Here is a 144,179-nt window from a genome sequence, read left to right as displayed (position 1 = left end):
ATATAGCCACCCTAAGTGCCTTCAAGGTAACTTCGAACGGCTCTTTACCCTCGCGAAGCGCATAGCCAATAAGTGCCCCTTACTAGTCTTGGGAGACTTTAACGCCACACATACAGCCTGGGGTTACCCACACGACACACCGAAAGGACGTCGGGTATGGTTAGCCGCGCAACAAGCCGGTCTCTCCCTGCTCACAGACCCTACCTCTCGTACACGCACGGGAAACAGTGTCTGTAAAGACACTACGCCAGACCTCGCGTTCGCACATCGCCTCCCTCACGCCACATGGTGCAACACACAAGAGAATCTAGGTAGCGACCATTTCATTATCGAGATTCTCTTACACATTCAACTACATCGCAGGCCTCCCATAGGTTCCACTCTTGCAAAGTGCGACTCTTTCCGCTCATGTCGAACAGCACGCACTTTCGTTCCCATCACGGACATCACCGCATGGACCGAGCAGCTAAAAAGCGATATCCGATCCGTAACTTGTACTCTACCTGAAGACTGCCCAACCGGCACAATTGACTCCCGCCTCCTACATTTATGGGAGGCTAAAACAGGCCTAGAGCGCCGCTGGCAAAGGCAGCGATGGAACCGGACACTTAAGCGTCGCCTCGCCCGCCTTAACAAAGAGATAGAAACACACGCAGCGAATCTTTCACGTCAAAACTGGGAATCTGTCTGCAACAAGCTTGATGGCAATATGAGTGTGCCTCAGACCTGGAACCTTTTTCGGCACCTAATAGACTCCACTCACTCTAAGACAGCCCAGAGACACGCCCTCACCAAACTAATACATACTTCCAATATACCTCCACCAGACCTCCTCCACGAACTTCGAAATCAATACTTTCCCACATACCCTCCTGCACACCACCCTGATTATGCAGGCCCCCCTAACGACCAGCTTGACCAACCCATTACAGAAGCAGAGGTCCAGGCTGAACTCCAGACACTTAACACGTCCTCAGCCCCCGGCCCAGACGGGGTACATAACAAGGCCCTCAGGAATCTCGACGGACAATCCATTGCTGCACTTACAGAATACTTTAATGAGTGCTGGCGACTGGGCACCCTCCCACCACAATGGAAAGAGGCGAGAGTCATTTTCATACCCAAACCTGGCAAACCACTGCTCACTCCTAACCTCAGACCCATCTCCCTCACATCTTCTGTTGGCAAACTCATGGAGCATGTACTTTAGCGCAGGCTTTGCCAATACCTAGAAAGCAACAATCCCATGCCCACTAGCATGTTTGGATTTCGACCAGGCCTTTCCACACAGGACGTCTTCTTGCAGCTAAAACATCACATTCTCGACTCACAAACCTCCGACACTCAAGCTATCCTAGGGGTGGATCTCACTAAGGCATTTGATAACGTTACACACTCAGCTATCCTAGAAAACCTTACGACCCTGGGAGTCGGCGCCAGGATGTACAACTACATCCGAGACTTCCTCAGCCACCGCACAGCCACGCTTACCTTCGGCGACTACAGCCTACCAGGGATCACGCTGGGAGCACGTGGTACGCCCCAGGGAGCTGTCCTCTCCCCTATTTTATTAAACATAGCACTTCTTCACCTACCACAACAGCTAGCTCAAATTCCCGACATCCATTTCAGCCTCTACGCCGACGACATCACTGTCTGGGCAAACCATGGCAGCGATGTCGAAATAGAAGAGCACCTACAATTGGCACTAACCACCATCGACACATATGTACGGGAGCGTGGCCTGACCTGCTCCCCTTCAAAATCGGAGCTTTTCCTCTACCGGGCCTTCGCCTGAGGAACACGCTTATGGTCCGATTTGATTTTGGCCACCAACCTTTCGCAAACCTTCCAATAGTTGCCTCAGGAAAACCAGCGTGCTTAAGCCTGGAAATTTGGCCTTGCACTCCTTCCTCAATACGATGGACACACGACTTGGTCAGAGCGGCGCGAACACAAGACAAGGCGATGCCTTCCTTTACCAGCTTGGAATGCCCGGACTGAAAACTTAGTAAGGGCTTTACGGAGCGAGGCGAATACAACCAGCAAACGTGTCTGGGCTCAAGTCTCAGCTCCACATCCAAGAACTGAATCCTACCTTGTTTAACGTTCTCCATGGTGAAAGCAAGTCCATGACCATTTCTGACAAATGTGTTCACGACATCCTGCGTGCATTCTTCGTTTTTTACAAAAACGAGGTAATCGTCCACGTATCTGTGTAGTTTCAGTACGCCGTCCGGTAACTCTCCTGCAATTGCTTTGTCAATTCTACTAAGGAAAGGTTGGTGGCCAAAATCAAATCGGACCATAAGCGTGTTCCTCAGGCGTATGAAGTTTCAAAGCGCCGGAAGATAGCTGTCATCCCATACGTCCACACTTTTTCACACCGTCTGAAGAAAGTGGGGCGAAAATTTCAAATTGATGTGGTATTTTCGTCTCGCAGAAAATTAATAAACATTTGCCGAGCTGTGCAGCGGAAGCGAGCGGCCCTACTAGGAAAGAGGATTGGTGGTGGTTGTACCACAGCACACGTAGAGAGGAGGGTTGAGTGCATCGAGGGTGTTGTTTATAAGATTCCCCTTTCTTGCGGTGGGTGGTATGTTGGCCAGACTGGGCGATGTCTAAACGAACGCCTGAGGGAGCACCATAATGCTTTGGACAAGGCAGCCGGTTCGAATTTGGCGCTTCACTGCAGGCAACCTGAGCACACGTGCGCCCCATTGCTTCATCAGACATCCGTCATCTTCAAACATAAGGATCAGATAGTAAGGGAAATAGTAGAGGCATATCACATTGACAAAGGGGGTACAGCATGCATTAGTAAGTCCTCATTATCACTGGCTAACAGCGAAATCACCTTTTTCGAGCATGCATTTGTAGATATGTAGATTTAATATTTTCAGGGATGATGCAGTGTTTTTTTGTGTATATATGTACACATGTGCGTAATAAATCGTCAGTTGAAAGTCAGCGCTCGTGTTGTCGTGTTTGTTCCGTCCTCGTGTTTTTTCCGCGCTGTTTTACCATGGTAAGTTTTCAAGTAAGGCCATATAAATAAATAAAACCGAGTAAGAAATTGGTCGAGCTCGGGAACCGAACCCCGGTCTTCGGAGTGTGAGACGAGCATGCTATCCACTCCGACATGCCAGCTCGATGGTTTGCGAAGAACAAAGGTGCGTCTAGTGAATACGGTGTCTTCGCTCACTCCCATCCTCCTCCCTTCTCTTCCGGCGAGGTTTAGGTGTCCGCTGAGATATGAGTGACACATACATATCCTTTCCTCAAAAACCAATTTGCCGACGAGCGAGGCTTATAGAACCGAATGGGCGATGGCGTTCTATGGACTCCTGGAAGCGTACGCTGTCGCGTTCCACTCTTAGAGGCGAAGCTTAACGTGTGAGATATGCGAGATAGATACCGAGATATGTGAGACAGTTACTGCGTAATTTCCTTTCCTCCAATACAATTTTCATTTTCTGCATTACGGGCCATCTTTGTCTTTCTTCTTCCACTCCAACTTCCTCCCTTCCTCTACGGTGCGGTTCAGGTATCCACCGAGTTGACAGAGAATTATTGCGCCCTTTCCTTTCCTCAAAAAGCGTTCAAAGGGCAAGACATCGCGCCGAACGGGTGGTGGCGTTCCGTGGACTCCCTGGCAGCACTACAACACGCTGTCGCGTTGCACTCCTAAAGGCGAAGCTTAAGCGTCATTAATTAGCAGTTAATTAGTATTCAGGCACAAATCAGTAATTAATCATTAATTAGTAATTTGTCGTCACTTAGCAATTAGCACTCAATTACATGTGACGCCACCAGTGCCACAGAAGCAGTCAAAGTGGTGCGGAAAACGCTTTCGCCTCTACCCACTTTAGACAGTCAAAGTGCCCCCTGAATTTTTATGAGCCTGATGTATTGGGCCTGTCGGTGGGCCTCCACCAGTTCCCCAATCGTGTTGTGGAGGCCCAGGCCTAGTAATATGTCTGTGGGTGTGTTGAGGGGAAGATGAAGTGCTACCTTGAATGCCTTGCGAATCAAAGCATCCAAAGCGTTTATGTCATGTTTGCATAATTCTAATTATGGGGTAGTGTACAGTACACGGCTGAGGACAAAGGCATGAATGAGGCGACATAGGTCGCGCTCCTTCATGCCTCTATGATGTCCCGAAACCCTGCGGATGAGGTGCGATATCGCGCCTGCAACCTGCTTGAGTTTCTTGAGGGTAGTGGTGTTTTTGCCATCGTTCTGAATGTGCAGGTCCAATACACGGAGGGTGCCAACCTCAGGTACCGGGTAACCATTCAATTCAATGGCAATGGGGGAGCGGGGACAGCGGCGGTTCTTAGGCCGGATGAGGAGCAGTTCGGACTTCTGTGGGGAGCAACACAGTCCGATGGTCCGTGCGTAATTTTGGGTGAGGGTGGCTGCTTCCTGTAAGGTGTTCTCTATGTCGCCGTCACTGCCGTGGGTGGTCCACAGGGTGATATCGTCGGCATAAAGAGTGTGCTTGAGGTGGGCAATAGTTGCCAATTTCTGGGCGAGGGGTATGAGGGTAATGTTAAAGAGGAGGGGGAAAGGACGGACCCTTGAGGGGTGCCGATACTCTGAAGTGTGTAGGAGGGGGAAGACAGAGGGCCGAAGTGTATCTCAGCCGTGCGGTCAGTCAGGAATGCTTGAATGTAGGCGTACGTGCGCACACCCACATTCAATGGGGATAGAGCAGTCATGATCGCCTGATGTTCAATGCGATCAAAAGCTTTGGAGAGATCCAAAGCTAAAACTGCCTTGGTGTGACCTGGAAGAAGCGGGCCAAAAAGGTCGTGTGTGAGTTGCAGCATGGCGTCCTGTGTGGATAGATGAGGGCGGAATCCCACCATGCTCCGAGACTAGAGTAAGCATGAAATGCAGGGCGATGCAGAAGCGTACGTCGACACGACGAGACGCAGGCCTGACAAGAATGTGGACTCCCAGAGCGTGACCCCACACCAAACAGACGCAAGAAGCCAAAACCACCGGGGGAACAGGCCAACCCTATCCCTACCATAGTTCAGGTCTCCCAACCCCCCGTTCCCTCCCCTCCGTCTTCTATAGATTGTCATCCCTCCTCTATAGGAGCTCCCTCCTCTATAGATTGTCATGATGGCAGTTCCACTCCGTAATCTTACAATCTGGCAGTGGAACTGCCGGGGATTTGGTCAGAAGCGTCACGTATTCCACCAACTGCTGTCCTGCGCTGCAGGACCCGACATCCTTGCCCTGCAGGTCAAAGATATTACAACATATTATCAAAATTGTCATCGCCTTTACCCTAGCCCATGTAAAGGCCTGAAGAAGGCGGATGAGCGGCTCCTTCTCCGCCTTCTCACCAATACTTTGCTGTGCCCGGCAGCGCTAAAACATTTTGACCCCTCCTTTAGCGGCAGCTGCCCACACTGTAGTGCAGTGTCTTCTGACACCTATCACATGGTGTGGGCCTGCCCCTCCAACCCCGCTATTCCCCCCATCCCCAACCCAACCCGGGAGGACTGGGAGGCGACCCTGCTCGGCTGCCACGACTTACAGGCCCAACAAGCCTTAGTCGGGCGCGCCCGGGCGGCGGCAACCGCCACTGGGGTCCCATACTAGGGACCTCCACCTAGTGTTTGTAAGGATCGGTCCCTTACGGGCTGATCCAAACATACCTCCAGTTCATTCGAAATAAATGTTTTCACCACCACCACCACCCTCAAACCCACTCACCCTACCCGGCTATGCTCCTGTTCTGCCCATATCCCCCACACCCCCTCGGGTAGCATTTCTGGTTCGTCGTTCAATCACCACCATCTCCCATTCCATAGTGATTGAAGACATTGATCACCTTCTTATTGAGCTTGTGCCGCAACACGCTCGAGCGAACAGTGTCTTCATCCTAAATATATATAGCCACCCTAAGTGCCTTCAAGGTAACTTCGAACGCCTCTTTACCCTCGCGAAGCGCATAGCCAATAAGTGCCCCTTACTAGTCGTGGGAGACTTTAACGCCACACATACAGCCTGGGGTTACCCACACGACACACCGAAAGGACGTCGGGTATGGTTAGCCGCGCAACAAGCCGGTCTCTCCCTGCTCACAGACCCCACCTCTCGTACACGCACGGGAAACAGTGTCTGTAAAGACACTACGCCAGACCTCGCGTTCGCACATCGCCTCCCTCACGCCACATGGTGCAACACACAAGAGAATCTAGGTAGCGACCATTTCATTATCGAGATTCTCTTACACATTCAACTACATCGCAGGCCTCCCATAGGTTCCACTCTTGCAAAGTGCGACTCTTTCCGCTCATGTCGAACAGCACGCACTTTCGTTCCCATCACGGACATCACCGCATGGACCGAGCAGCTAAAAAGCGATATCCGATCCGTAACTTGTACTCTACCTGAAGACTGCCCAACCGACACAATTGACTCCCGCCTCCTACATTTATGGGAGGCTAAAACAGGCCTAGAGCGCCGCTGGCAAAGGCAGCGATGGAACCGGACACTTAAGCGTCGCCTCGCCCGCCTTAACAAAGAGATAGAAACACACGCAGCGAATCTTTCACGTCAAAACTGGGAATCTGTCTGCAACAAGCTTGATGGCAATATGAGTGTGCCTCAGACCTGGAACCTTTTTCGGCACCTAATAGACTCCACTCACTCTAAGACAGCCCAGAGACACGCCCTCACCAAACTAATACATACTTCCAATATACCTCCACCAGACCTCCTCCACGAACTTCGAAATCAATACTTTCCCACATACCCTCCTGCACACCACCCTGATTATGCAGGCCCCCCTAACGACCAGCTTGACCAACCCATTACAGAAGCAGAGGTCCAGGCTGAACTCCAGACACTTAACACGTCCTCAGCCCCCGGCCCAGACGGGGTACATAACAAGGCCCTCAGGAATCTCGACGGACAATCCATTGCTGCACTTACAGAATACTTTAATGAGTGCTGGCGACTGGGCACCCTCCCACCACAATGGAAAGAGGCGAGAGTCATTTTCATACCCAAACCTGGCAAACCACTGCTCACTCCTAACCTCAGACCCATCTCCCTCACATCTTCTGTTGGCAAACTCATGGAGCATGTACTTTAGCGCAGGCTTTGCCAATACCTAGAAAGCAACAATCCCATGCCCACTAGCATGTTTGGATTTCGACCAGGGCTTTCCACACAGGACGTCTTCTTGCAGCTAAAACATCACATTCTCGACTCACAAACCTCCGACACTCAAGCTATCCTAGGGGTGGATCTCACTAAGGCATTTGATAACGTTACACACTCAGCTATCCTAGAAAACCTTACGACCCTGGGAGTCGGCGCCAGGATGTACAACTACATCCGAGACTTCCTCAGCCACCGCACAGCCACGCTTACCTTCGGCGACTACAGCCTACCAGGGATCACGCTGGGAGCACGTGGTACGCCCCAGGGAGCTGTCCTCTCCCCTATTTTATTAAACATAGCACTTCTTCACCTACCACAACAGCTAGCTCAAGTTCCCGACATCCATTTCAGCCTCTATGCCGACGACATCACTGTCTGGGCAAACCATGGCAGCGATGCCGAAATAGAAGAGCACCTATAATTGGCACTAACCACCATCGACACATATGTACGGGAGCGTGGCCTGACCTGCTCCCCTTCGAAATCGGAGCTTTTCCTCTACCGGGCCAAGCAACACGATTCAGTCAATGCACCCATCTCCCTCGCCCTAGGTACCCATCCCATCCCACTAGTACAGAAAATCCGCGTACTAGGACTGGTTCTCCACTCCCACGGTGCGCACGGAGAAGTCATAAAGACACTTCACACACACGCTCAACACACCACTCGACTGATTCGCCGCATAGCGAACCGCAGGGCTGGCCTACGCGAGCGAAACACGACTCGCCTCACCCAGGCTTACATCATAAGCCGCACAACATATGCGCTTCCATACCTGCCCCTCAAACAGAAGGAGAGAGACCGGGTTAATGAGCTCCTACGTAGTTGCACGAGAGCGGCTCTACGTCTTCCCCCCAGCACATCCAACGACCGACTCCTCAAACTCGGTGTACACAACACCTTTGAGGAGCTGAAAGAAGCTACCTTTATGGCACAACTATCCCGTCTATCCAGCTCAGAGGCTGGCCGTACTTTATTGTCCCAGTTGAGCCTGACCCCAATTGCAGAGCCTACCGAGGCGGTCCCCCTTTCTGCTACCCTCCACTCTAACCTCAACGTAACCCCCATCCCCAAGAACATGCACCCTGAGCGAGACAGGGAACGCAGAGTAGCAAGGGCTCGGGCCCTTCACAAACAGTATAGCGAGGACCATGAGGTGGTCTACGTGGACGCAGCGGAATATACGACAGGCTCCCGTATGGCCCTGGTAGTAGCCGACAATAATGCACAGCTTCTAACCCCCGGCTCAATCATCACCAATTCGACCACAAAGGCAGAAGAGGCAGCCATCGCGCTTGCTCTCATTTCTACATCTGCCACAAAAAGTATCTCCGATTCCAAATCTGCAATTTTGAATTATGCAAGGGGCTACATATCCAGCACCGCTGCTCGTTTACTACGTTTCTGGCAGCCCCGGCGCCTCATCACCCTCATCTGGACGCCAGCACATGCTGGCCTCCCTGGCAACGAGGAGGCTCATTCCCTAGCCCGAGGTCTCACATTCCGGGCAGGAGTCGAGCCCCCTCTACGAGCCTCGGAGCGCCTGATCTCCTTCCGTGATATTCTCTCGTACTACCGTGACAAACGAAGGGAATACGCACCCCCAGCTCCATCCCTCACCATAGCCCAGGCTGCCCATTGGCGACAACTACAAACCCGAACTGCTCCATACCCAATACTGCTGCATGCCCGATACCCCGACCAATTCCCGTCATCATGCAAACTTTGCGGCAAACCAGGAGGCTTCTTACACACCCTCCTCACATGCCCCACCTTCCCTCATCCCCCATCACCAACCGCGGCGGAGTCTTACTGGGAGTCTCTTCTCACCAGCTCGTCCGCTCAAGACCAGCCCGGATCATCTCCAGCGCTCACAGAAGGATTGCGCTGCAGGGGCTATCCTTCGCGTGGTAAGGGTGCCTCCTCCTCATATTGAGGAGCCATCCAAGTGCCATGTAAGGGGCTTCGCCCCTACGATTTAAATCATTCGCAATAAAAGTTTCCACCACCACCACCCTCTTTATCCGCCCTTCTCACAATACCTCTCCCTCCAGACACCTCTCCAGAAGCTGCAGAGGAAGCCGCCATGGCACTTGCTATCACCCGCACGGAAGTCCGGTACATTTTAAATGATTCTATAGCGCCCGGCGACGCTATAAAGCGCCGGCGCTAAGATCGGCGTTACAGCGCGCGCTAGAAAAAAATAAAGATGGACAGCGCGTGCTCGGGGCGCAGGCCCAGCACGGGCAGTTCGGAACTAGAAGCCTGCCACGCTGGTCGTCTCTCTCTGGTGCTCCGCTGCGACCCCGCAAATCCTCAACAGTGGTGACCCGGACGTGATATGACCGACCCCAGCAACCTACCGCCCTCAGGCGACCTTCCGCCTGACGCTACCTTGCGCCCACGGGACGTCGCAGCTCTGCAGCTCCGCCTACCAACATTCTCGCCCAAGTGTCCGCAGATATGGTTCGCCCAAGTGGAAGCCGTCTTCCATCTGCACCACGTCACCTCGGAGGCATCTCGGTTTCGTCATTTACTTTCCAACCTGCCTTCTGAGGTGGCTCAAGAGGTAGCGGACATCATCGCTGCCCCCTTGGGCGATACCCCGTACCAGCGACTAAAGCAGGGCATCCTGGACCGCACCACGGCGTCAGAGAGTGCGCGCCTCCAGCAGCTGCTCACCTACGAAGAGCTTGGAGACCGCTGCCCCTCCCAGTTACTCAATAGCATGCGGCAGCTCCTGGGCGAAACCAATGCAGACCCGCACGGCGCACTGTTGCGGCAGCTCTTCCTACAACGCTTGCCGCAGTCCACCCGCCTCGTCTTGGCTGCGGCGGGCGACTTGACCCTTGACCGCCTCGCCCAGCTCGCTGATCGAGTCCACGACGCGGCTTCTCCTTCCGGCGCCGCCCTCTCTTCTCCACCGAAGACCGCCGTCATTTCACGGTTAGAGGCCCGGATCGATCAGCTGGCCGCTTCTATCGATCCCCTTCGGACGTCCTCTCATGCCCCGCACGGTTTATCCTCAACACCTCGCCGCCGTTCGTCTTCCCCGAGTGGTCCGCACTCGTCCAGTCCTCGCCGTCCGCATCTCTGCTGGTATCACCGAACTTTCCAGCACAACGCTCGCCGCTGCACTCCACCATGCAACTGGTCGGGAAACGCGCAGCGAGATCACTGACGGCGGCGTGTGACCTCGCTCTTCAACCTGGCCGCCTGTTCATCGTCATGGATCGCATTTCTGGCCTGCGCTTCCTCATCGACACTGGTGCCGAAGTCAGCGTACTGCCGGCCTCCAAAGCAGACCGTGCTTCCAAGTCACATGGACCAACTCTTCGTGCGGCCAACTCAACCTCCATCGCAAGGTATGGTCTCCGATCCCTCACTCTGGACATTGGCCTACGGCGCACGTTTCGATGGGTCTTCATCGTCGCCGATGTACATCAACCCATCCTCGGTTCCGACTTCCTGACGCATTTTGATCTGGACGTCAGCATGCGTCACCATCGTCTCATCGACAGCAAGACGCGCCTTTCCATCACTGGCGTTATATCAGCTGTCACTTCCACTGGAATCCGAACTCTGTTTCCGTCCTGCCCGTATGCTCAAGTCCTCGCAGACTTTCCCGAGGTCACGAAGCCTTGTAATTTACATCAGCCACCCAAGCACGGTATCACCCACCACATTGTCAAGCGTGGTCCACCTGTCGCAGCTCGCCCGCGCCGCCTCTTCGGTGAGCGTCTGGCTATTGCAAAACGGGAATTCGACCACATGCTCCAGTTGGGTATTATTCGCCCTTCATCCAGTAGTTGGGCCTCACCACTCCATCTGGTGCCCAAGAAAGATCCGGGTGACTGGCGTCCGTGAGGCGACTACCGGGCTCTCAACGCTCACACGGTCCACGACAGCTATCCCCTTCCACACATCCAAGACTTCACTGGACATTTGGATGGCTGCAAGATCTTTAGTAAAGTGGACCTTGTCAAGGCGTACCACCAAATCCCTGTTGAGCCGGCCGATATTCCGAAGACGGCCATCACTACACCCTTCGGACTGTTTGAGTACGTGCGCATGCCTTTTGGGCTACGCAACGCAGCCCAAACTTTCCAAAAATTCATCGCTGAAGTGACGCGTGGTCTCCCGACGGTATTCGCCTACATCGATGACATCCTCGTCGCGAGTCGTACTCCACAGGACCACGAGCGTCACCTCCAGGAACTCTTTCAGCGCCTCCAAGAGTTTGGCTTGGTCGTCAATGCCCAGAAATGTGTCTTCGGCTCTTCTGAGCTCGCGTTCTTGGGCCACCACATCTCGGCGCTGGGAATTCGTCCATTGCCTTCTCACGTCCAGGCCGTTAAGGACTTCCCAGTACCAACTACCCTACGCAAGCTCCGTGAGTTCCTGGGCATAGTGAATTTTTCACGGCGCTTTATCCCACACTGCGCCGAGCTACTTCACCCCTTGACTGACCTTCTCCCCACCACGAAGTCCTCATCCTCTGCGATTTCCTGGTCTCCCGAAGCTCAGTCCACTTTCACGGCTGCCAAACAAGCCCTCGCCGATTCCGTCGTCCTCATCCACCCTAAGACTTCCGCGCCCACTCGCATTATGGTGGATGCTTCCAGCGTGGCCATTGGCGCGGTTCTCCAGCAGAAGATTGACTCCGAGTGGCACCCACTGGGTTTCTTCTCTCGGAAGCTCCAGCCTGCTGAGACTCGCTACAGCGTATTTGGCCGTGAGCTGCTTGCTATCTACTCCACCATCCAGCACTATCGCCACTTCTTGAAGGGCCAGCCGTTTTACGTTGTCACGGACCATAAGCCTCTGGTTTATGTGTTCCGTACGAACTCTTCGAAGTACGTCGCCCGTGAACTTCGTCAGCTGGCCTACATATCAGAGTTCACAACCGATATTCGACATATCAAAGGCACCCACAACGAGGCAGCTGATGCACTTTCACGCATTTCTACCATCGGCGTGTCTCCACCTGCTGCGGACTGGCCGTCCCTGGCGCGGGCACCGCTTGAAGACCCTGAGCTGCACGCCCTGCGTGACCACCCCCGAGCGCTCCGTCTGCAGCTCGTGCCTCATCCGTTTGTGCCCGGATCACTCTGGTGCGACATATCATTGGCTCTACCGCGACCAATTATACCGGAGGCCTTTCGTCGTGCCATTTTCCATTCCCTTCACGACATCTGCCATCCTAGCATTCGGGCCACGCAGCGCCTCGTTACCCAGCGGTACGTCTGGCCGAACATTAACACCGACGTTCGCCAGTGGGCCCGCTCGTGCCTTGCTTGCCAGTCCACCAAAGTGATACGCCATACCAAGACTCCCCCTCAGTCTTTCCTGCCGCCTGGATCACGTTTTGACCATATTCATCTTGACCTGGTTGGACCGCTTCCCCCTTCTCAGGGCTACAAGAATATTCTGACGATGGTCGACCGCTTCACCCGTTGGCCCGAAGCCGTGCCCATTCCGGACATTACTGCGGAAACAGTTGCCAGAGCCTTCGTTTCGACGTGGGTTTCCCGCTTCGGCTGCCCCGGCATTGTTACCACGGATCGCGGCCGCCAGTTCTAATGCGCCCTCTTCACTTCGCTCACCCGGCAACTCGGCACTAAACACTGCCGCACCACATCATACCATCCCTGTGCCAACGGAATGGTCGAGCGGTTCCATCGCCAGCTCAAGGCTGCCCTTACTGCGCGCCTGCATCGCGAGCACTGGGTAGATCACCTCCCTATGGTGCTCCTAGGCCTACGCGCCGTCCTGCGTCGTGACCTTGGCTGTTCGGCGGCCGAACTCGTCTTCGGTACCTCCCTGCGGCTTCCCGGAGACTTGTTCGTACCTTCGGCTCCCTCGTCCCAACCCCTGCAATACCTTCACCGCCTACAGGACTGTCTCCAGCACTTGCGCCCAGTGCCGCCTCGCTCAACTGCCCATCAAGTCTTTGTGCACCCGGACCTTGCTTCCTCGACGCACGTTTTTCTCAGGCGAGACGCTGTAAAGGCGCCTCTTACCCCCTCATACGACGGCCCGTACCGCGTCCTCACCAGGACGACAAAGTCAGCGACAATCCTGCTCGATGGTCATCAAGAGGTCGTCTCCCTCGACCGACTCAAACCAGCGTACCTCGAAACACCTCCCCAGGAGCTCCCCTCAGATGTTGCCGGCCCACCTGCAGACCTGCTTGCCGCTGTGGCTCCTACATCTCTGCCCCGTCGGCGCGTACATTTCGCCGTTCCGTCTAGGCGGGGGGCCCTATAGCGCCCGACGACGCTATAAAGCGCCGGCGCTAAGATCGGCGTTACAGCGCGCGCTAGAAAAAAAATAAAGATGGACAGCGCGTGCTCGGGGCGCAGGCCCGGCACGGGCAGTTCGGAACTAGAAGCCTGCCACGCTGGTCGTCTCTCTCTGGTGCTCCGCTGCGATCCCGCAAATCCTCAACAATTCTAAAACTGCGATTCTAAATTTTGCTCGAGGTCGAGTCCATGTCCCTGCTTTTGGCATACTAGACTCGCCCGATGCACCCCCGCCCCGCCAAGTGGAGCTGATATGGGTGCCCGCGCACTCCGGGAATCCCGGAAACGAGGCCGCCAACCTTTTAGCCCGAGGTTCTTTAAACCGGGCCCAGGTGCCCTCGGATCGGGGATTCACGAAGGAGCGCATGCACTCATTCAGAGAGCTGACGCAGGCCTACAGAGCCTCACGCCAGCTCTACCCCCCGCCCTTCCCCTCCCAAGATAACAAACACGCAACGCTCTGGCGCAGACTACAGACAAACTCTCTTCATTCACCCATTACCCTAGCCCACTATCATCCCTCCTTCCCCACTCCAGCATGCGCCCTATGCCCAGAACCTTCGCCTCTTCCCTCCACATCCTTTCCCTCTGCCCGGCCGGCCCTCCCCCGCTGGACCTAGAGAACCTCAAGACCTGGAAGGACTGGGAGACCCTGCTGCGCTCGGAGGACCCGGCCGTGCAGACGATCGCAACCGGCCGGGCTGCCAGTGTTATGGACCTTAGCAACATAAACACTTGAGTGCAGTGGGGTCGTGCGGGGACCCTGGGGCGTGCCCCGAATTCCTTGTACAATAAAATTTTCTCTCTCTCTCTCTCTCCCTCGTACGGTGCCCGGATGTTCTCGTTTCAGAGCCCGGATGAGTGGAATTCAGTGCCCGGATGATGGCTCTCGGTCTCGGCGTGACGTCACCACACTGCCGACAACGGGAGCTAAAAGCATTTCATGCTTAAAACTTTATTTCAACAGGAATTCGGGGCACGCCCCAGGGTCCGACCGACCGGTCCTTTATTATTGCGTAAGCAATACTGAGCCAAGTTTCGGGCCGTCGTGCAGCTCACGGCGGTGTCCCAGGTCAAGCAGATGGAGTGCCTTTGCCATAGCAAACGTCTCAGCCGCGTTCCACCAGGCGTCAAGACCATCGGTGCCCCCGCCGCCGCTGCTGTTGCTGTTTTAGCAGGAGAGAAAGGAAAGTGCACGGGCCTGCGGACTGGCTCGAGCCGAGCCACCACCGCTGCCAAGTGCAGAAAGAGGAGAGTTAAAAGATAAGAGGAAGGAGTGTAAGAAAAGACGCGCGTCTGCAACAACCGCGCCCGCCTTCCCTTAAAAGCCTCACGAAAACTAGGGCGGGCATTACACGAATGCCAAAACACACGTCAAAACCCCTTTTTAGAAAATGCTAGAGAGGTATCCGCAGCATGAAATCGGTCTCCCTTATTGAGTTCCGCATGACGCCTTGAAGGTAGTGGCGATGAGCTTCTGGTCCCAAATGCAACGGTGATTAGCTGTCTTCAACGAAACAGGAGCTGCACTCCTCTTTTGTATATCGCGACGAATGCAATTTATCACGAAGTTCTGACAAGGCACATATATTGCCGCTTATGCATACGACTACGCTACGTACAAGTGCGGTTGACCGTCCGGTCCACCTTACGGCCGGTTTCTGCGCATTGGTTTCTTCCAAGTGGGATGGGCACTTCGCTTTATCTTCCTAGCCTAAAGAAATAACTGTGCAGAAAGATGAGAACTGAGGCTAATCGTTTACTCTTTTCTTACTCGGTTTTATTTATTTGTGTGGTCTGACTAAAAAGGTTAATTAAGCTAATTGGTATTTACCATTGTTCTAATGTCATGTCACTCACCTGTCAAGTGATGGACTCTGGACTATTTGACACAATGTGTATTTGTTTTTTTTTTGTTTATTGAAGTTTAACGTCCCAACAAACAAACAATGTCTATGAAACGTCTAGAAACATCTAAGAATGATCGTCAATGATAGTTAAGCATGACTTGCGCATTTCGTGATACTAGTTAATGTATAGACAGCGATAGTTAACGTGACCTTAACTAGTACGCTGATTAATTAGTGTTGGTTAAAGTACAGGCGCAGTGCACGAACCCACATGCCAGTTTTTAACTACTACTAATTACCAATTAGTCATTTAGTCATTAAGTACAATGATATAATCATGAAATCCCTTTATATTGATACATGCATTCGAAGAGACAGAAGTAGTGCATGCACTAGAAGAGGAAGAAGGTATTGGCTCTCGGGAGCGTGCTCGAACCACTGAGGGTCCGCCGAAGGTTTTCGTCTCTGCGCTGGTGTTCTTTTTGGCGTTGCACGCTACAATATCATGTTCCGATGTCTTTCGATTGCACCCAATTAAGTATCGATTGGATATTGATTGGCATATGCCCATATAAGGCTTGCAACCGAAACGCGGACGCATTTTCTAACATGTCTTGGCCACGACGGTATGAGGCATTAAAGGCTTTCGCCTTAAAATTGTATTTGAGGAATGGAAATTGCGCAGTAACTGTAGCACATATCTCGGTGGACACTCGTCAAAATCGTGAAACCTCTGCTGGCAAGCTTCGGCTGACGGCCTTCTGTCGACAACGATCAGGCATTAAAGGCTCACGCCTTAATACGTCCATACAGAAGAAAATTAAAATTGGTTTTGAGGAAAGGAAATAAGTAACTTTGTCATATCTCTCGGCGGACACCCGAAACGCACCGTAAGGCATAAAGGAGGGAATGAAAGAAGAAAGGAAGAGGTGCTGAGTGGAGGTCTCCGGAGTAATTTCGACCTCTCAGGAATCTTTAACGTGCACTGACAAGGCGCAGCACGCCGGCGCCTTTTGCTCTTCGCGTCCATCGAAACGCGGCCGCCGTGGTCGGGTTCGAACCCGGCTACTCCGGCTCAGCAGACGAGCGCCTTAACGATAAGCAAACACGGCGGGTAAGTAAAGCAATTGGTAAATTGGTTTTTGAGCCAAGGAAAAGGAGCAGTATATGTCTCGCATATCTACGTGGACACCTGAACTGCGCCGTAATAGAACAGAGGAAGGCTGGAGTAAAAGAAGAAAGAGGTGCCGTAGTGGAGGTCTCCGGAATAATTTAGACCACCTGGGGTTCGTTAACGGGCAATGAGATCGCCGAGCACACGGGCTCCTTTAGCATTCCGCTCCGTCGAAACGCGGCCGCCGCGGCCGGACTCGAAACCACTTGCTCCGGCTCGGTAGTCCAATCTACTTTTCTGTTTTCTTCGTGAAGTGAAAAAATTACTACGTTTATCCTTCGTTTAATGCAGCAGTAAAGGATCAAACAAAATTTGTTTAAAAGCCTCACGAAAACTAAGGCGGGCATTCGAGAAACGCGAAAACACACGACAAAACCACGTTTTAGAAAATGCTAGAGAGGTATCTCTAGCACGAAACCAGTCTCTCTTCTTGAGTTCCGAATGACGGCTTGAAATTAGTTGCGATGAGCGCCTGATTCCAAATGCAGCAGTTATCAGCTGCCTTGCTGTCGCACTTTTTGTTTTTGGACACACACACGTTCCCTTCGTATGTGTGTGCATAGGGCAAATCAGTTCCCGCAATGTATCTTTGTTTTTGTAGAGAGAGAGAGAGAGAGAGAAAACTTTATTTACAGAGGGATTCGGGGCACGCCCCAGGGTCCCTGCACGACCCCAGTGCACTCAAGTGTTTATGTTCCGAAGGTCCATAACACTGGCAGCACGGCCGGTGGCAATGGTCTGCACGGCCGGGTCCCCCGAGCGCAGCAGGGTCTCCCAGTCCTCCCAGGTCTTGAGGTTCTTTAGGTCCCGCGGGGGAGGGTCCGCCGGGCAGAGGGAAATGATGTGGAGGGAAGAGACGAAGGGTTCTGGGCATAGAGTGCATGCCGGAGTGGGGAAGGAGGGATGATAATGGGCTAGGGTAAGGGCTGCAGGGAGTGTGTGTGTCTGTAGTCTGCGCCAGAGTGTTGCGTGTTTGTTATCTAGGGAGGGGTGGGGCGGGGGGTAGAACTCGCGTAAGGCTCTGTGCGCCTGGGTCAGCTCACTGAATGAGTGCATGCGCTCCTTCGTGAATCCCCGATCAGAGGCCACCTGAGCCCGGTTTAAAGAACCTCGGGCTAAAAGGTTGGCGGCCTCGTTTCCGGGATTCCCGGAGTGCGCGGGCACCCATATCAGCTCCACTTGGCGGGGCGGGGTTGCATCGGGCGAGTCCAGTATGCCAAAAGCAGGGACATGAACTCGGCCTCGAGCAAAACTCAGAATCGCAATTTTTGAATGAGTGAAAATGTACCGGGCTTCCGTGCGGGTAATAGCGAGTGCAATGGCGGCTTCCTCTGCAGCCTCTGGGGAGGTGTCTGGAGGGAGAGGTAGTGTGACGAGGGCAGATAAAGAGGAGTCCACCACAGCTGCTGTCGCTTCATCACCCGTGCAGGCAGCGTCCACCCATACGTATCCGGCTCGGAGCCGTACGCTCGATGGAGTACCTTCGCACGGGCTCTGCGGCGCTGTTCATGTGTGGGACGGGTGCATATTCCTCGGGAGCGGCCTGATGAGGAGCTCCCGGTGAAGGGATCGTGGGATAGCGAGAAGGGTTGGGTCGTTGGCAGGTATCCTGATTCCGAGGGAGTCCAGGATATACCGACCTGTGGAGGTTTTTGTGAGCCTGATGTATTGGGCCTGTGGGTGGGCCTCCACCAGTTCCCCGATCGTGTTGTGGAGGCCCAAGCCTAGTAATCTGTCTGTGGGTGTGTTGAGGGGAAGGTGGAGTGCTACTTTGAATGCCTTGCGAATCAAAGAATCCAAAGCGTTTATGTCATGTTCGGATAGCTGTAAGTATGGGGTAGTGTACAGCACACGGCTGGGGACAAAGGCCTGAATGAGGCTACATAGGTCACTCTCCTTCATGCCTCTATGATGTCCCGAAACCCTGAATAAGCCGCGGTGGCTCAGCGGTTATGGTGCTCGGCTGCTGACCCGAAAGACGCGGGTTCGATCCCGGCCGCGGCGGCTGGAATTTCTTTGGAGGAGAAATTCTAGAGGCCCGTGTACTGTGCGATGTCAGTGCACGTTAAAGAACCCCAGGTGGTCGAAATTTCCGGAGCCCTCCACTACGGCGTCTCTCATAGCCTTAGTCGCTTTGGGACGTTAAACCCCATAAACCAAACCAAACCAAACCAAATAAATAAATTGAATAAATAAGTGAATAAAGTAATAAGTGAATAAGTAATAAGTGAATAAGTGAATAAATAAGTAAATTGATTTTGAGGAAACAAAAGATGCAGTATCTGTCTCGCATATCTCCGTCGACACCTGAACCGCGCCGTAGGAAAAGGGAGGAAGGTGCGAGTGAAAGAAGAAAGAGGTGCCATAGTGGAGGTCTCCAGAATAATTTCGTCCCCCAGGGGTTCTTTAACGTGCACTGACGTCGCACAGCACACGGGCGCCTCTAGCGTTCCGTTCCGTCTCCATCGAAACGTGGCAGCCGCGGTCGGGCTCGAACCCTAGTACTCCACCTCGGCAGTCCAAGCCACTTTTCTGTTTGCTTCGAGAAGTGAGAAAGTTACTGCGTTTATCCTTCGTTTAATGCAGCAGTAAAGGATAAAAACAAAATTTGTTTAGAGAGAGAGAGAGAGAGAGAAAACTTTATTTACAGAGGAATTCGGGGCACGCCCCAGGGTCCCCGCACGACCCCACTGCACTCAAGTGTTTATGTTCCGAAGGTCCATAACACTGGCAGCACGGCCGGTGGCGATGGTCTGCACGGCCGGGTCCTCCGAGCGCAGCAGGGTCTCCCAGTCCTCCCAGGTCTTGAGGTTCTCTAGGTCCCGCGGGGGAGGGTCCGCCGGGCAGAGGGAAAGGATGTGGAGGGAAGAAGCGAAGGGTTCTGGGCATAGGGCGCAAGCAGGAGTGGGGAAGGAGGGATGATAGTGGGTTAGGGTAAGGGCTGCAGGGAGTGTGTGTGTCTGTAGTCTGCGCCAGAGTGTTGCGTGTTTGTTATCTAGGGAGGGGTGGGGCGGGGGGTAGAGCTGGCGAGAGGCTCTGTATGCCTGGGTCAGCTCACTGAATGAGTGGATGCGATCCTTTGTGAATCCCCGGTCCGAGGCCACCTGAGCCCGGTTTAAAGAACCTCGGGCTAAAAGGTTGGCGGCCTCGTTTCCGGGATTCCCGGAGTGCGCGGGCACCCATATCAGCTCCACTTGGCGGGGCGGGGGTGCATCGGGCGAGTCCAGTATGCCAAAAGCAGGGACATGGACTCGGCCTCGAGCAAAATTTAGAATGGCAGTTTTAGAATCGCTTAAAATGTACCGGGCTTCCGTGCGGGTTATAGCAAGGGCAATGGCGGCTTCCTCTGCAGCCTCTGGGGACGTGTCTGGAGGGAGAGGTAGTGTGAGGAGGGCGGATAAAGAGGAGTCCACCACAGCTGCTGTCGCTTCATCACCCGTGCAGGCAGCGTCCACCCACACGGCGTCCGGCTGGGGGCCGTACGCTCGATGGAGTGCCTTCGCACGGGCTTTGCGGCGCTGCTCATTGTCGGACGGGTGCATATTCCTGTGGAGCGGCCTGATGAGGAGCTGTCGGTGAAGGGATCGTGGGATGGCGAGGAGGGGTGGGTCGTTGGCCGGTATTTGGATTCCGAGGGTGTCCAGGATATACCGACCTGTGGAGGTTTGTGTGAGCCTGATGTATTGGGCCTGTCGGTGGGCCTCCACCAGTTCCCCGATCGTATTGTGGAGGCCCAGGCCTAGTAATCTGTCTGTGGGTGTGTTGAGGGGAAGGTAAAGTGCTACCTTGAATGCCTTGCGAATCAAAGCATCCAAAGCGTTTATGTCATGTTTGGATAGGTGTAAGTATGGGGTAGTGTACAGCACACGGCTGAGGACAAAGGCATGAATGAGGCGACATAGGTCGCGCTCCTTCATGCCTCTATGACGTCCAGAAACCCTGCGGATGAGCTGCGATATCGCGCCTACAACCTGCTTGAGTTTCTTGAGGGTGGTGGTGTTTTTGCCATCGTTCTGGATGTGCAGGCCCAATACACGGAGGGTTTCAACCTCAGGTACTGGGTCACCATTCAGTTCAATGGCAATGGGGGAGCGGGGGCAGCAGTGGTTTTTAGGCCGGATGAGGAAGAGTTCGGACTTCTCTGGGGAGCAAGACAGTCCGATGGTCCGTGCGTAATTTTGGGTGAGGGTGGCTGCTTCCTGTAAGGTGTTCTCTATGTCTCCGTCACTGCCGTGAGTGGTCCACAGGGTGATATCGTCGGCATAAAGAGTGTGCTTCAGGTGGGGAATAGTGGCCAATTTTCGGGCGAGGGGAATGAGGGTAATGTTAAAGAGAAAGGGGGAAAGGACGGACCCTTGAGGGGTGCCGATACTCTGAAGAGTGTAGGAGGGGGAAGACAGAGGGCCGAAGTGTATCTCAGCCGTGCGGTCAGTGAGGAATGCTTGAATGTAGGCATACGTGCGCACACGCACATTCAAGGGGGATAGAGCAGTCATGATCGCCTGATGTTCAATGCGATCAAAAGCTTTGGAGAGATCCAAAGCTAAGACTTGCTGTGTGTGACCCGGAAGAAGCGGGTCGAAAATGTCGTGTGAGAGTTGCAGCATAGCGTCCTGTGCGGATAGATGGGGGCGAAGTCCTACAATGCTATGCGGGTAAAGATTGTTGTCCGCCATGTGACTTGTGAGTCTCGCTAACACAACATGCTCTAGGAGCTTCCCAAGGCATGAGGTTAGCGAAATAGGGCGAAGGTTTTGAAGTGTAAGTGGTTTGTTGGGTTTAGGTGTGAATATTACCTTGGCGTGGCGCCAGGACTGCGGGAGGTTACCCTCCCTCCAGCACTGGTTGAAGTATTTCGTAATGTGGGTGATAGATTGGTCATCCAGATTACGGAGCGTGGAGTTTGTGATTTGGTCTGCACCAGGTGCGGAGTTGGCGCGGAGAGTCAGGAGGGCCGCTCTGACTTCCGTCTCCGTGATGTCGGTGTCGAGTGTTGGATTTGCTTGTCCTGTGTAGTGCGGTAGAGGTATGGGGCCGCCTGGAGATGTGTACATGGTTTGAAGTGTGTCTAGAAGGGTGTCGGGATCGTCAATGTGTTCATGTGTGAGGCGTGTCACGTGGTCCTGTGTTGCTGATTTTGTGCGCGTGGGGTCAATGAGGTGTCGGAGGAGTTGCCATGCGTGTTTGCTGGACAGGTTTCCGGCGATGCCGTCACATATCTGTCCCCAGTTGGATCGGCAGAGCTCCTCAGAGTGCCGTTGGATTTGTGTCTGCAGCGCGGCCAGCCGCTTTTTAAGCGTTCTGTTGTGTTTGTTGCCTTTCCAGCGTTCTAGGATGCTGTAATAAGCCTCCCAGAGGTGGGCTAGGCGTGTGTCAAGGGTAGGTGTTTCGGTTGTAGTTTCAATGTCTCGCGTGTTGTGGTGAACGTCATGCTTGAGTGACTGCACCCATTCGTCGATGTCTGCGATGGGAGTGTCTGGGAGGACGGTGCGTACAGCGCGAAAGGCATCCCAGTTAATGAGTTTGTGTGTTGTATTTGCGTGACGGTGTGCTTTGTACGGGACAGTGATTTGTATAATGTAATGATCACTGCCCAGTGTATGTTGTGTTCTGTTCCAGGTAACGCCGCGGATACAGCGGCTCAGCGTCAGGTCCGGACTGGTGTCCATGCTGACACTGTTACCGATCCTCGTAGGCGTCTGAAACGTGTTGTGCACAGTGAGTTGGAGGTCCTGCAAGAGCAGCCAGAGCCTGCGACCTCGATGTGTCGTGGTTGTGTATCCCCAGTCAGTATGCTGACTGTTGAAGTCCCCACCGATGAGTAGGGGATGTTTCCCTGCTAGATGGTGTAGCTTTCGCAGAAGTGATTCTAGCGGGGCCATCGGCAGGGACGGGGGGTGGTATATGTTTGCTATAAATATAGAACGAAGTGAATGTGTGTGATGTATAAGTTCTGTGATCACACAGGGCGTCTCAGACGTGATGTGATGAGTTTTGTAGGTGAGGCTGCGGTGGATGAGTGTGGAGGCCCTGGGTGTGTTAGTGGTATCCGAGTGTGTAGATGTGTAGGAGGGGAGGGTTGCCCGGTGTGCAGTCTCCTCGAGAAGTAGTATGTGGGGTGTGGGTGTGATGGTGGGAAGGAGAAGTTGCAGAGGCGCGCGCTTTGCCCGGAAGCCGCGGCAGTTCCAAGTTAAAATGGGTAGATAATTAGTGTTCCCCCCCGCCATATTGGATGGTAGGGGGATTGAGGATGGAAGTAAGACGGGTGTGAATTGGTATGTGTGTCTCAGGATAGGTGGTTTGTGCTTGCGGAGGAAGGATGGGGGGAGTGGAGGGGGTTCGAAGTTGGGTGAAGCGACGGTTAAGATTATGTTCCAAGAGTTCAATCATCTTGGTAAGCATAGCGTCCATGCGCTGCTCAAGGTTTTCGGTGAGGGTGGCGGCAAGGTGACTGAATCTGGCCTCGAGGCGTGCGTCTAGCTCTTTTAGTTTGTGGTCAAATTTGGCTTCGAGTGCTGCTAATTTAGCGTCTATTTCTGAGGGTACGGGAGGGGGTGTGGCGTCTGTGGTGCATTGTTTCTTTGCGGGAGGGGTGCTCGATGTGTCTGTGGATGATGGGGTCGAGTTATTGACAGCGGGTGCGGGGTTAGGGGGTATGGAGGGGGCGGGGGTGCTTAGGAGGGAGGAAAGGCGGCTTACCTCTTCACGTCTTCACGCAAGGCCTTGAGCTCCTGGTCTCTCGGATCTGCCTGGGAGGACTGGGGTGGTGGGGGATGACGGGTAGCCTTGCCAGAAACGCGGTCTGCCCATGTGAGACGCGTGGCGTTCTTGCTGCCATTCTGCCGGCTTGTAGAAGGCGACCGGGAAGTCGTCGAGCTGCGTCTGCTGGCTGTGCCTGGTTGATCGCAGCGGGAGAGCCGCGATGTATCCGGAGGATAGAGAGCGTTCTTCGGAGTTGCTAGTTTGCGGCCCCGTCCCTTGCAGTTCCCGGTGCCGGTCATATGAGGGCCGCCGCAGAGAATGCAGCTGGGGGTGCATGAGGGCACATCTTCCTTTGGGTGGGACTGCCCGCAGCGGGGGCACTTATGAGACCTTGGATGGACGCACACATCCGCCCGGTGACCTGGGACGCGGCAGTTCGTGCAGGCATCTATATGCCCCCGGTACGGTGTGCATCTGTGGAGGGCTCCTCCATAACGAACTGCGTGTGGGACAGGTCCAGCCCAAAAAGTTATTGAGATGGAACGCGTGGAGCCCATTCGGCGGGCGTCCACGATGAGGGCGTCTGGGTTGCCGGTGAGCAGGTCTTGCAGGAGCTCTGACGGGGTCTCATTCCAATAAGCATTGGAGATGACTCCGCGTACTGCTCCGTCCGGCGGGGCTATGTAAGGTGCTACGGCGAATTGCTTGCCTTGGTGTGTGATGGTGTTCACCCGAACCAGAGCGAGCGCGTCATCCTTTAGGGGCGTGCTTGCGGTGCAGGTGTTGTTGACCGGGTGTACCCTGATTTGGGTACGCGCTGGCTCTTTAAGCTGGGACGCCGCTCGGAGGATGGCCTCTCGAAGTTGTCGGGGTGGAAGCAGGTCCAGCTGCAGCCCGCCTCGTGATCTAAAAACGATCTTGTGATCTGCAGCAGGAAGCGGTGGCTGCTGCCGCGAACGCTGCGCAGCTGTGCGCGTTGCTTGCAGGTGCACTGACTTTTCAAGGCATGGAGACTTGGGGGTACCGGTAGCAGAGGCTGCGCCCTCCTGGCGTCGGGTTGTTGAAAGGACGTCCTTGGAGCGGGCAGGCACACTAAGAATGTGCGTCCAGTGTCTTGGGTCGTAGTCGTTGGGGTTAAGAACCTCTCCCTGCACCTGCACCTCCATGATGGCGTTGGTGGCGGAAGCGTCCGTCGGAGTAGGCCTAGCTCCCAGCGGAGTGAGGCCTCGCTCAGGCGGAGAGGTCACAGAGAAGAAAGGGCCGTTGGTGCCCGAAAAATGGCGTAGGCGGGCCAAAAATTGATGGCGTGCAGCGCTCACATTCGCAGATCCGTGGGTGGTGAAATTTTGGCTGATGATGCTGGCGATTGGCGAATTCCGCTGTCTTTGTTCGGAGCCGATGTGGGGTGCGTCTGTACTACACGGCCCCCTAGCGGCCAATCTTTGTTTAAAAGCCTCACGAAAACTAGCGCGGGAATTATACGAATGCCAAAACACACGTCAAAACCACTTTTTAGAAAATGCTAGAGAGGTATCTGCAGCATGAAATCGGTCTCTCTTATTGAGGTCAGCATGACGCCTTGAAGGCAGTGGCAATGAGCTTCTGGTCCCAGATGCAACGGTGATTAGCTGTCTTCAACGAAACAGGAGCTGTACTCCTCTTTTGTACATCGCGACGAATACAATTTATCGCGAAGTTCTGACAAGGCACATATAATGCCGTTTATGCATACGACTACGCTACGCACAAGTGCGGTTGACCGTCCGGTCCACCTTACGGCGCAGGTGGTACGGCTCTCCACTACTCGGACTGGCCGACTAGTCCTGAGTGATTTAAACATCAATTGCCCCCCCGACAGCTAGACACCAAAACCGACATCCCAGCCTCATGGAGAGGACAACTCAAGGCAGCTCCACTACCCAGGAATATGCACCCTGATTTTCGCCAGTCAAGACGACAAGCACGACCCGAAGCCATGAAAAGTGGCAATTGCTCTAGCTGCAACACACACTAGCTCAGAATACATTTTCACAGCATCACAGACAGTGTATCGTAATTACCTCAGGGGCAGGGTCGCACAGCTAGCAGCTAAAATTATGCAAGACAGCTACACCCGTGGCTGTAAACCCACAGAAAAACACTTAATATGGGTACCAGGTCATCAAGGCATCCCAGGGAACGAGAGCGCACATACCTCAGCCGGAGCATTTTTCACCCAGGCACCCAGTACGGATGCCGTCGAACCCCCTACCCGACTACTAACTTACACTGACATACTTCAGCATTTAAGATTATCCCGTCGGGACTACCCTCTGCCGGCTAAGACACTCGGCAAAGGGGAGGCACAACTCCGAAAGCTAGAGACCAACACTTACAACAACCCACGAAGACTACACGCAATAGACCCGGAGTCATTTGACTCACAATGCAAATTCTGCGCGGAGAAGGTGGATCTGTACCATATGGTATGGGCCTGCCAACGAATCAGGCGATCACTGTTAATAACCAGCCAACGGAGGAGGGGTGGGGGGCAGCTCTGACCAGCACGGACAAAACGAGTCAAAAGAAACTTGTCGAAAGAGCTCGGAGAGCAGCTTACGCCACTGGCGTTCCGGTCTGAGAGCTCCAACCGGCGCTACAACCTCCTAAACTATTTCATTAAAAAAATATTTTCACCACCACCACCTCCTTTTAGAGCGCAGATCTTTGGCGCACGTGTATGCGTTTCGCGCCGCCACCGTCCGTTGTAACCCGCAGTGGACACCTTAGTCGAGCTTTAAGCATCGAAACCAATGGAGCAGGAGCATGTAAAGGAGTTAGCAAAATGGGTAAATTGGTTTTTGAGGAAGGGTAATGGCGCACTATCTGTCTCACACATCTCGGTGGACACCTGAACCAGAGGGAAGGCGCGTAACTGCCCTCTGGGAACAGTAGACACCTCAACCGCGCTTTAAGCTACGTGGTGGTAGTGACACTTGTGCGCTGCATGCGTTAGCATTGACAACGTTAGGCCAGAAACGCGGCGCTAAAGCCATGGTCCTTCGGCGTTCGTTGGGCTCACTGGAGTTGGCGCTGACAACCTTTTGCGCTCAGGTCATTTTAAGGAAAGGAAAAGCTCCTAACTGGCTCCCTGGGATAGAGAACGGCTGAATCGCGCTTACAGGTATATGGGGTAATGAGAGAGAGATGTGGGCTGCAGGCATTTACAACGTTGTGCCAGAAACCTGGCGCTCAAGCCACAGGCCGTCTTCGTTCATTGTGTTCGTTGGCGGTAAGCAGTGTGTTACACTCCGATGATTTTAAGGAAAGGAATTACGCATACCAGGCTCCCTTGGTCAGTGCACGCCTGAATCATAGGTACGTGGGGAGATGTGGGCTGCATGCGTCAGCGCTGATAATTTTGTGGCACACACGCGGCACTGCTGCAATAGGCCGCAGCGTTTATTAAGGCGGAAGCCTTTAATGCCTCATCGTTGTGCGCTGCCTATCGTGTCCGGAACGCTCTCAACGTTAGAGACACCAAGACGCTTGTAGTTGGCGGATACGCCATACCTTTCGCCCTCTAACCAGGTTCAGCAGTAGTGGAGCATCAGCTAATTTTTTTTGTAGCGTGAGCTACATTGGCCACAGTCTCACCGTTTTGCGTGTTCCCTCCGTCGACGAGACTGCGCATGCTCGAGAAGGGACCGACGTGACTGCGCACAGCTGGCGCGCCTCGCGGCACGCGTTCTCAGTAGCCTCTCCGCGCGCGCTCGCCGCTGAGGCGGCTGCCGCCGGCGCAGAACCACGTGACGTCACTGCTCACGCTATGTATATCCTGGCGTACCAGAGCTGAGAACTTTTTCTGACTGACAGAACAATTATTGCACTGTAACACTGTTGCCGCGCAAGGTCACTTCAGGTGAACAGTCGTCATGTTAGTGCTGGTATGATGTCCCCTGAAGGAGCCAGCGGTGAAGTGCCGAAAAAAAAAAAACGCGCCTCTAAGCGCACTCTGAAAAAAATTAAATTGTTCAAACAGTCCAATAAAGCATTCTTTCCATGTTAAGACGTCTAGCCGTAACGGTCGAAAATCGGTAGTAATAAAAGGAGTGTGATGGGTGAAAAAACACTATTTCAAAGGAGGGAGGCAGTGCGGCTAAAAGTAATTAATCAGCACGTGTTTAGTCCCTATTGCGTTATTAGTTAGAAAGCACTAAATACTTCATTCATACGGAAACCTGGGGTCACCAAAAATTCTGGTTAAGAAACTCACGACTGTTCTAAACGGTGTGACATCATCAAAGGCGCGAAAATACGAAACGTTAACCTGTAATAGTTCGTACTAGAACTTCCAACTGCAGAAACTACAAAAGAATAGAATATATCCAATAGAATTCTAACAGAATTGGATAAGTATCCCTGTTGAAAAATTCAAGGAACTTTCCCTACCGGCGTGAAACAGTAAGACAGGACGTCTGCCATGAAAAATGAGCAGAATCTACTTCGTACATAGATATGACGGGCTGCAGGTGGTTAGGTATCGCCTAAAATGCGAATCCTAGCCTTGTTTTTCGTTCCTAATTTTGCATGCACATCTTAGAGGTAACCAAGTACGTCGCGAACGAAAGAAACTAGTTAAAATAACTATAAAATAAATATATTTTGGGTGTCAACTTATAAATCTACGTATAAAGATTGCCTGCAAGGAGTGTTCGCCAGTCACTACCAGCCTTAAAATTTCCTTTCTCAAGAATAAAGTTCTGCTTTGAAGCTAATACTCGTGACCGGAGGAACTTTCCCAAACGCTCTGCGCAGAATTCGCGATGTCTTTCGCTGACAACGTTTCGCTTGCAAGAGATTGAAATAAGACGCCACACTGCTTCATCTCTCCTCGTTTGCGCTGACGCTAGAAAACAAGTACGTTCCCTGTGGGCCAAAAGCATTCTTGTGGGAACGTGATGTGCATACAAACCTCAGAGTGACAATTCAACTGAGAAGCGAAGACCTCCAGTGGTTTACCGCGAGTTTAGCGAAAGAAAGTTTTTATTTCTGTTCTTCGGGTTTATGCTTCTACGAATTGGACAAAACTGCGTTTTCCCGAAAGACGCACGTAAGCACTGCGGCCAACACGGCCAGCGATGTCATGACCTTTTAATTTCGTACCATACGCTCATGTATAGCGACGTGGGTACTGCGTACAAGATTTTCGTTCGGGCTTGTAAAGAGAAGAATGCATGGGGCATTATCGGCCATTTTGCACCAACTGTGAGCACACAGATTTGTGGAACGACCGCGTAAGGAAATCCAACGATCACAATAAGTGAAGCAAATAGCGTTCATGTATTCGTGGAACCTGAGAGATTCATAGACATTTTAAAACACAAATGCTAATCATCCAGTTTTTGTTACATTTCATTATTAACCCTGTTAAGGCTGGAAAAACAAAACAATAAAGAAATACAGAAAAATAAATCAACTGGCAAAAGCTTTAGAGTTTTTTTTTTGTGCTTTAATACAACAATTTTTTATCTGCTTTAACATATTGCTATACGTAGATGTACTATCGCGCTCAATATGAGTTGCAACGCGCGGTCATCGACCGGGGCTCGTTCCGTGGTGTGCCTCCTCCAAACAGTCGCTCGGAATTCTGGGAGAAACTTTTTCCTGAGCGGGGGTGCTGTTGTTTCCTGGAACAGCAGTTTCTCCCAGAATTCCGAGCGACTGTTTGGAGGAGGCACACCACGGAACGAGCCCCGGTCGATGACCGCGCGTTGCAACTCATATTGAGCGCGATAGTACATATCTATTTCATAGGCCAGTGGAAATACATGCAAGCAATAATCAGAGAAAGAATAACACGATGTTAATAATAGACCGAGAGAAATAAAAAAAGTAAAACGTCAAATCTCATAAACGCAAAGCAGTGGGAGCTAGACACCATAATTACGGTAGTTATTGGGTTTAAAAATATTCGGTGTTTAACGTGCGAACAAGGCGAAGAGACGTTAGTAATATTGTTACTTGTATGAATGAGGAATATGTGAAAATGTTTTGATATCTGCCAGTTTGGTATGATGACTTCATGAATGTCACAGCGGCAACAGGGGATAAGCACGCCTGGCCTGACGCAGACTGTGGAAGGAGCTGGGATGCAATGTCATATTTCGTGAAATAAACATAAACAAGAAGCATTCCTCTTAATTTATAGTGATGATACTTTTAATATAATAGTCAGTTGTGTTACGCTAGCCCTTCTGTAATATTAGTTAAAACTATAAAAAAACTGCATAGAAACTATGAATACATCCGCAAATGTTGTGATCATCATAATAGAATCGAACCAAATATTTTTCTGCCCCTTAGCAAGGGAAAGGCACAGATAACTCAGCTTCCACAAAGCCTGTTAAAAATAATTGTTGCGGGACCATATTCGGGAACCGGCGTCCTTTAACATCCCAGTCATACCGAAACTTTATTACAGCTCCTTTCAGGACCCCATTAAGACCGCACACTGTACAAAAATTGCATATTGCGCCTGACTCCGGGCCTCAGTGGTTGAGGAGACCGGCTGCTTGCCTACAGACATTGGTTCAATTACAGCCGCCGCGGCTGCGTTTAGATCAGTTCAATTCAATTCTTTATTTTTCCAGAAATAATAGATCCTCGAAAGGGTCAAGAGCTAAAAGCTGCATTGATAGCTTAACTAGGCAGGACCCCTTCTACAAGGCAGTAGTGGTTTACAGCGACCGGTAGTGTTCACATTAATTAACATGCAAAGAACAATGAGCTATACAGTATCAGAAGTCCAATTAAATTATTAAAGAAACAACATATGATTTCAAAAATGTGTCTATAATAACTGTACATATAGTTGTAAACACATCACAATACATCACAATGCGGGACAAAGGCCAAGAGGCTCCTGTACATACTGTGTGATCTGAGTACACGATACTTCGCAAGCGATTATTCCCAAGCCCTTCAGTACGGCAGGTTTTCTTCCCTGCTTTCGTTCAAACCCTGTTTCATCCTTTCTCAAACGACTCAGTTCGGTGCCCACAAAGAAGCTTTTCAGCGTTGTCGTTAAGCGATCGGCTGCTTAGCCCGAGGACAAGGGTTCGATACGGGCTGCGGTGGTGGTGGTGAAAAACATTTTTAATACTCAGAGAGAGTTTGCGGATCAGAAGACCCCGCTACATGGTCGGTATCCTTAGTCCGGGACATCGCACGACGAGGCCCCGTATCGCGCCCGCTTGACCAGAGCCCTTTGGGACTCCAGAGTAGAGCAGTTGAGGAGGGCAGTCTCCCATGCCTCTCGGGTGAGGGTGGGGGAAGGGGGAATGAGAGGATTTTGAGTACATGCCCACACCATGTGAAAGATATCGCAGATCTCTCCACAGTGCGGGCAGCGCCCATCTGTGTTCGGGTCGAAGTGTTTTGCTATGGCAGGACAGAGAAGAGTTCCTGTCTGCAGGCGCCGCAGAGTTCGCTCCTCCGCCTTACTCAGTCCCTTGGCAGGTGCCGGGTAGAGGCGGTGGCTGTCGCAATAATGAATTAGGATTTCGCGGAACCGCAAAAGTGGTGTTTGAGCTTCTGAGCCAGGAAAGCTAGGATGAGGAGCCCGGTGTGTAAGCGCTCGGGCGGCCACATCAGCGGCCTAATTGCCTCGTAGACCCTGGTGGCCAGGAGCGCAGATCACTTTTGTGCCAGTTGGATCGGCGGGAGCGCGTCTTAGAATTTGGGAGGCAAGAGGTGATATTTCCCCTGCAAGGTAATGTTCACAGGCCCGGCGCGAGTCTGTGATAACCGTTCTCGATTTTGGATCGACGGCAGCGAGAGCTATTGCGACTTCCTCCGCTCGTGTTGAATTTGGGGCATGAAAAGATAGCCCATCGACATTCATTCCCCGGTGGACTACGGTAGCCGTATCGAATCCCTCGGGCGACGGCCCAGTTATGTCTACGTAGTAGACGCCCTCTTTAGATCCATATTGCGTCTCAAGCGTGCGAACCCGCGCTTGTCGTCTGCCTTCATGTGAAGCCATGTCCATATTACGCGGGAGCGGAGCGACCCAGAGCATGTGGCGCCACAGCACCGGGATGTTCTCCGTTCCCTCTGGTATGCATATGTGTTGGATGTGTAAGCGGTTTAGCAGGCGGCGCCCAGGAACCGTCTGCGATAGCCGCGTATATTGGTTCATGAGGTGGGCCTCCCGCAACTCCGGATAGGAGTTTACCACTCCCAACGCCTTCAGTTTAGCGTTGGAGGTAGCCACCGGGAGGTCCACTGCTCGCTTTGTTGCCTTCCTGATGATGGCGTTAATTCGCTCGTCTTGTTGTTTGGTGGTGCGTAGGTACGGCACGGCGTAGAGGATCCGGCTGGTCACGAAGACATGGGCGAGCCATAGCGCGTCCCTGCCCCGCAGACCACCCCGCTTGTTGGAAACACGGTGGATCATGCGCCCTACCTGTTCCCCTATGCGCTTGAGTTTCGCTATAGTAGAGTCCGGCCAAAGTTTGTTATTGATGAACAGACCCATGATCCGGAGCTCTGCCACTTCTCTGATGGGACCCCCCGACAGAGATATGTGTAGAGACGTGTTGTCCTTGTGGTTTGTCCTGACGTGTAGAAGCTCTGATTTGGCGGGAGCACATTAAGAGACCACAGTGGGCAGCATATGCACCGACTATGGAGGCCGCCAGCTGAAGGCGGTCCTCCACCTCCGCAAGGCTCACCTCGGTGGTCCAGATTGTAATGTCGTCTGCGTAGAGCGCGTGCTTTATGCCCTCCCCCTGAGCCAGTCGGCCGGGAAGATGCATCATGGCGATGTTGAAAAGGAGCGGTGATAACACCGCCCCCTGTGGTGTGCCTCGTGTACCCATAGAGTACGGGCCGTATTCCTCGTCCTCGATCCGGAGGAGTGCGTGACGCGCAGAGAGAAAGTTTCTGACATAGGCGAAGACCTTCGCCCCACAGTTAGTGGTGTTCAAGTTAGACAGTATGGTACCATGTTTAACATTGTCAAACGCCCCCTTAAGATCGAGGGCGAGAATGGCCTTGTCGTTTTGTTGCATGGCTGTTGGTTGTATTATGTTCCTGAGTAGTTGGAGTAGGACATCCTGTGCAGACATTTGCGGTTGGAACCCGAACATAGTGTCTGCAAAGAAGCCCTTACCCTCCATGTATTGAGAGAGGCGATCCCGAACCATCGTCTGCATGAGCTTTCCCACACACGAGGTCAATGAGATGGGTCTCAGTTGTCTGTAGTCACGGCTTTACCTGCTTTGGGGATGAACGTTACAAGCGATGTTTTCCATTCGAGTGGGAACAGTTTGACTGTTATGCGATCCCGATCCGGTGCCCCACCTTGGCGCATTTTAGCCAGGGCCGCCTAAAGGTCATGCAACTCAAAAGGGGCGTCTAAATCCTGATTTGGCTTACCGGAGTACGTGAACTCGGGCCCAACCGGGTCATTTGTGCGGCAGAGATACCTGTCGCACAAAGTGTCCGCAAGTTGCGCCGTCGTACCTTGGTACCCGTGCAAAGCCCGCCGGAGCTGTTTTTGCGTCTCCCCTTTCGTATGAGACGGGTCGATGAGGCAGCGTAAGAGACGCCATGCCCCTTCGAACTCATCTTACGTGCTGCAGAGTTGCAGCGTTCTATCCAATTGGTGTCTGTGAGCTGTGCAGCATATGCTGCAGCCTGCTCCGTAAATTGTGCAATGCGAGCTCTAAGCTTGCGGTTCGTCTTGTGCTTCTTTTAAGCTCCGGCGCGCCTCCCACAGATGCAGGAGGTGATTGTCCACTGCGGGGATCTCGTCGGTGGTGTGAAGTGTTTGCTTGTTTTGTTTCTGTAGGTTGTTGACCTGTGTAGCCCACTCCGCATAGCCGTCAGATAATAGTACGAGAGGGATGTCCTTAGTTCGAAATTTCTGCCAATTAGTTATTTTGGCCTGTCCCCAATTTTTACGGGCTGCCTTCACCAAAAGCGGGATGCGGAGAAGGCAGTGGTCGCTGCCCAGGGTATCCCCCAGGTTCTCGCAGGTGGCGTTTCTAGTGTTCCTAACCAGAGATAAATCAGGACACGTGTCACGGGTCACAGAGTTGCCCAGACGTGTGGGGCAAGACGGATCTGTGAGCAATGTAAGACGAAGGGTCGAGATGAGCTACGCCAGCTTGCGTCCCCTGGCTTTCTCGAAGTGATCGCCCCAGTGAAGGCTGGGGGCGTTGAAATCCCCAACAATCACCAGGGTTTCCTTGTCAGCCAATTTGAGTGCACGACAGAAAATTTCGCTTAAAGTAACGCGCGGCTTATGCGGGGTGCAGTATACGTGAGGCCACGTTTTGATCGAGGGAAAACGCAAAAAGGCGTCCGTGTTATTCGAGCGCACAGGAGAGGTCCCTAATATTCTCTTATAAACCGGCGTGAACAGCGGCAGCTAGTGAATCTGGACATCATTATCATGCAGGAGAATGGGGTCCTTTTCCGGAGCTCAATTAAGGGCCGAAGAAATTAAAAACCGATATTCAATAAACATTACTTCTATTATCCGTTCCTTGTACAGGAGCTCACAGATGCCCCGAAGAAATCCGCAACTGTGTTTATTATTCTCACTTCTTGCAGCCCTCTTTACGCTCATTTTCAAGGCGCGGTTGGTGTGTCCATTGAAAAATGAAATAGTTTCTGCGCCTTTGTTTTCGTACAGAAAAAATGATTGCAGATTGCTGATTGTACCAATTTAAAAAAGGCGACAGAAACAATTTAGCGAACTACCGGCCTATTTCTATTTTGTCTTGTTTCTCTAAAGAACTTGAAAAAATAATCCTCTCGCGCCTAATTAAGTTCAGCGATAAGCACTCTTTAACAGATTCACAATTTCGCTTTCGAAAACATAGACACGCAGAATTAGCCCTACTTTACCAAAAAGAATATATTTCGCTCAACTTTGATGACAAAAAAATTGTTCTAGGGGTATTTGGTGACTTTCCAAAAGCCTTTGGTTTCTTGAACCACACTATATTATTACAGAAATCGGAAATGTACCGCATAAGAGGCTTCTGCTACAGCTCCTCCAATCGTAGCTCTCTCATCGTCAACAATATGTAAGCATAAATGGGTTTGATTCCCAAAGAAACCCAGTTTGTTTCGGCATGCCTCAGGGATGCGTTCTCGGATCTATGCTCTTTTTTTGTACTGATGATATAGTAAACATAGCCAACCAAGCAGCTTTCTTTATCTATGTCAATGACACTAGCCTGTTTTTTTTTCAGCTCATGACTGTGATGACCTCATAGATAAGGCTAATGACACACACTCCCGTCTGAGTGTCTGTACAGCTCATAATGCGTTAAAAATCATTTCTAATAAAAGGAAGGCCGTTGTATATCGTCCAAAAAATAAGATCATAATCATAAAGAAAAATCTAGTGCTGAACTCTGAGGCAATAGAATTGTAAGTCGCTTCAAATCACTCGGTGTCATCTTTCATGAGAAATTGTCGTGAGATTCTCATATTGACAGCATTCTTCCAAAACTTGCACGAGTAGTAGGGCAAATGCATAGGCACATAACTAGTCTTTCAGTGAAAATTAAAAAAAAAACTTCTACATATCTCATTATTCTGTTCACAGCTATAATATTGTCACCTTTTCTGGTGTGCTACGTCCCTGGGTAATCTTCAAAAAAATCTTTATTATCCAAAAAAGGCCATGCTATCAATATTCCAATTAAAGCACCACCAACCATTTCATAACTTTAGATGCACTGAAAATCCTTTCCTTGTACAGCTTTCAGTTATTATCGCGCTTTAAGAAGGAAGTACGAAAAGCTATGCAACAACTGCAAACTTTGGCCTCATTAACTAGAAATAATGAGACGTATAAAACGCGCAATATTTTTCCACGGCATATGGAAACTATGAGAACAAATTATGGACAAGAAATGTTATCCTATCAACTTCCAAAACACCTCACTATACTGCAATATAACGATGTTGATTTAAGCCTCATATCTTTTAATGCCGTTTTGTACCTTATGTAAAATCACGTTTATAATTTTTTTCTTGATCACTCCTTTTTTCCTTGGTTTTATTACTTCTGGATCTATTACTGTTTTTTTTTTCATCATGTTATTTTGCGTATAACCATGTAATATTGTATTTGCGAACTTCGCTTGCGCTGCGCCAGGAAACAACTCTGTGAAAAGAACAAACCCCACTTTCCGATATCCGTGTACCAAGGTTTGGTTTTGGTTTTATGGGGTTTAACGTCCCAAAGCGACTAAGGCTATGAGAGACGCCGTAGTGGAGGGCTCCGGAAATTTCGACCACCTGGGGTTCTTTAACGTGCACTGACATCGCACAGTACACGGGCCTCTAGAATTTCTCCTCCAAAGAAATTCTAGCCGCCGCGGCCGGGATCGAACCCGCGTCTTTCGGGACAGCAGCCGAGCACCGTAACCGCTGAGCCACCGCGGCGGCCCGTGTACCAAGGGTCGAGGGCCTGTCAAGCTTTGTGGCTATTTCCCTCGACTTCTTTTCATACCTGTAGGCATGAGTAAAGATTATTATTATTCATAAAATTGCTTTTGAGGAAAGGAAATGGCGCATTAACTTTCTGCATATCTCCGTTGACATCCGAAACGAGCTGTTAGGGGAGGATGTAAAGGAGGGGGGATAAGAAAAGAGATAGAAAGAGTTGCCGTAGTGAAAGAGAGAGAGAGAAAAACTTTCGACTACCAGGGGGATCTTTAATGTGCACTGTCATCGCGAAACACACGGGCGCCTTTTACTGCTCGCCTCCATCGAAGCACGGCCGCCGCGGTCGGGTTCGAACTCTGGTACTCCGGCTCACTCTTCACTGCTCTTCACTGCCTGCTTACAGGAGGTATTCCGGGGACTGGAATGGGAACAGTTGGGGATAAGAGTTAATGGAGAATACCTGAGTAATTTGCGATTCGCTGATGACATTGCTTTGCTAAGCCACTCAGGACAAGAACTGCAAAGCATGATCAATCAGTTAGACAGGCAGAGCAGAACGGTGGGGCTAAGAATTAACATGCAGGAAACCAAAGTAATGTTCAACAGTCTAGCAAGGGAACAGCAGTTCGCCATTGGTAGCGAGGTGCTGGAAGTAGTAAGAGAATATGTCTACTTAGGGCAGGTAGTGACCGCAGATCCGGATCATGAGAGGGAAATAACTAGAAGAATAAGAATGGGGTGGAGCGCATATGGCAGGTTCTCTCAGATCATGAATGGTAGCTTACCAATATCCCTGAAGAGAAAAGTACAAAACAGCTGTATCCTACCGGTACTCACCTATGGGGCAGAAACGTAGAGGCTAACGAAGAGAGTTCAGCTTAAGTTAAGAACAACGCAGCGAGCTATGGAAAGGAAAATGATAGGTGTAACGTTAAGGGATCGAAAGCGGGCGGAGTGGGTGAGGGAACAAACGCGGGTTAATGACATCTTAGTTGAAATCAAGAGGAAGAAATGGGCTTGGGCAGGGCATGTAATGCGAAGGCAGGATAACCGCTGGTCCTTAAGGGTAACGGTGTGGATTCCAAGAGAAAGCAAACGTAGCAGGGGACGGCAGAAAGTTAGGTGGGCGGATGAGATTAAGAAGTTTGCGGGGATACAGTGGCCGCAACTGACAAAGGACAGGGTTAATTGGAGAGACATGGGAGAGGCCTTTGCCCTGCAGTGGGTGTAGTCAGGCTGATGATGATGATGATGATGACTCCGGCTCAGTAGACTAGCGCCTTGACGATTAGTGATGGGGGTGGACACGTTTATTGCCAATGATGTAAATCGTGGGAGCGAAGCCCCCTACATGGCACTTGGATGCCTCTTTAATGTGAGGAGGAGGCACCCTTACAACGCGAAGGATAGCCCCTGGAGCGCAATCCTTCTGTTAGAGCTGGAGATGATCCGGCGCTGGTCTTGAGCGGACGAGCTGGTCAGAAGAGACTCCCAGTAAGTCTCCGCCGCGGTTGGTGATGGGGGATGAGGGAAGGTGGGGCATGTGAGGAGGGTGTGTAAGAAGTCTCCTGGTTTGCCGCAAAGTTTGCATGATGACGGGAATTGGTCTCGGTATCGGGCATGCAGCAGTATTGGGAATAGAGCAGTCCGGGTTTGTAGTTGTCGCCAATGTGTAGCCTGCGCTATGATGAGGGATGGAGCGGGGGGTGCGTATTCCCTTCGTTTGTTTCGGTAGTACGGGAGAATATCACGGAGGGAGAGCACGCGCTCCGAGGCTCGTAGATGGGGGCTCGACTCCTGCCCGGAATGTGAGACCTCGGGCTAGGGAATGAGCCTCCTCGTTGCCAGGGAGGCCAGCATGTGCTGGCGTCCAAATGAGGGTTATGAGGCGCCGGGGCTGCCAGATGAGGGTTGTGAGGCGCCGGGGCTGCCAGAAACGTAGTAAACGAGCAGCAGTGTTGGATATGTAGCCCTTCGCATAATTTAAAATGGCAGATTTGGAATCGGAGATTATTTTTGTGGCATATGTAGAAATGAGAGCAAGCGCGATGGCTGCCTCTTCTGCCTGTGTGGTCGAATTGGTAATGCTTGAGCTGGAGGTTAGAAGCTTTGCATTATTGTCGGCTACCGCCAGGGCCATTCGGGAGCCTGTCGTATATTTCGCTGCGTCCACATAGACCACCTCATGGTCCACGCTATACTGTTTGTGGAGGGCCCGAGCCCTTGCTACTCGGCGTTCCCTGTCTCGCTCAGGGTGCATGTTCTTGGGGATGGGGCAGTCTTCGGGTAGGGTTCGAGTTACGGATAGGACATCGCTTTCTAGCTGCTCGGTCCATTCGGTGATGTTCCTGATGGAGGCGAAGGTGCGCGCTGTTCTGCATGAGCGGAAAGAGTCCCACTTTATGAGAGTGGAGCCTCTGGGAGGCCTGCGGTGTAGTTGAATGTGTAAAAGAATCTCGGTGATGAAATGGTCGCCACCAAGATTCTCTTGTGTGTTGCACCATGTGGCGTGAGGGAGGCGGTGTGCAAACGTGAGGTCGGGCGTAGTGTCTTTACAGAGACTGTTTCCCGTGCGTGTAAGAAAGGTGGGGTCTGTGAGAAGGGAGAGACCGGCTTGTTGCGCGGATAACCATACTCGACATCCTTTCGGTTTGTCGTGTGGGTAACCCCAGGCTGTATGTGGGGAGTTAAAGTCTCCCACGACGAGTAAGGGGCACTTGTTGGCTTTACACTTCGCGATGGTAAAGAGGCGTTCGAAGTTACCTTGTAGGCACTTAGGGTGGCTATATACGTTTAGGATGAAGATACTGTTCGCTCGAGCGTGTTGCGGCACAAGCTCAATTTGAAGGTGATCAACCTCTTCATTCAGTATGGGATGGGAGATGGTGGTGATTGAACGACGAACCAGAAATGCTACCCGAGGGGGTGTGGGGGATGTGTGCAGAACAGGAGCATACCCGGGTAACAGAGTGGATTCCAAGAGTAAGCAAACGTAGCAGGGGACGGCAGAAAGTTAGGTGGGCGGATGAGATTAAGAAGTTTGCGGGGATACAGTGGCGGCAACTGGCGAAGGACAGGGTTAATTGGAGAGACATGGGAGAGGCCTTTGCCCTGCAGTGGGTGTAGTCAGGCTGCTGCTGATGATGATGATACCCGGGTAGGGTGAGTGGGATTGATGGTTCTTGCAGGGCAAGGATGTCGGGTCCTATATCGCAGGACAGCATTTGGTGGATCACGTGACGCTTCTGGCCAAATCCCCGGCAGTTCCACTGCCAGAGTGTAAGATTACGGATTGGAACTGCCATCAATCTATAGAAGAAGGAGCGGTAACGGGGAGTTGGCAGTCTTGAACTATGGTAGGGATAGGGTTGGCCTGTTCCACCGGTGCTTTGGGCTTCTTGCGTCTGTATGGTGTGGGGCCACGCTTTGGCAGCCGGAACTCAAGATCGTTACAGCGATCAGAAAATCCTTGCGTTAGCACATCGAATCGGTGGTTAAGAATAGCGTTGTCTTGTGTTATGCGGATTACTGAGTCTTTGAGGAGTGCGCATTCCTCATTGATGCGAGTTGTAGCAACCCGCAATTTTGCCTCAAAGCGAGCTGCAAATGATTCAAGCAGCGTTTGTATGTTGTTTAGTGAGATATGTGTGGAAGGAGGTGGCGTTGTGCACGGAGGTGAATTTGTAAAGGGATCAGTGTCAGCCTCCATTGCTAGCATATGAGGAGAGGAATTAGGCTCGGAGTGGGTGGACGAGGTATGGGCGGTAGGCGGGTTGGGAGGTGGAGTATGGGATTTGGTAGGAGTGGGGACAAGTGAAAAGGCAGAACCAGCGGCAAGAGCACTTATCTGGGCTTCCAGCTTGGCGATATGTTGACGAATGGCCGCGAATTCTGCTCGGGCTGCTGTAGCTTCTGCTTTAGCCGCTGCTGCCTCCTCCTGAGAGGAGGAGGGATTGGCTGCCTCAGAGCCAGCTACTTGCGCCATCAAGGGGGTGATGACGGAAGGAGCGGGGCAGCTGTCCTCATTGTCCGAATCAATAATCAGACGGTTGAATTTTGAAGGGTGGGATACGTCCCTAATGGGTCCCATCCGACGGAGGAGGCGGGGGTTGTCCGAGATGTGTTTTGAGACCACCGCGGGGACGGCAGATTTGACCTTTGTCAAGATCTGGTCCATGGCGGTCTCGATCATATATCGCAATTTAGAGGTTAAGCGCTCCTCCATCGCAGAGATGGCTGTCACGAGGGCAGGCGAGATCTCCGCGTCGCTCTCCATTGCGTCCGAGTTCTGCGGGCTCGGTGCGGCGGACGCCAATTTTGACTCTAAATTTTGAATTTTGTTGAGCAAAAGCTCATTCTGTGCCCGGAGCACGTCTATCTGTTTTTTGTATTCCGCGTCGAGTGCGGGGACGGTTACGGGGGAGGGTGAGGGATGGGAGGAAGAGGAGGCGATCTCAGCCCAGCTGCTCACCTGTTTGTCGTGTTCAGGCGCTGATGCCCGGGCGTCGGCACCGCCAATTATCTTGAGGGCCGGGCAGTGGCCAGTGTCGCGGCCGCTGGGCGGTGGAGGCGCCGTCTTCTGCCCGGGCGCTGGCTTCACCGACGGTGAAGAAGGTGACGATGTCTTGTGGTCGGTGCCGTGAGCACCACGCGGCGTTCCGCCACCGGCACCTGGTTTTGGATGACTTGGCTGCTTGCCAGGTCGCTGGTTTTTTGGCACCTCTGGGCGTTTAGCCTTGGGGCCATGCACCTTGAGCTGCCGGAATTTTCCCGTGCAGTCGCGGGAGTTGGTAGCGTGGGCTTGCCCACAGACTGCACAGGACAGAGTACATTCATGCGGCGCCTTGACTCCGTCGACGGTCGGCGCCGTTTGGCCACACAGGCCGCACTTTTCATCCGGGCAGGGGCAGGTGTCTGCTCGGTGACCCACAGTGCCGCACCACACGCAGGCCGGAATGGTTCTCTTGTACGCACGCACAAGGGTCACCTCAGAGTTGTAATGCACATATCGCGGCACCACTTTTCCCACGAAGGTGAGCGACGCGACGTCGGATTTGCCAAGCTTGCGGATATCGGCAAGCTCTCCAGCACGCCACTGGATCTTGTTTTGGAGGGACTCACTGGTCTCGTGCTTGGCCACGGTGATGACGCCGCGGCACACGTCTCCAGTGAGTTTCAACTGGCCGTACATGGAGAGCTGGCCCTTCGGTGATGTTAGTTGAAAATCCCGCAGAAGCTTGTCCGCGACGTGCGGCTCTCTGGTGCCTGCGACGATCAAGTTTTGCTCCCATGTGGGGAGCAGGCTGAGGGATGCTGCGGCCTTGGCGCCCAGGTAGGCTGCGAACGCTGCTCCCAGCTCGCCATGTTGGTATACATCCCTGAGAGCGACGGTCACCCGGGGCTTCAGGATGATGACGATGTCTTCTGGATGAAGACGCTGCAGTGGCTTTGGTTTCCAAGAGGGTCCGGTCTTAGACTGGGCCCCTCCCTGAAGCGCTGCAGCGCGCGCAGCAGCGTCGTGCCGTGTTGAGCGGCCTGCCGACGTGGCGTCCGCTTTCTTGGAGGCGGCGTCCCGCTTGCGGGAGCGGCGTTCCCCTAATTTGAAGAGCCTCGGGTTCTCGATGGGCGCAGAATCCGGACTCTCAGGCGTTGGAGCTGAAGGAACCTCGGACCAGGCCATGGCGTCCGGGTCGTAGCCGCGTTGTATTTTTTGGGCAGCCATCTTGACACGGGTGGGCGACTCACTCACGGCCGAGCGTCGGCGTAGGCGTTAGGCCTAGCGCCGTCGCCACGAAACGCAAGTGAGGATCGGCCCTAAAATGCGTAAATGTTGCCCCACCTGTGTGTGAGTGGTGTCCACAGGTAGCTGTCGACTTCGCGAAGACAGACGCGGCTGTGTTGACGGGGTTCCGGCCGAGGAACCGTGGCTCCAGCCAGAAGTTGGCGGAGACGATGCGCTGTACGTCCCCTCGCTCCGTAAATCATGGCGAGACACCTTAATCAAAGGAGTTCCGCCATCTCCAATTCGGCCATGTCAACTTCAATAACACAGTGGAACTGTAGAGGCTTTAAGGACCGCACTAAGCGGGCCAATTTCCGCCTCTACCTTGAAACTTTCGAGTCCTTACCAGCCGTGGTTGCCCTCCTAGAGCCAGGCCTGGGCGCCACAATTTCAAATTACACGACGTTCCAACAGGATCCCGCGTCTTGTCTTCTCGTTCACAAAGACTACACAGCCAACCTAGTGGATCTCGACCTCCAACTAGAGTACTCTTATGTAATGGTGACCCTCCTACCAGTCCGCCGCAGGGACCCACCGTTGCATATACTCAACGTGTACTGCTCTCCCAAACTAAAGCGAGTGACTTTTGCGGACCTATTTAGCCGCGCGCTAAGAGTAGCGGGCCGCGATCCCCTGCTGATTGTGGGCGACTTTAACGCTCCCAGTCAGCAGTGGGGGTATCGCAAGGAGGAGTCGCGCGGGCGTAAGCTGGCGGAGCTTGCGTCCACGTTGGGCCTCACCCTCCACACGGACCCTGTCCACCCAACCCGGCTAGGAAATTCCGTGACACGGGATACGTGTCCGGACTTAACCTTCACTCGCAACATACGACACGCAGACTGGCTCAACACCGAGGAGACCCTCGGTAGCGACCACTGCATCATTAACACTACACTACGCACACGCCCCCTCAAGCGTCCCAGAACACAAGCCCATATCCCAGATTGGACGAAATTCAGGCAAAATTTTAACTCACTTGATAATACACCCATTTCCGCACAAGGCTACACAGCATGGTCCCAACAGCTGCTGGCACACCTTTCCTCGCATGAAAAACACATCCAGCTCTCAGAGGCGGTCACGGACGTGGATAACCACCTTCTACACCTCTGGGAAGCCCGTCGGAGCCTCGTCCGCCGTTGGCGACGCCAGAAACACAATAGAAAGCTTAAAGCTCGAATTGCCGAGCTTACCCAGAAAGCGGCAGAGTACGCGGCCCAACTCGCCGACTCCAACTGGGTAGATAGATGCAACACGGCCGCGCGACAAATGTCCAGCCGAAACACGTGGCGTCTCTTTCGAGCACTAATCGACCCAACCCAAACACGAACCGAAACACAAAAACATTTGCAGCGAGCCATGCACGCTTTTCCAGGCAACACGACTCAACTGGCACAGAAACTTCGGGACCAGTATCTGTGTGCAGCCCAAGACCCCCGTGGATCTGCGTACCCTTATGCAGGCAGAGAAAACACGGAGCTGGATCAACCTTTCCAGCTCCATGATCTGCGGGCGGCTCTCGCCAAAATGAAACGGGGCACTGCGCCAGGACGGGATAAGGTCACCGTCAAGCTTTTGACGAACCTGCCCGACTTGGCATACCAGTCCCTCCTGGAATACGTCAATGCGATTTGGCGCGGGGACACCCCCCTGCCAATCGAATGGAAAACGGCTTTGGTAACTTTTATTCCTAAAGCTGGCAAACCAATTGACACAGATAACCTCCGCCCCATCTCTCTGACCTCATGTGTGGGCAAACTAATGGAGACGATGGTGCGGGATCGGTTATCTACATATCTCGAACACAAACAGGTCTTAGCGAGCACCATGTTCGGATTCCGCCCACACAGATCCGCACAGGATGTCCTCCTGCAACTCAATCGGGAAGTCCTTGACCCCCTCGAATGCCCCCATAATGACCGGATAGTACTCGCCTTGGATCTTAAAGGGGCATTTGACAAAGTAACACATGAGATCATACTCACTAACCTAAGTCACACCGACTGTGGCCTCAACACATTCCAATACATAAGCCAATTTTCAATGGATCCTCAATCCTACATTCGAATTCAAGATAGAGACCATGGTCCTTACCTACTCGGCACGCGGGGAACCCCTCAAGGCGCGGTACTTTCCCCGCTGCTCTTCAATCTGGCCATGATGCACCTGCCGGCCCAGCTGAGTGGTGTCGCCGGCGTGCAGCACGCCCTGTACGCCGATGACATCACTCTGTGGGCCACGCAGGGCAGCACAGGAGACATTGAAACCAGCCTGCAAACAGCGGCTACGATAGTAGACCGCTACGCCCGCCGCTGCGGTCTTCAATGTTCCCCTCAAAAATCGGAATTTGTGCACCTCCGCCCCTCACAGAAGTGCACAACTAAAATATCTCTCTCTCTTGAGAGTGGTCCCATACGCGAAAGTGATGAGATACGGGTACTCGGACTCTACATACACAAACACAGGCGGCCAGACACTACATTGGCCAAACTCCGTAAGGTGGGGGACCAGGTGGGCCGCATGGTCCGCCGGGTTTCCAACAAACGCGGAGGGTTACGAAGTAAGGATGCCTTGCGGCTGGCAAACGCCTTCGTAATTAGTCGAATTCTCTATTCGACTCCTTATCTCCACCTACGGAAACAAGAGGAGGACGCCCTTGAGGTCATCCTTCGCAAAATTGCTAAGCGTGCCCTTGACCTCCCCATCACTACTTCAAACAGCCGGCTTATGGCTCTTGGGGTGGTGAATACTTTCCGGGAGCTCCGGGAGGCGCACCTTACAAACCAGTACACGCGCTTGTCGCTAACGGAGTGGCGTCGCCGCCTTCTTGCTCGACTCCATATCCAACACACCCCTCCAATGGAAGACAGGTTTCGCATCCCGGAACTGTGGAGACGTGCCCTCCACGTTCGGCCTCTTCCAGCAAACATGTCACATGAAGACCATAATGGTCGGCGCCTGGCACGAGCGGAAGCGCTAGCCCGATATTATGGCAACAAAACAGGTGTATACTACGTGGACGCCTCCGGCCCTCACCACGGGGGATGGTACACGGCCGCGGTAGTTCACAACAGCAACACAGTTAACGGCCTAACTTTCAGAGCCCGCAGTGCAACACAAGCAGAAGAGGTCGCGATTGCTCTCGCGGCCTCACATTCCAATTCAAAATACATAATCACCGACTCGCGAGGGGCCTGTCGGAACGTCGAACAAGGCTGCATTCCCTTCTTAGCCTATCGAATATACAAAAATTGCATACGGGATACGGACCCCGCACACCGTTACCTCATATGGGCCCCTGCTCATCAGGGGTTGGCAGGAAACGAGGCAACAGACGCAGCCACCCGCGCGCTCTCTCACCGGGCTGTTTTCTCCTCCCCATCCGATCAGGAACCCGATTTTAAGCCGATCTATACATTCAAAGATATTACAACATATTATCAAAATTGTCATCGCCTTTACCCTAGCCCATGTAAAGGCCTGAAGAAGGCGGATGAGCAGCTCCTTCTCCGCCTTCTCACCAATACATTGCTGTGCCCGGCAGCGCTAAAACATTTTGACCCCTCCTTTAGCGGCAGCTGCCCACACTGTAGTGCGGTGTCTTCTGACACCTATCACATGGTGTGGGCCTGCCCTTCCAACCCCGCTATTCCCCCCATCCCCAACCCAACCCGGGAGGACTGGGAGGCGACCCTGCTCGGCTGCCACGACTTACAGGCCCAACAAGCCTTAGTCGGGCGCACGGGCGGCGGCAACCGCCACTGGGGTCCCATACTAGGGACCTCCACCTAGTGTTTGTAAGGATCGGTCCCTTACGGGCTGATCCAAATATACCTCCTGTTCATTCGTAATAAATGTTTTCACCACCACCACCTCCTGAGATTTTGCCAGGGCTTGTTGTAGACTGCGATGTGCTGTCACGCATGTCACGTGCCTGTGTGAAGAGGAGGAGGTGTCCCAGACTTGTTTGTTTTGGTTGGGCTGGGTGAGTCCGGACGACAACTGGGGAAAATTGTTTCTGGATAGGACCAAGTCTTGTTGCTGCGTTTGTGGATGGTTTGGCTGTTTCCGTGGCAGGTGGAGGTTTCGTCCCTTGCAGGATCTTGTTCCTGTCAAGTGTGGGCCCTCGCACCGAATGCACTTGGGCGTGCAAAAGAGGGTCTTTCTCCGACTGTTGTGTTCCACTACGGGGGCAGATATTTGTCTTGGGGCACGGGCATACGTCGTGGCGGTGACCCGGCTGTCTGCAGTTAGTACAGGCATCCGGACTGCCACGGTATGGGGTGCAGCGATGGAATGCTCCCATGTATTTGATGGAGTGAGGGACTGTGATTTCGTCGAAGGTGATCAGGATGGAGTGTGTCTTTACCATGTGTCGGGCTGCTAGTATGGTGTATTATGGATTTTCTTTGACAAGGTCTTGGTAGAGTTGCGTTGGCGTCTCGCCGTCATAGGCGTTCGAGATGACTCTTCTGGTAGCCCCCGGTGGTAGTGCCACGTATGCCGCGCACGGATATGTTTTGTCTCCGATGGTGAGGGAGGTCAGCGTCTTGAGAGTCTCGACAGTTGGGAAATGTGTTGTTGCCATCGAGAAAGTTTTGTTGCTCGGGCGGACGCGCAGAGAGAAGTCGTCCGGTGGAATGATATCAAGCTTTGTCTGCACTGTATTCAAGAGCCAGGGTGCTGGGACATCATAGATTAGAAGTTCACCTCGCGGACGAACGACTACTAGAATAGCGTTACGTGGGAGAGGTGGCACCCGCTTGCTACGCTACACTGCGAGGCGAGCCTCAGTCGCGGGTGGTGGACAGGTAGGCGTCTTGCCGCTACCGGTTACGGCTGCTGCGTCGCGCGACGCGTTGCTGGCGTTTGTGTTAGCTGCGTCTGAGGTAGCGCTGCCAGGGCGGAAAGGTTTCGGAGAACTGGCTGAGGAGGAGGAAAACTTTTATTTCTATTTACAGTGAGAGGTCGATGGGGCGAGCCGGAAGGGCCCGCCCCTTACAAACACTAGGAGGGATCCCTAGTCCAGGATCCCTGTAGCTTCCGCAGCGGCCCGGGCTCTAGCTACCAATGCCTGTTGGGCATGGAGTTCGGAGCAGCCGCGCAGGGCAGCTTCCCAGTCCTCTCGAGTGGGGTGGAGGTGGGGTGGGTAGGCAGGATTCGAAGGGCATGCCCACAACATGTGGTCGGTGTCCGAAAACTCCTCCTCACAGTGTGGGCACGCGCCCGAGAAAGAGAATTGAAGTGCTTAAGTACTGCCGGGCACAGTACAGTATTGGTATAGAGGCGGAGAAGCCAGCGCTCCTCCACCCTGGTGAGGCCTTTACAGGGAGGGGGATAGAGACCATGTAAAATTTTGATAAAGAGAGGTGATCTCTTTAAAGGTGATGGCCGGATTGAAATTGAATTCCGGATCAGGCTGCGGATGAGGCGACGCCCGGTGAGTAAGCGCGCGGGCGGCAGCGTCGGCTGCCTCGTTCCCCTCAAGACCCGCATGAGCCGGAGCCCACACGATGGTACGATGGGTCGGAAACCCTGTGTAATCGCATGCTTGGAGAATTTTGAAAGCACGGTCTGGAATATACCCTTGCTCAATATTGCGGCAGGCGCCCCTGGAGTCCGTAATAATGACTCGGGACTCTGGATCTGCGGCGGCCAGTGCAATGGCGATCTCTTCCGCAAATGTAATGTTTGGGGCACGGAAAGTAAGGCCCTGAACTGTAGTGTTTTGGTGGATGACGGCCGCCGTGTACCAACCCCCATGGTGTGGGCCGGCCGCATCCACATAGAAGACACCTGGCTTGTGGCCATATTGTTGAGAAATAGCCTCCGCCCGCGCGAGACGGCGACCATCAAGAGTGTCTGCAGTCATGTTCTTCGGAAGGGGTCGCACCTGGAGTGCAAAGCGCCAGGCTTCAGGGATGCGGACCCGTTCTTCTGTATGTGTTGCGTAGGAAATGTGTAAGCGGGTCAGAAGGCGGCTCCCCGCAGGTGTTTTGCTTAGGCGCAAGTATTGATTGTTAAGATGAGCTTCTCGTAACTCCCCAAAGGTGTTGGTCATCCCCAGACCGAGGAGACGCTTGTTGGACGTCGTTATGGGGAGATCGAGCGCTCTCTTATAAATCTTGCGGAGAACTACTTCTAAGGCATTCTCATCGCATTTGCGTAGGTGGAGGTAGGGAGCCGAATATAAAATCCGGCTGGTCACGAATGCATTGGCCAGCCGCAGGGCATCTTTGCATCGTAGTCCCCCCCTTTTATTGGACACCCAGAGGAGCATCCGACCCACCTGGTCCCCCACCTTACGTAGCTTGTTTAGGGTAGTGTCTATCTTGCGCCTATGATGAATGAAAAGCCCCAGTACCCGGATCTCCTCGTGTTCAGGTATCGGTCCGCTAAGTAGGGAAAGGGCAATTTTGGTTGTGCACTTTGAGTTGGGGCGTATGTGCACAAATTCCGATTTGCTCGGGCAGCATTCAAGACCACAGCGACGAGCGTATTCGTCCACAATAGCTGCCGCTTGTTGCAGGTTGGTCTCGATGTCTCCAACCGATTGTTGTGTTGCCCAGAGGGTGATGTCCGCATACAGAGCGTGCTGCACACCGGCGACCTCTGCCAGCTGGGTAGGGAGCTTCATCATGGCCAGATTAAATAGTAATGGCGAGAGGACAGCTCTCTGTGGGGTCCCTCGTGTGCCAAGTTGATATGGGCCATATTCTGTGTCTTGCAGCCGGATATAGGATTGGCGATCTGTAAGGAATTGTTTGATATAATTGAAAGTATTGCGCCCACAATGTGTTTGCGACAAGTGGGATTGGATGATCTCGTGGGTCACATTGTCGAAAGCCCCCCGCAGGTCAAGTGCGACGACTGCTTTATCATTGCTGGGGTGCTCGACGGGGTCGAGAATCTCCTTGTGAAGTTGCAACAGGACATCTTGTGCGGACGGGTGTGGGCGGAAACCGTACATGGTGTCTGCGAAAATGTTTTGCTGTTCCAGGAAAGCCGACAATCTGTCGCGGACCAGTCTCCATCAGCTTCCCCACACACGAAGTGAGGGAGATTGGCCGGAGGTTGTCGGTGTTAATGGCTTTACCTGGCTTGGGAATGAAAGTTACTAGTGCCGTTTTCCAATCTATGGGGAGTGGTGTGCCTCCAATCCAGATAGTGTTGAAGTAATCGAGGAGAGTTTCGTAGGCGGGATCTGGGAGGTTGGCAATAAGCTTTACCGTCACCTTGTCCCGGCCTGGTGCTGTACCTCGCTTCATTTTAGCCAGGGCCGCTTTTAGGTCATGGAGCTGGAACGGTTGATCCAAATCCGCGTTCTCGGAACCTGCATACGAGTACGCCTGACCACGGGGATCCTGGTGTATACTCAAATATTTGTCGCGGAGCGCATCGGCCAGTTTGGCCGTGTCTCCAGTGAAGTTATGTATAGCCCTTTGAAGCTGTTTTTGTGTCTCAGTACGGGTTTGTGCCGGATCAATAAGGGCGCGGAAGAGGCGCCACGTACTCCGACTCGACATTTGCCGAGCTGCAGTGTTGAATCGGTGCACCCAATTGGAGTCGGCGAGTTGGGCCGCGTATTGTGCCGCCTGTTGGGTGATATCCGCGATGGGAATTTTGAGTTTCCGATTGTGTTTCTGACGACGCCAGCGGCGGACTAGGCTGTGTCGTGCTTCCCAGAGGTGGAGGAGGTGGTTATCCACCGCCGGGCTCGCCTCTGAGAGTTGAACATTTTGCTCGACTGATTTCAAGTGGGATACTAGGTGTTGGGACCACGTTGAGTATCCTTGGTCCATTATCGATTGAGGATTGGTGTAGGTGCTCCTAAATTTGGTCCAGTCGGGTAGTTTTGCTTTGGCCTGTGGTCTTGTGAGTGGCTTGGTATGGACTGTAGTGGTAATTATGCAGTGGTCGCTACCGAGGGCTTCCTCGGTGTTCCTCCAATCTGCATAGCGAATATGTTTCGTAAAGGTGAGGTCCGGACACGTATCGCGTGTAACGGAGTTACCTATACGAGTGGGTTGCGCGGGATCCGTGTGAAGAGTAAGGCCCAGTGTGGAAACAAGCTCCGCCAACTTGCGTCCGCGTTTCTCGTCACGTGTGTACCCCCATAAGGTGCTGGGTGCAATAAAGTCCCCAACGATTATGAGGGGATCCCGATTCGCGACCTTCAAAGCCCGGCTGAAGATATCTGCGAATGTAACATTTGGTAGCTTTGGGGGACAGTAAATGTTGAGTATGTGCAATGGGGGGTCCTGTTTGCGTAGCGGAAGGATCGTCACCATTACATAGGAGAAATTAGCGCTAAGATCCAGGTCAACCTGGGAGGCCGTGTAATTTTTATGTACGCAGAGGCAGCTCTGCGCATCCTCCTGGTACACTGTGTAACTGGCAAGGGTGGCGCCATTTCCTGGCTCCTGAAGGGCCAGCACAGCAGGTAATTCTGGGAAAGTTGTAAGGAAAAGGCGTAGATCGGCTCGCTTTGTGCGTGCCTTGAATCCGCGACAGTTCCACTGTAAAATTTGAATAGGGATCGAATTGCTTCGCGGATGCTTCCTATTTCTAGGGGCGCCCGCCATGATCAAGGGTAGAGTTGTGAGTTTGGAGAGAGGAGGCTTGAGAGCCAGTGGCTGCAAAGAGAGGAGCGTTCTCTATACTGAGGATGGCACAGGGGACCTCTTCTTCTTCTCCGGCGATTCGACGCCTAGACGCTTTGAGTTGCCGGCCTGCGAAGGTTTTGAGCGGGCCAGTTCGCTCAACTCACCCGCGCTCCCAAGCGAGAACTGGCTGGTCGGGAGGCGTAGGCCTTATACAAAACCGGTGTCCAGTCGCTTGAATTTTGCTCTTCCGCGGTGATGGTGCGGCCTTCAACCGTTACCTCCATGACAACGGCTGTCGTCGCCGACGGAGTCGGCGGAGGGGAGGAATTCGAGTTCGGCCTAGCTGTGCGGCTTGGCGTCTCGGTCCGATAATCGCTCTCACAAAAGGTCAGATTTTGCACGTAATGGGCGGCTTCCCTGTCCTCCTTAGGCAGTTATGTAGATTTTCGAGCAGATCAGTGGCCGTAGGAGAGATTGGGTAGGAGAATCAAGTACCGTTTGCCGGAGCCGACGTTGCAGGCATCCATCCACCCCCGTTGCCCCCCCCCCCCCCACACACACACCTCCTAACGATTAAGGCATCGAGTCGGGTACCTCTAATTCACATCTCTCTTTTCGTCCAGAATTGAGAAGATTTACTACGTTTATTCTTCGTTTAATAAAGCAGAAGAGAAGAAAAACTAAATTTATTTAAAAGCGTCACGGTAAGCTAGGGCGGGAATTTCAGTAATGCGAATACACACGACAGAGCCCCTTTTTGGAAAATGCTGGAGAAGTATCTACCCCCCCCCCCCCACACACACACACACACACACCTCCTAACGATTAAGGCATCGAGTCGGATAACTCTAATTCACATCTCTCTTTTCGTCCAGAATTGAGAAGATTTACTACGTTTATTCTTCGTTTAATAAAGCAGAAGAGAAGAAAAACTAAATTTATTTAAAAGCCTCACTGTAAGCTACGGCGGGAATTTCAGTAATGCGAATACACACGATAGAGCCACTTTTTGGAAAATGCTGGAGAAGTATCTACTGCATGAAACCAGTCCCTCTTTTTGAGTTTCGAATCATTACTTGAAGATATGAGTGTTTATGAGTACCCGGTTCTAAACGCGGTAGTGTATAGCCTTTCCTCGATGTACCGAGCGACACTAGTCGCTGCCTTGTGTTTTTGTCTTTGTGAGGGACTATGGTCCCTTTGTATGAATAATCAGTCCAATAAACTTCACTGCACAGGCTACAGTCCTCTTTCTGTGCTGTATTGACGTCAATGCACTTAATAACGAAGTGATGAATAGACACCTACATGGTCATTTATGAAATAAATAGCACTGGTGGATCCGAAGAGAGGCGCTCGAATCGGTTTGTAGCGCTATATTAGTTTGCGATTCGAGCGCTTCGCTTCGGATCCACCAGTAGATTTCGCCATAAAAAGGACACCTCCGCGGTCGAGGGTAGCGAGCCTCGCTCTTTACCGTATGGAGTGCCGATTCGGCCCGTTTTAGAGCGCAGCTCTTTCGCGCCTAATTCCGCGTTTCGCGGTGTCGCCATTGTCCGTCGCTGTCGCCGTAGTCCGTTGTAACCAGCAGTGGACACCTTAGTCGCGCTTTAAGCTGCGAAACCAATGGAGTAGGAGCTTGGAAATCAGAGGGAAAATTGGGTAAATTGGTTTTGAAGCGAAAAGCTTCACTACGCGGGTCAGAGCCGAGCTTCGTGTGAGCCGAACTGGTGAGTTATGCGCAGGCGCGAAACCGAGTGACGTTATACGCCGCGCAGGTGGTCGCTTCTCGCCGCTGCCGCAGCCGTCGACGCCGCCGACTGCGTCGCCTGACCTTTCGACGCAGCCGCGCGCTACTCCGCATGTTCGTCGCCTCCTCGCTGTCGCTACAATTGCGCGCTTCGCCTCCTCGCCCACCGTTTGACCTTTCGTTGCAGCCGCGTGTTGCCCGCGTCGCAGCCGGCAACTCTCATCTGCGCATTCCCGCGGGCAGTTTTAACCGCGCTGATTTCCGCCTCCTCCTCCGCCTCCGTACAGGCAGTGTGTGGACGGCCGTGAAACCAAGCGTAACTTAAGTTTTTCGCTTTTATATCCAGGCTTAACCAGAGCGAAGCCACTGCCTAATTTTTTTAGGGAAGGAAATGGCGCGCTGTCTGTCTCACACATCTCGGTGGACACCTGAACCAGCCGAAAAGCGTATAACGGCTCTCTTGGAACAGTGGACACCTGAATCATGCTTTAAGCTACGTGGCGGTTGTGACAGATGTGCGTTTTGGCTTCATAACCATTTCACCCACATAGCGATGGCCTTTTAGTGTTTTTGATTTGGAAGCCCTGAAGGCTTTATTACGCAGGTTGCGAAAAAAAAAACGTATTATTGTGTAAATAATTTGTGCTGTTTGTATCTCTGATATAACGTCTGGAAGCGACTCATGGGTTGTTATGTACAGGCGCGGTCAAAAGTAAACGGAACACGCTGTTGCCTTCGGACAGTTTTCCCCGTGCTGCCCGATTGAAACTGCCAGCTGTCGCATGCTCATGCTGCCAATGGATGCCAATGAGCTTTCTTAGGGACAAAACAGTGCTCTTTTATTCCCTATAGGAAAGCCATTATTGCACTTAGAAGGGAATACCGTGCTCCGTTTACTTACATCTGCGCCAGTACGCTGTAGGTTACGGTTAGCCCAAATGGGGTTCTTTAAGGTTGTCTGAGATTGCAATTGATAACCTAATTCATGACGAACGCCGGAAAGGCTAACGTTACAACGCAATTCCCGTGTGTCAAGAAAGAACAAGCATTCCGCTGGTGATCATGAAATTGTGTTTGTTTTACAACTGGGCGACTATTATTACCACACGAGGTCAGCGTCATCACTTAGCGTAGTTGCGAGATATTTATTTCCACCTTTCCCCTATTCAACTTTGGAGGCATTACACTGCTAAAACATTTGTGCTTCTTTCCTCTAATGCTGCGTTGACGTGCAACGTGCTTACTGCTCTAATAAATGTACACTAAGCACTGAAATAGTATGCTCGCTATGCTTTTGCAGGAGTCTTAACCCTCCAGGTTTATATTTGGTCCTGTGAACTGGAATGCAGCTCTGCGAAATTTACCCATTTGGCGGAGACACAATAGTGCAAGCAACAAACTGGAAAGACCAGGTTAACGGGTGTCTGCATATGGTTAATTTGACATAGTAATATAAGCCATTTGAAGGCGCTCGGCACCTCTTCTCTTGGTACCCCTCAGAAGTCCTAAATACATCCCCCTCCCCCCCCCCTCCTTCTACCTCACCTCCCCCCTCCCTAATTGGAGCCGGCCTGTACAGCACAGCTCTAGACGGTCGGCTTGAACTTATCGCCGAGGCCGCCAAAATAGCAATGGCAAATTGCGGCCTGGAAAAAATAAATGCTGCACGGTCAGCTGGCCTCCCCGCACCCTTTAATGAGAGTATTTTTTTCTCTATCTATCTTAAGACTTTTAATTTTTTTTTTTCGTCCACAAGGCTGTTAGCATGCAGAGGCTAACAAGTTTTGAATTCAGCCTGTTTCACCTCCTTATTATTCATGTGCGTGCTTTCGACCCCGTGCTGCGGTTAGAAACAACTGTCGCCCCCAGCAGAAAGTAAGGAGGAAATTGTCAGGATGGTCGTGTGTTAAGATGGGAGTCTCACGGATCGCATTGTCAACTAGGGTTCTCCGGAAACATTTAGAATACTTTTTGTTTAATTCCGGCTCTTTAGAGCAAAAATAATTTGTTTTTGTTTAAGCTAATTTCGGCGCCACTAATTTTGAAGCCTTTCGACTAAATGTGAAAGTCCAACTGTACCATCTTTAGATGGTCTGGTTGTAGCCGAAATATGAGGAGGATGGGAACATAAAACTCAATGTGCCGGAACTTTATCCACGCTGGGCATATTCTTCAATTCGATGATTCTACATGCTTTAAATGGCGTAAATAGCATTCAATATAAGCTTAAGAAAAAAAATGTAAAAAAAACAGGCAATGCGCGTTATCTGGCAAGCTTATGGGATCTTAGTCCAAAGGGCTAGCCAAATATCTGGGCTTCCTGAAACTATCTGTAAAGCCACGAAGCTCAATGGTAGCTCTGTATAGTTTGCAGATGTGGCTTTAATCCACTGGAATGGCTGGGTTCGCTCGCCACATTTTCTATACGAGACAAAGTCGCCTGTATTAGAAACTTTTCATGGCCTTGCTTTGTGGTCAGAAAATAGTATGGAATACATGCGTCCCCTAGGCGCAATGGGGGCACATCGCTCAGCTTGACTGCTTTACTGCAGCTACGAGCAGCTGATAGGACACCCAGGTCTGCCGCTGCAGCATTTTTTAACGGAATGATGGGATCCAGTGTACTGCAACGTTATCAGATGTCATAGAAACGTGTATTACCATAAAGCTACAGTAAGGTCAGGTTAAAGACATTCTTTTTCGGGCTTTAGTGGACCACCAAGAGTGGCTCGCTATTTCTATTCCTGTCCCATCAAGGTGTTGATTTCTGGAGCTGGTGCTATATAGACTAGAAGTACTAACGGAGTAATTACTCATTGGCATCCGATATTGGTAGAGCGACTGCTCCGATGAAGCGGTGGTCCCGGGTTCGAACCCCGGACCAGGACGAATTTTTCTTTAAGAGCAAAGTTTCTGAGAAAGCTGTATAGCTTTCCTTTGTAGCCGTATGGATGCGCTTGGGTGGATGTCAATGAGTAATTACTTCCTTATTACAAATCTACTCCACCTTGGGGGATTCCCGTGAACATTTGATCATAGTCTACAGGTCTTCAGGAAAGTAAAAACAGCGCTAAATTTTGCACAAACCACACAGAAAGACGGACAGGACGGGCGCTGTGTGCTTTGTGCAAAATTTAGCGTTGTTTTTACTTTCCTGAACCCAATGTCACACCAACTAGCCCAGCAAAAGGTACTGTTAAACTATAGGTGTCGTGGCGAAATTTCGTCGCATCTTACCAGAGCTTTTCTTACCGCTACAATTACCGCAGCTTTTCTTGTGCATCTTATAGGTAGAATTGCAGTCCCATTGCTCAAATAATTGTACAAATATTACTGACATGACCACAAAAATCACGAAAAGTAACACTCGCAAGAGATACGCATGGTGCTTTGCTGCTACAGTTGCCGAAAAAATTCATGAAATGGTATAAAATTTCTCCTCTGCGCACCGCTTGGAAAACGATCCTAGTCATAAAGCGGCCGATATAAATAGACCAAGGCAAATTGTAATGCGGCAGATAAAAACATTTCTCACATTGCACCTGCTGTTTTGCCGCGGTCATCTGCATCCTTTCCCCCTTTCTCTTCTTTTTGCATGTCTCCATGCCTCATTTTTAATTGATTGCTGCACCGGTTCTGCAACCACTTCCTTCGAGGTATAACATTTCCTATTGGTCTTCCGGAAGGCATAATACCAATACGAACAACTTTAACACTTCAAAGGTCTACACATTCCTGTATTAGGATGAAAAACAAAAACAAATCGTACGTTCAAACGGGAACCACGGGCAAAAATCCACCTAAGCATTCCGCTTAAACCCGTCGGGATGGAAAGCGATCTGCCACTTGCAATACGATGTTCGATGCGGGAACATTCGTTAATATTATTTAAGCTGCAATGTTTTGCGGAAAGCCATACGAGCCATCACTCACGATTTGGCCGCAGAAACCGCTCCATTAATCTCCACTACGCAATTCTTTGGCGCAGAGTGCACACTTACGCACGTGCCGATTTGGAGAGGTGATAAGTGATCCCGCCGATGTTTACCTTCTACAGCATGCAGCGCCCATGGATTCGAACACTTCCCTTTCCTTAAGGTTTCGCATTTTCGCATGTTCCTGGAATTTATCTCCGCAGTTTTCAGTCGCCGACGGTAACGGCGGGACAACTGTCTGGTATTCAAACGTTTGCGCTTCCACATTTGTAGTGCTTGTAGCTCTAAAACGCGAGCTTTGTTTAATGTGCGCCGTTCATCGTCTGTTCTAATTCGACGAAAGATAGAACATGGGCTTGTTCGGGTTGTTCGATTCTGAACTATTCGGCGTTTTTGACTATAACGCCTCCGTCATTGGTGGTGATTAGGGATGGAGCGAATACACAAGATATTCCAGAGCCCGCAATCGCGTACAGTTTATAATAATACAAAAGTACTGCAGAAATACGACATCTTTCCTTTGGCCATTTACCACATTTGGTAAGACAGTGAGAACAGGGTTTATCACAGTACAACACTTCAACCTGAAAATTCCTGGTGCGTGTAGTAGTCGGCACTAGAAGCGGGACACTTTCTTGAGCTCTGCTTATTTCAATAAATATGCTTCAGAAGCGAGCATGAATTTCGCCCCCAACCCACAGAACAAGTTTCTACTAGAGTTTTCATATTATCACCATCAATAAAACGAACGCCGGTTCGGTCGAAGACACCGTCTCTCTAAGGTCTCAGCACAGGAGTAAGCGCACGATATAGGAAACCCCATCGGATTAAGCGCGCAGCTCATGCTTGGGTTTAAATTTCTGTCCAGAGTAGCCAGAAAACTGCTAGATTAGCTCCAAAATAATGTTTTCTTAAAAATGACAGAGTAGTATCGCCACCTCAGCACGTGCGTGGGTGAATAAATGGTGGCCAGCACGTGTGGGCTTGAGAACACCGCAGGATACTGTGAGCAACTAACGTGTCTATGAGCTATGCGCTCTACTTCACAAATGAATTGGGTCAATAACTGTGGGCCGTACAGTGCCTGGGCAGTTATGGTTCATTTTGCTGTCATTATGTGCATGCATTTAACACGTCTCAAAGCTTTATTATAATTGCTTTTGTATAAATTATTTAGAATGAAAAATGCGCATTGACCTTAAAGTCGCTAAAATTGTATTTCTGTTCGACAGAGCCGTCAATAATTTCTATATTTCCGCATTTTCGTCCAGAAGTATATAAAAATATCGCTGTTTGCAGATGGTATCCGTTGATCTGTCCTACAAAGGGTTTGCGCGACATCGTTTTCCTGCATAGCCTTCTATAGCAAAAGTCGGCCTCTAACCAGTAGTCAGGCCTCCGGGTCATCAGCAGTGCGCAAGAGCTGTTGCACTTATGAGAACGATGATTATTGCTGTGATGGACGCCACACTACAGTCAGCAGACCTGTTATATATGCCATTCAACTGTGAAAAGAGAGTCAGACCCAAGCGAACCATCAGATACAACGCCCACTTCTCAGCCTGTCGTTGAATCTTACAGGGAAGGGCGTTGCTTCGTTTGAGAGAAGATGAAGTCCAAATAAATAGAAAGCAAGAGAGCAAGCCGTAAAAAAAAAAAAATTCACTGACACCTCGGAAATCCACACAGTATTTTCACGAGGAGGAACTGTTCTCCTGGGTCGAAGTGCCACTAATGGAGGTTTTGTGGTTTGTGTGAATTTTTTCGGATTTTCACTGTCGCATTAATAGAAAGAATACCAGAAAACTGCTAGATTGGTACCCAAATAATGTTTTAGCAAGAATGACAGAGTAGTATAGCCACCTCAGCACATGCGCGGGTGAAGAAATCGTGCCAGCGCGTGCGGGCTCGAGGTGGTTTCCACCAAATTTTATTAGTAATTTTTGCTTCCTACAGTACTGCCTTCGGGTTGTGCAGGAAACTGCAATATATATGCGAAATTGAGAAACGCTTCCTTTAAGTAAACATTTGTTGGGAGTCGACGTCCTTGAAAAAGGACAGGCTCTGTCCGAAACGTCGACTCCCAGTAAATGTTTACTTGAATGAAGCGTTTCTCAATTTCGCATTTTACCTCTAGCAACCAAGTGCGTTTATCTTTTTGTGCTATATATATATATATATATATATATAAGGTGGCCGCCGCCGGTACAGGACCAGTTTAATTCGATATATGGAAGATGCATTGTCCGCCAGTAGGCGTATTCAGGGTGATGATGATGACCGTAACACCCATTCTGCCGAGAGCATTACGTGACCGCTGAATTTCACATCTTGGGTCAGCGCAAGATGGGATGCAGGTACGCAATGTTTCCAACCTGTTTACATATATTGCTTGAGTCTACCCGGGCTTTATGTTCTGCCCTGCTGTTATGATCGACCGTTAGCCAATTCGACGAATTTGCGAGATTTATCTTCAGAAAAGCAGAGTCCGAAGTCAAGGTCCTTTGCCAGGCTTCACCAAACTTGACTGCGCATAGCACTAGCTTGGCGGGGTGTTTCCCATCTGTTGGTGCATGCACCCACCAAATATGTTGTTCTGGTGGCCGCAGACTCATATCCCAAAGTTTCTGCATTCGGTTTGGACATAAATATTTGTCAGTGAGAACGTGTTGTAGTGAATAGCGTGTTATAGCGGAGTGATGCTGGCGAGGTCTTTTTCTATTAACCTCAACCTATAAGTTGTAATACCTCTTGAGGTTTTAGAGGTTTCGGCAAATGCATGCTGCTGCAAAAAGCTTTGCAACGCCGCTGTGAATGACAGAAAGCTAATTTTGTGATCGCGTTACCATGGAGCCTGCAACTGAAAGTCTTACTTTAGTTTTCGCATGCACAAATTCGCGTTGTTTCAACAGATCCCTGGATGCATGCATTCTTCCAGAAATAAAAAAAAATCTGCGCTATTGCAGCTTCACTGTTCGAAGAACTTCTCTGGGCACGTACTCAATAATTAGACGTGCGCCTAATAGCACACTTGATCTTGTGTAAAGTTGCTTGAATACAAAGCTGGTAACCTTATCTTCCATTGCGAGTGCTAAGTTCGTTTCTAAGCACCTTTTCGTCAACGCTCTGTTTTATTTTCCTGTTCTCATTCAATTTTTCTGAGTTGAATCCCTTTGCATCATCTCTATTGCAGAAAACCGGGTTTTAATGAGAATGAACTTCTAGTATTTCCTTCTGGTGTCTCTCTATGTCGTAATGTACATCTTCTGTCGATGGGGGAACTCCTCGCTCAGCGAACGTTTTTTCGTCTGGAAAATATAATGGGAGCCGTAATAACTGGCCCGACAAAAATGTAAAAGACCTTCGAGTAATTCCATTCTGGCGCAATAGAATTTCATTCTCTTCTGCCCTCACTTGTGCGGAATGTCGCCATTCATATTCAAGGTTTTCAAAGTGTACTTGTACTGGTGCCTCTGATCTCTTGCGCCCCAAGGAATCAGAGGGTACAAATTTCAGGAACATCTCTCCGATTGCAGATTTCGGCACCCGACCGAAAAAAAAAGAAGTCATGGTTCAGATAACGCCAGCAGAGCACGCCTCTCTGATTACTACGTCTTTGCGACGTTTTCAATCCGCCTCGCGATAATTACCAATCTCCGGGTTCGTGTGCTCTCCCTGCCATTCTGTATTATTGTATTTTGTTAGTTCCCTTCGATTTTTACTAGATTTGATCGTGTGAAATAAATCACAGAGGGTCGTTTATTCCGCTCCTAGAAATCAGTGACGCATAAATGTGCCTGAAAAGCCAGTGCTTAATATAACATTTTAAGCTTCGGATGGAAAGAAGGAATTAGAGATAATTGCCATGAAGAGAACGGAAGCTTTTTCCAATCGTGCTTCTGGTATGAAAGTCTTTAAAGGATCCCTGACCCCAACTCCACTTAATTTTTTTTCTTCGTTTAAAACACTGTTTAGATTTTTCTGAATCTGATGATGTTTGTTTGGTGGTAAGAAAAAGAATTTATTGCCGAAAAGTGGCTTGTAAAATGGAAGATGTATCAAATTCACTTGATGATTTAAAAAAAAAAACTCTAAAGCACCGAGCAGAAGAGAACAGCGTCGTGGGCGGACGCGCTGAGAAACGCAACCAAAAGAAAACAGTATGACAGCGTCGCCACTTTCCTTACAAAAACAACCGGTGGCAGCGGCGCCTATGTTTCATTTTGTAACATTTTTCAGCTAATATAAGCTCCATTTTTAGTAAATGTTGCTCTTTATCACTCGGGGGCGACAACGTACTGGCATAGGTGACCTTAAAGTGCACCTCCATGTCCCTTCTGTGGTCACCCTCTTAGTGGTCAGTCTCTTAAGTGGTCAGCCCCGTATGCAGATACAGATCGCACGCATGTCTGGACCGCTTATCTCCATCTTCCCCAATCTCCACTTTTGCACGTGGCATAAGCGGATAAGGCATGAGCACGGTCTTTCGTCATGCTACCTTTGCCAACATCGTGGGTCAGTTGCGGACATTCCGGTGAAGTGGAATATCACTTGACACCAGGTCCGCGGGCAAAAAGTTTGCCCTGTGAACCCGTTCTTAGCGAAAATTTCGCGCCCGCGACCGCATGGCATTGTCAATGTATAGATTCGTTTACATGAACTCGACGGTGGTGGGCCGAATCAGAGGATCGAGCTGAGCAAGATCGGCCTAACTCAACTATTGTATTTTTATATGAACTTGATACGAGCAAGTCAACTCCTTGCGATGCACAACCACACGAGTAGTAAACCAGCTCCAGATTCTTTCCTCGTCTGCAAAAAATGGTTTCCTCCCCAAGCTTTAAAGAGGGCTAAGTGTAATTTCAGAGGCGGCTAAGAGACAACCCACCCCTTGCGATAGCGTTCAGGGGTCGAGTTTAGTTGACTCCCCGACCGTAGTTCTGATCCCTTACGGATAATGAGGCAACGGATACCATTATTAGATGACAGGAGTCCTGGCATCAGTTCTGGTTTCTATATGGAGCTGCTCTGTAAAGCACCATAGGTGCACAGTCCTTGCCTTCAGCACTGAACACAGAGGGACACTGGTGAAGCATCAGAAAAAGGAATCGATCCTTGTTCACAACTTTCCTAATTGCTCGAATGAAGATGGAAGAACACACTGCAATTTTTATAGAGGTATTTCCGAGTCAAGGTACCCCAGGCCAGCAATTTCCGCTCGTAATATAGAACTGGTTGTGCACTAGGCTTGTGAATCAGTAGCTTGATTTCATGGCGACGAATGTAACGCAGGACCGCGGAAATAAACGGTCACGAGCATACAGCAACGCCTGTGCAAAGTACACAGACAGATTCATGACTGCAAATGACATCAACGGGCACGTTCAGAAAAAGTTCACTTTGTTACGTTGAGCTGATAAGCGCATCTCCGAGTATAAATGAATAAGTGCTGTTAAAATTTTATACAGAAGTGTAAAGCTAGTAGTGCTCTTACTTTTATACTTTCCTGGAGTACTGCGCATACTTCTTGGAAAACTACTGCCATCACTGTAAGCGGATCCATTTTATGCCCTGTGTAAAGTTTTTTTTTTTTGCCACTCTCAATTGCTTAGGTTCTGCTACGACACCCGACTAAACTATGAGCTTCGTCTGTGCGTGCTGCTTTTGCAGCAAACTTTTCCAGAGCTGACATCACCAGCCCTACTCCTACAAAGGCTAGCAGGACGGGCACTACACTGCTCTTCAGTGAAGAAAGATTGGTGTTATCTTTGGACTACGGCGCGCTTCCTCACCACTTATTTCGCACTAAGCGTTATTTTCCTTTCAATAGGCTTATCGCACCACTCCAAACATTCCCGCTTCCAGGAACGAGCGCTTTACACAATCATGGCAGAATGGACTGTGTAAGAGGTTCTTGAAAGCCAGTATGCAGAAATTTCGTGCCCTAAAATTCAAATTACGACAACAATGGCCATAATACACCTAGGTTTTCATTGTAAATTACAGCGAAGCCGAGCACAGAAAGGGTTAACTTGGAAAGTGTGCTTCACGCTTCAAATAACGCGGAGTTGTTTGATTCCTGTGAAGCGCATAAGCAGGCTGGAGGCTGCCTTTGGAATTGGGCGTCGTCTTCGCGCATATTCACTATCGCATAGACGAGGCGGCGTTGCTTCCAAACTTCAGAACTCGGTATGAGCTGGTCGAACAAAGAGCGGCTGATTTGCATATGCCAAGCGGCCGTGCAGTGTTATTCAAAGCTCGCTCTATAGGCGCATAAGCGTCGTATTTCTGCCTCTCTCTCTGTTCATGGTGCCGCAGGAGAAGCAAGAAGGGTGACGGGTGCCCTCAAAAACTCCGCATCCACAGCTCAACTAACCTTACTCTCTCACAATGGTTCTAAGGCGGCCGAAGGAAGCGCTGTACCCGATCTGTAAAATTATGCTGAGGGGAGCAAGAACATGAAGACTGATGCAAAAATAAAAGCTACATGCTTGAAGCAGACAAACAATGTCTCCTTTCTTGCTTTTGACTTGTATTTCAAAGCGAACCCTAGGTAAAAATTGTCCAAGCAAATCTCTTTTGAAGCACATAAATAACCTACCTCCTAGTTTGGAGTAGTTGAAAGGAACATGATATCCGGTCGCTGCAGGTAATCTACTCGGTAGTCTTACCGCACAACCAGCTACTTCCTCATGATAGTTATCTGCATCAGCACAGTAGTAAACAAAGCGGCAAAATAGGCGGTTTATTTCCCATTTATTAAATAATTCATAGGCTGCAAGTGCCACGCCTGATGATCAGAGGGAAGCAAAGTGAGATTCCATCAGTAGCCTCTCCCGCATTGCAAAGTGTGCAGATATCAATGGCAATTTCTTTACACCTTTTGCATGTTTTTCCCTATCACCCTGTCTTGTTCAACCGCCTAGAGTTGACCGCCTAGCTAGTGCAATTGATGGCAGCCCGAAATTTGGCCTTCGCAGATCGTAAGCTCCCAGCTAATAGGGTTCTTAGCAACAAAGCTGCCTATAGGTGTATATAGCTGTGTTGGCAACTCAGCGAGTGTCTTCTACCGTTCTCGCAGAATTTACTGAAGAGACGGTTATAAAAATAACTGATGGGGTTGTGTATCAACTACCTCCATTTCCTTTCTGCAATCAGCTTTCGAAGGCCAACTTCCGGATCTGACAACCTCCCTTCTTTGGCTTTTGGGGAGACTGCAAGAAATATGGCATTCTTGAAACTTTGACATTTAGAGATGGAACAGATGACCTTCCAGTGGCCCGACTTTCGCAGCTTACTTTATTGTTCCGTATGCACCTTCATTGCCCTACCGTGGCTGAGCTTTCACCCAAAGTATCCACCGACGATTCCACACGGATGTGAATAACAGCCTTCGTGAAGCGAAACTACAAAGTAATAGTGCACATATGGGAACAAGAGTTCTATTATCGCTGTCAAACTTCCGGTGTACTTTGAAGTGAAATTCCAAATGTTTACAATTATTTGGTGACAAAACTGGCTTTTTTGCACATTTTTTTTCAGCATTCAATTTTCCGAATTGTTACATGCCTAATCCCCATACGTTATTACATCCAGGGGGCTCATCTTAAACAACAAGGTGTATATCAATGAACGGAAAGAATAATGAGCAGAAATGAAGTAGGTCTGAACATAAAGCGAACCCTTTCCGCTTTATAATGCTACTCCGTGGTAATCCTTTAGTCTTGCTTGTAGTTGTGCGAATAGGGAAATAATATAAACAATTACTGAGCCAATGCTTTATGCACAAGATCTCTCCACTCAAGCGGGCTGGCATTCCTCTACTTGAATTCGATGTCGATGAAGTTCTGGAAGAACAAAAGGCACGCTCATGCACTCACGCTCAATCAGCCGAAAAACACAACTAGTATATTTGCATATATTTCTTGGCGAGGCGTGATACAACCTTTTTGCCCCGCCGGCGCTGTGTGCGCTGTCTGGAAGACGCTTGTTTGATCTTTCTGTGCACTGTGGAAGTAGTTCCGCGCTCCTGCGCCTGGAACGAGAACAGGGCTTCAAATAAGTTGCCAAATGGACGGCGGATTCCGCTTACGTTACCGAATTTATGCTTCTTCTCGGTATATGCTTACACTGACATGGAACCTGCTATTCCGGCCACCGAACAAAGTGCGTCGAGCTATGGAGTGAACTGCACGTTCGGAATGCACTCGGTTTGCTTCTTCGCATAGCTTCGGCATTCACGACAAAGCGCTGAGAAGGCACAAAATATCCAGCCAATCACAGCCCTTTCCGATGCGTAATGAGCTTCCAGCAATGGGAGTCTGATTGTTGGTCGGGATAGCTGCTCATTCATTGTCCTGGTCGACAAGAGCACGATGGAACGCGGCCTGAACGGAAGAATTTGGATGGCAGAAGCGCTGACATCAGAAACCCGTCCAACATAGATCCTAGCAACACAGACACCTATGACAGGCGCATAATTACGCTCGGGGCGTGAAGATTATGAACGGCATCCGGACTTCATCAGTCATTCTTTTCTTTATGCTTCAAGAAAGTGCTGGCTCTTATAAAGCGGAGTGAAATCTAGGTCAACTTCTCCCCACGTGTCTACAGTGCTGCGGTATAGTGTGCGACGGCTCGCCGCCGTGCTTTCTTATGCGCCACGGGCATAGAATAAATTATTAGTTGGGTTTTGTACGCACTGTTAAATTTATGGATCTGTGAACAAACAACGTCCTAGAAGAAGAATCTGCTTTCACACTGCCCGAACACCTCCGGGGTAAGTTGTCACTGCCTCGCTCCCTTCAGCCCATGGGTGTGCCAAGATCAGGATGACGCCTGAGAAAGAATGGGCATAAGCAGAATTTTTGTGCCCTGATGGACAGTAAAATTGACGAGATTTTTGAGAGCGACTTTTTCTACAGCACAAGTGTCCCTTACGGCCTAGGTACACCTCAGAATCAATCATTGTGGGAAGCAGTAACACAGGATTGTTTTTTGTTATGAATGGTCATGATACTAGCGTCAAAAGCGACTGATAAACAAAAGTATAACTTTAGCAGATTGCCTTTCAGGAAACGCTTCCGAACGACGCTTCCTTTACTGCGTCCGCTTATGCAAGCTATGCAAAGTCCTAACCGTGCGCTGCACCTACTAGTTACCGACATTGTGCCGCAGCAACCGCTAGCGACAAACAGAGTACTCCCGGCCGAATGCGTTGTTTGGAAAATTAACTCTAAATTATCTTGCCCTCGGCCGCATAGGAAGCGCTGAAAGCTGTTAACGATCAAGCTGTTTTAGAGCGCAGCTCTTTGGCGTCCGTTCCTGGGTGTCGCGTCGGCGTCGGCCTCGTAACCAGCTCCGCCCCCAATGTCACGCTTTTCAATTGGTCGAAATGCTCGTGACGTCACAGTGCGCGAATTTCAAATGGGGCCAATTGTACTTTGGCTAGTAACCATGCAACCAATTAAAGGGATCGTATAGTGATGCTGCAACTAAGTTGGACTGAGTTTAGTTAATTGCTTAATTAATAAATTACCCTAATTAATATAGACGAGAATGAAGAGGTCAGAAGAAAAGAAAAGAAAGACGCGCGCCGCAGCGACAACAGCGTCCGCGGAAGGAGACGCTGCTGAAAAGAACAGATAAGTACGAAGCCGCGTTCCCTCCACCACCACGCACTTCCCCACTCAGTAAGACGTTGCTCGTTTCATATACGTTGTGTCGAACATCCTAGACAGTTCCAACAATTGACAGGTTAATGACAGAACACGATGGATAGAAATACAAGAATATAAATATGAAATAGCCTAATTAACCTTTCTAGTTAGACCTCATAAATCAATAAAACCGAGAACGAAATTGGTCGAGTTGGGGAATCGAACTAGGGTCTCCGGAGTGCGATACGAGCGCGCTAGCCACTCCGCAATGCCAGCTGAATGGTTTGGAATGAACAAAGGCGCGTCTAGCTAATACGGCGTCTTCGTTCACTCCCATCTTCCCCCTTTCCCTTACGGCGAGGTGCAGGTGTCCACCCAGATATGCGAGAGAGATACATTTCCTTTCCTCAAAAAATAAATTTACCGTCCAGCAAGGCGTACAGCCGAATTGCCGATGGCGTTCTGTGGACTCCCTGGCAGCGTTGCAAGACGCTGTCGCGTTCCACTCTTACAGGCGAAGCTTAACATGTTAACCACACATCAGAAGATTGCGGTATCCCCCACCGCACAAATCTCTCAGCAGAGAGGAAGCTGTCACTTGGAGACAATTACAAACAGGCTCTTTCCCAAACCTACATATACTAAACAAAATGCACCCTACCATATACGCGGACAAATGTCCCTGGTGCGACGGAAAACCTACTCTCTATCACATCACATGGGCCTTCCAAAAGATAGACGTGGTCCCCAAAATACAAAACCCGAGTGCGGAGCAGTGGGAGACTCTGCTGTCCAGCGACCGCTGTGAATACCAAGAAGGTCTGGTATAGCGAGCTCAACGGGCGGCAGTGGCCAGCGGAGCCCTGGACTGAGGGCAACCGACCACTGATTAGAGGCGGACGACTTCGACAGAGAAGACTCCTGGGGGTAAAATCAAGGAGAAAACGTCTCTGAAGATGCTCCCAAACCGCAGGAAAAAGGACTAGAGTAAAATAAAGTTTTTCCTTTTCCTTCCTTGGTAGTAGCTGCCTACTTCGCCCCTACCGCACTCACGAAAGACGTCGTGCACTTCCTGCAACTCGCATTAACCGTCCATCGATCCACACCGATGTTAGTAGTGGGGGACTTTAATGTTGACATAAAGACAAACAGCAATTTCCTAACACTTATGCGGGATAACATCCCGTTCCTCTCGCTCGTAACGCGTCCCACGGCTGTGACAACCTCGCGAGGCACTTGTATAGATCTCGTCTTTGAGAATCAAGCATTGGTGTACCAAGTCGAACATATCTCAGTCTATTTCTCCGACCACAAAGCTTCCTTCATGACTGTCAAGAACTGTTAGTGCAGTTTTTGTTAAAGGAATACGTGTGAAAAATAAAAAAAAAATTCTGTGATAGCGCATACATGTGTTGCTCGATTTCTTTGCCTCAATCTATCGAAAAGGTGAAACAGCTTATTTGCTGCGCTCAAATTTCGCATTAGGAAGTAACGTAATCGTCGGTAATTTTTTTTTCTTGCCTCTTTAGAAAAACATATCTCAGATTTGTTAATTAATTTTTAAAAAATAAATTGACATCTCAGAAAGCTAGACGATGCGTAGCATGCAGTAACAAGAGCCAATCACTTGTCGGCTGAGCTACTCCTGTTTTCTAAATGAGTCCTCTAGTTCACGAGAATCGTCATACATGTCTGGCTCTCCCTGAAGTGCTCTGCCGTAGGCACTAACTGAATGCAGTATTAGGATATATGCCTTCGTCTGACACCGCGGTCTATTTCAAGTTCAGGACTATTGTCATGTAAATTACGCTGCATCTAAGTATGCATTACTGAGACGACTACGCAAAACCTAGTACGTACCGCTGGGATGTAGGCTCTAAAGCACTGTGTTTGTAGCCCGGGATGGACGGCCTTTTTCTAAAGCTCGTAGGGCCGTAATAAAATAGCTGTCGTTTTTAAGGCGAATGCCTTCAATGCATCATCGTTGTCGACAAAGGCTGTCAGAAGACGCTTGTCAGCAGATGTGTTACGCTTTTTCTAGTAAGAAAAGAAAAAAATCTTTGTGTATGACGGGATTCAACCACCATCCTTCCGTTCCGCAGCCGAGCGTTCTAACGATACTTCCTGCCAACGCACATGCAGTTCTTCTTGTCTAGGACGCTAGAGAATGTTTGCATAAAGGCGTCGAATCAGACGGATGCCTCCCAAACGCCCTCCAGCGTCTCCAGCATTTAAGATTCACAAACAATTGTGTACATATTTAACATCTTGATTAATTAATTAATCGTAATGTGAAGGCAGAATAACCGCTGGTCCTTAAGGGTAACGGAGTTGATTCCAAGAAAAGGCAAGCGTAGCAGGGGGCGGCCGAAAGTTAGGTGGGCGGATGAGATGAAGAAATTTGCGGGAATACAGTGGCCGCAACTGGCGAAGGACAAGATTAATTAGAGGGACATGGGAGAGGCCTTTTCGTTGCAGTGGGCGCAGTCAGGCTGGTGCTGATGATCATGATGATGAACCACACACCAGTGACACAAGAAGCAACATCGCGCAACATTATTTCGCCTCACCGCACTTTAGGTTAAGAAAGTGCCCTGTTAAGAGTGGACAACGTGGTCCTGGGAGCCGGGTGTGACTCATCGCAAAGCAAGGGATATGACGAGGCCTGGCGCCGGCGGCAGAAGCATAGACGATGACGGACGGGGTTGTTGCACTCCAAATCACCGAACCTCCGAACCGATCGAAGGACGCTGTCTCCCACGGGCCTGGGAGAAATTACTGTCAGACGAGTGTCGTCGTTAGGCAAAGATGCGGCGAGAGCTTGCGACAGCAGCAGCAAACGGTGGAAGCAGAGATGCACAGGAAGCACGGCGGAAGCAGCGGTATACGTTGGCCGAGTCGGCCTTCGGGTCACCGGACGGGATGATGCTACGCAAGGTCACGTTGAGCGAGGCTGCTAATTGAAACACGCTGTGTCGAAGGGGTCTCGTGCTTCGGCCATCCGGCGGGGTAGTTCGAGAAGGTTAATTCAACCACCTGCGAGAAGACTGCGGGATTCTGCTTTCCCACGGAGGCAACGCACAGAAAACTTGCGGCAGTGGTCAAGGTGACGTGACGCATCTGTTTGATGACTGTCTTCCCCTTCTCATCCCCCGAGCTGTGAGAGAGCGAGATAGCTTCAGCACCGCCCCGTGCCGTGGGTGGTACCGCCAGCGTCATCAATGGCCCATCCGATTGGACAACGTTATTCGAACTAAGTTCCCCAGTCAGGGATCTGGGGAACGCGAACCGTATTTAACGGGATGTTGTGTGATCGGAGCTTTCGATTCGATTCATTCTCTTCTGTAAATATGTAAAATAAACCCTTCTGTACAGTTTCCTCGGTAACGCAGTCCGACATCGTCATTCGGAGCCGGTACCTGCGGGGCTAAACGAGTTAGTCATCTCCAGGACCCCTCCGTCTTCAACACTGGTTCCAGCGGTGGGATTGTGGCCCCATCTCTAACACTGGTTGGCAGCAGCTGGGATGGACTTTGCGACATCGTACTTTCTCCACGGGTGAGCGTTTTGGCTTTTGCTAAGGGATTCACCAGGCTGTAAGATTCAGAGAATAATCTTGACTGGGAATCAGGGCTTTGTCGTTTGAGAGGGGTTATTCTCAAGGCATTGTGTAGTTGGCAGAGCCAAAGCGGAGAAAGCGTTGACATGGAACTAATGAAATTGTGGAGGTCGGACTTGCTGTTGATATGCGAGGAACTGTCGTTTGAAGTACCTAGCAAAATAACCAAAATTGAACTGTGCGAATTCATTCATAAACAAGTCAAGAATAACGATCAGCTGCTGGTAGATACGTGGAATTTGGTACAAAGGGAAAAAGCCCGCAAAGAAATACCCGACCAGGAGGCTAAAGAGAAAGCCGATCGGGAGAAAATAGCAGCTGATCGAGAGTGGGAAAAAGAGAAGGAACGGCAACGGCAACAGTGGAAGGTTGAAAGTGAAATAAGGAAACTAAAGATATTAGAACTTCAAAATGAAATACGAAGAAAGGGCGGTAGTGTGAGAGCCGGAAGTCCTGAAAGAGCAAGCGATGCTTATGAAATATGTCCGCAGATAAGACCCGAAAAGTCTGTGACCGTAGCCGCGTTGGTAAATCGCGACACCACGAGGGAAGTGGCAGAGAACGCGTTCAACCGGTGCGGTGGTCCAAGGGAAGCCGCAGAATCCGAGACCGTGTCCGGAGAAGTTGGACGTAATGCTAAGAGAGAGCATTCCGAGATAGCGTCTAAACTAAACGAGTGCGAGGATTCTCCTCCAAGTGAGGTAGGAGTGGCAACGGACAACTTTGTCGGGACTGTTACGAGCGCGACCCTCTCAGTAGAATCGATACAGGCGTCAAACCGGCAGGACCGCGAAAAGGGAGATTTTAATATCGAAAAAGGTTTCGAAGTTGAAACAGCGGAAACCCCTTTTGAGAGTAATAACCGCGGTAAGATCGAGTTGAGATGTCACAGTGGCTTCAGTGACAAAGGCTCAGGAGAGGCTACCTTGGCAAAGCTGGCGCAAGAAGAATGCGAGGCTGCGGAACATAAAGATAGAAGTAAGAGCCAGACTTCTAGACAAAGAGAGAATGGCGCGCAGAGCGACAGCCAGGCGGGCTCAGTTGTAGCTGAGCACTGCAGAGTAGAGAATGGCGCGCAGAGCGACAGCCAAGCGGGCTCAGTTGTAGCTGAGCACTGCAGTAGAGGGAATGGCGCGCAGAGCGACAGCCAGGCGGGCTCAGTTGTAGCTGAGCACTGCAGAGTAGAGAATGGCGCGCAGAGCGACAGCCAAGCGGGCTCAGTTGTAGCTGAGCACTGCAGTAGAGGGAATGGCGCGCAGAGCGACAGCCAGGCGGGCTCAGTTGTAGCTGAGCACTGCAGTAGAGGGAATGGCGCGCAGAGCGACAGCCAGGCGGGCTCAGTTGTAGCTGAGCACTGCATAGTAGAGAATGGCGCGCAGAGCGACAGCCAGGCGGGCTCAGTTGTAGCTGAGCACTGCAGTAGAGGGGATGGCGCGCAGAGCGACAGCCAGGCGGGCTCAGTTGTAGCTGAGCACTGCTGTAGAGGGGATGGCGCGCAGAGCGACAGACAAGCTGGAGAGGACAAACCCCAAAGGAATGAGCTGGGGATCTCAGGCGCAGTTTCAAGTCCGTCTGTCAGCTGCGTGGAGCTGGCACTGTGCTGCGAAGGCACAGGGGCCAGTTTGGAATTTCAAGACAATTTCCGAGGTGCGACTGAGAAACTAGAGAGAGCTAGTTGCGATCAGGAGACGCACGCGGCACAGTCTAGGCGCAGAAAAAGGAAAAGGGCAAGAACCAAGAGGAAACGGATCAAATTCAAAGCCCTAAATTTGGTTGCGCAGACAGGGGCGAAAGAAAGAAATGCGGTGGAAGGAAAGGCGAAGCCTTCCCGCGTTGCGCCTCGTAAACTTACGCTTGCAGTTACTGGTCAGGCGGCACGCGAGTCAAAGGCTGACCGCAGTAATGAAAAGGGGAGAGCACGTCTTCCGACCAGAACAAGCGCGAAGTGCTTCAAGGGGCATCGGCCTGTAAGAAAGCCTAGACCGCGACGTCGGGACAAAAAGTCAGTTAGAAAAAAAGCAAAGCGGCCCAACAGATCAGAAAGCGCAAGGTTGCGCGGTACTCAGCTCATGCGAACGCAGGCGTCGAACAACCGAGACGACACATGCAGGCGTGTTCGGCGGGCGCACTTGAAAAGGAATCGTCCTTCACATTTGGCACCGCATTCTAGGAAGCGCGCATGGCGAATGGGTAGCCGAGCTTCCTGCTTGGGGCGAGAGAAAGAGGCACCTTCTCGCGCTTGGCACTGCTCGTTGTCCAGAGCCAGAGTCGGTTATCGACATTGTAGGAGCGACCAAGGTTTTCGGAGAGCCTCGAGGGGGCGCGGAAACGACAGTGAGAGTAGGGGATCGTTTTTTTCTGCAGCGTTTTGTCACGAGTTGACCGCAGTACAATCAGTCAAAGCGCGACCCCAGCGGGCGCGTCTGAAAGACTAATTCTTTCAACTCGGCGGCGGGGATTCGGCTTTCCCCCGCCCGCGTGGCGATTCGAAGTAGCTGTTTCTTTTTTTTATTCCTCTTTTTTTTCTGTGTGTGTTTATGAAATCAGGAAGGGAAAGGCTACTTTTTGAGTTAAAACGAGTTGACCGGAGGTTACTGTTTTTTTTTCCTTACCTTAGACAAAGGCTAAGGCGTCACTGAGTTAGAAATCACAGGTGTCGATTTCCCATGCTACCAAGAGATAACGGCACTCACAGGAGTGCAGCTCGAGTAGAACTACGCTTAGAGTCGCGTAGACGGAGCGTTCATCCCTTGACTGACTGACTCCTTACGAAAGGGAGCCTCACTGACGTATACTGAGATGACCTAAGAGAGAACTCTTTAAGGAGCCTGAGAGATGCGCTCGGGTCCAGACCTTTGCTTCGGACCACTTACTATGGTGAAGAGTTAAGTTCAGTGTGACGCCAGTGATGGAGGACTACGTGTTATTTTAAGTCACGTTGGCGACGACCACGAAGAGCACCATGTTCTGTACGTCAGCCGCAGGCTGACCTGCAGAGAAAAAGCGTTCAGCGCTTCAGACAAAGAGCGCGCGTTTGGTTTAGGCGGCACAGATGTTGTCGGGTTACCAGAGCTACTTGAACGGCGCAAAGTTCATATTTGAGACTGACCATCGTCTCAAACATGATTATGACAGTTTTGTCCTCCCAAAAATGGTCGCTTGCTTAGACGGAGTCCTGCTCTCCAAAAACAGAATTTCTCGATGCGTTTCAGGAACGGAAAACCGCACAGAAATGCTGATGGATTCAGCCGATTGTTGTAGACAGGAGTACTTGGTAGGACCACCTACTGTGTGTGGGTTTTTGTTTTTAACCTTGGTCCAAGCAGTCCGTCTTTGGCGATTTCAAAGGGGATATTTTGCGCTTTCTCGGCACCAAAATTGCGCCAAAATCCAATCATGCTTTAGTAAACATTTGTTGTCATTGTGGGAAGCCTGGTGGGTCTTTGGCAAATTCCGAGCGCTTGCTTGTGGGTCAGTGCCCTGTCTCGTGGAACAGTCCACTGATGCCATTCTTTGTTGAATGTTCGAGCTTGGATGCCATTTCTGGAAACCAGCCCTTCCACCCGACTCCGGCCTCATCTCTTCCTGCCCAGCGGTAGTGAACGCTGGCCATTCGAGATTTTTCGGGCCGCGGACGAGCTGTTAAGAGTGGACAACGTGGTCCTGGGAGCCGGATGTGACTCATCGCAAAGCAAGGGATATGACGAGGCCTGGCGCCGGCGGCAGAAGCATAGACGACGACGGACGGGGTTGTTGCACTCCAAACCACCGAACTTCCGAACCGATCGAAGGACGCTGTCTCCCACGGGCCTGGGAGAAATTACTGTCAGACGAGTGTCGTCGTTAGGCAAAGATGCGGCGAGAGCTTGCGACAGCAGCAGCAAACGGTGGAAGCAGAGATGCACAGGAAGCACGGCGGAAGCAGCGGTATACGTTGGCCGAGTCGGCCTTCGGGTCACCGGACGGGATGATGCTACGCAAGGTCACGCTGAGCGAGGCTGCTAATTGAAAGACGCTGTGTCGAAGGGGTCTCGTGCTTCGGCCATCCGGCGGGGGAGTTCGAGAAGGTTCAACCACCTGCGAGAAGACTGCGGGATTCTGTTTTCCCACGGAGGCAACGCACAGAAAACTTGCGGCAGTGGTCAAGGTGACGTGACGCATCTGTTTGATGACTGTCTTCCCCTTCTCATCCCCCGAGCTGTGAGAGAGCGAGATAGCTTCAGCACCGCCCCGTGCCGTGGGTGGTACCGCCAGCGTCATCAATGGCCCATCCGATTGGACAACGTTATTCGAACTAAGTTCCCCAGTCAGGGATCTGGGGAACGCGAACCGTATTTAACGGCATGTTGTTGTGTGATCGGAGCTTTCGATTCGATTCATTCTCTTCTGTAAATATGTAGAATAAACCCTTCTGTACAGTTTCCTCGGTAACGCAGTCCGACATCGTCATTCGGAGCCGGTACCTGCGGGGCTAAACGAGTTAGTCATCTCCAGGACCACTCCGTCTTCAACACTGGTTCCAGCGGTGGGATTGTGGCCCCATCTCTAACACTGGTGGCAGCGGTGGGATAGAAGCCCCATCTCTAACAGCCCCCTGAATTTTTTCTCTCGTCCATTTCGCTTCCGTTCGGCCATCTGTCCAACTAGTGGCCGGGTCACTTGTCACATACGCTTGAAAATCGCTGGTATATCTGAGTGAACAGAGAACCGAATGGTATTGAAGAAGCGTAGCTTGTTGGGCCAGTTGGTGCATGGTATGTAGAAAACCAGCGAAAAAGACGCATTCACAAGGAGGAGAAGTACACAGGACAACGCTGGAATCCAGCGTTGTCCTGTGTACTTCTCCTCCTTGTGAATGCGTCTTTTTCGCTGGTTTTCTACATACCGAGAACCGAATGGATGCGAAATTGTGAATAGAAAATGAACAGGTTATAGAGTACTGCCCTGGAACAAGAATATCGAAGTGCATAGCTGGAACTGGGGCAATGACACTACGACAGATACGTGTTTTGGGAAATCTGTTTGGTGCCAAGGCCATGACTTGCACTTCTTCTTCCTTTTTTTTCGCCGGGTTGCTTAAATTTGATTATTTCCAGCGAACCGGACAACTGTCTATGTGTTTAGTCCCGAAGATTCTTCAGGAAAATGAAGAGGGACGAAAAATCCGGCACTCTTTCAAACCTGTCCACTTTGGTGATTATGTTGATGCGAATTCGTTAACTATTTGTACTGACGACGTATGCAAACCGGAGAACTACTATGATTCGTTAGACATTACGGTGTTAATATACACAATAAAATAAATTGAAACTTTCGTTGGGCTCTTCAGGACAAGAAAGTCAAAATATCTATGTGGCGGTCAAAGGGGTTGAGGAGTGGCCCTTCACAACATTGTTGCAAATGTGTTAGTGCGGGTGGCCTGCTCGCTAGTGGTCTTCCTTATAGGAAAGAGAATGTCGTGCAGCTTAATGAGTGAGTTTTTTTAAGCGTTAGCGAGAAGTACAAAAGTTTTTTCGGATTTTTAAAGACTACTTCAATTTACTGGCTCAACAAAGTCATTTGAAAACCACTTGGCGAACATATTCTATGCAAATGTTATCCTTTCGGTAATAAACTCTACTATATTATTCTGACTTTTTCTGACGTTCTCTGTCGGGGGCCACAACACTATTTCATGTTTGTTGTGCCAGAATCCTTGTCACACAAACTAAAAAGCCTGCAATCCACACCTTGCGGGAGGATCTTCTTGAAACAAAGTGGCGCAGAGTTACATGTACTTCTGGGCGGCGCTTTCTTCAAACGTTGCAAAACGGCAAAAAGTAAAATTGCCCCGAAACCAAGGGGCCGAAAACTCACGGCCCGTCTCCGTCGATCTCAGAGCAGAAGCTTGAAAGCAGAAAAGCGCAAACCGTTTTCCGGATGTCACATTACTCTGGCACTTTGTCTTCTTCATACCCCATTCTGCCTGCGTGACTAGGCATTGCAAACTCGCCCTGAAGGCTGCGAACGAGATGAAGCTTGTGTACGCCCCCTTGGAGACGCGCCTGTTTAATCCGAGAAAAAAGGAACGGTTTTAAGCTGTTTCCGCTCCAGGGAGTCGGAAAGACGCAAAAGCTGCTTTATATTTACATCGCCTTCGCTGTTTCTGGAAGCCTGTCGACGCCATGTTTCTTACTCTTAACAGAACGTGCTTTGCCTTGAAAGGCTAAAGTGGAGTTAGGACGAGAAAGGAGTTGGTCGCAGAGCATGAAGCGAAGGAAAACTAGCGCACAGAAATAGTGAAAGGGATCAGCTAAAGGCTTTGAGATAAGTCCCGGACTGAAGAAAATAGAAAAAGTGCCGAAAGTTTCCACCGAAAACTTCAAGAAAACAAGAAACTGTTGAGCCTCTGTGCGAATGCGTAACGAGCTTTTCTTTCAGGGCTGATAAAGATGCGAAAAGATATCATAAGCCTAGTCCGGTTGCCTTCCCCTCACATTCTTTTTTTCTCAAATTCCTTCTACTATTTCTCTTCGACTTCAGTAAAAAAACTAGTAACTTCAACTGAAAATAATGGCTTGGTGGGGGCAAGCTGGAACCGTGCTTCATGGCGGGATTTGATAGATGACACTAAAAAGCAAATGATACGAGTGGACTTGCAATAGGAAGCAAATAAAAACGATGTATTCGAAGGATTTGAGAAAAAAAAAAGAAGTTCACTTCTGAGCGCCTATAAGAACCGTCTCTTCCAACCGCATGAAAGGTGCCAATATTCCTCTGTTCATATCTGCGCTTCTTTTCTTTCAGCCCTTCTCTGAACTTTATTAGCCATGTCTGTCAAGGAAAGCTCTTCGTGTGTCAGCTAAGTTTCTGCATCCTGCATTCACACTTCTGAGGGCCATCCAAGGAAGAACGCTGCGATCTTAATTTTAACACTGCGGCAGAGAAATATAACCAGGAAAGCTCTTGCGATGCGTATCTTTTATTATATTTATTTATTTAGGTATTTATTTATCAGAATACCCCAACACCATTCTCTGGCGTTACAGTGAGAAGGAGGTTGGGGGTAAAAAAGAAAAGGTACACAAATACTGCCGCGTGCAGGTGATGACAGTGCAGAAATAAGTTTGGGATAGAAACAGCAACAATAAGAGGAAATATTCGTGTAATTAGCCTCGCTTCGCATGCATGGTAATAGTTACCGCTTGCAACAGTTTTAAAATTTAGCAGGAGTGCTAGAAAGTAAAATTGTTAGCGTGGCTGCAAGCGAGGAAAAAGAAAAAAAAAATTCAAGGGGGCACTTTGTTGACCTAAAGTGCGGTGAGGCGAAAGCCTTTAGCGCAGTGTTGCTGCTTGTGTCACTGATGGTGGAGCCGCAGCGAGGAAGGCGAGCCCAAATGCCCACCTGTGAGGTTTGACAGTTGGAGAAAAACAAAACTGGAGTGAGACGAACTTGAGAGTGTCCCGGCTCTCCGTCTCAATTGAATTAGAGTAAATAACTGCAGCGAATATCTAGGCAGATTCACTTCACTAGAATACCTCTGATATTGTTTATGCGGGAAAATTACGGTTGGGGGTGGGGGGAAGAGGCAGGAAACTTTGTTTGGTTTTCTTTTATTAGCTCACTGCAAGTCGGCTATTTCACCATATGTTCTTTCCAATGCAGCTTGGAAAGAAGATGGACAAGACAAATTAAGTGCATCTAGTCTGATCCTTCCGAAAGCCGCAATTATTCGGTTACGTCTGCTCATCGTGTAACAGAAAGTCACTTAATGAAATAGAGTCCGGGGAAAAAAAAGACACTTTCGCTTAGAGAACAGGTGCATAACTGTATAAAATAATAAAAGATATTTTGTTGGTTTAAGCTTTTGCGATTTTAATTAGAGTGGTGGCTGAAGAAAAAAATTGATTATGGAATCTCTGTCAAATAATGATAAAAGAATGAAGACATGCAGCAGGCCTTCGGCAAATATGTAGTTGGAAAAAATCTATTATGCAGATCATTAATTCTTTCGTCGTACTACTTTGCCGTTTTCTGTCAACAATAGTTTCTCAGAACCCTGTTCTTTATAATTACTCATAAAATATACTTTTATATAACTTTTTACAGGAGATACGGCTTGAAGTACAGCCTCCGTCAAAAAGTACACATCTCAAGGGGTTTCCTTGCGAGGCCTGCCGCGTCTGTAATCTCCTCAGCGACTGTAATCTCTCGAAACAGAAATGACTTTGCGTCCTCAATCCTCCCAACCTTTGGACCGCTAGATGCGCTAGGGAGCCCCTCTAAACAGCTTAGAAGCAAATCCCTTGGGTTGTGTACTTTTGACGGGGACTGTACTTATTTGCAACTGTCAGGAAACTATGAAATTATTCACAAAAGACACGAATACGGAAAACACGCAAGATCGGCTTTTTCAGATGTTACTTTTACATTTGAAGCAACTGCAGAATATTCGGAAATGCAGTTAAGAACATACGGATGGTAATGGTGTGACCATTCCGGTGAGTAGCAAAGTATTGCTTTTAAACTTTGCCCTGCGTTCGCACTCATTAGATAAAACTGGCATAGGAAGCCTATGGATAGCCTTCTTGACAATAAATGAAACAGAACTAAAAGCTTCCAGAGGACATATCCGCGATTTTATTGATGTATATGGTGCAGTCTTGATATACACTGAAAATTTCCCTAGCGGATGAAATCATCTTGAAAAACGCACTTGTGGAGTATTTCTTGGTTGATAATGTCTTAAAGAAAGGCTCCACATTTGAAGTAGAAAGAGTTAAATATGAGCGAATTATAGTTCGCGTATCTCTTTATTTTTCGGGAAGCAGGATGTCTGCGCAGTACACCCAATGAGAGACGCGAAAACCTGCGAAAGTATGTCCTGAGAAGATGCGCACTTGAAAGCCGCAGTCTTTGCGCCGCTACCGTTAATGAACGTCACCCGACTCCCTTATTTTCTAGCCAGGTTTTTCTCTCTTGACTAAGTGTCAGCGTTAGTGAATCTCCAAACGTCCCGGAAGATGAATTCGTGTTTTGGTTTGAGCAGAGTGCTCCTCGTAGGCCGTCCTGGAGCTGAGAAACATACTGCGGGGCATTCATCATAAATGCGACAGGGACGCATTTTATGATGTATTATCCGCCATTCCTTGCGTGAAGAAACTGTGGTCTCAGTTTGCAGGCTCCGCTGTTTTCATGTAAAGAGGCAGGCATCTATAAACAACAATGCTAATTTCGTTTTAGGGGTAGTGTCGTTGTACACCAGGTGTCGGCAGGGACTCCTCTGGGTACCTTGCACTTTGTGATGCTGGTGCGGAAGTATCATCTGCCTAAACAATTTCTCTCAGGAAGAAAATTACGCCCTTGAAACTAAGTTCCAAGCTAAGACAAAAGCAGCAGCGGAAAGACGGGACGCAACAGGGCAACTCGAAAGGGCTGACGAGAAACTTAAGCTTGCAGCACTACGTGCACTTCAGTACACACTAGCGATTGTTAAAGGGATGGTGTGTACAGCTGAATGAAGAAAGAAGTATAGTAAATTTTTAAGGGCCTTACCTTTTCCTCAAACCTCTTTTTAAAAAATTGGTAATGTCGTCTGAAAGGACGGCCAATTTGTGAGTGGACCAATAGCCTTTCGAATTAAACTTTGATGACCATATGAACCAGGCATGTACGTGTTTTTACATTGTTACTGCATACTGTTTATTAGGATTCAATCATAAATGCTACGACCAAATACCCGGTACGTGCTTTTGTCTGCATTAAGGACCTTTGATGCTTATGGTTGCTGATAACGAATCATGTAGTAACAGAAGTATGCTTTTTATCTACACGTCTGAATTCAACCGACAGAAAGATAGTTTCTTGCGTAGCCATTAGTCTGTGTGCAGTATGAACGTGGAATACGTCAATACGTTAGTGTGCACAGACAGTGTGAATAGCTCCTGGCTACAGGAACCTCGTGACACAAAATGAAGGTGGTGTTAATACATACGCATTAGTAATTTTTGCGCACATGCGCAGAGACTTCGGAGACGTATTTATGATAAGAAGAAACAGTCTTTATGCGTGCATTGTTTCTCACGACGAGACCAGCGATACAAAGGTTATTTCTTGGCTCTAAATAACTCCGCTGTTTTGATGGCATAGCCAGCAGAATTGCGGATTCACCTTGCATCGTCACGCTGCAAAGTAAAAGTGACTTGCGTGCGCCGTTTCTTCCCACAAGTTTCCACCACATGTTTCAAATTATCACCAAATCTCTCAACATTCTACACAATTCTTATTTTTGTCGGTACGAATATTTGGTTGTATACAAAGGCATGTACTGAGAAAGCATACACAGCTGGATAAGTTGATGACAATAGTTCACTGTGGGTGGTACAGCTCGAAACAGAACAAGGACAAAAACAGAAGACGACACAGACAGCGCTCTGTCTCCTTTTGTCTTTAGCCTGTTTTGCGCTCTACAAACCCATAAAATGAATTAAAGGCATTTTCTAAGCTGTTAGGAAAATTCAGTCTTTAATAATAGTCCTAACAACTACTACAGCTAAAGACGGTGTATAAGCCCCTCATAAATTTAGAAGATAGAGTTTATTTCGATCTCGTTTTTTCTTTGCGGTGATTTTTTGGCTTAGCATAGCCATGCTTGACACCGGAACACTTTTCAACACGGGGTCGCGCTCGACTCAGTTGAGTTGCAAATATACCATGCAATATATCTCAGCTGTGATTACCGAAAGGAACTACTTGCACGGAAACAAAAAGCAAATCAAGCATCCAGTGTTCATGAAGGAGGAAAAAATGGCTGAGGCTTAACAATTGGTTAAGCCTGGAGAATGCGAAGCATCATCGTGTCGCGTAATTTGGAGGCGCACAACCACAGCGACGGCGCGAGGTGGGCCCCCGTTTCTCCACTGTCGTGACGTCATCGTGTCACGTGGTGTGACGTCATGTATCACGTGATTTGGAGGCGCACAACCACAGCGACGGCGCGAGGTGGGCCCCCGTTTCTCCACTGCCGTGACGTCATCGTGTCACGGGGTGTTACGTCATTTATCACGTGATTTGGAGGCGCACAACCACAGCGACGGCGCGAGGTGGGCCCCCGTTTCTCCACTGTCGTGACGTCATCGTGTCACGTGGTGTGACGTCATGTATCACGTGATTTGGAGGCGCACAACCACAGCGACGGCGCGGGGTGGGCCCCCGTTTCTCCACTGTAGTGACGCCATCGTGTCACGTGGTGTGACGTCATGTATCACGTGATTTGGAGGCGCATAACCACGGTGAAGGGCTGAAGTGGTAGCTAAAGTAGTATGCTTCGCATAAAAGCTGCTGCATAATGCCGCTCTTTGCTCAACGACTTGTCGCCCTACCAGAACGATAGTACGTAGCATGTGCAGCTAACCCGACCAATACAAGAAGGTGCATGAGAGACAAAGAGAAGTTGGGTGTGAAAAGGGTTCACTCGCACTGGGGGAAGACGGAAACGTTCCTGGACTAACTCTATCTTCATTGCTTGCGTTGATTACATATTGACACTTACTGGTGTCAGAGACGACGATGAGGCACGTAAAAAGTTGCGCCTGCCTCTGCATTCCTTGCCTGGAAGGGGCTTTTCCTGCTCGCGTGCCGAAACCGGAAATGAGATCCATTATTTCTCGCGAAAATCTCCTCGCCATGGTGACAGGTCGGCCGACGTGAGACCATTAGAGGCGATGCAATCTAACAGCAAAAATGTTGGTCGAAAGGAGGCCGCAGAGTAGCCGCGTAGCTTCTGAAGCCAGCCGATCGGTGGCTGTGGTTTAAGAACTCGGGTCCTCACTGAGCCTTTATTTTAAAGAATCGCATTCAAAACTTTCATAGAAACATGCATTTTATAGCTTTCGAAAGCTATTTACCAAATACTTGCTTCTTACGGGTAAGTGCAGGCTTTTCCAAGCAGCAGAGGAAATCACTTTTCACTTTTTAAGGTTTTCAAAAAACAGCGACGGCGGCAATAAACAGAAAAAAACAATTTACATACTTTTGGCGCTGATGTGTGTATGCAAATTTGAGCATGTGTGGCAAAAAGTTTTTTAGAAATGGAGACAGTCATGTTAAAATCTGCTTGGCGTTCATTTCCTTAAAATAACTACAACTCATAACAGTGAAATAGTGAGATTTGTAAAATCTTTTTTGAGTTATCTTTAGATGGTAGCTTTTTTTGCAGATAGACATGAGCCTCAAAACCACGAGTAAACTAATATTCCTAGTGAAAATATCTGTGCCTAAGACAATATTCGATGATTTCATATAGTGAATATTAATGTTCGAGAAGCTTTTCTACTCTTTCATGAACATTAAAAAGCGCCAGAATTGTCTTTTCAAAAGTAGTAAATTTGTCTGAAAGGATAAAATTGATGCTATTTGTAACCGGCAATTGGGAAAACCCTAGTTCGCTATATACGTATGGTTTATGGTTTATGGGGTTTAACGTCCCAAAGCGACTAAAGCTATGAGAGATGCCGTAGTGGAGGGCTCCGAAAATTTCGACCACCTGGGGTTCTTTAACGTGCACTGACATCGCACACCACACGGGCCTCTAGAATTTCTCCTCCAAAGAAATTCAACCGCCGCGGCCGGGATCGAACCCGCGTCGTTCGGGTCAGCAGCCGAGCACCATAACCACTGAGCCACCGCGGCGGCTGAAACACCCGGTATATACTGGTGGACATAGTAGAGGTGGCAAGTTGTGGGATGCAAAGCAATAAAGTAGAAGAGGACACATAAGCTCCGCTTCAAGTGTATCACACGATAGCGCAATGCGTCATTCTCTGTTCACATTCATATATCACTGAGAGTCCTTTACCCGTTCTGGCGGTCGTTGCAGAGGTTAAGCAATGGCAGGTGCTCCTTGCGCTGGGCCTTATGTAGCCCAGGTTGCTCGTTCCGAGCGAGCAATTTATTAACTTAACGACCACCTGCCAAAATATGGAGTTTTCTCACTGTCCGGTGGGCAGATTGTGTTCCTATTGTTCCCATTCTGTTTCACGAGGACAGCGGCCCAGGTGCTATTCGAAAGTTGGGTAACGTCCTCCCAAAGCACTGCGAAGTCTTTTCCCCTGATGTGTTGTGTAGAGCGTTAGAATTCTGTAGATCCTTTGCGGAGTGAACGCAAGTTGTTTGTTGATTAGTGTTCAATGCTGGACAATAGGAACTTCTTGGACAAAGGCAGACGACTAGAAACGCACGCTGTAACATCGCAAAAGGCTGCGGATTTAGTGTTGTCTGTGACAGGGCCGCTCTGCTTGCAGATCGAAGGTACGCGACTCGTTTTATTTTAGCTACCCTTACGCGGACGAATTGCAAAAACGTAGGCGTCTGGAATCTCTCTTGTCGGCACAAAGCCCGCTACAGTGAACTCAGTCGACTTCTAGTTTCGTTACTTCCCCCTAGTCTCGTTCATCTTCATTTGGGATTGATTTACGATTCAGCTCCAGCTGTAAAACAAAGCGAATTCTTGTTTTTGGCGTCCTAAGGAGTTGATTTCTTCCTCTGTGCAAAACAGGCTCTGTAACTAACAATAAGAAAGTCGCTAGGATGCATCAGCAGGAACTGAGGCAAAAGAGGCTGTTACAGGCTCGTGGCTAAAGCAAACACAGTTTGAGTGGAAACTCTGAGGCGCTTCGTGTAACCTCTGCTAGTTAAAAGAGCCAATCACTACAGCTTATTTCAGTTATATCACGGGATCGACTATCGGGCATCATGTGAATTTTAGTCTAAGATATAGTGTATTCGGTTTCTTCGAGTGAGTCTCCATAGACGATACGTAAGAATCACCGTCTCAAGTGTGGTCACTTTAATTCTCAATGTCACCTTTCCACAAAACTTTACCTACGGCCGTAAACACATCAAATCGAATACTTGCGTGTTACTCATTGAAGGTTAGGAGCCGTTCAAAGAAAGAGAGAGAAAGGAGTTTTAATTAGAGGAAAGGAGAAGAGGTCGGCCGGTGGTAACATGGACCTGGCCGGCTACTCCATAATAGGGAAACGGGAAGGGGAGGAAAGGGAAAGTGCGAATGAAGGTTGATGATGGCATAATACGATAAGTTTAATGGGTGATGCCCACACACATACACACACACTCACTGGCACTTGCATCATGGTGAGTAGACGCACGTGAAATTCATGTCTTGAAAACACACATCGACGCATGTCATTAGCACATACTGGAGTAGGCGCTCCATGAAAACACAAATGTGCACTCTCACGCATGTCAGACCGTAAACTCAGTAAACCGTGTAAACTGTGTAAGCCGTGTAGCCAGCGCACACGTGGTCACAGACGGGTATCCAGGCCTGTTTCACATAAAAAAACATGAGCGAGGCCTTCGTTACACACCTTCAATTAGCACGTTTCATTCTGGCGCCTAGAAAAATATCTTTAGACACAGGGCGAGAGTCCACACGAAAAGGATTTTGCGCTTTGTACGCAAGCGGATGTGAACTTCTTCACGAACATTTTACACCATATACGTGACTCTGAGCAGGTACTCCGAGTTTTGTTAAATTAGAGGTAAAATCGTAGTGCCGACGACTAATCGACTCTGAAGCACATCCCCGCCAGTTAGCACCGGTAAGAGAACCCTTTCAGGACATAGATGAGAACCCGTCTACACGCAAGCACAATTGAATAAAATATATTGGAACTTTGTGTTGCAGTTTTAGTGCTTGACTTATAAGCAAATTGGGAAAAAATAATGCCCTTTTATACATATTTTTGCTTCTCGACACATCTATATTCTGAAACAGGGTGCAAACAACAAGTTACTATAATAAAGCTCAAACTGTCCTGTCTGCGAACCCAGATGAATATAGTTCTGCAACAGTTCATTTGGCTTCGTTTCGTAAGCGCACGTGACAAAAAGGTGCAATAATGAGCATCTGGCCCGAGACGTCATAAATTCCCGCGGTTTGTGACGGATTGAGCAACGCTGTGGTTAAATCTCACGTACCAATGGTAACTGGGACTGCAATGGCGAAAATCTGTGAACACATTTCAGGTAGTACAAGGCGGCTCCAATTAAGCGAACGTTCTTGCATCCAGAATATTCTTTTGTATGATATAGTTGGAAACCAATCTATAGATGCCCTCTATTCTTTGTTTTAAATTTTGTTTCCATTCTTCCATTCTTTCTTCTTCTTTAGTTGATTTAGCCTTCGTCACGTGCACGGTAGGTAATCGGCGGGCTTAATGTAGTAGCTTTACCTAGCACCTTTTTCTTTCATCATTGCAGAGCACAACTTTTTTTCTGTCGGAGCATGAATGACTGCTGCACTGTACACTGCAACTGTTGCCTCCGCTACGTATCTTTCTGTTGGAGTCAACAATGGGCTGGGAAGAGAGCGTTGAATTCGAATTGTTTACTAAGAAAATTATTGCCTCAATGAGAATTTTTCGCATTTCGGCCGGGCAGCAATGCTATCTGTTGTGAAAACGTGATGTTTCCTTTCTGTCCTTTGAAACTATCCGCCTGTGTAATGATTGCGAGTGATGCCAGAGAATCAAGATCTATTTCCTCCGGCTGGAACGTGTCCGGATTCTGGCTTGTCTAGTCCGCATTCATTGTCTTAGGCGATATTTGGCTTTCTGAAACACCAGCCACATTTGATTTGTTCTACTTTCTGTTCTCTAATGCTGAAACTGTGAGAACAGTTTGGAGGTTCGCTCTCGGATTCGAAAGCTGCTTCATACATTATGCGTATTGGTCGCAAAAACAAACAGGGCCTTAGGTTGCAGAACACTAAGTAACTTGCAGCCAGCGGCAATGCGTGAACTTTAAAATAAATGCGAGGTGCGCAAAAAAAAATGGCTGGAGATCATGCTGGAGTATATGACAGGCTCTAAGAATAGCAAGAGATAGTTATTAGTACAGTCCCCAGAGAGCAATAATGTACGCATCATGAACACGTTGTTCAATAGCATCGAACGTTGGGCCAGTTGGCAGTGAGCCGTCGTCAAACAGAGCACACAAAAAGAGTCAAAACAAAGTATACAATAATTTGCCATCCTTCATTTTTGTTGCTGCAACATGCGCTTCACTGCCCTCCTCCCCTTAAATGAATTAAAATATATTTGCTAATTTGCAGCTTTTGTGGTCCATCAGCCGCATTCAAGGAGGCTCCCATTCCCTCTTTTCCAACTCCAAAATAAAAGCCCGGTAATCTGAGCAACCTCCATGTAAAAACTGGGTGAAGTTAAAAACAAACATGCTGTTTACATATGGGTTATTCAATAAACCTTACTTTAGGCATTCTTGATGCGATAACGTAATTCCTTGTCTCATCTTCGCCCTTTCAGCAAAACAAAAACCAAAAAGAATGAAATTCCTAAATTCGCCTACTGCACAAACTACGGCAAGATACCCCCAGTTCCGTAGAGCACATGGCTTCAGAAATCAAGACACGTTCCGTTTCCGAAAGGCAGTCGATCGTGACGCCTCCCCGGAACTTATCCAAAGTCCTTGACTTGGGAGGTTCGCTGTAGCCAGACGAAAAAGGTGGGTAAGAAGAGAATGATTGGAGTAAACTAGAGGCAGTACGAATGTAAATTAGCCAACGGATGTTCGTCTTAGAGGCCATGCTGCCCCATCTGTCTCAGCTGAGTGTCCCTTCTTTTTTCATTACAAAGGGACTTCATGCTTTTAGGCGGCCAACATCAGAGTTGAATTTTAAAAGCGAAGGCATCCAATCTCATGCTCGGCGTTGTGTTTCTTCCCTTGTCTCATTCTGAATCTGTGCAGTTGCTACAAAATCTGATCTTTTTTTTTCGTTCATGTTTCAGTGATTCCGAACGCATAATACTGAATCCAAGGCTTCTTTTAAGAGTGCTGGTCTAATCACTTTTTTTTCTGTCAGGAGAGGAATGAGACTATTACTGGCAAGTTTCATTTCGGAAGGCGGGAGCTTAAAAAAAATTTCGTTTATTTTTTTGCACTAACCTCTCTGCAAACTATCGTAGGCAGCTTGTGATGATGTCGAAGTTCTTTATACTTTCTATTCATAGTATACCTAAAGCGTGCTATACGACGATGTGTAGTAATCGTGGTGCAGTTCAAAATCTTGGCATCGTTGCTTTGATATATCTAGATTTCAAAGTAACCGCGCCTAGCTTTTTGAAGTGCAACATTTATGGGAATGCCCGAGTGGCATACATCTTCGGTGGCCATACGTGTTTTTAGGTGCTACGTTATGCTCCTCCATGTTTTCAGTTACAAAAACATCACAGATTGAGGAAAGCTCTTCACGAAAGTGCGAAATGTTATCCTGGGGATAAAGCGTAGGAAGAACGCCTGACGTTGGACAAAGCAAAAGACGCGCATATTACTCAAACATTTCCATTCCTAGAATAAACTATGTGTTTCTTCGCGCAAACCAAAGCGGTACTGAAAGGTGCCAATGCTGCTTCAAATATAATAGTGCCAGCGCAGCCAGATGGAGAGGGAAATACCTGGACGGTTCGCAAATATTCCTCGGCGAGGGAAACACAGATATTACATTCTAGGCACCAGCGTGTCGAATTAGTGGGTTTGAAGCAGCTACCACGAAAACCAAGCGGCAAGTTTGAAAGCCTTACCTCGGCACTTAGAAGCACCCGTTTATTTACCTACTCATTGGATTCGCACTTAAGAGTGGCAGCGGTTGTGCGACCGTTTTCGTCTAAAAGCAGCAACTGTAACTGGTCGCATTGGCCGAAGAGATACAGTCGCCGAACAGTCGCATGACGCTCGATAATTTTTGCATTGTGAATCACCAACCATTAACCAACCAGAGGCGCCGCGACAACTAACGCCAGCTTGGTCAAATGTTTAGGGGAATCCTCAAAGGTGGAGTAAATTTAATCAGGGAGTAATTACTCACTGGAATCCACCCAAGAGCGACTGCTCTGGTGAAGCGGTGGTCCCGGGTTCGAACCGCAGACCAGGACTATTTTTTCTTTAACTACGAAGTTTCTGAGAAAGCTGTTAGCTTCCCTCTGTAGCCGTATGGCTCCGCTTGGGTGGATGCCAATAAGTAATTACTCCCTTACTACGAACGCCAGCTTGTTCTACATCCAGCTTCTATTTGCCACATTCTTTGTGAGTGCCCTGCCTACAACGCCGAAAGGCAGTCTCTAAGCCGTGCGCTGGAGCGTCTGGATCCACGCCCACTGACGGAAATGAAAATTCGCAGCCACTGGCCGCGGTGATCGTCGGCGGTGAAGGCCTCCAAGGCACTGCCCCGCTTCTTGCGAACTACTGGCCTGCACGATAGGCTGCGACGTCAACGAACACTGACTTTTCATAGTGACTTCAATTTTCTGTTACTCTCTTTTCTCTTTCAGTTTTTTAATCCCCTCACCCCCTTCTCCGCGTGTGGAGTAGCAAACCAATTATTCTTCCGGTTAAGCTCCCGGCATTTCCTCTTCTACCTCTCCTCCTCCTCCTCCTCATTCTGAATGAGATCAATTTGGGAACGCGACCCGCGGGTAGCTCTTGCATGTACATTGGGATCGCTCCCTAGTCACAAGTGTTACTCAGTTGTCCGCTTTTCGTAAAACGCAAGTATATGAATGGGCCTTTGGTTTTCGCTCCTTCCTCTGGAATAAGTCAATGGATTACCCGAAAAACAAATATATTCCATTGTTTGGAGTGTAGTGGCAGGTGCGTTTGTTTTGGTTTTATGCAGGCAAAAATACTGAACTATTGCATAAAGGCGAGCAAAATTTATTATTTGCGAAGTGATGATCTGGGTACCCACTGGGTAGCCACCAACTCAAAATTGAGCTTGTGGAAGAGGCAAGGAAAGAGAGTTGTGATCGTGAATGCGGCAGAAAGAAGAGATAAAACTGATTGCATATGCATGTTGCATGCGGGCAAGTTCAACAAAATTGTAAACTACCATGCGCGTGGTTTTCGAGAACACTTCAGTTCCATAAAGGACGTAGAAAAAATTACGGTAAATATTTCTCGTTAAGAATGTTTTGCAATGCAGGAATGACAGACGCAACCAAAAATGAATTTTTTTCGCTACATTCCATTAATGTTAGCGCCTGTGCAATAAGCTAACAATTTAGAAAACGGTGCCTGTAAAGCGTGAAAAGCAAACTAGGTATGGGTTTACTGATCGCTCATGTAAGATTTTCAATAAATAAAACTGAGGAAATTGTAGCATCATGATATCTACTCGTCAGCCATTATCACAGTATTAAAATGAGGTTGTCGCGGGAAAATCAGTTGGTTTTTTGTGAAATAAAGCTTCACAAACCTATAGTTGACATAGAAGTTGCATTGCAAAAACACGAAGAAGTGAGATTGTTTCAGAGGTTGGGGTCTATAGGGTGCAAAATATTTTTTCCAGGGTTAAATGAAAAGACATCAGCATACAATGCACCTCACTGCCCATCCATGCGACTCTAGTATAATTAATACTAATACTATTACTACTGCTACTACTACTACTACTACTACTACTACTACTACTATTACTACTAGAAGCTGATTGTGTATTTCTAGGCTTTGCTTCTGTTTTTCAGCCTTCGAACTTAAGTAATTCATGCTGATTTCAGGGTTCCGCAACTCCACTTTGATAACTAGAGAACGCAACTTTTGCAACGTACAGTCGAGAGAAACTTTCCATCAAACGTGTATCCGAGCAGAAATAGAATGCTTTAACAACGTTTCGACAAGTATCTAATTAAGTTCACCGTGTGCTTTAATATTTGAGTATAAGCAACAGCGTTTTCACATGATTATTTTCTGATTTTTTCTCCGATTCCTGAGAAACGTTCCCCGAAGAAAACTTGCTCACAGGAGGTATTTACCTGGAAGGAATGACTAGCGTGACAAATGTTGGGAACTACGTAACGCAGTGCAAAGTTCACAAGTTGGAATTTTCAATAAGGCGATCTCGCTCGAAGCGCTTTGAAATCAAATTTTCATCCACTTAGCAAACTTCACGCTTTGCAGATGCGCCGCTTCTGACTCGGCTGGAATGCACATCACGGCAGAGGCTCCACATCTAAACATGACTTCAATGCGACCTTTAATTTTTTTGTCCCTGCTGCAAATTGTTAAATTCAATTTGGGTTTGCCTTGAAGAGTGGTACACACGCAGTTGTTACGTCACCGTAACCGATGAAGTGAGTGAATGCGCCTTTTTGCTTGTTAACCCAGAGGGAGCACGATAAGCAAACAAGGTGAACTCGGCGTAGTTGTTGAAAACTTAAAACAGTAATTGATAAAAGCGAATTAAATGAGAAAGGTGTATAAGAGAATGACCCTCTTACATTGAAATATTTGCACATGAATGATATGACCGCCATCATGTCTGTGTTAAAGTATGAAACTATTTTCGCGAGAGTGAGCCTATCAAATTCAGACATTTGTGCGACTAGTATCATTCGGGTTTGTAGAAGTAAACGAAGAATTAATTGTACAGAGTGAGCAATTCTTCATTTCCATGGCTGTTTTTGAAATTGCAAGAATGACTAGTTTTTTGGGGCGGCAAGAAAACAAATGTGGCCTATTCACGCTTGAAAATTTGCAATTTTTATATATCTGTGCAATTAAGAAATAAGAATTTAACGTCTGACCAATACTGCAGTCTTCTTACACCTAACTTCAATCGTATTTGCATAAGTCAGAATACAATGTCTTTATTGCGTACCAAACATGATGTAATAAAAATACGATTCAACCAGCAGGACACAGCCCGAACATTATTTTAGCATGACGTTCCGGTTCCGCTCTTAATGAGTGCAATAACGGAAAAGTTTCATGTCACCACTTCGGAGTGTTTAGAGTGTTTTATAAGCCGTTAAGATAGAATTTCAGGAAAATGGTTATTGCGTCTTTAGATACAAAACACCGCATTGACCGCATCTGAAGAAAAAATATTTGCATGAAAATATGACTAGCGAACTATTCCTGCAAAGGAACTTGAAATGAAATATCGCATTGTCAAGTTGCCCACTAAGCAATTACCTTTTCTTGATCAGTTTACCATTATAATGAGCTGATATAAAATGACATCGTTTAAGCCTGAGCGTGAGTGAGTTAGACGGAGGAGACGCAATTAGGGCAGAGAGAAATTGTGGCCCAAACGAACACCGAAATGTCCCTTATAACGCTGGATGCTTTTTTTTTTCTAGTTATGAAACGGTGAGGTACAGCGTTATGAGCCACTCAACACCCCTTCGCGAAAGTTTAGACCGTCACAACTGGAATATAAGTTAGTACCTGTATATGTTCCCCAATGGCGTTTAGCAAGGCTAATCTATCATGCTCGGCTTCTACTAGGAAGAAATTCTATGATGTCAGCTGAACCCGCGTGACGTTACAACCGTGATGTTTGCGCTTTCTGCTGGGGCCCTGGACTGAGGGCTCCACCTACTCTTCGATAAAGAACACTTGTTGTACAATAAAGTTTTTCATTCATTCATTCATTCATTCAATAAGAAAAACGCATGCGTTCTTCCTAGGAGCCATTTTTGAGGCAAAACTGCGTGCTGTGCACGCGATGATAGTTTCAAAACTGCGGTGGCGTTGCCGGAAACGCTGTACATTCTAGTTCATCTAGACCGGCGCCGGCGAAGACATCCTTCCTTACGTCAACAGCGCTAGAATGAAAGGCCCTGTGCAGAGGCACACACATCCGGCTAACGCCTCAGTAAGCACAGAGGCACTCCAGAAGAAGTTGCTAGACAAAACCTGCTTCTTTCTCACCTCACACACAACAAGTCCGGACAAAAGAATTTTCAGGCGGGAAATATTTTATGAGCTCAATTTTTTCATATATTGTAAGACTTCACAGTAACAATCAATATCTGCGCAGGTCTAGCGTCGACATGCTGGAATTTTTTTGCTATTAACGTTCTTCCTATTGTCAAAAGCGTTATCCAGTGTTTTTTTAAGGCATTTTAAACTACTCGTTGCGAGCGACGGAAAACCTACAAAAGAATTTATTTAGTGCATATCAGAAGATTGGACCATTACCTTCAGTATTTTTGTACCAGCGCCTTACAATTTTTAATATTCAAAATTTTTATCCAAGAATGTTGTACACGTGAAAACATCGGAGCGACCTGGCACTACCTCCATCAGAGTGCTCGCCGACAGCAAAACCACGCACATCCGGTTTCTGAGTACTCTGTCACTTGAGTAATTTTTTTCTTGCTACTTTACTTTCCATTACCAAACTATTTTGAGGAAAATTACGAATCTAAAATCTCGCCCACAAAACGCACGTTATCTGCGCAGCCTAGTATGCGATCTTAAGTAGGAAAGTTGTTGCTTGATTCCGCTCGAAAGCCACCACATTTAGGTTACGACCATTATAAGAAGCTTCAAAACAACGCCTCCTCTGAGATTTTCCCAACAATAAACTCGAGCGGCGTAGAATGATTTACAGTGCCTCGCAAAATGGCTGTTGCTCTAAACGGAAGCGAAATTTGCGTAACAACGACAGTTGCTCTTTTTGAGATCACGAAAAGATGTGGTGTGGCGTGAAGGGCAACTGAGAACTAATCTTCGAGAAAGTTTTACACCACAACAGATGCCATATATACGCAGCTGTTTAAAAGTTCACGAGTGGTCTTTCGGAAGGCTCATCCATCACGTCAACTACGGGTCCCACTTTCCGCCAGACAAGCCCTCATTTTGCTAGGGCGTCTGGGCTCAGTTCTTAATGGGTGAACAGCATGCGCTCATAGTGGGATGGCACTGAACAAAAATGAATGCAAAATATGCAGTGGGGGGTGTTTAGAAAATTGCGGAGGTGGAGCCCGAAACACTCAACCCGGTAGTTTATCAGACCGACGACAACAGAGTAGCAAGCGCGGATGCTGCGTTTCTCTTTGCGAGGGAATGTATCCACGCCATTGCTTCCTCCCGTTAAGGAATATCAAAATGAAAGCATACCAGTTCACACACACCATTCCAATCTAACCTGCAGCCATATATATATATATATATATATATATATATATATATATATATATACATATATATATATATATATATATATATATATATATATATATATATATATATATATATATATATATGTTGCGAAAGCGTGAAGTACTAGACGGCTTATAAGAATATATAGCGAAGTATACGCTTCGTTAAAGGAAACATATTTATTCAACTCGACGTTTCGATCGGAAGACCGATCTTCTTCAGGAGTGATTTTACATTCTGAATGCATCCTCTTTTATAGGGGCGGGCACAGAACAGGTAAATGGGAAACACAAAGCACATAGCAGAAAAATACGCATAAAAAATTATTAGAGGCAGTGCGACATGCACACACATACACCAAAAAAAAGAGTGCGAGGAACAGGTACTCAGTCAGAAAATACAAGGTCCAGATGCGGCCTCTGCTTTGTTAAGCACCACAGGCTTGCTTATTGACAGTCGTGTCCAGCTGGGAGGTGCTCGACAGGTGCTCGACAGGCCGTGCAACAACTTTCGTAGAAAAATGCGAAAACTGGTTCCTTCTCCTGGCCGCGAGAGCAAAAAAATAAAATATGACCCTCCAACAGAGAGAGCAGACAACAGAAAAAAAAGAAGAAAAAAAGGAAAATGAACAGAGCAAGGAAGAAACCTCGAAAAAAAAAGTGAAAGAGGTAAAAGAAAACCTTTAAAGTAGGGCTTTTTCTTCGCACCCAGCTATAGTGCACCCACCCCTGGTTGAGGGGAAGTATTGGAAGGAATGTAAAAAAAGAAAAAAAAATGTAAGAAAAAATATATAAAAAAAATGTGAGCTTACATAGTAAAATTAAAAAGGAAAAAATAAAAAAAAATAAAAAAGAAATTGTGTGGCATTCGCGTGACCACTAGGTGAGCACACCCGGGGGGGTAACGGCACAGGTGTGGCACAGGTGTGGCATGCAGAAAGGGGTATGACCTCAGACGACTTAGTGTTGCTTTGTTTAATTTCGTAGGCCCCTGACCTCGGAAGAGAGGTGAGGGTGCCGTAAGTTTCATTAATGCCATTTTGCACTGTGTTAAATTTAAAAATAAAATATGATTCTCGTTGCTCGCGCTCACGAGTGTTTTTGAAGCCACTCTGTAGTATTGTTACTTTAAGTTTGTCAAACTCGTGACTTTTCTCGCGGAGGTGTTTCGAAAGAGGGAGGTTGGGGAGGGATTCGGTATGTGAGCGGTGGTTATTAAATCTGAAACGGAAGGAATTGTCTGTTTGCCTATGTATTGCATTCGACAGTCGCCACACTCGAGCATGTAAATCACGTTGCTGGAATCGCAATTCAGGTCTTCCCGGATAGAATGCTTGAAATTTGAATGGGTGCTTTTAGCCAGTGCCGTGGTTTTAGCCAGTGCCATGGAAACCACGGCACTGGCTAAAAGCACCCATTCAAATTTCAAGCATTCTATCCGGGAAGACCTGAATATCGATTCCAGCAACGTGATTTACATGCTCGAGTGTGGCGACTGTCGAATGCAATACATAGGCCAAACAGACAATTCCTTCCGTTTCAGATTTAATAACCACCGCTCACATACCGAATCCCTCCCCAACCTCCCTCTTTCGAAACACCTCCGCGAGAAAAGTCACGAGTTTGACAAACTTAAAGTAACAATACTACAGAGTGGCTTCAAAAACACTCGTGAGCGCGAGCAACGAGAATCATATTTTATTTTTAAATTTAACACAGTGCAAAATGGCATTAATGAAACTTACGGCACCCTCACCTCTCTTCCGAGGTCAGGGGCCTACGAAATTAAACAAATCAACACTGACTAAGTCGTCTGAGGTCATACCCCTTTCTGCATGCCACACCTGTGCCACACCTGTGCCGTTTTCCCCCCGTGTGTGCTCACCTTGTGGTCACGCGAATGCCACACAATTTCTTTTTTATTTTTTTTTATTTTTCCTTTTTAATTTTACTATGTAAGCTCACATTTTTTGTATATTTTTTCTTATAATTTTTTCTTTTTTTACATTCCTTCCAATACTTCCCCTCAACCAGGGGTGGGTGCACTATAGCTGGGTGCGAAGAAAAAGCCCTACTTTAAAGGTTTTCTTTTACCTCTTTCACTTTTTTTTTCGAGGTTTCTTCCTTGCTCTGTTCATTTTCCTTTTTTTCTTCTTTTTTTCTGTTGTCTGCTTTCTCTGTTGGAGGGTCATATTTTATTTTTTTTGCTCTCGTGGCCAGGAGAAGGAACAAGTTTTCGCATTTTTCTACGAAAGTTGTTGCACGGCCACGCACCTGTCGAGCACCTCCCAGCTGGACACGACTGTCAATAAGCAAGCCTGTGGTGCTTAACAAAGCAGAGGCCGCATCTGGACGTTGTATTTTCTGACTGAGTACCTGTTCCTCGCACTCTTTTTTTTTTGGTGTATGTGTGTGTATGTCGCACTGCCTCTAATAATTTTTATGCGTATTTTTCTGCTATGTGCTTTGTGTTTCCCACTTACCTGTTCTGTGCCCGCCCCTATAAAAGAGGATGCATTCACAATGTAAAATCACTCCTGAAGAAGATCGGTCTTCCGATCGAAACGTCGAGTTGAATAAATATGTTTCCTTCAACGAAGCGTATACTTCGCTATATATATATATATATATATATATATATATATATATATATATATATATATATATATATATATATATATATATATATAGCACAATAAGATAAACGTACTTGGTTGCTAGAAATAAGATGCGAAATTAAGAAACGCTTCTTTTAAGTAAACATTTATTGGGAGTCGACGTTTCGGACAGAACCTGTCCTTTTTCTTGAAAAAGGACAGGCTCTGTCCGAAACGTCGACTGCCAATAAATGTTTACTTAAAAGAAGCGTTTCTTAATTTCGCATATATATAGATATTCTAAGACAAAGTCACCAGAAATTGGAAAACATCACAGGATTTAATTCACAACGTTTCGGCTGGAGGACCAGCCTTTTACGCGTTCGTAAACCGCAGATTTTAAAGCACGCGCGAGGCAGAGAAATAGAGTAAAGCAACAATGCAAACAATGAGGGGGGGGGGGGGGGTGAGAAAGACAAGAAAGGAAAAAGAGAATCGGTGACAACTTGTGACATCGGTGACAATGACTACATGACTTGATGTTCAATTTAGTTCCTCGTTTTCTGTCACTGCCGTCTGAACAGGAGAGGAGAACTCCGTCAAGCGGATAGCCGCTTTTTTTCTCCCCTCCTCCATCAAATTGTATTTGATTTCGTGCAAATAAAGCATTATTATTATTATTCTTGTTAAACTTGAAAAGCCGATCTCCTAACTTGGGTGCAGGTGTTCAGAAGGAGGGAATGACAGAAGATAAAAAGGAAAATTTCATTCCCCACCGCCTCGTTGATTTCTTAGAGACAGGGGAGTGACCCTCAAGGTGTCGCTCATTACCACATTTCGGTGACAAGCGTGGAGCGCTTGACCCTTGCGCAGTGAGGAGGCAGCATTTCAAGAGAAACTGGTAGGGATGGGGGGAGCATGAATGCCGAAGAGACATCTCAGAAACAAGAAGCAAAAATGCTACTGGACCAGACTGCAAAATTTCACTCAGAGAAGGGTGGTGGCAGCAGAAGAGAATTCAAAATAGGACGTCAGCAAAAATCACAATTTCCTAATCAATACTTGCACGAGCACTCCGTAAACACACAAAGAAAAGAAAAAAACAGAGAGACAAGGTTAACAACAAATCCAACGCCAGAAACAAACTGCAGGGAGTCGCAAGTGCAATGTACCATAAGAAAAATGGAACTGTACGAATATTTACGGTTAAACAAATGTAACGGTCCACGCAGTGGACCATCTCGAATTCGCCACTTTTCGTTAGAACGTTAAGAAACACGTGAACGCCGTAAAAGAATCTAATTTGCATTGAGCTTAGACTGAGACAAAGACAGCTAAGACATAGGAACGAAAACGACACCACGAGCGCAGCGTTCCTGTCTCCTGTCTTTGTATTCGCGCAGTCATACCTTTTAATGAAATGAACTAACTAGCCAGCAAGAACGTTCTAGTTTTGTGTTACAGTATGTACAAAGGTAATCAAAGGATTTCAAACGTGTTGCCGGAAGGTATGACACTGAAGTGTTGCTTCGAGCTCCTAATAAATTATACACACAAAATCTTTAGCACTTCAGCATTTAAAGAAAAAAACAGCATATTTTGTTCAACATTAAAGCACGAGTTCAGTTAATTATGAGGAAGTTGTCTAGGCTTGCATAATCCATGAGGCTGACCAACTCCCGTTTTCCTGTCAGGAAGTGTACGCGACACAGACTTGCCGGTGTTCCTATTCACGTACACGGGAGTGTGACAGGTGATTAAAAATTTTAAGTGATGCGAACTTGGTGATGCACTGTAATGATTGTAAAGATGGCGAACCACTCCTTTACACCTTTATGCTAAACCTTCACTCCTTTACTCAATTTACTCCTTTAGACAAACCGAGGAATAATCGATGCACATTAAACGAATCGCGACGAATCTCTAAGCCAGCCACGTGTAGCGTTGACAAACCACAATGTTTTTGTTCTCGATCAGAACATTTGTCAGGAGCTGTTAAAACACGTGAAATGTGGGACTCATTTCATTGCATTGTTTCTTAGTATACATATTGCTTATGTTTTTTTTGGTATCGTTAAACAGTAATTGCCGGCGTTGTCAATAATGGATCATGCTGCAGTAAAAAACATTAGTTCTCGAAGCATTAAGTTCATTTCAATGCTGAATACCAACGCGATGCAGGAACAGATAACCTGCCAGTATTTACGTCATGCTCGACCATGCTCCATAGATTGCGACGACTGCGAAAATGCAAAAAGCGAACTTCAGTATTTGATTTTTTTTTTATCTCACTTCACTCCTGTATCTTCTTCGTGGAACGTAGTATCTGCCTTCATTATTTACCTTCCTGTTTCATGTCCGCTGCAAAATTGAAGGAGCTTATGAATAACATTTTTTTCCTCAATAAAATTTAGGAAAAACCACGTCTACCGGGGTGTAGCTTCGTATTATTGAGCACCTGGAAACCAAACTCACTGTACATTTTTTTTTTCTTCTTCCAGAGGCTTTTACCTTCAGTGCTTAAGCAACACCGTACTTTTAACAGGCTGCTTTATTTGGCAACTCTCTCCGGCTATTTTTCCCCTAGTTGAGTTTTTCTCATGCGCAGCATAATTAATCAGAAAGGCAAATTTAAAAGATGGGACTCAAACTTTTCGCGACTATTTTGAGCACGTTCTTTCATGGCTTGTATAAACGAAATTTGGCTAAGAGGTTTTTCCTCGTAGTGCACGTTTCTCGCTCTCAGTTGTTCTTTATTCTTGTCTGTTATTTTCCAGCCTGTCTCCGAAGCCCGCGTGAATGAAGTGTGTCCTCATTTGATGTCACTCAGACAAAGATTCTGAGTGCGCGCGAAGTAGCGGCAAAAATTTCGTGAGAGTGTGTCAACAAGCTCAACACCCTGTTTTCCTGAAAATTATCAACCAAACTATAGCTCCATGAAGGCGTCACCTTCCGCGGCCTCCTCTGAGCGACAGTCCGAAACAGATTAATTTATGGTAGGTGAAAATTAAAACAAAAAGCTGGGTCTTTTATTTCTAAAGTAAACGGCGCAAAATTGAGAGTTCCCCAAAAAATTTGCACAGCATCAAGATTGCCTATGAAAAGGTTTTATGCCTGATGCTGCCAGAGGGAACTGCCGCAAAATTACTTTTCCTTCGGCTTATATCTATCGTAAAAGCCATTAAGCATAATTGTGTCGGCACTGAACGTTGAGTGCTAGAAAGCTGGAAAAGCACATGACGGGTATGTCATGAGATTAGCAGGAAAGTGCACTAGGAAACAGAGTGGGTCTTGTTTTGTTACGGTGCTCTATAAAAGCACTATGCCTTAAAAATATGGGTATATGACATTAAACTACTAACCAAACTTATTTTCTTTAAATGGCAATCCTTCACGATACCTTAATGTTAGATATCTTAAGCCGGGCCCCCCTAGCCATGTCTGATTAATGCTCGTAGTACGTGTACAGGCGCGGACATAAGTAAACAGAGCACGTTATTCCGTTCGAGGTGCAATCACGCCTTCTCCACTGGAAATGAAGAAGCGTTGTTTGTCTACAAGAAAACCCACCAACCTCCTCTACCAGCATGCGCGTACCACTGCTGGAAATTTCCATTAGGTGACGCGTGAATAATATTCAAAGACAGTTGCGCGCTCCGTTTACTTTTGTCCGCGCCTGTACGTGTCTTTCCGTGGCTGGAAGCGGCGCCTCGCGTGGGGATTGTACTTCGCTTAGATTCTTCAGCAGTTCAGCATGAAACATTAAAGCACGCTCAAAACTTAATGAAGACAAACAACTAGCAAAGTTTAAATCAGAAAAGGGAATGCAGCTATTGTATAGACTGATGGCGACAGAAACGTTTCTAGTTAGCTATCAGGTTTGTATTAATTAATGGTGGCACGGAGGTGCTTAAATCATAGGCGATCTGCTTGACGCAAAAGTAAATTCGCCAACGGAGCGAGGTGCTATCCACGCCGAACACAGGTAGTGAATGGGTCTTTGCCCGCCAGTCACTCTTTTTTTGTACATTCGCCAAAACAGCCAGCGTGAACGGCGGCTAAAATAGTGACCATTTTTATTCCCAGGTAACACAGGCGCCAGTGTCTCTAGAAGATGAAACCACAAAAGCGAAATTCATATGACGTGGAAAAGAAATTACAGCTGAACTGGAGCAAACATAATACAATCAGTTAATTTCAACCAATGCGCTAGTAGTCACTTAACTTTAGTAGAATTGTAACAAGCACTCGGAAAGAAGGATCTTGGAAGAACACTTCCGATACGGGCCTCTAAAAGAAAAGCTTAAAAAAACTATATCATGGACTGTAAACTGCACTCGTATTAGTCATAGAATAAAACTCACCGCTGGATTCTTTATGTACAGGAAGGCAACGGCAGTTGCAACAGAGGAAAGCGCTGGGGATATTTTTCTAAATTATAGTCTTCATCCATAAGTTATTGTCAAGTAGCTGTGAATGAAGTCAGAAAGACAGCGGAAAGGGCTTCTAAAAGGAAGTACTTATTGGGCAGGCCTGCACCCGCACAGCACTGATTGACTGGGCGGCGGCTCGGCAACAAGAATGTTTGGCCCTCGACGAACAGAATACCGGCAGTTCTTGGCCGCGCTGCATTTAAAGCTGGCGAGGAACGTTTGAGATAAGGTACCATCAGCAACTGGAACAATCTGGAAAAAATGTGGCAGCAGGTGCGAGCGGCCGCGCTCAACAGAGATAAGCTTGGCCACATGTCGCGTCACAAACAGAATGATAAGCCGCATGCCGGTGCCTTCGAGCGGGGACCAACGACAGAACGAAGATTCGCGGCAATATTGATCGTGTATATACTTTTTTGGATCAGAGAATACTCATTTTAAGCTACTGAGTAGAAGAATGGGTTGCGGCGGAGAACTTTTAAGGTTACGCTACTCCCAGCATCAGTACAATCGAAAGCAGAAGGTGGGACAACCGTCGCTGCCACGTAGTGTCTTGAGTACAGTACGTGACTTACAGGGGTGAAGGGTTGGATTCCACCGCTGGTGTGTTTTCTTTTTCACCTTTTAAACTATTTTTCAAAAAAATTTGTTATACTAATAATTTGCAATAGATCAGGACTGCAATGTACGCCGCCGGCTGTGGACTTGCGCAGGGACAAGGGCTTCAAGCACATGAATTTGACAGGAAGTAGCAGTAAAGGCTGCAGCGGAGGAGGATTTCTACAAGCGGCTGACAACAACAAGAGCCGAGCCCTTCTCTGGTTCCTGCATAAGGACAGTTTACACAATTTGCTTTAATTAGTATACAGTGAACCAAAGTGTTTTATGACAAGTGTGCGAAATTGAAAACAAAAAAAAAATCCAGGACTTGCATTATAAAAACAACTCCCTTACGTTTTACTTGGTTTCCCCTGCTTTTGCTCCCCTATTTCTGTATGTCGTGTTGAGCTTCTAAAAATACTCCCTTTGTCTGCACAATGAACTGCCAAGTGCAGGAACAGCGCAAAAGACAGCGACGTGACACGACCAACACAGGCGCTGTTGTGTAGTTGAATAAATCTCTTATTAAAGAAGAGCACAAATAGGCAACGAAAACTTAATGTCACAGCAGCAGCGGCTGTAGTTCGCAGTTGATATACAGAGCCCTTCTCCTTACTGGCGTGTCTAAACACATCTCTAGTCTGAAATATAAAACATAAAGAAAATGTTTTTGCATGCATTCATCATTTCGCTAGCCAAATTCCCATTTACTATAATTTCTTTGTACAGGTCTACTAGGTTAACTTATTTTAGAGATTGTGCAGATTTGCCAAATTGTGGAAACATTGTTGCCTCATTTACATTTTTGCTAGTTTATTATGTGGAAGCCTGTTTAAAAGTGGAGAAACGTGCATGGCCAGGTACTGCTAGCTCGTCTCAGTGCTCCCAGAATCTGCATAATGCTGACTACTTGGTTCACTTTCAGGATTGCGACCAAAACTAAGTAACCCATGCAAAGTAACCCAAGCAACGAAAATTAGTAGTGTCAGGGCGGAATGCGCTAAAGTTCGTGGTGGATATACAATTCCTCTACTCTGTTGTTCATGCATACCTTATTCAACGCAATATCCTAACCATGTACGACACTTTGGAAGCTGCGCAGTAATAATTACAAAAGTGAAAACTTATCTGTTCACTAGTTAGGTGATAAACTTAACTAACGCTAACTCATACAGTGCCGTATTAGCAGCATCAATCGTCTGCAATTTTTTTTCAGATAATAGCCCATAAGGCAGCTGTCGAAAAATCCAGCGGAAAAAAAAAGGTAACATAACCATCGCCGGGATAAACTCTTATGCCTGGACACTGGGAGAGGCTTGTTCCGATCTCTACCAGGCTGGGAAGAACCAGTACACAACGAACGTGAATAAAAATAAATGAATGCAGACGTGGTTTGGACAGAGAAAGCTCGCATTTGTTGCTATAGCAGCATGCTTCCGATGCAGCAGCTTAACACTGATTCGCACTTTGGTGCCCGATCCGGCCATAAAATGCGCCACTGTGATGGCCGCAACACTAAACGAAATAAATAACCAACCTTTTTTGCTGTACGCTTGTGAGTCATTGTTGAACAATATCCTCGGTGCTCGTGCCTTTTGTGAAAAATCTTCTTCGGAAAGAAAGCAATCAGAACCAAAAAAAATTCACCGCTGATTCTTCCTTGATGGATATTTTATAGTGTCTGCAAGTCGTCTTGCTCGGCCCTGGACGCTTAAAAGGTGGTATGTATGTGTTTCACTTCCGTTGTTAGTATATTTCTTGTTTCCAAATACCCAATGACAAGCACTGCTCTTTGATTTGGCGGATCACTATTCGTGGCAACGATCACCCGTGCAGCGGTGTTCTCCTCTCTCCTGAGTAGGAGGGAGGGTCCGGCGGGCCATTTACGAGAGATGTCTACTAGCGTTAACACCCCTTCCCCCATACACGCACACACACACGCACACACTCTGAAAGAGGTCCCATTCAGAAGGATGGTCAGGATAAGGCAAAGCAACCTAAATTACTCACGCCAGCCCAGGGAAGAGCTGCGCCTGACGCTGAATCTCCACTTTGCACGCTCCTCGTTTCCCGAATAGTTTCTGCATTGCCTAGCTGGGCAGTGCTCAATTGGGCAGCTGTGTCTTCCGAAGCAGTGCCTTTCAGGCTCCTTACAAGAAGGCGCCTGGTCAAAATGGGTCGTCGGGACCTGCACCGACGTTTCCTCCGCGATAAGACGGACCTAATTAGCGCGACTGATTAGTCAGCAGGATTACATTCTTTTTTGGCGAGACGACCGAGTCTTCTGAGTCAGGCGCGCCTCTAGAAATTGATAGACTCCGATTCAACCGTCGTAGGGAAAAGGTCCGTTATAGCGCACGTTGCGAGTGGTGGTTTTGAAGTTCTTTCCCTGTGCACAAAAGATGCACAAAAGGACGGTTCATGCCCTTAGCAAGAGCCTCTCTTGAAAAGACGAAAATTATTAAGTTCGCTTATTTACAGAAAAATGATGGACAAGACTGCCGCCCCTTGAACAATTGTTGCAGTACAAAAACGAAGCCAGGAACAAAGCCTTTATTTTCTTCTTCGTGCTAAAGTGTCCGACCAAAAGAAGGTTCCTCTGCCCGTAACTGATTCAACTGGATGTACAGCGTTTTGATTTGGGGAAAAAAGGGAAGAAAAAATGGAAACAAAAATGTTGAAAGAAGAAGAGACATTAATTAATGTAAACTTAAATGAGGAAATGGAAAAAAAAGGGGACAAAATGAAGCATCAAAGAAAGAACTAAAGAAAGAGATTTCGAGACTGCGATAAAGGCGATAAAGACAAACTTGAGTGGGCGCAGTGCCCTGCCTCTTGTCACCTATCTGGCACGCGGAGCCGGAGGGGGGGTGGGGGGGGGGGGGCATAGAGGGCATCACAGACAACAAAAAGAACTCTGAGGTGAGACTTCCCCGACACATTCGGAAAAGGCTGTTTTTTATTAGGATGCCGACGTTGAATTACAAAAATTATGTACTACACCCTTTTTACAAATTCAGTCGCAACAGCAACGATTTTAAGGTTCATTAATTCGCTAAAGATACGAAACTGCACAGGTTGTTTTTCTTCCGAACGCTTATTTCGGGATGCTATCGATTATCAAGCTGTTTTATTTGTGTCGCAAGGATTGCTGCTTTCTTTACGATGTGCCGAAAATCCTCGTCTAAATGAAATTTTTTATTGCTTGTTCTTTCTTGTATTGGACACTTTTTACTCTGCCCACTTGCGAAGGAACCTTAGGTATTCGTTATTGTACATCCCGCCTGCAACTTAAAAAAACATGCTCGAGCAGCGCGACTCGTCCTAACATTTCAGCCCCTTAGCGTTGGCCACTGGGTCTGAGACTAGGCTGCACGTGGTGTCTGCGGCGGCTGAAGATAGTGGGCGCCCCGCAGCCACCTTAGCGTGATCTCCAGCTGAGCGGTCAAGGCTCAGTGGAGCTTATGTCAGTGCAAACAACGCGCTGTATCATTCGAGCTATGTTTTGGCGCTGCGGACAAATAAATAAGCAGAAGAAACCTTTCATTTTCATTTTTTTTTACACGTTAAGAAGCCAAAACGTTTCCAGGCCTATTCATGCGCAAGTAAGCCTGACACCACATATCAGATTTCGAGTGAATATCTTTTATGTTAAAACTACTTTGATACCTCGCATATTTCTGTTAACAAATAGCAGTAAATGGCGCGAAAAAAGGCACCAACATCGTTATTCTGCACCGAAGAGACAATATTTGTAGTAGCGCGCCCTGTCCTTACTCGGTGACGCGTTCTGTGGCTCAGGTAGCCTTCGCTAAAAGAAAAAAACACTCCCTATCTAAGCAGCTACATGATCCACTCCCTTCCGCATCTGATGCAGGAAGGCTTGGATTGGCGTTTCGCGTGCGTTGGCCAACAGCCAACGTAAACCGCGGGAACATATGAAATAGAAGGGCGTATACAGTTGAATGCAAAGTAACAACTTCATAAACTAAAATGCCGAGCGTAAATACCTGTCGGTTATTTGCCCATCTTCACCCGCAGCAGTGGCCCTTTGGTCATGGCACTCCTCTACTGAGCTGGAAGATTTGGAATTAAATCCCGGCCTCAGCGGCCGCAATTTCATGGAGACGAAAGGCAAAACGCAACCATGCGTTGTACGGTGCGAGTGCGTGTTAAGGAAAGTCAGGCGATCTGAACGAATCCCACGGTAGTGTACACTACGACGACTCTCACAGCCCTTGTAAAACTGTCGGACCCCACGATTTACAATGCTTTATTTGCCTTGCCCCTCTGATGAATTGAGGTATTCTTTCTTTTACAAGAAAGCTTTGAAGAGGCCTGTAGTCTGCTGGTCATTCATCTCAGCATCTTTTGGAAGGAATTGCTAGCACATGCATCTTCTGCCTCTTCATCTGTTGTGCCAGTGTTCGTTCTGTTGAGTCTTGTGATCCCTCTGCCCATGAGTTCTGCGTTCAGGGTTGCGCAAGGTCTAACGCTTTATTTCAACCCTACGTAACCTGTAGCTAAACAACTTCACAATACCTAGTGAACAACATCACAAAACAGTGCATGAGGCTCGTTATGTACATTTATGTGAACGTCACTGTGAAACAAAGTAACTCTGTCTCTGTGAAACTCTAAATCGAGTTGTCTTCTTCCTTAACGAACTACAGTTGTGCTTATGGAACAAAATATAATTTCAGCTAACCCACACAGCAGCAGGGTAGTCAAAACTGCCTACTTCTTCGTGGTCGGTTTATAGAAATTGACGAATCGCGTGTTTCGAATCCAGTCTTCCTTATTCTTAGGCGTAGCTGTTACTGAAAACTTTTTCCGAGTTCTTGCTTCGGGATGATTTCAAAATCCCTAGTTCCTGTTTGCCCATTAAAAAAAAACATCCAGATCGGACTCTCATTCGCAATGCGGGGCAGCTGTCATAATACATCTCACATGATTGATTACCGTCTCCAAACAGCACTGGGGAACGTCAGATGGAGGCGTGAAAATCGCTGTGGTTGCTTGTTGGTCTACCTGAAGTTTGGTATGGCATACACGTTATACATTTCGAAAATTATCTATTTTTATGGTTACAAAAAAAATTAAAACGAATATGTTCTAACTGCTCAGCTTGCGAAGAACGACACTGCTCCTCATGTTTGTCCAGGAAGAATATTTCCACAAAAACTTATATTTGACCCACGGAGCAGCAGGGAGAGGGTTTGCTTTGTGCGTAACTTGGTAGAAATGAAGATTCATGCTGCACCTCGTTTGTTCAGCGATCACGGCACCGGTTTCTGCTAGGAGTACCACAGTGTGCGATCCACATCGCATTACGAGAGCACTCTTCCTCTAAAAATTAGGTGTGACGCTGGTTAAAGGAGTCTGTGATCACTGTGCGACTGAGGGAGACACCTGAGCTCCAGCGCTCAGACGTCTCAATTGAAGGAACGAGTTGAATCGATAGCCCCTATAGTGGGAGTCGCGGAGGGCTTTGACACGCAGACTAACCTCTGACAACTGGAGGACAGCATGCGTTAATACAATAGCGCTTCGTGTGAAAAAAATTTCAAAACCTAACAGACTGTTCGTTTATGCGACACTGTTTATAGGCGCTACGACACCTATGAGTTTGAGATGTTACCTGCGCCTTTCTTTCTTAATACCGTGAAGATACGCCACAGCATCACCAATGCTTATCGGTATAAGCAGGGTATGCAATGAAGGCAGTGTTCATGGACGCGCACCATCTTTATACTCAAGAAAAATTGGGCCACAACCAATCCTTAGCTAATGCAAGCGCTCGGAACCTCAACTAAGCGGCGAACAAAATGAACACTGCGCTGAGTTTCGGGGGACCTGTTTTATTACTAACTCACTTGTTATTTGCATGATGAAAATTGCCACCACATGAAAAACGTCTGCCGTTGCTAACATACTCATTTACGATGATGTCAAGGAAAACTACCCCTATATTGGGACGAGAGAGCGTAGGTTGGTGCTTCATCATCACCATCATCAGCCTGACTACGCACATTGCTGGGCAAAGGCCTCTCCCATATCTCTCAAATTAACCGTTTCCTTTGCCAGCTGCGGCCACCGTATCCTCGCAAACTTCTTAATCTTAGCCGCCCACCTAATTTCTGCCGCCCACTGCTACGCTTGCCTTCTTTTTGAGTCTACTCCATTACCCTTAAGGAACAGCGGTTATCTTGCCTTCGCATTGCATGCCCTGCCCAAGCCTATTTCTCCCTCTTGATTTTGACTAGGATATTATTAAGCCGCGTCTGTTCCCACACCCACTACGCCTGTTTCCGATCTCTTAAAGTTAGCCAATAATTTGTCTTTCCAGGAGAGTCAGAAAAATATTACATAGTGTTGTGTAAATTTCTGGTTTGCATTCAGAAATAAAAAAGAATCCCTTTGAAGGTACACTGACTTATTTTCCTTCCTACTTTAAGATACCAGAAATCTTTTTTAGTGGTCGAGGGAGTATGCCTAGGAGTTTGAATCAAGATTTCAATCACGCGGCATTTCAAAATGCAATTTTGCGCTTTTACGGGCGGAGAAAACTAAAGTACCACTCCAGCGTCCTCTTTAGATGCAGACTTTAGCTTGCCTTTTAGGCGTTCCACCAGGGGCTGAAATACTATGCGTAGCATGTGGAAGATTGCTGAAGAAGTGAAAATCTAGACTTCGAAGCGCTCTTGTCGGGAAATGCCTTGTTTGATTGATACGTGACTGAGGAGAAGCCTGTGACTAAGTCGCGATCCTCCTTTGTGTGTTCTGCAAACAAAAAAAAATGCCGCGAATTTCTGTGCGATCAGGTACAGCTAGATTTGGAAGTTTCTCTCCGCAGGCACATCAAATTTTTGTTTTATGCCAGCTTCAAATGAGAGAATGAAATTATACGGGGTTGAGATAAAACAGGGAGCTGGAGCGAAAAACGAAATTTAAAAAAGTGTTCATACACTAGTCATAAAATTCTGTGAAAGTATGACTGAAATTGTCACGTGTTTTCTGTTTTTAAAGTTTCATACTAAAGCTGCGTCAAACGAACGAGCTTCAAGAGATTTGCTATTAAAGTCATTTGCAGAGATACGTGAATTCTTAGACCACCTAGTGAGAGGCAGCATGCATTCACTATTAGAAATTTTCTCTCATATTCCAGCTAAGTCTTTTGTGAATGAGATTATATTGAATACGGGTTATTTGAAAAGCAGCTGCACGCTGTTGCTTTGCACATCTCTGCAATCATTTGGATATCGATGCGAAGATGATAGAGGGATTTAGATATGGAACATGAAAGGTGCATGCCATACAAGAAAATGATATGGTGTGCATCCGATGAGGCTCAAAAGTGTTCACATAAAACATATAGTTAAGAATTTTTGACCAGTAAATATTATTAGAGGATACTGAAGGCTGAAAACAGCGTTGTAACGAACAGTGAGTACCCTCTTGCAATTTCGATATGAATGCCTGCGTCTCTTCGAAGGCAGTTGAGCAAGAAATTTGAATAAAATTACAGATCTTAAAAAAAAAACAATGTGTCTGAAAAAAACGTGAAAAACGCCGTGGTGCACAGGACTATGAGAAGAATTCTGGATGAATCGTCTTTTCGCGGATGATCTGCGACTGTACTGCTCAATTTTGACAAGCAGTTTTGGACTTCGTCGCGCTAAAGCTTAAGTACACCTTCTACTCACAGTCGACCGGCCTACCTTGACTACCACATTTCTGATAGCAACAGCGTCGCAGGCATGGACTGGCTGCTCTTGTGAAAAACCACTGGGTTCAGTGACGTCGAAATAATTGCAGCAAATAGCCTTGATGTCGCTCAATGCGGGTATAAATGCTGAGCTGCTTCTTGCACAATATTCAAAATCATATTATGTTCCACTCCACGCTTTCAATTGACATCTCCTTACGCCCATAAAACCTAATATTGTTTGCGGGCGTTGTAAATTGTAAATTCTGCGTCTATTCCCCTTTAAGGCATCTTATAAATCACAGTTACTTACATCCTTACTGGCGGCAATCGTAAAACGACGTAAAGAAAGGGGATAGAGATTAAACCTCAAAGTTTTTCAGCAGAATGAACAGGGAAAAAACGACTTGAGAAGATACAAATCTTATGTGAAGAAAACTGGAAGGAAGGGGTTGCATATTGAGGAAGATGTTCGGGAAGTGAATTGAAATAACGCTTCAGCGGCAGACGCAAGTGTGACCGCTAATAGGGCGCACCAGGAGTGGTAGAGGGGACAGAAACTGTTAGGGTGAATGTTAACCTGAAGAATATGCCACTTTGCTAGCCTGTACTGACTGAGAACGAAGGGATATAAAGGAATGAGCAAATGAGTTTTGCCTTAGAATTGAGTCAGGTCCACTAAGAATACTTTTCGGCCTGACGCCATACAAAATGGTTTATCATTAAGAATCTGAAGGCGTTATAGGATACCTCGACAGCTATAGTAAACTCAGCCCTGATATTGTGTGCTTTAGGGCCTATAATCAAAATGGTACTAATGAAATACGGGAAATGCGTTGCTACATTCAAGAACAGCCAACCCACGTCCACACCAGGAGAAAGGGCTCTCCTGTGTCACTCCATTATACCTGCACCGCGGCTGCTCCCGCCGCCTGATTATCCAAAAGTTTCTAATCTCAATTGCCCACCAACCTCCGCTACGCTTGGGTTCTTACATTACGCTCTTACATTACTCTCGTGCAAAAGATTTCAGAACCACCGCGTGGCCGATTTACGATGAACGCAAAGTATTTCGTCTGAAATAACAAGAAGAGCTCGCGATTTCCAGACAGGGGAAGAGGGAAGAGCTACTGGGAGGTCTCAAATTGCATGCTATAATTCCCACACCTCATACATTGTGAAGTTTTTAATCATAGGATGCGAAAATCAGAGCAGGGCACAATGGAGATCCTTAGGTTACTCCAAGCCAGAAACTCGAGTAATGTTACGCGTAACTCTAACCGTGATCTATAATTGTTTGAAATCTCTATTTTTAGTAGCACTGAAACGTTACATCTCATGGAGCGCGAGTATTCAGTCGCTGCGAATCTTTTCAGTACAGGATTTGTTTTTTGCAGTAAAATGATCCTAGGGGTTCTGTAGCTTAGGTTTTCACCTGCAAACTCAGGGATTTCACATTCTATGGTTCTTTTGTCAACAAACTGGCCGCCACTTTTTGTGTGGAACGATCAAATCAGTGTCACATGCCTGTTTATTTTCTTTTGCTCTATTGAGAATGCGGAACCTGATGACGGCATGATCGCTCAATATGCCATTGGGAATATCTCATCTTGTTGGAACACCGCAGGTTAAGTTTTCCCTGTGCTCAAAAAGCTTTTTTTTTTGCCTTACATTCTTTACGCTAAAATATCCTAAACGTTCACTTGCGGTATCCTGTTTTGTTAGGACATTTTTAGTTATCTAGCAATAAAGGGCTTAGCAACAAATTCTACTGATTATGAGGTGTTAATGAAACGTCACTATATATTTTAATGCTTTACGAGTAACATAAACACCGTGGTCATAGTGCCATTGTTTCGCACAAGAAAACGATGCGGAATCATTTCCAATGTCGTGTTTCAACTTGCTGCGCATTAGGCGGCAGCTTCATGGCTCACTATGGAATTAGGTTGTGAGCATGTTACTGTCAGCGTAACGTCTTGCTCGAGCTCGCAAATAAAACGTCAGAAAGGAGGAAAAGCCCACGGCTTAAGGATGTGGAAACATGGCTAATAAATTTGCTTGCTCACCTAATACATTGCGTTTATTGCGAACAAGAATAGCACGCTTTCGCGCTAAGCCGGAGCTGCCAGCCATACTTATCAATATTCACCTTGCCTCTACAGAACAGCGTTTGGAGGAGGCCGACACTAAGCCGATTACAATTTTTACGCCACGTCCTTTGTATTCCGTGCCTCATCGCCACTTTTTTCCAAGACAGCGTGAGGAGCGGCGCCCTTTAGTTAGGAACTCGCCCTAAGAGGCGCTGATAATATTAATCGGACAAAGAGGAAGCTGGTGGCGGTGATGTGGTAGGGAGGAATTGTGCTGGTCCCACCACCTGCTGTATCATGTCACCTTCTCTGCTGTCTTCTTTGAAAAAACCCCAGAAAGTTTAGACGCCGCTGAGTTGGCCCGATCCCATCATGCCTGTGTCTATGGTGGCACTGTTGTGCCATAGAGGTGGTCCCGTTGCGCTCGCCACCCGTTTCGTGACTGAGCGTTGCCAGCTCTCTTAGCGGTAGCGAAGACTCCGAGTCAGGCGTCGGTGAGACTAAGAAAATGCGTTATACATTATGTACAGGGCATAATATAGTTCAACATCGGCACGGGGTCCGAGAGCTATACAACGCGACTGTTCTCGCACAGCGACGATCAGCGAGACACCAGCACGTCACACCATCCGACTCCACTCGTGAGCAGCACTCGACTCACGGTGGGTCGGTCACTCGGTCACTCCGTCACACCGTCACACACTTCCAAGCTGCAGCGTTGGGGCTTATATAGCCTGAGGAACGGTGGCCCCTCAGAACTGGCCAATCCAAAGGCAGCACTCGACGGCAGTCCGAAAGGACCAATCAGCGATCGCGCGGGCCAACCGCTTCAAATTTTGCCGCGCGCGGTGGCGTCCGGGAGAGAAGGAATCTGGCGCCTCGCTGTCTGGCCTCTTGCGACAGGTCCAGGCGTGTTGCTTGCAGATGCTTCTCCTTAGGACTCCGCTGCCGTACGGCGCAGCATCGTGGCTTGTCAGGGAGCGTTAGGGCGCGTGCCTTGCGGCGCAGCACCAGGGCTTGTCAAAAGGGACGCTCGTAGGAGAAAGTTAGCGGCCGGCAGAATTGGAATCCGGGCGGGTTTCCCGGCATGACAGCATCCCCGCCATCAGATAAGGCGCCGGGAAGACGGGCTGCTTCCACGTGGCTCGGATGCCAGGCGCGCATCTTCGTCAGGCTCTTCCAAGTTCACGTCCAGTCCAGGTAACTTCACGAGCACCAGGTCCCACTCGCAGGCCAGGAGCTCTGTTGACCTCGTTGTCGCCAAGGCACCTCGACCAGCTTCGCTGAGGTCGTTCCGATCCCCTTGCTTCTCGCCACTGGACATGGTTGGTCGTTCTGCAGACTACAAAACCGACCGGCAAAAGGCAACACCCAACACAAGCAAGTGCCCTCTGTCTCCCATCAAACACCAGACGAAGCCATAATCCAAATTAACCTAACTAAATTGATGTCCCCATTTATTCCCGCTGCAACAAGAGGCATGTGTACGATCTGGTACACAAGGTTCAAACAACCATTTTGCAAAGTATCAACACATCAAAATAGCAGGAGCACTTAATAATCAGCAATAATAATGAAAATCAGATCGGTCCCCTTGAAATCATTTGTACCGAAAACACACTACTGAGGAAGCAAATGAGGTCATTCATTTTTGCCCCTTTCTTCCTTCGAACATGATAGTTTGCTGCAAAGCGAGAGAAGGTAAGTAACGAGGAGGTCACTGAAAGAAGCGAGGCCTAGAATGCACGACTTAGAGCATCGGCGTTCGCGTTCAACCTTCCCTTCTTATAGCGGACAACCAGATTGTGCTGCTGGAGGGTCATGCTCCACCTCAGCAAACGGCCTCTTTTAGACGACATGTTACTTAACCAGGTTAGGGGGCAATGGTCCGTTTCCACAACAAACTTAGAACCGGAGACATAACAAGCCAGCTTCTGAACTGCCCAAACAAGGCAGGCACACTCTTTTTCAGAGGTCCTGTATGCCTCTTCCCTACAACTTAGTTTTCGACTCAAATACAAAATTGGTCGTTCATGACCACTAGCATCTTCTTGGCATAGCACCGCTCCCATTCCGCGATCACTCGCGTCACATTGAATGATGAAACCTTTCGAAAAGTCTGGCGCCGTTAGAACCGGCTTATGGCTCAATGCTTGTTTCAACATTTGGAACGCATTTTCTTTCTTCGAGTCCCACGTCACCTTAACGGGCTCCGATTTTCGAAGCGCGTCTGTTAGCGGGCTGGCAAGGTCAGAGTAGTCTCTCACATAGTGTTGGTAATATCCAGCTAAACCTAAAAAAGCCCTTATATCCGTCTTAGTGGTTGGCCGGGGATAGTTTACAATAGCGGCTACCTTGATGTCGGAAGGTCTACGCCGGCCGCGCCCCACCACATGGCCTAAATAAGTCACTTCACCGCAACCTAGGTGACATTTAGCTGGTTTCACAGTGAGGCCTGCCTCTTTCAACCTGCACAATACGACTCGCAAGTGCTCGAGATGTTCTTCCCAAGTGTCCGAAAAGATGGCAACATCGTCGAGGTATGGCAATGCAAACTCGCCCAAACCATGAAGCACTCTGTCCATCAGGCTAGAGAAACAATACGGCGCGTTTTTAAGTCCGAAGCTCAGCATGAGTGGGCGGAAGGTTCCGAACGGGGAAACGAACGCGGCGCAACGGCTAGCCCGTTCCGTAAGGGGTACTTGCCATAGCCTCGCACGAGGTCCAGCGTAGATATATAATTTGACTTCGACACCGTCTCCACTCTTTCTTCTAGGTTCGGTATCGGATATGTCTGATCTCGGGTGATCGCGTTCAGACGCCGATAATCGACGCATGGCCTCGGATCCTTTCCCGGAACCTGGACAAGTATCAGGGGCGATGTGTAGTCGCTCTCACTTGGCACTATAACCCCCAAGTCACGCATGCGCTGAATCTCCTCAGCCATGATTTTTTTCTGCAAGGGTGAACAACGATACGGTTTACTCCGGATCGGTTGCTCAGATGTTAGCTCGATGTCGTGCTCTAAGACCGTGGTCTTTCCGGGACGGTTAGAAAAAACCTCCTTAAACTCGGAAACTATTCCCTTTAAATCCTCCTTTTGGGTGCTACTTAGACGCGCGTCCAAAGTCAGCTGTTCCAACATTAGCTCTAAACCACAATCTTTCATGTCAGCTGTCGTCAGGATTTCCGCCCCTTCCTCATCGGCAGCATTTATCGTCATGCTTACAATCGCGTGACGCTGAATGTAGGGCTTCATCAAGTTGCTGTGATAAGTTTTGTTGGGCCGTCTCCCTAATTTCACTTCGTAGTTGGTATCGGAAAGCTTCGATACAACCTTCGCGGGTCCTTCCCAGTGAACCTCGAGCTTGTTTTTCTTCGACGGACGCAGCAACATCACTTGACTACCTACTTCGAAGGTGCGTTTCTTTGCTGACTTGTCGTAATATCCCTTTGACAAGATTTGCGCCGCCTTCATGTGCCTCTCTACAATATCTTTTGTTTTCCCGAGCCTCTGAAGAAGGTCGAGGACGTAGGAGACTACATTTGGGTCGTCATCACTGCCTTCCCAAGACTCTCGCAACATGCGCAGCGGAGTTCTAAGGCTTCGGCCATACACGAGCTCCGCGGGGCTAAAGCCTGTGCTCTCATGGGGAGCAGACCTCAAGGCGAACATAGCGGCGGGAATGAAGGCCTCCCAGTCACAGTGACGCTCAAAGCACAGGGCTCTCAATATGCGCTTCAGCACCGAATGCATTCGCTCTACTGGATTAGATTGCGGGTGATGGATAGAACTGTGCACCACTTTAATGCCGCATCTTTCCAAAAAGGTAGAAGTTAGGCAGCTGGTGAAGACGCTGCCATTGTCGCACTGGATCTCAGAAGAGAACCCGACGCGTGCGAACATTGAGAGCAGAGCGTCCACGACCTGGGAAGAATTTAGCTCCTTAAGTGGTACCGCCTCCGGGAACTTGGTCGCGACGCACAGGGCCGTCAGAACATACCTACACCCGTTCGTTGATTCTGGCAAAGGACCTACAATATCAATTACCAGTCGCCGAAAAGGTTCTGTTATGACTGGCACTAACTTCATCGGCGCCTTCCACTTGTCAGTGGATTTGCCCACTCTCTGGCAGGTTTTGCAAGATCGCACGAATTGTTCGACATCCTTCCAACAATACGGCCAATAAAACTCCTGAGCCAATCTAGCCTTGGTCTTTTTTAAGCCAAGATGCCCTGCCCACGCATTTTCGTGCGCGAGTTCCAGTAACTGACAGCGATATTTTCGAGGGATCAAAATCTGTTCATATTTGCGACCCTGCTTATCGGTGTAGCAGCGATACAATAAGCCAGATCTCTCGTAAAATGAAACCCTCTTTTTCTCCACTCCCAGTCTGACGCTCTTCATCAGATCGGCTATTGAGCAGACTTGCTGCTGCTCGCGAATGAGCGTTTCCTTTTCGACTGCGGCCAGCTCCTGCCAGCCGGCGGAAACCGGAGCGAGTATGGAGCCCGCGTCGCCTAACTGCGGCGTCGTGTCTAGATCGCGGCTAGCAGTGCACGTATCCCTCTTAGTCTCGTCCAAACCACGCTCTCCCAAGCCAGTCTCCGAGCTCTGCATCTCCCGTGTCTGCCCGCCACTCAAGTTACCTTGATCGCTCCGCGTGCCGCACGGCTGTTCGTTCACCGACTCAAAGTCCAGTTTACTCGACAGTTGGCGCGCTTTGGATCGCGTGAGGGCCATGTACGCCACGTCGGCAAAGAATGATTTGCCCTGATCCTTCAGCATCTGCTCTGAGCTATTTGAGAACAGGTAGGGAAAGTGCTCCGGAAGGGCGGCAGACACAGCAGCTTCTGTGTTAAGTTTTCCAAACTCTCCTTCAATGATGACCGCTGCGATCGGTAAGCAGACACTCTCATCCTCGGCCACTTGTCGTATCCAAGCGCATTCTCCTGTAAAGTCACTAGAGGAGACGAAAGACGGGTGGACGACGTCCATAGTTGCTGCCGAGTCCCGAAGTGCTCTGCACTTCTTGCCGTTTACTTTAATTTCCTGCATGTATGGCTCCAACAGTCGCATGTTTTTGTTTGTTTCCCGTATCGTTGCAAAAGCAACTTTCTCTTGGCAGTTCGCCGCGATGTGCCCTTGCTTTTTGCAGTTGTAGCAGATTAACGGCTTCCGTTTTTCAAAAGAACGCGTCGCATCGTTTCGCTGCTTGAGACCGTCGCTAGCATTCTGAGATGCATACTGCCCTTCCTTCACAGTTTCTTTGGTAAGGGACTCGTCTTTCCGAAACTCGCGACGCTTGATTTGCTTCCGTTCGTCGGACTTCCTTGAAAACCCGTCTCTCTTATCTGCTTTTTCTACACGCACTGCCCTGCTGTGCAAGCTGCGGCGGAGGTAATACTCTGCAGCTAATTCTGCTGCCTTGTCTAGCTTAACCTCCTTTAGCCTATCTTGCAGCCAGAGCTTGACATCCTCATCAATGCAACGGTAGAACTGTTCTAACGCGATGCATTCGACGACTTTATCGCGGTCGTCGTAAACCTCTTCGCCTTTCAGCCATTCAACCAGGTCGGCTTTTAGACGAAACGCGAAGTCAACATGTGACTCTCTGCCCTTCTGTCCATACCGGAACCTCTGCCGGAAAGCTTCGGGCGACAGTTTGTACTTTCGCAATAGCGCCTGCTTCACATCACTGTAGCTCTCAAACGCCTCTTTCGATAAGCAAGTTATCACGTCAGATGCCTCCCCGGGAAGCTAGGCTAAAAGATTCTGTGCCCAGAGGGATCGCTCAATGTCATTCCGTTCGCACACATGCTCAAATTTAACGAGGTATTTAGCCACATCCTCGCCGACTACAAAGGGCGGCAGTTGGTCGCGTATTTTTGGAGCGTTAGAGGGAACCGTCGTCGAAGCAAGACTAGGCGCTGGCGAGTTTTTTCGGAGCTCCAGCTCTTTCATTTTAACCTCGTGCTCTCTAAGCGCCTGGCGCTCTCGCATCTCCTTTGCTTTCATTTCCTCGTCGCGACGTTCCTTTTCTCTCTTTTCCTCCCGTTCACGCCTTTCATTGATATCAGCCCAGGCCTCTTCGGCTTCCTCAGCCGTCACGTCCGCAGTCCTCATGACCTCAAGGATCGCATTCTTTCTTTTTGTTGAGCCCAAATCAATGCCCAACACCTCACAAATTTGGAGAAGTTCTTTAACCTTGTAACTCTCCATCGTTCACATTGCCTCTTGCTGTTTGCCCTTTTAGAAACTACTTGCCGTACACTACTATATCGCTACTAGTTCGGTACGCGCAAGAATTTCACACACTGCTCCCCTCCCCTTCAGCATCCCTTGGTTTTCAAAACACTCTTCCTAGGCTTGAAACACACAAGGTTAACGCAATGCTACACCAATTCTTTCTCTAAGCTACTATAACCTGTGTTAGAGAAAGTCTGGCGTTTGAGGAAAACTTCAGGCACTCACCGCGCCGAGGTAGCTGATGTCGGTCGATCCCACCGCTGCCACCAATGTTGTGCCATAGAGGTGGTCCCGTTGCGCTCGCCACCCGTTTCGTGACTGAGCGTTGCCAGCTCTCTTAGCGGTAGCGAAGACTCCGAGTCAGGCGTCGGTGAGACTAAGAAACTGCTTTATACATTATGTACAGGGCATAATATAGTTCAACATCGACACGGGGTCCGAGAGCTATACAACGCGACTGTTCTCGCACAGCGACGATCAGCGAGACACCAGCACATCACACCATCCGACTCCACTCGTGAGCAGCACTCGACTCACGGTGGGTCGGTCACTCGGTCACTCCGTCACACCGTCACACACTTCCAAGCTGCAGCGTTGGGGCTTATATAGCCTGAGGAACGGTGGCCCCTCAGAACTGGCCAATCAAAAGGCAGCACTCGACGGCAGTCCAAAAGGACCATTTAGCGATCGCGCGGGCCAACCGCTTCAAATTTTGCCGCGCGCGGTGGCGTCCGGGAGAGAAGGAATCTGGCGCCTCGCTGTCTGGCCTCTTGCGACAGGTCCAGGCGTGTTGCTTGCAGATGCTTCTCCTTAGGACTCCGCTGCCGTACGGCGCAGCATCGTGGCTTGTCAGGGAGCGTTAGGGCGCGTGCCTTGCGGCGCAGCACCAGGACTTGTCAAAAGGGACGCTCGTAGGAGAAAGTTAGCGGCCGGCAGAATTGGAATCCGGGCGGGTTTCCCGGCATGACAGCACGTCGCATAGGAAATATTTGAAGGATTGTGAGCAAAGGCTCAGACGCAGGCGCTATCCGGCTCTTCCGGCTCCTGAACAAAGAGGTTTCACGAGAATTAGGTGTGGTATCTGGGGAATTTATAATCAATTAACGTCCGGCACTTGAGAATTATGAAACATTGTTCGACAATACATTGCTATTTCAGTTCGTCTTGTAAGCAAACAAAGTTGTGAAGACTAGGCAGGGAAAGATAAAATAAAGTTTTTTGCTTTAACTAAAAAGCCTGGGTCTTGTGTACAAAACCACAATTGAATTTAGGGGGAAGATGAATTTCATTAGCACTTTCAATTGCAGTAGAATGCAGAGATGGTGCTTGCTTGGGAGCACATGGAGTATTTTCCATATTCTGTGACAATTATCTTTCGAACTAAAACAGCCACACAATGTTCAAAGACGTAATCAGCTGCATAAGAAGGTTTTGCCATGAAGAAACAAAGTGATTCCTAGTAGTTTGTTTAAAATGTAGATGTTTTTTAGTTCTCTAATTGTAAACAAAGGCGCATGGACGAAAATCCGCGGACTTGATGAAAGGCAGGCGTTGCAATTAAATTGAGCCTTGCATTAAAAATCCTCTCAAGATTTTGTGTGACAAAGCAGGCGGGAAGACGGGATTCGTGAGAGCACAAGAAATGAACAAGCAATGAGCGGGAGCCTCAGTGCGTTAGCTAATGTTCCGGCACCAGGACTTGTCCTCTCTTGTGTCCGCTCCAAGGCAAGTCGTTTTCTGCAAGCGTTGGCAAGAGGGAAGGGATTTCCTCCCTATATCTTGTTTAATGTGTTGTGTGTTGTCTTACATATGTGGTGTGAATTAAAGAAGGGTAGACTTGGTGGCAGCATTTCTCAGGGCGTCGAAGCGAACCCTGCTGGATGCTGTTTATTTGCATTTACTGCCGGCCAAAAAGAGTACGAGGCATGACAATGCAAAACAACAAGAAAACTCGCGAATATTATGCAGGCTGTAGCATTCCTTCTCAAACAAGTAGTCTTACATTAGCACAATAAATAACAAAATTAAAAAGTGTGTTCTCTGATGCACACTGTAAGGATAACGCTTCCCAGCAGAGAAATTTGTCGTCAATCTTGAGCTCAAATGTGCGCAGGTTAACATAAGCACACGCTATGCGTGTATAGGAATTGAATTGCTCGGAAATACAACAAACAATCAAAAGGTTATGCCTTTGAAATGTAGTGACACACCATACGGCAACAAGCAGTAACAAACCTGCTATTGATGCCTCGAAGGTTCCCTGGTGCGTCGACTGAGATTAGAGAGCGATAGTGGTACAGTCTTCGTCAAAAGTAACCAGGCTGCATGGTTTGCTTCTAGCTCGTACAGTGGAGCCCTTACAGCTTTCCTAAAGCTCAAAGGGTTGTTAAAGGTAAGGACTGGGGGTCTTCTTACCTTCCAACACCTTCCGATCTTTAGGAAAGCCACAAGGGCTCCACTATACAAGCTAGAAGCAAACCATGCAGCCTGGTTACTTTTGACAAAGATTGTACGCCACGAAATACATCACCTTGCTAACGAAATGCGAATCTAAGGAAGAACCCCGTTCAGTTTGTTTCCTTACGAAAGGTGCCGTCATTCCCGTTTGCACTTTATAAGACAACGGCACGTCCCTATTGCAAAGAGTATTGTTTCGTAAAACTTGTTCATTAGCCAAAGTCGAACGTCTGCTTAGGATTATTTTGCGTGCTTCATGCTCTGGCCACAATCATAAGGCATGTCATTTTGTTCGTGTAGTGAGCGCGCTTGTCACTTGCAGAAAAGGGGGCAAGGGTGGTAATGCATGAAAACTATGGTCGAGTGTTTCAAGTATTGTATTTAGGCGGGGTCTTCAAAAACTTCTTTCGCCAAGTTTTGTCTACAGACCCAATTCTTGGTGATGACAGCTGGAACAACAAAAACTCCGGACAATTAGCATTCCACAAGGCACCCTCTCTGGCTGACAGGCGTGTTATTTTTTGGAAGTAAGCGCTTGCAGGCAACAGCGTTCTGTCTTTTTCCTCAGATTATAAATTTTTGAATTCCGTCGACAATTTGAACAAAAATGGAATCTTAGGCGGAATCACGAAAAGTGGCAAACATAAGCTTTTTTTAAGATCAGGCCAAAAAAAACAAAACACATTGATTGATTCACTAGTGGCGCAGCTCTATTGTTTCATAATAAAAATTTCGAAAATTATATGAAATCGCTTGAGGGAGACAGCTCCACGATTGAACACTGCGAAACTATGCTACCTGGTTCAGTTTGCGCAATGGTCTCTGCCTTTCATCCGTATATTTATTGAACAGATGTCCCCTGAAATAAAGTGGTAGTGATTGCCAGAACTATCGGTGTCGGATAGACATTCTGGTCTTCTGTTGCGCACTTCTGCTGATATAACAAAAACGTTCTTTCTGTTGGATTTCTAGGAAACGGTTTGTTGGGCTTTCAGACCTTTTGCTGCCACACCCGCATCCTATTCCACGACAGTCACGAAGACTGAGTCACCATACACGTTAAGTGCTCACTGTTACATGCCACCTGGTCACATGTTCCTTTATACTTAGGGCAGTCTTACCTAAGAGCCGATAATGCGGATGGTGGTGAGCTGCTCCATACAACCACACCTATGGCGTTCACAGCGAAAAGTTCTTCACCAGTCTACGTTATCTAACCGGAATGAAAACTGAGCCCCAATGGCTTCTTGAGATATTTGGCACGCACCAATAATTGAGATATGGCCGCCGGCATTCTATATTGTACCTCTAAGAATATAGCGCAGGTATTTAATTTTCAATAAACCTGGGTAGCAATACATTTCAGCACATCATTGCTTCATGCTAATTCCTGTAGCTACAGTTTTCGCAAACTTGAAGTGCAAATTTAACAAATTCTGAGACCCCGTAAGTCACAGCAGTGCAGTGTTCTGTCGACATTTGAATGCGCTTTTATTACACAGTAATTAGCATTCATTTCTTAAAAATGGCATTGCAGAAGTGCCTAAAACAAAGTAGCTGTTTTTAGTCTTACCATGAGGAGCAAATAAAGAATGGTTCAATAAAGACAAACGGCTCCTCAATTGCAGCAGCCGAGTGTAGCTCATCAGCGTGTCAGCATTCACATTTCTCACGAGCCACGCGGTCCCAACACGCCAGCACACGACATTTAACGCTCCTGCTCAGCGACCACGAGGCGCCCCGCATCCTAACTTTCTCCTACGAGCGTCCCCCTTTACAAGCCACGATGCTGCGCCTTACGGCAGCGGAGTCGTAAGGAGAAGTATCTTCAACTAACACGCCTGGACTTGTCACAAGAGGCCAGACAGCGAGGCGCCGTTTCCTCCTCCCCCGGACGCCAGCGCGCGCGGCAAGATTTGAAGCGGTTGGCCGCGCGGTCGCTGGTTGGTCCTTTCGGAGTGCCGCCTTTGGATTGGCCAGTTCGGAGGGGCCACCGTTCCTCAGGCTATAAAAGCCCCACCGCTGCAGCATGAGAGAGAGACGACCGAGAGGCGCCGACGATACGAGACGCGTCGGCGAGGCCCTCCCAACTCTGCAGATCCGCCGAACCTCCTACGTATCAATAATCCAGTTATTTCATTCTTGTATCCTTAAGTCTTAAATTAAACCTGTTTTCTTAATTCGAAAAGAATCCGGCCACTTCTTGCTAACATGGCGCAGCCGACAGGATCTGCAGAGGCGTCACCCGTGAACGAAGACCGAGCCGACAACGTGGAGCCCAGCAGAACGCCGACGGTGAGCTTGGAGTCCCCGCTCATTCTGTCCCTTCTGGCATCGGCAGCACGCAACGCACTGACCACCTTGAAGAAACGGCAACTGGTGGAAGAGCTCCGATGCCGAGGACTTTCGTGCAGCGGCCGCAAGGACGACATCGTGACGCGGATCATGGACGACAACGCTCGCCGCCAAGCCGAGAGGGCGGAATTCGAAAAACTGCTGGCCGAGAGAGACCATCTGCGGAGGCTTCTTGCTCAACGACAAGTGTCCCACGATACGAGTGACAACACGGACACTACGGTGCAGCACATGGTGTCACCGCAAGCAGACAACGAAACGGGCTCCCAACGACACGACGGACCCCGCGCCCCTGCCACGGACACTACGGTGCAGCACACGGTGCCGCCGCAAGTGGGCCACGAAAAGGGCTCCCAACGACACGACGGACCCCGCGCCCCTGCCACGGACACTTCGGTGCAGCAGCCGGTGTCACCGCAAGCGGGCCATGAAAAGGGCTCCCAACGACACGACGGACCCCGCGCCCCTGCCACGGACACTACGGTGCAGCACACGGTGTCGCCGCAAGCGGGCCACGAAAAGGGCTCCCAACGACACGACGGACCCCGCGCCCCTGCCACGGACACTTCGGTGCAGCAGCCGGTGTCACCGCAAGCGGGCCATGAAAAGGGCTCCCAACGACACGGCGGACCCCGCGCCCCTGCCACGGACACTACGGTGCAGCACACGGTGTCGCCGCAAGCGGGCCACGAAAAGGGCTCCCAACGACACGACGGACCCCGCGCCCCTGCCACGGACACTACGGTGCAGCACACGGTGTCGCCGCAAGCGGGCCACGAAAAGGTCTCCCAACGACACGACGGACCCCGCGCCCCTGCCACGGACACTACGGTGCAGCACACGGTGTCGCCGCAAGCGGGCCACGAAACGGGCTCCCAACGACACGACGGACCCCGAGCCCCTGCCACGGACACTACGGTGCAGCAGCCGGTGTCGCCGCAAGCGGGCTACGAAAAGGGCTCCCAACGACACGAAGGACCCCGCGCCCCTGCCACGGACACTACGGTGCAGCAGCCGGTGTCACCGCAAGCAGATAACGAAACGGGCTCCCAACGATACGACGGACCCCGCGCCCCTGCCATGGACACTACGGTGCAGCATACGGTGTCGCCGCAAGCGGGCCACGAAAAGGGCTCCCAACGACTGGACGGACCCCGCGCCCCTGCCACGGACACTACGGTGCAGCACACGGTGTCGCCGCAAGCGGGCCACGAAAAGGGCTCCCAACGACTAGACGGACCCCGCGCCCCAGCCACTGATATTACGGTGCAGCACACGGTGCCGCCGCAAGCGGGCCACGAAAAGGGCTCCCAACGACACGACGGACCCCGCGCCCCTGCCACGGACACTTCGGTGCAGCAGCCTGTGTCACCGAGATCGAGCCACGGAACGGGCTCCCCACGACACGACGGACCCCGCGCCCCAGCCACGGATATTACGGTGCAGCAGCCGGTGTCACCGAGATCGAGCCACGGAACGGGCTCCCCACGACACGACGGACCCCGCGCCCCAGCCACGGATATTACGGTGCAGCAGCCACTACCGACACGAGTTGGCCACGAGACGTGCCTCCAACGACACGGCGCACCTTTCGCATCTGCTACAGTTACTACAATGCAGAAGCCATTGCCAAGACGAGCTGGATCATCCATAAAGCCAGCACCGCGACGAAAGCGCGGCAGGATGCGGAACGATCCAACAAGCCCGACTCCCTGGACCAAGAAACGTTACGAACGAGACAAACACGGCAGTCCGCATAAGTCGTATCACGTCCCCAGGTGGAAACGACGACGCAGTGGTATCGGTGAGCATCACGGTACAAGCCCGACTCCCTGTACCAAGAAACGAAACGAACGAGACAAACACGGCACTTCGCACAAGTCGCATCGTCTCCCTAGATGGAAGCGTAGGCGTATTAGAACGGGCTGGACGCAAGCCACAAGGTACGCGGCGGAGAACGCCCAGCTCGCCCAAGAATTGCTGTCGACAACGTGCGCCTGAGGACAGGCGCAAATTTTGGAAAGGCCGTGTCAGCATTCACATTTCTCACGAGCCACGCGGTCCCAACACGCCAGCACACGACATTTAACGCTCCTGCTCAGCGACCACGAGGCGCCCCGCATCCTAACTTTCTCCTACGAGCGTCCCCCTTTACAAGCCACGATGCTGCGCCTTACGGCAGCGGAGTCGTAAGGAGAAGTATCTTCAACTAACACGCCTGGACTTGTCACAAGAGGCCAGACAGCGAGGCGCCGTTTCCTCCTCCCCCGGACGCCAGCGCGCGCGGCAAGATTTGAAGCGGTTGGCCGCGCGGTCGCTGGTTGGTCCTTTCGGAGTGCCGCCTTTGGATTGGCCAGTTCGGAGGGGCCACCGTTCCTCAGGCTATAAAAGCCCCACCGCTGCAGCATGAGAGAGAGACGACCGAGAGGCGCCGACGATACGAGACGCGTCGGCGAGGCCCTCCCAACTCTGCAGATCCGCCGAACCTCCTACGTATCAATAATCCAGTTATTTCATTCTTGTATCCTTAAGTCTTAAATTAAACCTGTTTTCTTAATTCGAAAAGAATCCGGCCACTTCTTGCTAACAAGCGCTCTGCTGAATTGTTTGCGTGCCTAAAAGCTTTGGCGGGTTGATATTTCATAGCCGCAATAGTAAGAACAAGAGTAACATAGAGAAAACAAACAGGTAAGGAGGCAGTTGACGCATGTGTGTTTTTTGTGGTGTTTTTTGAGCTTCATCTACGCAGTATTGTCAGAGTAGTGGTATATGATGCGCAGCACATGACTTTTGATTATTGCAAATATACTAACGAAACCAATACTTCGGAACACATTTATTCAGCTATACTCAAGCAAAAGTTTTGGGCAGAATATTTGAGCTCTTTTCAGGAAGACAGCACTCATTCCTTGTGAAGACACCTTTTTAGTGAAACAAGGCAGTAAGTATTTGGAAAGTTTCCACGAATTGTTGATTATATGTAGTTCTGACAGCGCGTCTTGAGGGATTAAAAAAAATGCGCACTTTTCTATGCTTGTCTTCTTTTTCTGTTCACCATCATTTTATGTGTATGAATATAGTTTTTAGGGTTCAGCTTACTTTTCGGCTGAGCCGGAGCCTCAATTTACTCAGGATTTCTTGTGTTCAAAAGTCAGGAATACAAACTTGCATGTAGCCGCCTTCGTTGAACGAAAATCCTTCATGTTATGGTTCCTGAATCATAAGAGAATGACTCTTGAACGTCTTCACTCCGCACTACCCTAAAGGGACACTGATGGCCATTTCATTTAACTTTTGTGCTCATTAATATTTTTTTTTGTTCCTGTGGCGCTCATGAGGATTGTCCAGGTGCAAGAGCCGATTTATTGCGGGGAGCATTCTGTATAAAGGGTATTTTCCACCCGTTGAACCTAACACGTGATTCTGATGATGAAAAGAACTCCCGCGTGAACTGGCGGTGAATTACGGCTTTATATAGCCTCAGAGCTCATTCAGCAAAAAACCTTGAAGCCGCGGCATATCTCTTATAAAATGTGTGACACGATTACGGTTATTTAATTTTGCGCTCGTTTGGGCTCATGAAAGCTGTGTTTTTAGTGAATGCACCCTCTTTCTCATTATGAAGTGGTAATCAATTCATAGAAGTCACTTTCATTTTGTTGCCATTTAACATTTAGGCACCCAATCTCATTTACGCGAGTCAAGCATAACTTAGTCTGCTAAACCTGTTAGGTTCAAATCGCTTTTCGTCCTATAGTGTGCGGGTTAAACACACTGTTTCTGATTTCATCCTAGAAAGCTCGCGGCCATCATGCACAATGACTGCTCCCGTGCAAGCTACCTATTTCATTCATGAAAACGCATTTGTTTCTTCTAATATTCATCTTTGTCGCAGGATGGCACAGTGCTCTGCTGCCTCCTGGCTTCGCGATATCCGGCCTCGTCCCTAATCGCCTTGAGTCCAAGTAGCAGGGAGCAAATTAAGACAAAGAGCCTCCCAGATTGCTTCCTGGTTTGTCCTTTCTGATTGTTACTGCTGTTTGCCTCCCGCGCCGGGCTTTAGCACTGTTCGCCAAAACGGTCGTTCTCGGCAATATGGAGCTACACTTAGCGCGGTGCCTCTGTAACGGACAATGCTCGTAAAGGGCTTCCGCTGGTGTTCCTCGCATTTTATGAGTGGGCTAGCTGCGATACCAGTGTCATCGGTCTTTACGCTGCGGGCGACGGGAAGAGCTGCGTCTCTTCCGGGTATCGTTTCTCCAGTGTAGAGGTACTGCGTTGATTTGCATATTTGCCCGAAGTGGCCTTTTCGTTTCTTTTTGCGGTGCTCTGGTAGCCAATGGATATGCTTGGGTAGGCTGGGAATAACCCTGTGTGAGCCGCCCCAAGCAGCTGCGTTCCCACAGTATCATAAGTTTATCAGCGCACAGGCGACCAGACGATGTGATGGGGCAAATCGCCGTTTGTAGTACTAATTTCATGTTTCGCTTTTACGCTGATTGCCTTCGTGCTGCGTAGTTCAAAAAAGAAATACTCGAAAAAAAACACGTGCCCTTCGAGCCTTTGTTCATAGTGATTAACTAATTTAAGGTCTGATACCTCTTATATTCGCCTCGTATTAGCGTACGTCACCTGTGTAAGTAGCTGAGGCCTTTATTGAGGGTAGAGTTTGTACTTCAGAGCAGAGTTTGAACAGCCGTTTAAGAGCACCGCGTGTGATCAAATGAGAAAAATATTCACTTCTTGGTTTCTATCAGCACCGAACACCAAAACCTTCCTGAAGACTGGTCATTGACTCCAATTCCTTTTCCGCCCTTTATTAAAGGCATATTTGACCGCTCATCATCATCATCATCAGCCTGACTACACCCACTGCAGGGCAAAGGCCTCTCCCATGTCTCTCCAATTAACCCTGTCCTTTGTCAGTTGCCGCCACTGTATCCCCGCAAACTTCTTAATCTCATCCGCCCACCTAACTTTCTGCCGTCCCCTGCTACGTTTGCTTTCTCTTGGAATCCACTCCGTTACCCTTAAGGACCAGCGGTTATCTTGCCTTCGCATTACATGCCCTGCCCAAGCCCATTTCTTCTTCTTGATTTCAACTAAGATGTCATTAACCCGCGTTTGTTCCCTCACCCACTCCGCCCTCTTCCGATCTCTTAACGTTACACCTATCATTTTCCTTTCCATAGCTCGCTGCGTTGTTCTTAACTTAAGCTGAACCCTCTTTGTTAGCCTCCACGTTTCTGCCCCATAGGTGAGTACCGGTAGGATACAGCTGTTGTATACTTTTCTCTTCAGGGATATTGGTAAGCTACCATTCATGATCTGAGAGAACCTGCCATATGCGCTCCACCCCATTCTTATTCTTCTAGTTATTTCCCTCTCATGATCCGGATCTGCGGTCACTACCTGCCCTAAGTAGACATATTCTCTTACTACTTCCAGCACCTCGCTACCAATTGCGAACTGCTGTTCCCTTGCTAGGCTGTTGAACTTTACTTTGGTTTTCTGCATGTTAATTCTTAGCCCCACCGTTCTGCTCTGCCTGTCTAACTGGTTGATCATGCTTTGCAGTTCTTATCCTGAGTGGCTTAGCAAGGCAATGTCATCAGCGAATCGCAAATTACTCAGGTATTCTCCATTAAACCAACTCTTCCCATTCCAGTCCCCGGAATACCTCCTGTAAGCAGGCAGTGAAAAGCATTGGCGAGATCGTGTCTCCCTGCCTGACACCTTTCCGTATTGGAATTTTATTGCTGACTTTATGGAGAACTATACTAGCTGTGCAATCGTTATAAATATCATCCAATATTTTCACATAACACTCTTCCACACCCTGATTCCGCAATGCCTGCATGACAGCTGAGGTTTCCACTGAGTCAAATGCTTTCTCGTAATAAATGAAGGCTATATATAGGGGTTGGTTATATTCTGCGCATTTCTCTATCACCTGATTGATAGTGTGAATGTGGTCTATTGTCGAGTATCCTTTACGAAAGCCTGCCTGATCATTTGGTTGACTAAAGTCCATTTGACCGCTATTTGAAAGCAAAAGGCGAGTCAACATGACCTAATGCTTCGAATATTGCGCTCACTCCACTTTCGGCTGCGCAGTAGGGTGAGGAAAGCATGACTATAGGTATAGCTGTCAAATGCGCAGCTGCTTTCTTTACTTACAGGCAAAACAAGACAGCTACGCCCTTGTAAAAAGTTTACAGAGGAAGAGGGATTGCTTTCCTACCACAACGCATAGGCTAGATATGATACCCCGTCGTTCCAAACATCCTAATTTTAAGAAGAGCTTGTGTTTCTGTTTAGTATTTCCGCGGGTCTTTCAAGATCCGCGCTACACGGCTTAGAAGAAAACCTCCTTTGGCTATGACTTCTTGATAAGGCCTGAAAAATATGTTTTATTGGTTTGGTTTATTGGGGTTTAACGTCCCAAAGCGACTGAGGCTATGAGAGACGCCCTAGTGAAGGGCTCCGGAAATTTCGACCACCTGGGGTTCTTTAACGTGCACTGACATCGCACAGCACACGGGCCTCTAGAATTTCGCCTTCAAGAAATTCAGCCGCCGCGGCCGGGATCGAACCCGCGTCTTTCGGGTCAGCAGCCGAGCGCCGTAGCCACTGAGCCACCGCGGCGGGGCATGTTTTATTGATATATGTCTTTGATATATATGTATTGACATATGTCTTTACTCTGCACTTTGCAGACCACGCGTCCGGCGCGCGATTTCTTCTTTCATTTGTGAGTGTTTTGAAAAATTTCTTCCTCTCTTATTGGACAGCTTAAAACATGCGTAAAATCACTATACATGGCACACCGACAAGAGCAAAATGACGAACGAACCTTTTTGGCATATATACTACCTCAATTTATTTTTTTCGTCCAGTACGACTCCGTTTCAGGAGAACTATAGTCCGCAAATAGACAAATAGAACAATACGCGGACACGTGGCAGTGCATATGTGTCTTGTCGCAGGCGTGTTTTGTTTGTGTCTATTTTTCGGCCTTAATTTTTTTGGATCATGGCAAAACTATCCAAGAAAAAAATATTCTGCAGTTGCTTTCCAGAGACGTCGCACCCGTAAGCTTCTCAAGAAGTTTTTCCAGGCGCGAACACCAAAATCCCAAAGATTCGATTTCCAAGCGATCCGGGGTCGCACACTACGTCATGCCCTCATTAGAATGCACAATTTCGATTTTACATATTAGACGGAGTATAACTTGAGCTAAAGTCCTGGTATACACACGCTCTGATTCCATGAAATTTGGCCTACACCATGGTTGCATGTCGTGATATGATTGCTTGAAATGCACCGTCGCCTTAAATTTTTGCCAAGAAAGATGCAGGAGACATCACGAGAGGTCACAGAAGTGAACCCGCATGCAAAGAAGCTCAAGATTAGCACAGTTACGACTAGCTAGCACATGCTTCGTAAACTGAAGATTCAGTACTAGTTGTTACTGCGAAGATTTGAAGAGAATATGTTTTCTTTTTTGACACTGAATCTCTCAAAATGAATTTTTCTTGCGTTTGACTCATTATTGGATGGATAAGGATAAAGGTGAGCTTTCTAGCTTTATGAGCATAGGGTTGCGGAGCTAGTGAAGCAGATTGACTGGCAATAACAAAGATGTATTTTTTTCAGACAAAGTCTTTCTGAACACAGTAACGTTTTTAGCCATTGCATAATAACAATGCATACAAGGTGTGTCATGTAGTACTTTCTGCATTTAAAAAGCTTTCTTCAGTTAATAGAGCGCTTTTTTGGCATAGCATTGTCAGTGGTGTAGTACATCAGAATGCAAATAAGATGCGCTCGCTACCATTATGGTAAATGAGAATTAATGTACACTTTTTAACTATTGTTGTTGGCCAGCTTAATTACGGAGAGGTGTAGACCGGCTTATGTAATATGCGTATCCGTTTTTAGAATTGCGAAAACACGTCTACCCTAGGCACTGTGGCCGAAAAGATTTCGGCTATTCTGAACAGTAACGTGCACTCGAAAGGTCTCTTCTCTCCCATGCTTCCCAAAAGCCATGTATTTTGCGCGATGTAGAAAAAAATTTGGTGGGTCACAGCGCCTAGGGCAACCACAAATTCGAAATTCTGAAAAAAAGAGCTGCAATGGTATTACTTACGTTTGGTGGCACACCTTAATTTTGGCGGCAATATTTAAGGAGGTTAACAATAATAGTTAAAAAGCTAGCTATTTATTCTTAGTTACTCAGCGTGCTAATTACCATGCCTTAGCTTTATTCTGATGCACTGCACCGCTGACAGTGCTATGGCGAAAAAAGCGCTCATCTAACTCAAAAAACATGTTCTAAAATTGCAAAAAAGGATTGCATGAAACATCTCTTATGTGATGGTTTTTGAGCCTTACTAGAATTTAATAGCATGGGTATGACACGAGTCCTAATTCAGGAGCCTATTGGGTGTGGCTGCACCTGTTATACCTTTATCATTTGTCATTCGGATGCTGCACTCCAATATGTAGCCGTAAAATGAAACGTGACATAGTATCGAAAGGATGCTACACTGCTGTTCGACCTGTTTGCGACTTGCAGCCACGTAATTGTCGCCCTCCGTATAGGGGACCACGGGGAAACAAATATGGATGTCCGGGCAAGTAGGACTTCTTTGATTCGTTATCAGGCGCTGAACGAAGACACGGCGGCTATCGAATCGCTCAGACGAGCGCATATATTACGACAATTACATTTATATTACAACAGTTTCCACTTGCTCTACATTTTCGATTTTGAGTTGAAACAGGGCGCCTGTGCTGACGCGTCTCTTATGGTCAGAAGAACTGAAAGTTTCCGTACTAAAAAATTGATAGGACGGTCTGTAGCGGTAAACGTCGCGCGCATAATAATCAGGTGTGTAATGATTATTGCGATTATCATCGTCATCATCATTAATTGAACCATTAAAGACACCGTCTGGGACATTACATAAGGGGGGTAAAGACAGTGGTCTGCAGTGGTCATACAAAGGCATGTAAACATAGAAAAACACAACAAAAAATAACAAGAATAACAACTTTGAAGTGAAATTAACGTCGGGTAATTCAGATAGTACAGAAAATATATGGAAAAGCAGTAGTATAAAAAATTAAACATTAAGATGTACGGAAATTAAATAAGTGGGAAAACACTTATGGGGCGGTGTCGCAATGACACCCCCCCACCCCACTCCTCCCCATTCCATAATCGTTTGTTCTAAATATCATTTATTCTTAACTACTTATATGTCCATTGCAAAAATCACCGGTCGGATTACGTTCACTCCAGAGAAAAACGTGGTGCAATAATCTTAAAATGTGCTGTTTAGACTTGGACAACAGTCACTCTTTAGGCATTTTCACATTTTCCTTCTTTGGCGCAGCCATATTTACATTGGCAAGTGCCAAGAGCGATCTGATTGGCGAATTTCATACAGAAATCTACGGCGTCAACGCAGCACAGTGCAAGGCACACGGGGTCTCAAGCTGCAAACAGAGAAACGGTTTATACTATAAAATTTCACCGCACCTCTCCCCATGATTCTTGGCCGTCTCATGGAGCGCTTTTAATTCATCTAATTCATTCCGTCCGCTATTAGGCGATAAGCAATTTGTTGCTCAAATTCTCTGCACCACATGCGCACTTTTTAAGCACCGGCTCTTTTTCTCAGTTCCATTAAAACTGATTCTAGCACACGAAAGGTATTCAAGGGAGTTCTTTTAAACTGGCAGCTGATATTAAGGCGAAAGCCTTTAATGTCTCATCGTTGTAAGCAGCAGTTGTCGACAGAAATGTCACGCTTTTCAGTTGGTCGAAACGGTCGTGACGTCAGTGCGCCTATTTCAAACGGGGCCAATTGTACTTTGGCTAGTAACCATGCAACCAATTGAAGAGATCATACAGTGATGCTCCAAGTAAGTGGGACTGAGCTTAGTTAATTCCTTAATTACTCAATTAGCCCAACTAACTTTTCTAGTCAGGCCATATAAATAAATAAAACCGAGTAAGAAATTCGTCGAGCTCGGGAATCGAACCCCGGTCTTCGGAGTGCAAGACGAGCATGCTATCCACTCCGCCATGCCAGCTTGATGGTTTGGAATGAACAAAGGCGCATCTAGTAAATACGGTGTGTTCGTTCACTCCCATCTTCCTCCCTTCCCATTACGGCGAGGTTCAGGTGTCTACCGAGATATGCGAGACGGATACATTTCCTTTCCTGAAAAACCAATTTACGGACGAGCGAGGCGTAGTACCGAATAGGCGATGGCGTTCTATGGACTCCCTGGCAGCGTTGCAAGACGCTCTCGCGTTCCACTAAGCTTAACATCTTAGCCACACATCAGTCACCGCACTTTAGGTCAAAAAAGTGCACCCCCCACCCCCTGAATTTTGACGGGTGTCCACCGAGATAGGTGAGACAGTTAGTGCGTAATTTTCTTTCCTCAAATACAATTTTCATTTTCTTCATTACGGGCCATCTTTGTCTTTCTTCTTTCACTCCCACTTTCTCCCTTCCTCTGCAATGCGGTTCTGGTGTCCACCGAGATGACAGAGTATTACTGCTCCATTTCCTTTCCTCAAAAACCGTTGCGTTCAAACGGCAAGGCATCGCGCCGAATGGGTGGTGGCGTTCCGTGGACTCCCTGGCAGCGCTAACACACGCTGTCGCGTTCCACTCCTAAAGGCGAAGCTTAAGCGTCATTAATTAGCAGTTAATTAGTATTCAGGCATTAATCTGTAATTAACCCTTAATTAGTGATTTGTCATCACTTAGTAATTAGTACTCAATCACATGTGACGCCACCAGTGCCACAGAAGCAATGAAAGTGGTGCGTAAAACGCTTTCGCCTCTACGCACTTTAGACAGTCAAAGTGCCCCCTGAATTTTTTAACTCTCTACTTGGCGCAGTCAACGACAATCATAATAGGAGAAATTCCGCGCAGTAATTTGATTCCCTCGCGGGCGCTTTATATCAGTGGGAAAAAGTTCGCTTTCTCTCTTTCAGCAGGCCATGCATGGCGCCTTTTGTCTGATAGTACAGCTCATTGATCGTACGCTATGTTTTTTAATGACCGCACAGTAAGCAAGCAGCCCTGTTAGTGCGGCAAAAATTAGGTGTGTCCCTAAGTGCCAGTAGAATATCCTCACAATTTTTTGCTTACACAGTGCGCATTGAAGCTTCACCCAGTTACAGCTCGATCATGTTTGCTGAAAGGAGAGTACTAGTACTGCTTTAATTCATATGGTTCACATATGCATGCACTCATGCATATTCAAAGATGGCATGCAGGTTTCTGACAACCTCTTATATAATTCAGAAGTGTCCTTCACATTAAAAACCATCGCGTGGGCGACGACACACAGGTTGAGTTCGGATCGATCCTCCTTCTCTGAAATCCGTACCTGTTATTTGCGCAAGAAGTTCTTTGAAGTTGTCTCAAACGATTCATTCATTCGGAACGAACAAGCCGCCGTATAGGCGAGTCTGTATTCGAAGAGGACTTCATCGCGCGTAGTAAACAACACAGAATTTAAAATGCGTTTATAAATACTGTGCCCCTACAGAGGTGTGTGGCCTTGCAGAGAAAGCGTGATTCCAGTAAGACTACATATTAATTTCTTATCGGGAACCGGGATGGCTTCAATGAGAATATAAAAAGTTTAGCTTCCACTTTTTCTCACCGATTACTTTAAATACCGCATTATACGCATAACTACACTGCAGTTGCCGGCAGAGTTGCTCGCAAGTTGACATACAACGCAGGGCAACGCGCACTAGCATTACACCTAAAACCTGCGGCTTGCTTAGTTCAGGTGTAGAATGAAAGCAGGGGTAGGCGGTCAGAAAGCGTTAAAGCAAATCTTCTCTTCATATCTTCTAAAACTGACCCTCGAGTGAGTGCAGGAAGACACCGGGAAGTCGAAACAGTGTAGATATTAGCAGTCGGCACTCAAAATCTTTCGGAACTTGGCATTATGCTTGAATGTTTTGCTGTTGGTAGAAAGTTGAATTTGTAGGGACATTACAAGGAGTAAAATTAGCTCTTTGCAATGCTCCCCACTCTTCTTTGGGAGAGCTAACCGCGTCACCCTGAATTTACATGTAACGCCGACTAGACCAATAACTTCGTTCTTCAAATGTGAGTTTGTCGGTGACACAGTTGGCCAAGCTTCTCAATGCTAGTAAATAAGTGGTAATCTTGGGCATTGGATTGCGAGTCCGCACCCCGGAGGCTCGTAATATGCCCAACAATACTGGAAAATTCTATATCATCATCATCAGCTTGACTACACCCACTGCAGGACAAAAGTCTCTCCAAAGTCTCTCTGATTAACCGTCTTTTGCTAGTTGCGGCCATCGCATCCCAGCAAATTTCTTAATCTCGTCCACCCATGTCACTTTCTACCACCTTCTGCTACGCTTGCTTTCTTTGAATCTACTCCGCCACCCTTAACGTCCAGTGGTTATCTTTCCTTCGGAATACATGCCTTGCGCAAGCCCATTTATTTATCTTGATTTCGACCCGGATATTAATAACCCGCATTTCTTCCTTCACCCACTCCGCGCGCTTTCGATCTCTTAACATTACATCTATCTTTTTTCTTTCCATAGCTCGCTGCGCTGTCCATAACTTAACCTGAACCCTCTTTGTTAGCCTCCACGTTTGTTAGCGTTTTTGAGCCTGCCACGTGCGCTCCGTCTCTTTCTTATTCTTCTGGTTATTTCGCTCTCATGATCCGGATCAGCGGTCACTACCTGCCCTAAGTAGACATACTCCCTTACCTCTTCCAACACCTCTCTACCATTCGCGAACTGCTGTTTCTTTGCTAGACTGTTGCACATTACTTCGGTTTTCTGCATGTTAATCTTTAGCCCTATCTTCTGCTCTGCCTGTCTAACTCATTGACCATGCTATGCAGCTTACGTGTCCTGAGTGACTTAGCAAGGTAAGGTCATCAAAGTTCTTATTTGATAGGGAATATGTGAGTTCTTTGCTAACTGCCACCTTCATGGATTATTAACAATTTATGCTTTTTCTACTCATTGGAGAGCCATCGGAAAGATTGAAGGTGCAGCTGTGCGTGTCTAGCAACGTATGATTTCATAAACGGAGGTGTCGCCATCCTCACTGCTCGCCTCATTACTGGACTTACGGCTGCTTAATGAGCAGGCGACATACTTTGAGGTTCAACAAACTCCGATAAGCCGCTCGAGAGTGGTTCCCCAAATGTATATGTTTGTAAAAGAGGCTTGGTGCTCTGAATATTGTTGCTCTATGTACCCATTTATGTCTTTCTAATTTCATGAGCTTTTTTATGAATGTAATTAATTTTTGTCATGCCTGCAATTTTCTTTGAAACTGAATTGCATGGATCCCAACTAGCTTTCAGCTAGGGATCCAGATGTTTTCACAAGCATGCCTTGTATGAATGTTGAGAAATAAAAATTGAATCAATCAATCAATCAATCAATCAATCAATCCCAGGCGTATTTCTGCGTTATGCTTTCAAATTATTCAACTACCAATGGAAACCCTAAATTCATCAAACGCGTGAAGGCACTCAGTGCATTCTCTGAGCTTAACACAGGCAACGTACAATATGCCACATTTATTCTATTGTCTTTGTAATGTGTGCTCATATATATGGCATTTTATATCTTTCTCTTTCAGGCGTCTATGCAAAAAGTAATGGCGCTTCCTGGCAGCTGTGTCACTGAATATTTCTATATGCCTCATGTCATTAGGGTAAGGGTGCGGGCTAGTTGGTGGTCCATAACATATAAAATACATATAATACATAACATAAAAATAATAAACATAGATACATAACATATAAATAATAAATACCAGCGCAAAACAGTAGGACACACGACGAACAGTAGGACCCAGGGCTAGTTTGTCCTCGTTCTTCGTCGTGTGTCCTGCTGTTTTGCGCTGGTATTTATATATTTCATGTCATGTTACTTAGCCGTCAAATGCCCAAATGGCATCGCGGTAAAATGCGCTATAGAAAGATCGATAACTTCTTTTTAAACCTTTTTCGTATTTCAACTGCTTGCTCTGCGTGCGACTCTTAAATTATTCCAGAGTGTTTCCGCGAACCCTTCTTACACCCCTAATTTAGCTTTTGGGTATTGCAGGCCGACGACTCCTCATACGAGTTTAAATGAAGTGTTCTCATAGGATTTATTGTGTTCCCAATAGTTCCAACCTCGATGTTAGCAACCTCTGCCATGTCACAGCCTGGAGTATGTCTTATAGATCCACTGCTAAAGGCCAAATTTTGAGAACATGCCGGAACGTCAAATTCCAGGTCTAAACCTGAACTCCTTCCGCGTGCTCATAATTGTAATGCTGTGCTAGAATTTATTTGTGCCACAAGTTCAAATTATCATGCTGCTAAAAAATCTGCCATGTCATATTGTGAAACATGTTAATGCATCTGCGGCAATGGGCCACCTTTTGAGAACGCAGCGCCAACGTGAGGTCGTCGGGTATGTACCTGAACTCCTTCCGTATGAGCTGAATTCTAATATTGACCTCGGATTTATTTTGCTCCCTCAATTAAAATACATTCTGTCAGCAATTCTGCCACGTCATATGGGAAAACGCGAAAATGGATCTATGGCAAAGGGCCACCTTTTGGAGAGCGTGGCGCCAACAGCCAGTTTTTAGGTCTATACCTGAACTGCTTCCGTATGAGCAGAATTGTAATAGTGTGCTACTGTCTACTTTGCGCACCCAGTTCAAAATCAAAAATATCACCACTGTCAAGCAGTAAAAAAAGCAAAAAAGTGCAATAACACGCCGCCCGTTTTTGCTGACCCTTCCCGCTTCTTTGTACCGTGCGGTCGTGTTTTTGTGATCATTCGAGGTCAATCTTTGTTTTTGATTATGCGACAATTAGTCTCAGATGTATCCATTGCTGCCTCGTGGTATGGGGCAGAAAAGGAAGGAATGGCATATTAAGGTTGCGCAATCGCCTACCCCCAGAGTTCTGTCAATCGCAACCTACCCTACTCCTCATCTGGATGGCTGAAAATATACCGCTCGTTTCCACGCTTGGGGTAACAAGCGATATGGATTCTCTTGGTCGGTAGCATAGAAAGCCCACTTTCGAGGCCAAACCGACCTCCCGCAGTGTTTTACGCAGAGCTACATCATCCTATCTTGAGTATGTGTGAACTGCATTTGTTGTATACCAAGCGCTGTTCAGCAGCACTGACGGCATTTCGTTTCGTTATGTGCGATATCCCTTCCCTGACACGTGTGCTCTGTCTTCCTTGTAGTTCTGCTCATGCAGTACTCAAGCACATCTGCTTTGAAGAAAAGAGTTGTGTCCTCTGTCAGAAATACCGCTTTTCTTGTGATTCTCCAGATTTTGCATCAGACTGACGTGCAGTGGATAGGCGCTTCTTTTGTATTCGAACGTAAGTGGCCATCGTTTTTTTACAAAAAGTGACTAAAGAAGCGAACACAACAGCATAATAAAATGTTTTCGAGGCGTTTGCAGTAGCAGAACCTTCAAGGTGCCGAGCTTAGAAAATGGTACCATTTCACGTATAGTCTGCCTAGACCTGCGTCTGCTTTCAAAATCCTGGAGCTTCCTTCAGAGTAGAAGCTCCGAACTTTTACTGCCCGAAAGGAACAATGACGCGTGGCGTGTAAGCAGAGATGGAGTGCCGTACTTCGCAGTTTCGAATTGGAAGTTCCCAGCTTTCCTTGGAAATAGAAATATGTGCATTCGCTAGTGCAACTGGACTTGAGGTCTTCGAATAACTTTTGTCTTATCATTATACCCAGATTGTCTATGTTTCTGATTCTTGGTTGCCATTTACTTTTTTTGCGCAGTGGTCATCACTGGCCCGACTCTATTCCTCTCAACAGCAGGCACAACCTGCTGAAAACAAAGTTGCTGTTTACCGAGGCCAGTAGAATAAATATAGCATACATCATGCATTTGCATATCTGATGGGAGTGTTTGTTTTTCTCCATGAATGCATTGTGTTTTCTAATACTCGCGGGCGGTGAACTCAGTTCTGTGGTATTTGTCTTCTTATATTGATAAGACAAGTCGGGGAATGCGCACGCGAAGTTTTCCTCATTTGTTGCTGCTCGCATCGCTTTTCTGTACAGCTATATGAGCGAGTCTAAAGGAAACCTATTCCGCGGATATGAAGGGGAAGAATGGATGCTGAAAGCCACCTGCGCTACACTCTAGTATGAACGTTGCATTCAAATCGACGCCCTCGCTGTTTTGCTAAGAATTGAAGTTCGTTGGCTTCGCCGCGCAGCCCTTTTTTTCCCTATACCTTTATTTTTTTACTTCAGTAGCAAGAGACCTCAATACTCGAGGCTCGTTTTGGGTTACCATATTGCAGTTTTCTTCTTTTTCCGAATCCTCGTACTTATTTACACATCACAAGGCGAACTGAATGTCTTTGTGGAATGGAATGAACATAAGCTAAAAAACCCTTTTTTCTCTGCAGTGAGACAAAAACGACAGGCAAGCGCCTTTTTTTTAAATCTTGATGCAAAGGAGAGACAAAAGTTAGTCAGCAAAGGGAAGTTCGCCCCGTGTTCTTAGCCAGGAGGATCTGTGATATGTCTGAAACAATAATGAATTTATGGGGCTTGGTGTCAGGCCGCTTGCATTCTATTGAAGGTGTTAGCTTCCTCAAAACTACAAAACCCATGAACAGTTGTTGCACTCGGTTATGAAGGTAGCAGTGAAATGCCCGAGGTTACAATATTTCCTTCATCGACTTTTATTTCGGTCGCTCTATCGCCATGACTGTCTGCTGCCATACATTCTCGTCGGCGAATATGATGCAGCCGTGTCATTTATTACTATCCTGAAAAAGGAGCGTATAGGCATAGCTCAATCAACCAGCTTCTGAGCGAGTCAGACGTCTGTATCGCAGGAAAGCAGACCAAATTCTAAACACATCAAATTTTTCTGGTTTGGTTTGGTTTATGGGGTTTAACGTCCCATAGCGACTAAGGCTACGAGAGACGCCGTAGCGGAGGGCTGCGGAAATTTCGACCACCTGGGGTTCTTTAACGTGCACTGACATCGCACAGTTCACGGGCCTCTATAATTTCTCCTCCAAAGAAATTCAACCGCCGCGGCCGGGATCGAACCCGCGTCTTTCGGGTCAGCAGCCGAGCACCATAACCACTGAGCCACCGCGACGGAGCAAATTCGGTCCAATTATAAGCCTCGAGTACTCAAACTTGTGTGACATCTAGTAAGCATCATCGAATTTGTAATCGCACCACTATATAGGATCTTACATCGGCAGTGAAGGCATCAGCGAATCAGTATAGAGATAACACTGAGTAATTGGCCAAGCTCGAAAGGTAAGAGCCGTGCTTTTGTTGAAAACAAATTCAGTCCTTTCAGTAGTAATTTTCGAGCAGGTGCCTGAACATGGGCCGTTTAAACATGAAAACTGGTATTGTGGGGCGCGAGGGCATAACATTCTGCATTCACCCTATGAGGGGGCATTATGTTAGTGCACTCAGAAGAAATCGCTGCTATTAGTAAGACACAGTTTGTTACACAAGAGAGAGAGAGAGAGAAAAAACTTTATTTACACAGGAATTCGGGGCACGCCCCAGGGTCCCCGCACGACCCCACTGCACTCAAGTGTTTATGTTCCTACGGTCCATAACACTGGCAGCACGGCCGGTGGCGATGGTCTGCACGGCCGGGTCCTCCGAGCGCAGCAGGGTCTCCCAGTCCTGCCAGGTGTTGAGGTTCTCTAGGTCCCGCGGGGGAGGATCTGCCGGGCAGAGGGACAGGATGTGGAGGGAAGAAGCGAAGGGTTCTGGGCATATGGCGCATGCGGGAGTGGGAAAGGATGGATGATAGTGGGCTAAGTTAAGGGGTGAGGGGAGAGAGTGTGTCTGTAGTCTGCGCCAGAGTGTTGCGTGTTTGTTATCTAGGGAGGGGTTGGGCGGGGTGTAGAGCTGGCGTGAGGCTCTGTATGCCTGGGTCAGCTCACTGAATGTGTGCATGCGCTCCTTCGTAAATCCCCGATCCGAGGCCACCTGAGCCCGGTTTAAAGAACCTCGGGCTAACAGGTTGGCAGCCTCGTTTCCGGGATTCCCGGAGTGCGCAGGCACCCATATCAGCTCCACATGGCAGGGCGGGGGTGCATCGGGCGAGTACAGTATTCCAAAAGCAGGGACATGAACTCGGCCTCGAGCAAAATTTAAAATCGCTGTTTTGGAGTCACTTAATATATACCGGGCTTCCGTGCGAGTGGTAGCTAGTGCAATGGCGGCTTCCTCTGCAGCCTCTGGGGACGTGTCTGGAGGGAGAGGTAGTGTGAGGAGGGCGGATAAATAGGAGTCCACCACAGCTGCTGTCGCTTCATCACTCGTGCAGGCAGCGTCCACCCATACGGCGTCCGGCTCGGGGCCGTACGCTCGATGGAGTGCCTTCGCACGGGCTCTGCGGCGCTGCTCATGGTGGGACGGGTGCATATTCCTCGGGAGCGGCCTAATGAGAAGCTCCTGGTGAAGGGGTCCTGGGATGGCGAGGAGGGTTGGGTCGTTGGCCGGTATTCTGATGCCGAGGGAGTCCAGGATATACCGACCTGTGGAAGTTTGTGTGAGCCTGATGTATTGGACCTGTCGGTGGGCCTCCACCAGTTCCCCGATCGTGTTGTGGAGGCCCAGGCCTAGTAATCTTTCTGTGGGTGTGTTGAGGGGAAGATGAAGTGCTACTTTGAATGCCTTGCGAATCAAAGCATCCAAAGCGTTTATGTCATGTTTGGATAGTTGTAAGTATGGGGTAGTGTACAGCACACGGCTGAGGACGAAGGCATGAATGAGGCGACACAGGTCGCGCTCCTTCATGCCTCTATGACGTCCCGAAACCCTGCGGATGAGGTGCGATATCGCGCCTACAACCTGCTTGAGTTTCTTGAGGGTAGTGGTGTTTTTGCCATCGTTTTGGATGTGCAGGCCCAATACACGGAGGGTGCCAACCTTAGGTACCGGGTCACCATTCAGTTCAATGACAATGGGGGAGCGGGGACAGCGGTGGTTCTTAGGACGGATGAGGAGCATTTCGGACTTCTCTGGGGATCAAGACAGTCCGATGGTCCGTGCGTAATTTTGGGTGAGGGTGGCTGCTTCCTGTAAGGTGCTCTCTATGTCGCCGTCACTGCCGTGAGTGGTCCACAGGGTGATATCGTCGGCATAAAGGATGTGCTTCAGGTGTGGAATAGTTGCCAATTGTCGGGCAAGGGGGATGAGGGTAATGTTAAAGAGAAAGGGGGAAAGGACGGACCCTTGAGGGGTGCCGATACTCTGAAGCGTGTAGGAGGGGGAAGACAGAGGGCCGAATTGTATCTGAGCCGTGCGGTCAGTGAGGAATGCTTGAATGTAGGCATACGTGCGCGCACCCACATTCAATGGGGATAGAGCAGTCATGATCGCCTGATGTTCAATGCGATCAAAAGCTTTGGAGAGATCCAAAGCTAAGACTGCCTTGGTGTGACCTGGAAGAAGCGGGTCGAAAATGTCGTGTGTGAGTTGCAGCATGGCGTCCTGTGCGGAAAGATGGGGGCGAAATCCCACCATGGTATGCGGGTAAAGAGTGTTGTCCGCCATATGACACAAATCGAACCCCATTATTATTTGACGTCAGCAACGCTCCTTAAGAATGAACCCATACGAAAGAATCATTCATACCTTTTATTGGCCTAAAACGTTTGTACTGATGCACGACTAACGCTTTTGGGTTCAACCAGGCGCAAGTAAATTTGCCAAGATTTCGTAATTGGCAAACAGAGCAGCAGGCGAGGCAAAATCTTCTTCATTCGCCGCAAGACCGTTTGGTACCCTGCAGCACGTGGTTTAATCCTACCCCTCTCGCACGTGAACCAGATCTCGAAACCACTATACCGCTATTGCAGTGAAGGCGGCGATTGTTATTTTCTTTCCTTTCGAAGAACAATAACTCCGATTGATTTCTCAGCAAAAACTACTCCAAACTGCTGCTAATTAACATCTGCCTAAAGGATGTTAAGAACGCTACCGGGTATGACTAAAATAGTTATGAACAGCTTTATGTACCTCCTTTAACTTTTACAAATTACCCAAAGACAAAAAAATGTATAGGAGCGCTAACAAATGGCGTTTAAAAGTGCGGTTAAACATTAAAAAGAAACACGCTTCCTGCGAATATTTCCACCCAGTCGTTAAGAAAAAGGACACTCGGTCTGGTCGTACGCTCTTATTCCTGCACTTTAGCGCCAACATATTCGACCGAAAGCCGCACAAAAGCTAGTAGAGGTTGGGAAATCAGTAGGTACTGGATGGCGATAGGGTTGAAGCAGAATCTTTACGCACACCAGTCAGATGCTTAAACCCCTACGACACCGCCGACGTTTGAGACATGCCGTGAGAGCGGGTTGGACAAGCCCATGGGGGCAAATGTTTCTTCTGAAAAAGTTGCGCAAGGAGAAGGACTTTTGTAAGAACCAAAAACGTTGGATGTGTAAACATGTTGCTATATAGACTTCCTTAAGAAGAGAAGCAATACTAGCATAGAAAAGCCGCCAGCGGAGATCCTCTTGAGTGTTTTTGATTTCGTCGGTAGTTACGTAGTGAGCACCTGACGGCAATCACGATATATTACTTTATCTGGTATGTCCGTCTACTTATGAACCCTGAAGCCCACTCTTTTTGTCTTACACCTATTCATCCCTACACATTCCTTCTAGAGTCCATCGAGCAGTCTACATTCTGCACAAATTAACTTCAGAATGACTTGCTGCCTTATTATACAAAAAATTTATTGCTAGTATTCAAGGGCAGGTGTGCCGATGCTACATACGGAGAGTAGGACGGCAGTGATCCATCCTGTTTTTATAACAGTTGCTATCTGATCTTCACATAATATTTTAGATTTTCAGCCCAAAGTGTGTAGTAGTGTGAAATTTACCATACCAATTTGAAAAGCAACTGCTTTTTTTTTGGCGCATGATAGCCTTAGCTGCTTATGCGCCAATAAACACAACACAACACAACACAACGCAACTGCTTTTTTTGTTCTTTGTATGATATTCACATAAAACGGGAAATTTGCCATACCAGGCTAAAACCAACTTTTATTTTGTTATCTGTATGATACTCAAATAAACCGGAGAGCAACAAGGAACGTTTGCAGCGTTCTATAAAAATTTGGACGGATGCTTACACCGAATGAAAATTTGATAGTTCTTGCAAGTCTGAAGTTATGCGAAAAAATGGACGCATTATACGACTGTCAAGATAAAATAATAGAAATACAACGTAGTGCGATTGGAAATTCAGCATGAGCTAAATAATCCGCGCGAGGAGATTGCGGTAGGCAGGATATGAAATGTATTGCCTGGGCGCAATATGCACGCATCTGAAATGGAGAACCGCTTAGAAGAGCCGGCGGATAGCACTTTAGCGCAATATAACTGCATGCATGGGCTTTCTGCTGTGGCTTTGACAGCGCCGTGAATAATACTGAGCGAGATTTAAAAGTTCACGCATTTGAGTTCAGGTCGTTGAGGTCACTAACATGCTTGAGATTGTGAAGTTGATAAGAAGTGGAACTCTATACTGAACAGGACACCGCAATTGAAATATCCTTTAGAGAAATAATCCTTTTATTATTTTAAAAGAAATTGAAGTCATTTTAATCATTAAAAGTGCTCTAGTACATTTCAAGGTCATTTGACCCAGGTACAAAAGTATATCGTGCTTCCATGGATGTGTAATTCCCTCCTTGATGCGCTACGGGTTTCGCCAATAGTGCGCCCGTTTTTGCAGCCAAATTACTTTGCATCTAGGTATGTTTTTTTCGGTGATGTTCTTTGTCTACCACACACGGCCCTTCACTTACATGCAAGGACCACGGGGTTCTTTCCGGTCTTTTGTGAGGATTTTTATTGACGTGATGTTAAAACTTTTAAATCTTAGCTTCTCAGCAATAAATCGTTTGTTGTAGTTGCTGCGGGGCGAACAACGGAAACAAAAAGTACACGCGGACAAATTTTGCCCTGAAGCTCTACGACGTGCAACTTACTACGGGGCGGTTCGGCTGTTCACCGAGATGTGAGACAGTTACTGTAGAGTTTCCTATCCTGAAAAATACCGATTTTCAATTCAAAGAGCATCTTTATCACGCGCTGTTCTCCATGAAAGCAGACAGCATTTTACGCGAGCCAGCGGCTACCACAGGGCCTATTAGGTAACCAGCCATCAAACAGCTAACGTTCATGATCTGTTAGAGAGGCAAACCTTTCAGTGCCATAGTTCTTAGTACTAAGGTTCCCTGGAAAGAGAGAGAGAGAGTCAAACTTTGTTATAACGAATTCTCTGGAAATGCTTCGAAGTTTTTGTTGTCAGAAACGGTCCGCGCGAAAAAAGCTAGAAGGTGACCTGCACGTTTCCTGACCCGCCATGCTCGGGTCTTAAAGAAAACAGGAAGCAACAGTGCGCAGACGCCATGTATAGGTTTCGAAGATAGCCGAAAAATCGAGGAAGAGGCGTAAAAGCGGGAACAAAAGCCCTAACGCAGTCCCGGTTCTCTTGATGAAGGAACGTCCACAAAATCCATGGCTCTCTTATGACCATAAGAGCCGCCGTTTTTGACACCAAGTGTCCTGGAGCAGTATACGTGGCTGTATATGTAAAATATCCGCGTAGTATGCTTGAAAGCAGGTAATACCATTTGTGGCTGCTGCCGTAAACTGAGACGACGCTTAGAACCATATGTGCTGAGCGTATAGGAGGAAATTGCCCGAACGCCGCGTGTATGACGTACCGCCTGTCACAAAAGTTTACAACCCACTGCACTGTGAATTTCTATGCCGCGATGGACTGTAAATGTTCGCATCTGTCAGCACGCATGTTCTCTAGAAGGGCTACCATTACGCAACAGCATCTGCCACCGGCGTTCAAGTGTTGCGCCAAAGTTTTACAACTACTAGCAAGTTCTCCGGCGGGCTAGATGGGAAAAATAGTGCAGTTTTGAAAACTGCGTGCAAAGAGAAGGGCTGACAGCTAGGAATTAGAAAAGGAACACACAAAAGCGGATTGTGTATTAGTCTGAGCGTATGTTAGCGCAGAGTTCGTTTTTCTTCGCTTTCCTTCTTCATTTTTGGATGCATTTCTTGAAAATGACTCATTACTATTGCTCCACGTGGCAGCACCGATGTGATACTACGGAAATAAATGTTTCGGGGGCGTGACCGAATTTGCGACGGCGGCGAAGACAGCTACTGTAATAACAGCGAAACACCGCAGAGCAGAAAGTAAAGACACATCGGTTGATCTTCTGGTTCAGTTCGTGCTTTCTATGAAGCAGGATTGCATTCCGCATTGCATCAAGCCATGATTAACAAAGGCACTTTTTTTCCACAAATTGTAACCGATGGCACTCATTTCTCGTCGTAGTAGCGCGTGTCTGAGAGAACAGCAACCGGCATCGCCTTTGATAACACGAGCGTTGGGAGAAGACTCCCATTTACCACTCGATTTTCAAGACAAGTGGGCGTGCACCGTGCTTCCGTAGGAACATCTCTGACCAGATGAATCTAATGGCCCGGGTACGGAAATACTGTGCGAAATTATAATACTGTCATTTATTGACGCTTC

The 144,179-nt window shown here is 48.3% G+C and overlaps 2 pseudogenes; both read right to left on the bottom strand.

Annotated features, from left to right (window-relative positions):
- Positions 1-30,417: 30,417 nt before the first annotated feature.
- Positions 30,418-32,258, bottom strand: LOC149366327 (uncharacterized; annotated as a pseudogene).
- Positions 32,259-39,527: 7,269 nt separating this feature from the next.
- On the bottom strand, positions 39,528-115,657 carry LOC149366326 (uncharacterized; annotated as a pseudogene).
- Positions 115,658-144,179: the final 28,522 nt, after the last annotated feature.

Source organism: Amblyomma mixtum, chromosome 1 (assembly GCF_055824585.1).
Source record: "Amblyomma mixtum isolate Tamu chromosome 1, ASM5582458v1, whole genome shotgun sequence".
Taxonomy (NCBI): Eukaryota; Metazoa; Arthropoda; class Arachnida; order Ixodida; family Ixodidae; genus Amblyomma; species Amblyomma mixtum.
The sequence above is the reverse complement of the archived record's forward strand: the minus strand, read 5'-3'. Positions and strand labels throughout refer to the sequence as shown.